The sequence below is a fragment of the Nelusetta ayraudi genome, unplaced genomic scaffold (assembly GCF_046127955.1).
Source record: "Nelusetta ayraudi isolate G7.1 ecotype Tasmania unplaced genomic scaffold, CSIRO-AGI_Nayr_v1 ptg000016l, whole genome shotgun sequence".
Classification (NCBI taxonomy): domain Eukaryota; kingdom Metazoa; phylum Chordata; class Actinopteri; order Tetraodontiformes; family Monacanthidae; genus Nelusetta; species Nelusetta ayraudi.
In genome coordinates, this window is record NW_027466066.1 from 3,182,578 (window position 1) to 3,304,473 (window position 121,896).

General features: G+C 45.1%; 7 protein-coding genes across 17 annotated transcripts; 3 read left to right on the top strand and 4 right to left on the bottom strand.

Annotated features, from left to right (window-relative positions):
- Positions 1 to 13,442: 13,442 nt before the first annotated feature.
- Positions 13,443 to 18,409, bottom strand: atf7ip2 (activating transcription factor 7 interacting protein 2). The gene is made up of 14 exons (XM_076023872.1): positions 18,379 to 18,409; positions 18,107 to 18,141; positions 17,692 to 17,959; positions 17,088 to 17,166; positions 16,874 to 17,005; positions 16,565 to 16,627; positions 16,197 to 16,234; positions 15,815 to 15,834; positions 15,663 to 15,715; positions 15,531 to 15,576; positions 15,196 to 15,275; positions 14,665 to 14,763; positions 14,396 to 14,583; positions 13,443 to 13,971 (listed from the first exon to the last, which is right to left on the bottom strand). Exons 3-14 carry the CDS (start codon positions 17,874 to 17,876, stop codon positions 13,761 to 13,763), a joined length of 1,194 nt encoding a protein of 397 aa, XP_075879987.1. The 5' UTR covers positions 17,877 to 17,959; positions 18,107 to 18,141; positions 18,379 to 18,409; the 3' UTR covers positions 13,443 to 13,760.
- A 660-nt stretch (positions 18,410 to 19,069) lies between these two features.
- Positions 19,070 to 30,099, bottom strand: emp2 (epithelial membrane protein 2). 2 transcript variants are annotated; one of them, XM_076023873.1, is made up of 5 exons: positions 29,863 to 30,099; positions 23,040 to 23,257; positions 22,505 to 22,613; positions 22,243 to 22,383; positions 19,070 to 21,549 (listed from the first exon to the last, which is right to left on the bottom strand). In XM_076023873.1, exons 2-5 carry the CDS (start codon positions 23,115 to 23,117, stop codon positions 21,380 to 21,382), a joined length of 498 nt encoding a protein of 165 aa, XP_075879988.1. In that variant the 5' UTR covers positions 23,118 to 23,257; positions 29,863 to 30,099; the 3' UTR covers positions 19,070 to 21,379. The 2 variants fall into 2 exon arrangements, with proteins under 2 accessions (XP_075879988.1, XP_075879989.1); XM_076023874.1 differs by lacking the exon at positions 29,863 to 30,099 and adding an exon at positions 28,821 to 28,959.
- Positions 30,100 to 40,043: 9,944 nt separating this feature from the next.
- On the top strand, positions 40,044 to 46,861 carry nubp1 (nucleotide binding protein 1 (MinD homolog, E. coli)). Its single transcript, XM_076023875.1, has 10 exons — positions 40,044 to 40,186; positions 41,700 to 41,804; positions 41,971 to 42,104; positions 42,520 to 42,588; positions 43,022 to 43,054; positions 43,156 to 43,246; positions 43,656 to 43,810; positions 45,272 to 45,382; positions 45,856 to 46,042; positions 46,629 to 46,861. Exons 1-10 carry the CDS (start codon positions 40,138 to 40,140, stop codon positions 46,679 to 46,681), a joined length of 987 nt encoding a protein of 328 aa, XP_075879990.1. The 5' UTR covers positions 40,044 to 40,137; the 3' UTR covers positions 46,682 to 46,861.
- A 1,686-nt stretch (positions 46,862 to 48,547) lies between these two features.
- Positions 48,548 to 66,679, top strand: ciita (class II, major histocompatibility complex, transactivator). Of its 3 annotated transcripts, none has more exons than XM_076023887.1 (22): positions 48,548 to 48,661; positions 56,649 to 56,710; positions 57,399 to 57,459; positions 57,786 to 57,839; positions 58,084 to 58,188; positions 58,781 to 58,852; positions 59,233 to 59,280; positions 59,602 to 59,808; positions 59,936 to 59,986; positions 60,078 to 60,191; positions 60,281 to 60,334; positions 60,467 to 60,687; positions 60,799 to 62,138; positions 62,242 to 62,763; positions 64,201 to 64,380; positions 64,478 to 64,549; positions 64,657 to 64,737; positions 64,824 to 64,907; positions 65,566 to 65,649; positions 65,747 to 65,830; positions 65,967 to 66,050; positions 66,177 to 66,679. In XM_076023887.1, exons 1-22 carry the CDS (start codon positions 48,625 to 48,627, stop codon positions 66,262 to 66,264), a joined length of 3,705 nt encoding a protein of 1,234 aa, XP_075880002.1. In that variant the 5' UTR covers positions 48,548 to 48,624; the 3' UTR covers positions 66,265 to 66,679. The 3 variants fall into 3 exon arrangements, with proteins under 3 accessions (XP_075880002.1, XP_075880000.1, XP_075880001.1); XM_076023885.1 differs by lacking the exon at positions 48,548 to 48,661 and adding an exon at positions 51,350 to 52,177; XM_076023886.1 differs by lacking the exon at positions 48,548 to 48,661 and adding an exon at positions 54,004 to 54,156.
- A 495-nt stretch (positions 66,680 to 67,174) lies between these two features.
- Positions 67,175 to 70,230, bottom strand: dexi (Dexi homolog (mouse)). Of its 3 annotated transcripts, XM_076023912.1 has the most exons (4): positions 70,103 to 70,230; positions 69,874 to 69,976; positions 69,235 to 69,756; positions 67,175 to 68,752 (listed from the first exon to the last, which is right to left on the bottom strand). In XM_076023912.1, exon 3 carries the CDS (start codon positions 69,607 to 69,609, stop codon positions 69,340 to 69,342), a length of 270 nt encoding a protein of 89 aa, XP_075880027.1. In that variant the 5' UTR covers positions 69,610 to 69,756; positions 69,874 to 69,976; positions 70,103 to 70,230; the 3' UTR covers positions 67,175 to 68,752; positions 69,235 to 69,339. The 3 variants fall into 3 exon arrangements, with proteins under 3 accessions (XP_075880027.1, XP_075880028.1, XP_075880029.1); XM_076023913.1 differs by having other exon boundaries at positions 69,874 to 70,189; XM_076023914.1 differs by lacking the exon at positions 69,874 to 69,976 and having other exon boundaries at positions 70,103 to 70,180.
- A 116-nt stretch (positions 70,231 to 70,346) lies between these two features.
- Positions 70,347 to 103,684, top strand: clec16a (C-type lectin domain containing 16A). 6 transcript variants are annotated; one of them, XM_076023894.1, is made up of 23 exons: positions 70,347 to 70,666; positions 71,359 to 71,487; positions 72,126 to 72,259; positions 72,535 to 72,683; positions 74,787 to 74,884; positions 78,270 to 78,407; positions 79,177 to 79,351; positions 80,356 to 80,406; positions 80,499 to 80,615; positions 83,543 to 83,879; positions 84,989 to 85,100; positions 85,212 to 85,312; positions 85,933 to 86,052; positions 86,161 to 86,270; positions 88,305 to 88,349; positions 90,659 to 90,709; positions 90,783 to 90,911; positions 91,994 to 92,114; positions 95,478 to 95,629; positions 96,463 to 96,667; positions 97,479 to 97,649; positions 98,848 to 98,943; positions 101,135 to 103,684. In XM_076023894.1, exons 1-23 carry the CDS (start codon positions 70,593 to 70,595, stop codon positions 101,605 to 101,607), a joined length of 3,288 nt encoding a protein of 1,095 aa, XP_075880009.1. In that variant the 5' UTR covers positions 70,347 to 70,592; the 3' UTR covers positions 101,608 to 103,684. The 6 variants fall into 6 exon arrangements, with proteins under 6 accessions (XP_075880009.1, XP_075880011.1, XP_075880010.1 ...); XM_076023896.1 differs by having other exon boundaries at positions 79,177 to 79,336; XM_076023895.1 differs by having other exon boundaries at positions 70,348 to 70,666; positions 74,787 to 74,892; positions 78,284 to 78,407.
- Positions 103,685 to 106,665: 2,981 nt separating this feature from the next.
- socs1a (suppressor of cytokine signaling 1a) lies at positions 106,666 to 109,325 on the bottom strand. The gene is made up of 2 exons (XM_076023906.1): positions 109,107 to 109,325; positions 106,666 to 108,173 (listed from the first exon to the last, which is right to left on the bottom strand). Exon 2 carries the CDS (start codon positions 108,111 to 108,113, stop codon positions 107,472 to 107,474), a length of 642 nt encoding a protein of 213 aa, XP_075880021.1. The 5' UTR covers positions 108,114 to 108,173; positions 109,107 to 109,325; the 3' UTR covers positions 106,666 to 107,471.
- Between the last annotated feature and the right edge of the window lie 12,571 nt (positions 109,326 to 121,896).

Genomic DNA, 121,896 nt, shown 5'->3' on the forward strand with positions numbered 1-121,896 from the left:
GTGTGTGTGTGTGTGTGTGTGTGTTTGTCTGAATGAGTTAGGCTTCTCTCGGCGACACGTCTCAGACCCCACACCAGTTAATTGGAGACGGCTGGTGCGGCGGCGGAGGAGGAGGTTTCAGGAAGCCTCCTGAAGTCGGCGGCGATGCTCAGGACGAAGGCGTAACAGGAAACAGGAAGTGCCCTCGTCGAGGCGTCCAGGAAAATGAATTTGCGTCATTGTGAAAAATCCAAATTCTTTGCTTGCTTGCTTGCTTGCTTGCTTGCACCGGTGTCCACCCTGGCTGTGTCAGCCCCGGCTGAGCTGACCCGCGCCGATGGTTTGTGACACCCACTCGCCCGTCTCGCTGCGGCTGCTCGTGTACTGTACGTGTGTTGGGTTTGTTTTTGTTTTTTGGATTTTTTTTTCTTTTTCTTCCGGTGGTCAGCAGGGAAAACCGCCGGCTTGTTTGCTTTTTGCGGTCGGCCATTGATTAGGACGACGTCGACGCCGCTCTGAATCTTTCAGCGCCGCCGACGTAGATGCGAGTTGACAGCCCCGGTCGCGTTTCCCTGCGCGTGGGCGTGCACGTGGAGAGTTTGCTCCCTTTTTTTTTTTTTCTTTGCAACCTCGAACACTGCGAGGCAAAAAGGAAGATTAAAAAAAAAATTAAGAGGGCACAGCGGGAGCACATTAGCGCCGACAGACACACATATTTATAACCGCACGAAGCTATAATTAGGACAGAGATGGGGTGGAGGGGGGAAAGGGGGCGTGGCTTCTATTCATGTGACCTCGTGTGAAAAGTCTTCCGCCGGGGCTTTGATGCTTTTGAGCCGGTGAAAACAACAATTTTAACATTGAAAAGGCATTTTTTCTTGGTTTTTTTGGTTGTTTTTTTTTACACGCTTGACTGATGACTGATTCCGCAAGACAATTTGGTCCCGTTCAAAACTCAACCGACTCGTGGCTCGTGAATCCTCCTCTCCGTTCGCTCGTTCGCTGGCCTCCGTTCAAAACCCAGGAGCCATTTTACCGACTGGTCACGATTCCTCCTCTCCGTTAACTCGTTTGCTGGCTTGTGCGATGCTGCCGCTAGCTTGCTAGCTACGAAAAGGAGACCAGACAACGTGTCGCTATCGTGCGACCGATATTCTAACTGCGTTTGTCCATCGGTCCAGACTTTCCTCTGCGCCTGCCGCCTCTTCGTCGGCGCCCTGCGGGCGACCGGAGCAGCAGGCATTTTGTGGCTGTCGCATCCGCAAACATGTTTAATTCTTTAAAAATTCGAAAACAAAAATAGAACGTTCCATCTTCATCTGATTTTCGGTTATCTTTCTGCTTGTCTTGTTTAGCAATAGGCTTCTCTTCCTTTTTTTTTGCCTCGGGGGGGGGGGGGGGGGGGGTGGTTTACATCCAGTAGTAGTATCACTGAATGTGTCAGTTTGTTTCCCGCTACCAGTTACACATCTTGTTTCACTTCATTTATTTTGTTTTCCTCAGCCTCAAACTCAGTCTGCCCCCCCCAGCCCCCTGTTTCTGAACACATTCACTGTTGGTTGTGAGAGCGAAACGCTGGGAACTTTTTCCAAAACCAGTCAGAGTGGGAGAAAACAGGTTGGCGTTTTGTTTTTCTTTTCAAGTGAAAATCCAGTCGCTGCAGCAACAGCCACATACAGTGGTAAAATCTTGAACGCCTATTTCACTTCACCTCCGTTTCCTCCACCCTCTCGCCTTCTTTCCTCCCCCCCCCCCCATTACCTTTTCTCATGCCAAACTCGTGGCTCTGCGCTCATTAAATCCTTCCCGATCCTGCTGCCGTAGCTCTGCGTCATTCTCTCCGGTCTTGGGGGGGGGGGGGTCTTTGGGTCTCTGCCTCAAGGACAGTAAACCAATAAATGAAATCGTATGAAGTACAAACACACATACACACACACGCACACGCACTCAGTGAGCCAGGCAATATCACGCAAGTGATCTCGCACCACCGAGCGTGACCAAACCGATTCACGCAGTCTTTGACCCGCGCGCGAAAAATGTCATATGCAAATACCTGCGCACGCCCCCCACCCACCACCACCACCACCACCACCGCCGCCTCTTTACTGGGTCGCTCTGATCACCATCCGGTTTGCACAGCGCTCCTTTAACCTTGCACGGCAGATGAAGCACCTCCGAGATCTCACTCGTCCACCTTGGCGAAAATCCCACCAGAACGCTTTTTTAACGGGTCTTTAGGTTTCAGCCGATCCCGACAATCAGTCAAGTTTCCTTTACGGATGAGGAGGCGAAAGCTACGAGCAGCGGCTGCTAGGGCGACTAGCGGGAGTGGCGCTACTGCGCTAGTTTTATCAGAGCGGAGAAAGCATTTTTTTTTTTTTTACATTTTGAGAACACCGAAGTGCTGCACTTAAGGCTTCTCTCAGTGGACAACATGTTTTGTTGTGACTGACTTTGGCAAAAAAAAAAAAAGAAGAAGAAGAAGAAGAAGCTCCTGCTGAAATACTTTAGCGTAGCCGCTAGCCATGCTGCATGTTCCTCTGCGCTGTTTGCTAGATGGATGTGTGACATAAATCCAAAGTGTGGATGACCCGGCAGGTTATATCACACACTTCACAACTTTTCCTTGTCTCTCTGCTGCCAGATACTGCTGAGGGGAGGGGGGGGGGACTAAACTGTAATAGTTTTCCTATATTGCTTTCCTGCAGAACTTTCTTTCTTTCTTTTTTTTTTCCCCAAATTCACTTTCTTGAAATTTCAGAGCGTGCGGCGCCAAACAAAAGGAATAGCCCCCACGCATCCTCGCACCCATCAGCGCTGTCACGCTGCTGTGGGTGAATGGCTGTGGGCTCTCACAGCTCGGCTGCCGCCGCTCCGGCGGTTTGTTGTTGAAGCTTCTATTTTAGCTTTCATTTGGATGGAGCCTTGTGGGGATGGCGAGCTCAATCAAATATTTATGGCGGCAGGAGAATGGAAACATCAAACTCAACATGCCTCCTCCCGGCACATGCACAAGCACACTCTGCGGTAGGTAAGAGGCGATCACTCGCAGCCGCGTGGAATTTCCTCAACTTATATTGGGCAAAAACGTATTGTAGCTCTCATAGATGTGTTTGCCCAGGTGTACAATCACTGTACAATAAAAGCAGTTTGGGTTTCCCGCTCATGAAACAGCTCTTTTATATCTCCACACAGCAAGGGTCTTAAAGCGGTCGCCATCTTTGTAAGGCAGCCCAGTAGGGACAATCCTGCCTGATTTCGGGTTTAGTGATTCAAATAAACAAAATGCAAACATATTACTGTCACTGAAAAGCAGTGGAATCTTTAGTGCACATCAGGTATAAATACTGTGCTGACTGAGATTATTTAGCTCATGCTTATGGCTCTCTGCCCTCAGTTACTGTTGCTGTGCTTAGTCGGCCGTTTGAGTGACGGAGCAAAGGCTCGTCCACGTTGCTTCTCGTTCTTTATAATGAAAAAGGTGACACAGTAGTGCCGTGGTTAGTGCTGCCACCACACAGCAAGAAGGTCGTGGGTTCGATTCTCAGGCCTTTCTGACTTTCCACACCGCCGGTTGTACTCCAATTCACAAAGAAATCGGACATGAGTGCAAAAAGTGCTGGTGAACGTTCAACTCCGTCCTCTCCTCCAAACAGCCGGGGATTTGCTCCAGCACCCAACACAATCCTGAGTGCAGGGTAAACTGGTGGGTCTTAAACTGATGAAGTTTTGTCATTCACCACTGCCCCCCCCCCCGTTATCTCCTGAGGAACGAATGCATCTTGACTGCTTGCTTTCCAGGCGGATGCTGTTTCGGGTATATGACTTTTATATTCAACACTTAATTGTTGAAGGCTCACTTTCTAAAATATTAACGCGCAGTCGTGTCAAACAAGAATATTGCATTAACATTTGGAAGAGTCGTCTCCGTCGTCTGGTTCCTCTCCTCCTCCTCCCAGGCTTCGCGCTTAGTTTTTTAGGGGAAGCAAAGTTGTCATATTTGAAGCGGACATTTCTGTGCTGCAACCTATGTGGTGGCTTTGAAATACTTTGAAATACAATAGAATGACAATTGCAGTGAAATACATTGAATTATTTTCTTACTTTTTCTTCAATTTCCTGAAATTTCATGCAGCTATATTTGCTTAATTGCTACACTTATATCTGAATTACTTTCAATTACATTGGATTACCTCAATTACTTTGTTTCAACTACTCTGAATTAATTTTAGTTACATTCAGTAATTTCGGTCAAGTATTCTCAGTTACACTCAATTACGCTGAATTACTTTCAATTGCTTAAAACTCATGGACCAGACCTGCCAGTACGTTGTTGGACCGCAAGCGCGACAACAACACGCTAGGTTTATTCCCCTCATGCGTGTCGCATTTACAAGGTAATTTGTATTTCCTAAAAGTTTCAGGGGTGTTTTCTAAGTGGTTTTACACTCTCTCTTTTTTATTTATTTTTTTTTAACGTACAATGTAAGCAGCAGCAACGACGTCCTGCTGAGCGCCGCATAATCACTCTTTTTTAAGTGTGCTACTTTCCCCCCCTCTTCTGCTGGCTCACCGCTGCGCACCAGACAGCTCTGTCCCTCTCTCCCAGTTTCCTACAGGAAATACAAAACACACATCCGCCGTGGGCTCTCGGTGGGAAAAAGAAAAACAAACTATTTCGGGATGGGGGCGAGTCAAAGGCAGTGAATTCAGGGCCGACACTGAACGCCGGGGCTCTCTCTCGGAGATGAGTTTCGCCCTACGTTGCCTTTGCTTTTTCTGCGCGTGTAAATGAGGTCGCGAATGTCACGCGCAAATCCGTGACCGCGGTCGGCTGGGCGGCTGAGGAGACGCGGCCGCTCGTTCCCCTCCCTGCCGCTTCCGCTTCCGCTTCCGCGAAGCGCTTCCGGCGCCGAGGCGCAGGTTTGTCTTAATGTGCTGCGTGAGAGGTGAAACAAAATGAAACGGCTTACTTTGCACAACATAACTGACGCAACAAACAATTCTCTCTCCAACGCCGGCCATGTTTTATGGATGCGCCGGCATGCATAATTGACAAACAATCGCGAAAAAGGACTCGCTCTCTCTCCCCGCTCGCAAAGCGATTTCAGCTGCCCAGGCGCGCACGCCCCCGACGACCAAGCTACTGTAACCAAAGCAAGTCGACGGAATCGACGGCCCTGCTCGCTTATCAACATGCTTTTATGCCCCCCCCCCCCCCCTTCCTCTCATCAACCCCCTCCAAGCTTTGTTTGATATCTGCTGTCTTCTGACGGCTTTTGAAGTCAGATCAGCAGATCAGAGACCATCTCCTGGGCCGTTGTGGATCTCGGCGCGTGTCTGACGCCGCGGAGAAACTTTTGAGCGCCAGCGAGAGCGTCGGGAGAAACTTACGGTTGGGAGCCGCCGCTCCTTTTTTTTTGTTTTTGAAGCTCCTCGCGGCTCCCGCAGACTGCAGGGTCTTTGCCTCGCCTCGCGCAGCCGTTGCGTGCCCCCCCCGCCCCCCCAACGTGCCACACGGCTCCTCGTGAACTCGCTCCAGACATTTTCTTTTTATAGCTGTAAGTAAGCACAGACAAAAAAAAAAAAAGAAGGTGAATTTGGACCCGGTTGGAGCTAAGAGGCAAAAATTAGCATGCTTATTTTTCGCTTCTGCTAGCAGGTCGTATTTACTCTGGCGTTAAACGATAGCTTAACTGTTCAACCAACATTTAGTACATGCATTTAAAAAAAAAAAAAGAAATGTACCTGAGATGACTATTGCAACATCTACCTGGTGCATATCCAGTGTCGCTGTGATCATTGCATCATTTCCTGCTGAAAAATGCTGAAGGTGCAGGTTTTTGGTCCTTCCACGTTGGCCTCCTTCGGAAACCAAAAGCTCCGGCCATCTTTTTACATACTTTTTTATACACAAGTGGTCTATAGCTGCTATCCAACACCTTATCACTTTGATAACCCCCATGCAGCAGTCAAGTGAATACATTTCGACCTCTATACAACAGCACACAGAAACCAAATAAAGCTTTCAGTTCATTTAAAAAAAAAAAAATAAAATAAAAAACGCTCCAATACTGGCTAATCGCATTTCACACCAACCCTCTTTGTGGGATACGTTAACATTTAGCTCACTAAATTATACGACATTTAGGTGTTTCAAATAATGCAGTGCCCCCGTGGCAGAACAGTACAGCAACCATCCAACACAGGCAGATCATCAGCAGTTCAGTGGTTCAGTTCAGTTCGTCTTCCACCCTCGCAAAGCCCCAGCAGAGTTTTAACTGCGGTTTGATTCTGCTGATATGGTGGTTTATTTTTTTTCTGAATGATCTCAACCGTGGCCGCATCTGAAGAAGGTGGGAAGGACGGGTGCAAAATAGACATTTCTCTGCGCCTTGCGCGGTGCGTGCATGACATAGTATCCTCCTCTCCTTCACCTTCTTCCTCTCCTTCTTGCGGACCACCGCCAGCGCCGTGGGAGGCCGTGCAGTCGATAAGGCAAGCGAACCCCCCCCCTCCACCTCCATAACTATAGATTTCCTCGGTGCGTGAGAGGCCGAGAGAGGGTTGCTCGCACTTTTAAGAATTTGCGTCATCTGCAATAAAACAATCGTGCGCGCTGCCTTCTTTACACCCTCCGCGAGATCTGCACATGTAGCAATTACGTGCGTTCGCAGCGTCGACGGGCTCCTCGCTCCTGCCCCTGCAGGAGCGGGATGCGTGCAGCTAAATGCGTCTCGGTGGGAAACTTGCAAGTGCACTTTGTCAAATATGAATGTGCCCACACCTCGGCCTCCGTCTGCACGAGGATGTGCACGCTGGTGGAAGCGAGCCGAGTTTAAAAAAAAAGTTGGGACTCCTCAGACAGGCACAAGAACAAGTCCTCCTGATTTTTTTTTTTTAATAGTGCCCACCTCAAAACACTGTGGATTATGCAAGACACCCACCCACAAGTCACTGCTCTTTCTCATTGGTTAGCAAAATATCTATCTAGCTATGTATCTAGCTAACCATCCATCATTTGCCTTCATTCTCATAGACAGTGGTGGTTAAAAAAGCTACGTGTTTGCCAATACTTGGAGCTAGTTTAATGTCTATTTTGCTGAAAAACTGAAAAAAGCTTCTCTACATAATGATCTGGTGTTTTCAATTTACATTCATTCCCACTGATTTGCAAGACTGCAGTGTTTCCTCGTGCTGTACAAATGAAAGTGTGGCGATGACTCACTGCATTTTTAGAGAAACATGATTTCTTTTTTTTTTTTTTTACATTTTTCTCTCCCTGCTGGCAGTCCCCTCTCGGTACATTAAGAATCGCTTTAAGCCCCATAATTGTCATCTAGGCATGAATTAAATGTTTGTCTATGTCACATAATTGCTAACTTGCCAGTGATTCAAGACAATGAACAGCAGGCCAGGGAACCGTAGTTCAGGAGACAGACCAGATGTTTGACCAGTTATCACCGGGGGGGGTGGGGGGCAATATTTTTCTTCTTGCTTTTTGAAATAAACTACTTTAACGTACTTTGAAATATTATTTCAAACATAAAAATAAAAATCTCCTCATACACCTCAAAATAAAATCTTGCAAAGAGCTGCAGATGTCAGACGCACCTTCATACTTGCGTTTGGTGTTTCATTTGAATTGTCATAAACTTGTTCTCATTTACATATTTATTCATTTTTTTCCCACGTAAAAAAAGCCTCGGTTTTATTCCGTCTCGTAAAACGCTCGCCAAATTGTAACCTGGAGGCAAACATTTACTCTGGCGAGCGCGATATCGATCGCCTCACGTTTTATAATCGCGGGCTTGTCTGACAGAATCAACATCAAGGCAGCTAATAGCAACACCTGCTTGTGTGATCAGTGCTAATGGCTAATTAGCTAACACAGAGCAACTGAAAGGCAACAGGCCGACCTTTGTGAAGACCTGCTCGGAATATTTAAGGGCCGGCGTTCGTTCAAGAAGATCGTTTACATATAAAAAAAAAAAAAAGGCACGCAGGTATTTTGTTGTCGGCGTTAGTGCTGCTGGATTTTCATGCATTTCGAGGCTATAAAATCACTCAGCCATCTTGCAAAGCGCAAATTGAAAGCGTTTTAAGACACCGATTATACCTCCTTTTAGTTGTGGCAAGACGCAGGGAGTGATGCTGCTAGCTGGCCTTAAAACCCAAAGAGATCAGCATGGGTGGGTCTACCAGAGCAGTTAGCAGCAGTTATGCAGTCACAGCAGTCCACTCTGAATTATTTTTTTGCCCTCCTCTCTTCTATCTATTTTAAGCGTGTGGGAAATTCTTTTGACGTGTCGAAGACGTGCTGTGTCACAGTGGCCGAGGCTACTTTTGGGACGTAATGACTTTGGCCGTTGCCAAACTTTTTTCAAAACTTCTGAAACTGTTGATAAGGCCTGACCTTTACGACATATGGGTAAATCGGAGAACATGAATAAATAATATGCATAAATGCATTTCAAACAGAGGGTGACTCATGCATGAAGGATCTGGCTATTTATTTATTTTTTCCTTTTTTTTTTCTACCACCCTGAAGATGCTTCAGCCACATCTTGCGTGCCTGTGCGTGTAATCCCAGCCTGACAACAGCAGGGAATGGGACTAAACCCTATTCCAGATTTGTCACGCTTTCTCTGCTCGGAGCAAGGTGTGGTTTGGCGAGGGGTCAGTTCTTCGTGTTCACACTTATCAGCGAAATCTGGAAGAACCTGTATGAGACAACACTGTTGTTTGGGTGATCAGATCAATATGTACTCAATCATGGGAAATCCAGGGACATAAGCCTCAGTCAGCCTTTACCTTTTTTGATGCTGCAGGATAAAGTCAGTTTATGCAGTGCATGTATTCCAGCTATATACAGCGAGATGGGCTCTTTAATACCTGCAATTAAATGTCCCATGTTACAACCATCTTAGATGCAAATTTTTCATTTTGCACTCCAGTGGAGCAGCTCGGCGTGTTTAATTATCAAAAAAAAAATATATATATATATATATATATATATATATAGATCTCTGGAGAGAGGTGTATTTTGCCCTCTGCTTTTACCCTCCTGTGGGAAAACTGAGTTTAACCTTTCTGTAAGCTTCCTGTTTTGTTTTGTTTTTTTAACTCCCCTAAGCATGTTAGAGGGGACTTTAAAAAAAAAACAACAACAAGGAGGACAGCAAACCTGACTGAGGGTATTCTAATTTTGTTTTGCTAGCCCGGCCCTCTGTGACATCGCGAAGAGAAGTTTCGGAAGCTGTGTCTTCTGGACCACCGATGTCTCGGTTGTGGCGCAGTTTGGAAGCATATGTTATTGCTTATAATGTGCAGTTTGCTGAAAATGCAACCATCAAATCTGGTCTTTTCCTTTCATCAGATGAACCCGTCACATGGAGGTGCAGGAATGCTGCTTTCACACACAACCCCGGCCTCACCTCACATCAGGACAGAAAAGAAGAGGTAGGACATTGGGAGTGACTGTGTGACACTTCATGATCAAGGTGGGGGGGGGGGGGGGGGGAGATGAGGATTTGAGCTTTTCATAGAAACGCATGACGTGGATGAGTTTTCTGCATCGCCGACGGCTTTGCCAGCGTCATTTCCTGTGAGGCAGCCCCCTCTAGTGGCGAGCTTTCACATTGCATTGGTTGTGAAACTAACAAACCCGAAAGGTGCCAGGAGTGTGTGTGAGCCGTTTCCTCTCTGTCACTCCGTGCTGTTACTGGACACTTTATAAGGCACTGGCTCAAATTTAATAACACTTTAAGCGATATCTGACAGTACATATCAGGAAATGCTTCAAGTGATCAACGGGTACAGCTAACTAGTAGAGTTGCTAACAGTCCCCTTAAAATACAGAATTGTCCCGTATTTGACAATGAAATGGTGCGTCCCAGTTTGACTCGATAAGGGACAGGGTTTGTCTCCTATTTCTGAGTTGTCTTGAACGTAAATTTATATTTGATGCAAACTCACCTTCGTATCCATAGAGAAGGGGTCACCAACGTGGTGCCCGCGGGCACCAGTTAGCCCCCAAGGACCTCACGAGTAGCCCGCAGAATTTTATCCAACCTTGCTAAGTCATTTTTGATAATTATTGAGAACTCATGAGCTTGATAAGTGTCTTCACATAGAAGAGTATCATTAATAATAATACATAACTCAGAGAGATTGTTGAGAATCTAGCAAGCTGGTAGCCCTTCATACGGCTCAGGACCCATGAAGTAGCCAAAAAGGTTGGTGACCCCTGCCATTGCGTTCAAAATCGTGATCTGCGTCGCTGCAGGCAATACCATTGCGCAACTCACAACAACTGGCTGCGTAGCTTGCGTAGAGTTAGGATTGCTTGTTCTTTTCAGCTTTATTTATTTCACTCCTTTGTTTGTTGGGTATAAATATGTCCAATTAAAAGATTTCAATACAATTCAAGCATTATTTCTAATGTCTATTCGGAACAAAGCAGTTCAAACTACTACTACATGTACTTTTTGAAACTAGATTTTAAGTTACGATTTACCACTACTGGCGAGCCACTGTTCTGTGACGGTCATGACCCCGGATTACTGCGGGAGGCGTCCTTTATTTTTCTGCTGCAAAGTCTGCATATTGACAATGCATAGAGACGCATAAAGCTAAAGCAAGCTTGGGGACAAATACAAATGCCTTTAAACCTGTCTCCGACTGTCTGACCTCTCACAATAAGAAAAAAAAAGAAAAAGAAAAAACACATCAGGAACTAGTCAGCCAGAACTGAATGGCGAACTGACGAGGAGGCCAGATACTGTTGCACAGCAGAGTGTAGTGGAGCGTCTTTCAGCTCGACTGGGCAGAAAACAAGGTCCATATATCTTTCAGGTGAGCAGTCACCTGGATCAGCATTCCTAAAAGTGCTTCTAATCTCCTCAACAGCGGCGCAGAGCTTCTCCGTCGGCTGAAGCAGGTGCGGGGAGCACGTCCTGGGCTCCGCAGTTTATCAGCTGATTGGAAAAAAGTAAGTCCAGAGACAGCGCGAGGCCCCTTGCAGCAGAGTTTGCTCATTGGAATGCACTTTAATATCTTTGGTCTCGGGTAGTCATTAGTCTTGCAACCACATGAACCAATGATTGCCTGTAGACACAGGGGCAGTTAATACAATTTATTATTGTTATGTTCCAATTAGTGTATCCGGAGCCATTGCAGTGAGCTGTCACAAGGAGGCACAAGGAGCAGCGACCACACTCAAACTGAACGCGACATTTATGAGCATCTGTGGTGACTCAAGTGTTGCCTCCGTCGCTGAACACGTCTTTGCAAACCAGGACCAGCGGGTGACTTAACGACGACTGTCTATCTTTTTATACAAGTCAATGTACCAGTCAATGTACCAGTCGTACATATATATACCTAGCCAGCCAATCACAGGGACATAATTAGATTCCTGTCGGCCCATAGACATGGTCCAGAATTGGGCAGGGTCACAGTGGAGAGTTTCGCTGTGTCAAACACGGCCATGGAGTTTTTCCCAGACTGCTGATCGGCTGGCATTTTCACAGCATCCAAAAATTTTGTTTTTATTGGTAACGGTCTGGGAAAATGGAAAACATGAGTGAGCAGTAGCAGGTCAGAGGAAAAGGGTCAGACTGATTCAATGCGACAGAAAGGCAACAGGATGATGAGGATGATGATGACAATCCATCCTGCCTTGTATCAACAGTTCATGCTGCTGGTAGTTTCATGGTGTGAGGAACATTTTCTCCACACACCCTCTTCCCCTTGGAGCCCCCCCCCCCCTTTTGCGATCATATGCGATAGAGACTCGCTCTTCTAAACTGCAAAAAAAAAACAGATCTGACTGGAAAACTTTGGGTTGAGTGGTTTCCAGATGTTGCGGGAACACTTATGGGTAATACTCGCCATCAGAAGTATTTTTCCCGTAGGAGTGTGAAATTGCCGGCCGTCGTCAGCAGACGGAGCAGAGGCGCACACTCATTTGTTTTCATGAGGATGCGTCACGAAGATTCATGGCTGATATTTCCTAAATTACAAACGGTGCGCGTGGCACCGGCCGGCGGTGAAAAAAAGTTTGCAGTGGAGTTGCGGTGACAAATGGTCCTTACTGGTTGCCGTCACGAATTTATGAAAGGGCTGATATTACACTGTAGGAGGAAGGGAGGGAGGGAGGGAGGGAGGGCGGGGAGATGGGGGAAGCAGGTCGCCGTTCTGCCAACGCTTCACTTTTAAAAACTTGAACGGCAAAGCGTTTGCTCCTTAATCAACCCCACCACCAGAAAAAAAACAAAAAAAATCTCCTCTCGCTCTTTTCATAAGCTCCGGCTCCTCCGCTGTCAGCTCTAATTAGGCCGGTGAGTGCGCACGAACGCATGTCAGTGTGAAAGTGGGCATGCGTGTGTGTGTGTGTGTGTGTGTGTGTGTGTGTGTGTGTGTGTGTGCGTGCGTGTGCGTGTGCGTGTGCGTGCGTGCATGTGTTTTAAGTGGTCTTGGGAGGCCCATCGCTCTGCCACGCTTCTCCACTGGGTCCGGCTGATCGAGAGGGGGAGACACACACACACACACACTCCCACACACACACACACACACACACACACAAACACACACACACACCCACACACACACACACACGCACGCACACACGCACGAATGGACTATTGCTGATGCTGGGAGCAGAGGCTACAGTGTGGGTCTAACGGCTCCCCTTGCAGCTGCGCGCCCACTAGCACACAGCACAAAGTTGCGCCAGACAAAATGATAACTTGGTTTCACAGCCAGTACATGCAATTACAGTGGAGGTGTACGGAGGGCAAAATAACTCGTTTTGTGCACCCTGACAATGGCTGTGCAGGTTGCATGCAACCTGAAAGGTCTCTCCTAATTTTCAGACCTGCTTTTTATCCTTCACCCCAGTGGAGCAGCAGGTGCAGGTGCAGGTGCAGGTGCTGCGCGTTCAGAAATGTTATTCTTCAGAGCTTGGTCGGAACCAGCGGCCACTTGCGCCTTTTCTGTGGTCTCAGCCCGATCTGACCTCTGACCTCTGACATCAAACAAGACTCTTTCCTCCATGCAACTGCCACTGACTCACTGGGCAGTTTCTCTTTTTTGTGGTGGTTCTCTGTAGATCAGCAGCAGGTTGTGAACCACCCGACAACCCGACAAGCGTGTTCACCACGTTCAGTGTCACTCGTGCCTCTTTCTTTCCTGTTCTGATGCTCGCCTACATGTGATTAGTTGCCATTTGTGTGAACAGACAGTTGAAAGTTGTACCTAATCACCTGGCCAGTGATTCAGTGACACGAGTCTGAAAGGCAGTTTTTAATTTCCATTCTATGAATGAACTGATAGCTTGCCTTGAACTTTGCAGTGGTTGACTGCATGTTGATTAGCTTGATATTTGTGTGCAATTTCTGAAGTCATATTTGCGCTCACACTAACCTTTGTTGCTAACATAGCAAAATAACTTCAAACTCTGCATTTAAAAAGTTTAATTGGAGACCTGTGACCATGTTTCAAGTAAAGAGCCGTTTCAAGTTAGTCAGCTGGTGTGGGAGGGTCCTGACTGCAGCTTCTTCATTGGATAATTCTCAATTGTACAACAGAAAGAAAAACGAGACAATTACTAAACTGCTTAAAGCTTTAACATCTTCAACTATACAATTACATGTCACACCCAAATAAATAACAAAAGTACAAAAAGAAGCAGATCCCTAAATGCACATGTTTTTTTTTCTCCATTGTAACAGTGAACATAAATCCAGACTTGTATCAGTTTCTAATACAAGTCTGGACTACTCGATCTTCTCTGCCACGGCAACTTCACTGTAGGGTCCGTAGCGGCCGAACACGTCTTTGCCCACCACGGCAAAGCACAACTTGCGGCCTGGTTTGTACTTGTTGATCATAATGCACATGGGGAGGGGCAAGGCCTTCACCTCCCCGATGACAGTCCAGTCTGAGAAGGCGCTGCTCCCCTTGTCCTTTTCCATGCTAATGTAGATACTGTAACAGGGACAGAAACAGGAGGCCATTTAAAAAAAACTAAAGTAGGCTAAAGTATGCCGCCCTCTAGTGGCTAAAAGCCCGAGTAGGATTTTGTTTTTTATGGGGTTTTTTTTGGTTTTTTTAATGAAACGTTTTGATAGAGCAGAACTGTTAGCAATGAGTCGACACCTATTTTAATAAATTTAATTATGTACCACAACTTTTTCAACTTCAAATACATTTGTGACCAAATATGTTTTGCATATAAGCACTAAAATAATATTTTCTCTTGAGTGAGACTAACGTTATGTTGTACAATGACTTGAATTGAGTTTAAGTACCAAATACTTGGATATATTTTTTGCAACCAAGTCACACACAGACCAGCAAACTTCACCGCTGCTATTTTTAGCAGCAATTCCGCTTTACATGCAACTCTCACCTATAACTGTCCATTGGGGGGGCGGAGGGATCCGCCTCGGCCACCTTCCAGAGTAGGGACAGGCCAGGTGGCTTCCTGATGAAAGCCAGATACACCTGCACCTTCTGAGGGAAGTTGTAGGAGGCTGCCTCCACGGTGAGGGTGGAGGGCACGGCAGTGAGTGGGAGGGGAGGGACCACCGAGTTGTCCTGCAGGGTTGGAAGAGTGGGGAGTTTTTGGTCTGAGCTGCAAGCTGTCATGCCGGGGCGGGTGCGACGGTGTGACTTTACCTGCTGCTGTCCTTTCCTCGCCAGGGCATCTTCACGCTTGGCATTCTCCGAGTCCTTTTGTTCCTTCGGTGAAGGTTTAGGCTGCTGTTTCTGGACGCTCTGAAAGAGGAGTCAGGATAGGAAAGGTCAAAGATTCACGGAAAATGTCATATTTTCTTTTCCTATTTGGTTTTAAAGCTCGATATTACATAAAACTTTACCTACTTTGCTTACTTTCTCACAATCTTCCCCCTCTGACTTGCCCAGAAATGATTAAGTCCATTTTTCTATTTTCTTTTTTACCTTTTTGCTTGCTTTACCTATTCCAGGTTAGCCACAACATGCTGAGCCAGGTTTCACTCTTTGGAATGACTTGTTTTTCAAACACTGTTTCAGACTGTTTTGCAGGGAGGCCAAACATTCTATCAAGTTTTCTTTTGGATGATTAACTTTGAATTTGCTCCACTGGAGTCTGAGATCGAAAATTAACATCTAAAAAATATCACTGCGCTGTGTGTTTCGCGACCGAATGCCATCAAAGCGGCGTCCCACCTCAACCTTAGGACTGCGGCGTGGGGCAAAAAGTGAAGGAGGCGCCTCCTCATCCTGATGTGCAGCGGCAGCCGTCAAGGCTTAGCGTGGATTATGTTTGACGACATGTAACAGAAGAAGGGACAGCGAGGGGGAGGAGATGGGGAGGGAGGCGTCATTTCTTTGTGCACTCGCTGACTCGTGTGATTTAATTTGGGGTCATTAGAGGAGCTCATCTTGTCAGTTTTCGCAAATGCACAGAGAAGTGATGACAGCGACGGCTCCATTAGACCGACGCGCTAATATTTCAACTCTTCCAGCGCACATTTGTTCCTGTGACGGCTGAGCCGTGTTACCTTCTTTGTCGGCGCGCATCGTCCTTAGCGCCACCTGTACGTTTTCCTGCAGGAGCACAAAGAGAATGCATTCGAGCCTTAAAGTCTTAAGTCATTTGTGTAAAATGAGCACACAAAGAATTTCGGATTTACCTCAGCTCGCGAAAGCTCTGAACTGTTGTCCGTGCACAGCGAGTTACTTTCGTCTGTGGAAAAATAACATTTAATAGATTGAGTATTTGAGGCTTAGGGTGAATTGCATTTACCAGTCAGCGGACACAAAGCATGTGACAGGGAATTCTTACCTTCCTCCTCTGAGTCTGTCCTGCAGATATGACAAGCAAACAGTTCATGTTAGAAATGTTAATTGAAAAACTGACTATTTTACGATCCTACTGAAAATGGCTAGAACATATATTTATACTATATATGTATGTATATATATATATATATATATATATACATATATGTATATATATATATATATATATATATATATATATATATATATATATATATATATATATATATACACATATATACATATACATATATATATATATATATATATGTGTATATATATATGTATATATGTATGCCCAAATCTGGATTTTTCACATGGCCACATGTAGTCATTTGGTTATCAGAGCCATCGATCAGAACTCAGCAGATAGATAAACTGCATACCCAAAGATCTCCGACACAGTAGGACATGACACTGTGCTCTGGAAGTCAAACACAGAAAAATATACATTACACTGATGAGCGCATGAACTGAGATCGTATACACACACATAGAAGTAGAAGAACGCTGAAGTTGGAACTGGCAGGCAGGAGGCCTGGAGGAAGAGCAGAGAGGAAATGTGTGGATGGAGTGAAAGAGGACATGAAGTCAGCTGGTGTGAGAGAAGATGAGGCAGAGGAGGGTTAGATGGAGGCAGATGATTGGCTGTAGCCACCCCTCAGGGAACGGGCCAGGAAAAAAAAAAATGAAAGAAGCAGAAATGATGAACGGCGTGTTGCTCATCTGCATTCATGTGTGTCTACATCTTTACCTTCTTCTCAGGCACGCAGGCGAAAGCAGCTTCTGCTCTCTGAGTAATGATGTTGATTCTGGTCTGAAGGAAGGGGGGACATTTTGTAAAAATAAAAAAAAAAATCCTGCCTTTGAAGGTACGTTTTCAAAATTTTTCTCCTTATTTCATACAGTTTTAAAGAATAAAAGGAAGACTTAACAAAAATGGAATCAAGATTAAAACAAAAACAGTAACACAACATTTGTGAGCATGAGGTGAAATAATTAATTTAAAAAAATAATAATTTCCATAAACAGGCAAAACACAAACATCACAATTTCCACTGACCTCTAGATTTTGGAGGCAGCTTTCATAGTCGGCTTCACTGTCCAGCTGTTGAACAGTTTCTATCAGACTTTGCAGCTTGTCTTCATTCTCCTTTAATGCGCTGTTCACTTCCCGCTTGATCATCATCTGCACCTGTGGAAACACCCAAAATATAGATGTAGCCACACAGTGTCGGAAAGAATTTAGTCTTTACTAAAGAGACATTTCTCCCTACATCAGATTTGGAGAATTTCATCCGTTTACTGCTGGATGTGGACGGAGATGGAAGGGAGGAACTTCTGGAAGTCTTCGCTCTTTACAGAAAGGGAACATGTTTTACTTTAGGGTTGCAATGTTGAGTGCAAATACTGCGTGAGATAGGAAGTTCTTTAGCAGTAAAAAAAAATTAAATTACCCTTCATGAGATACCAAGGTACGAGCATTTTAATCTCCATAATTCATTTGTACATTACGTGAGAGAAATATTCACGTTAAAGGTTAAATGTGTAATATTGGGAGATTTTCAGGAAGAAACATTGATATCAGGTGGCTACACTTTAGATTGCAGGGTCTTTCACTGTCTCTCCCCCTCCTGAGCTTGCCCGTGAACTACAGTGGTCTGCTCGCCCTAAAATCGAAACGTGCTGTCAGGCGGACTGGATTGTCCACACCGGTGATCCACAAAACTATGGCAGTGCAAGATGGCGAGTAACTGGGAGCAAGACCTCTACTCTATGTATATTCCTATTTACATGACAACCGTTCTGAAAACCATCTGAAAATCAATTACTTTTATTGTACGTCAAGTCAAAGTGCTGCAAGCATGAAGGTAAACTTACTCCTCCAGAAGGCAGATGGCAACTGCTTCATCACTTTTCAAACCTTTTTTCGATTTCCACTCGTGCCACCTTTCAAATGCCCCTCCGATGGTCACCCGGTTTCGGTGTTTCAATGTTGACATAGTTTTATGCTGCCTGGGTTTCGTGGAGGCCTTTGCCAGTTGTTTGGCTGGATTTTGAGACATATTTCACTAATAGCAGTCAGGACAGAATATGTGACTGTCAGACATTGTGCAGGCGATGTCGTTCATCCATTGATGAGTGAAACCTGGCAAGAAAAAGAGTGTGAAATTTTAGTTTTAAATTTATAGTGTGGTGCTCGGGTGTCTGTGATGCCCATTGAGTCCGAGTGGCGGGAGGCATCCTTGCCCTGCAGTTTCTTCTTATTGCCTATTTTTATTCAGTTTTTCCTCACCTAGTTTGGAGTTGTAAGGGTACAAGCTGCAGCCTCTGTAACAACATCGAAACAAATGTTGTTTAAGTGATTGATATGTTGAGACACAAAAATGTTAAGAGTCGGTAGCAACTGCATTGACGGCAATACGCTATTTGCGTTGCAAGGCGATACTTAGAAAAAAAAAAATCAAATCGACGGAATACGTCTGTTTTGCATTTGTGGCTTAGCTAGCTACATTTTATGCACATCTACTACCGCTGTCATTCAGCTCCAACATTTACGCGACTTACTCAAAACGCGTCAAAGTAATCGCTGTTGATTCTTCACTTCCGAGTCACTTGTCCTTCTTCAGTTAAAAAAAAAAAAAAAACTTCCGCCAGAAATAGATGTTCGTGACCGTCAAAATAAAAGCATGTGTTGCATGTTCCCTTCCCAAAGCGATTTTTATTCTTTGGTCCCAATGTTACTTGTATGGTTCCGGTTTTTTACCGTCGAGCTCACGTCATTCTTCTCAACTTCTTCCACTGAGCCGTTCCATATCACTGCCACTAGAGGGCATGCTATCATCAGCTATTTCCTCTCTTTGCAGTCAGCCTCTCTTCAGTCCGCATCTACTATTTGTTGGCGTTTTGCCCCAGAACAACCAGGCTGCCTTAACCCCCACTCCCCGCTCCCAGTTGTCCTTTATCCCTCTGGTGCAATCCAATCTCATCTAATTTCATATAAATAAATAGCCTACGTACAAAAACAATTTTTGATATATAAATGAATATGAATGCAACAAACCTGATATGGTGTAAATTATCTCAAAGGTTTGCATATAGTAGTATGCTGCATTGTTTTGTTGTTGGATTTTTTTTTTTTTTTTTTTTTAAATGCAAATAGAGAATAAAATAAATGGTAAACTTCAGCGCTGAAAAGTAAATATTATGAAAGAGGTCAGTATGTGTTTAAATTAACTATAAAAACGTGACTCCATGATTTGGCACACAATGAAATTTTATTTAATGTAAAATACATTTATGGAGATCCACATCAGAAGGGGGAGGAAGGGGAGAGCAGAGAGAGCACCTTTCGGTTCTTGCAGGGGAGCCAAGTCAGTTGGATTTTTGCCCAATCGTCATTTAGTCACAGCATTCACCCTGCAGAAACATGTTCATTCCTTTTATGAGTACTCTGAAGAGCTTGAAACGGCCTCCTCTGAAGTTCTAATGCCAACACATAAAAGTTTTATTTTTTTTCAGTTAGTCCACTGGGTTTCAAAGAGCAAATAAATATTAAGAAATACAAAGGAACAGTGTTTCCTGACAGATTAACTGCTACTGATGCTTTGACAAGTTGAATTAAAAAGCATGTTGCCATATAAATACCGAAAAACTCTGGGATCAAAGAGGCCCATAGAAAGTGGAGACACTTCACTCAGACATATCTTGTGTCTACCAGTACAGTGGCTGGCTGTAAAGCAAGGAAAAACAATGACTGTCGAACTCCTAATTTTGAAATGTCCAGATTTCCATGAAAATAATACTCAACAAAACATTTCTAAGCTTTAAATTTTAACAATGTCAGCAACAAAAAGTAATCCACCATAAATACAGTTTGACTTATCAAGTCACCATATGTGTAGATATGCTATACATTGACTTTGATATAAAATAAAACACTGCACAGCTCAGGAAACAAAAAGCACACAATTGCCAAAACACATGAAATGAATAAATCTGATTCTTTGCAAAAAAAAAAAAAAAAAAATTAGAACTGTTGTAGTAGATCTACAAGATTCTAAACAGAGCTTTTCTTCAAAATGTAGCTTTTAAAAAAGAAAAATCACAATTACAACTCCTTAAACATCCAAACCGGACATAAGCATACAGATTTTCAGCCTTTCCCATGAGCATCAATTGAGTTCGATCTCAACAAAATTGTTTGGTCAGAAATTTAGAATGCGAGCAGTGAGCGTAACCACTAAAACACTGACACCATAGCAACAACAGACAGCGCATCTCGGTCGTCAATACGTCGCTTTGATCATTTTCAAGTCGGCCTTATTGCGCTCTTATTGCGATGCTACAGTAGATACGACCCGGCGGCTCTCTATTGGCTGACTCCTTAAACCACTTACACTTGACGCGGTGCTGATAGGGATGAGAACTCAAGCACACAGAAACTAATAGATGGAGCAAATCTGGCCATTGGTGTCCAAAAAGACACAGCAACTATACTGATAGTTTACCGCTGCACAGCCAGAGAAGGAAGAACATCCCCGGCGCTTTGTTTAATCACAATGCTGCACTCACATGATGTATAAAACTACACAGCAGTGTTAAATAAAGTTCACAGCTCAGCCATCTTTTCGATAGAACAAAATCAGAGAAATAGCAAATATGCGCCCTGCTGTCTGTCAAGTTTTGCACGTTCTGACGATTGAAATCCAAGAAAGTCCCAGTGCACCATTGGTTCCTCTTTCACCACTGAATCAATTTCGATTTAAATCTAAGTTTGATTTAAATCTAACAAAGTTCTCAACTACGATTTGGCTTTACCTTCAATTTTGGTACATTACTTTTCAGTCTTAAAAACACAACATTTTAATTTTTTTTTTGGCATTAACTGCACATACAAGACAAACATGTACATAGAAAATCTGCTGACTGTAGCGTTCAAAGAAAAGCTAAGGGCCGTGCTCCTTTAAGACTTCAAAGAATCGTTCCGCGCGTCTTCAATGTTTATCCTTCATAATCAGAGGTTCCTATTAATTTGCAGGAGGCACAGACAACAAAAAAAGAAATGCAGGAGACAGGTCAGTAAGTCATATCCTGTCGGGAAAAGGTGAAAAAAAGGGTACGGAAACTTAAAGGTACAGTATGTTCCCACTTCTTGTAGCAGAAAGTTCTCGGTGGCAACAAGAATCTGACTGCAGGTTTTATACTCGGCTCTAACGATCAGCTTTGTTGTGTTTTCTCACCCTGACTATCTCAACTAAGCACCTTAATGTATAAGAACAGAAACCACGTGTTCTTCAAAAGTTTGATTGCTAGCAGTGTTTTCAGTGCGGGGACCTCCAGAGAGTCTCAGAAACGCATCTTTGCAACATTTAGTAACATTTTTTTTCACTAGTTAGAAGATCAATGGTTCAAATCAATAGTGTTTGGCCGTTTGGTCAATTGTTTCATAAAACTAAGAGTAAAACAGGGGCGTTTTCATGTTGGTTTGAGGGGAAAGTGTGTATGCCATCGGTCCTCCCAGGTGTCATGTAATCAGTTTGCCATTTCCCCATCCAGTCCGTTGCGTTCATTTGCGTTTCCTGAGGATCAGGTACAAGCAGCCGCTGATCAGAGTCATGGGGAAGCTGACCCAGGCCAGGATGTAGGAGGAGCCGTAGGAGCCCTCCTGGAGGCCGGCCGTGTGGAAGCTGTTCTTCTGATCCGTGTAGATGGAGGCTGCGATCATCACGCACAGGCCTGGTGGGAAAGGGTAGGAAGAAGTTTAGACCTGTTTTTGTTTTTGTTTTTTTTAAAGGTCATACTGTACAAGTGTGCCACGAGATGTCAGAGCTCAACAGAAATATGGCGTCAACCAAGATTACTCTTCATGCAAACTGTTGACGAGCAGTCTCACAAAGCCGCATGCGTCAGTCAAGTTCTTGCACGAAAACTATGACACAGTTTGACTCAAGTCATTATTTACTCAAATAAACATGATGATTCAATGTTAACTTATACTGTTAATAAGAAATCAGCCTCCTGCCTGCCACCCAGATGCGATTCAGTGGAGGCACCAAGTTAGATTAAAAAGCAAAGATGAGCCCATGAAGGCTCACAAGTGTGTGAAAGCATTTCTTTAACCTTTAAAAACGTGTTAAAAATACTCAATGAGTAGTCAAAGACATTGTGTGTGCGTGGGTGTTTGTATGTGTGTCTTTCTATTCTCACAGGGACCTTGGCACACTACTCTTATTGTGATGTCATTTTGGCTGAGTCACCCACAATATAACATTAAATGCCAGGGTGACCTGACGTCAGGATGTGGTCACACTCGGGCATTTTGTGGTCACGGTTAAACTGTGCAAAGGAATGTAAAATGAGTGAAAGTCGATGCAACGTCTTCTCGGTGATCATGACAATGCCTGTCTGTCTGTCTGTCTGCGCACTCACAGGCCAGCAGCTGGATGATGGCGGTGAAAACGAATCTTTCCCCCTGCTGGAGCTTGAAGAGCTGAAGGATGAAGACAAAGAAGCTGATGCAGCATAGAATGGTGGCCAGGATCATGGTGGCTTGGACGACCTGCAGGTAGGCTGGAAGAGGGGAAGGAGAAGGAAGGAGAAGGAAGTGTTACGCAACAAGAGGCCTCATTCAGGCCAACGTGATTTCTTAAATAACTCGTCACATAGCGAGCGGTCGGCCGCCGTCTTTTACCTGCGCTGGCGGTGTGGCTGTTCTCCACAGGGTAGCACGTGGAGTTGCACGAGTACCACAGGTCAGAGTAGATGACCTCCTTGCCCGCCGGCGACACGATCCACCATGCCTGCATCCGTGAGAGACATCGCCATTGATTGAAAGCAAAACTTTTCCTACTTTGCTCGTACTTTAGCCGAGCCGCCAAATGAGAGTTTGCTAAATCTGTCAGTCTGATCAGCAGATAGACATCTGACAGAGTCCACAGGAAGTGCAAGACTTGGAAGGGTTGTGAGGTGAAACCCAGCAATTCTGATAAAACTTAAAACGGCTACAAAAGTGAATCAAAGTAAATTAGCATTTTCCAATCATCTAAGTTCTTGACGGCTGGCGAAAGTTGCTTCCTTGTTTTCATCACGGCCAAAGGGAGCTGATTGGTTGTGGAATCCAGCCGGTTGAAAACACTTTTCAGCGGAGGTGGGCTTGATTGACACTGAATCTGAGCGATCCACCTTTGGCCGCTGGTTTCTTTTTTTGGGGGGGGGTTCGTACTCACGTTGTGGATGGTGGCGACAAAGAGCAGGACGGCGGCGGCCACATGGAAGAAGATGATGAGGATGAGGATGATCAGCATGGCGTCTGTCTGCGGACTCCTAACGCGTGAAATGCACTTTTGGCTTTGTGTTTGCCGACGGCCCCCCCGGCTGATGGCGGTGTTTATTCTGGCTGTCGCGCGGGCGGGTCTGCAGGCGGTCAGGAGTCGATCCGCGGAATCTGTTGGAAGCCAAACATTCTGTGTGTAATACTTTGAAGACGTACAACGTAGCGCGGCTACAGTTTTGATAAGTGCCAGCAGGCGTCCACGCCGTGATGTATGAGGAACCTACAATATATAAAAACCCTGCGCATGCTGTATACCCTGTATGGAAGCATACATCATCTCTGGCAAGTGTTAGAACTTGTGTCACGACTTACATATACATGTCAGCATGCCTTGAAGGGTCTCATGCTTTTGGAGTATGTGTGCGTGAACAAACTGTCCTGGGAATTTTTTTTTAGTCATTTCATTATTTTTACTTTCGAAAAAAAAGACCGAGCAGCAGTTTTAGGTGAAAGGTAAAGTTTAGCAAACTAGATTAGATTTTTTTTTTTAAATGAAAGTCTAGGTATAATACCTTTAAAATGATTGTTTGCATTTTTTTTTTTTTTTACATCTTCAAACGAATTTGAAAAATGCAGCACAATACGTCTCCTCTCACATTGCACAAAGGCTGCAGAGATGTGAAAATGAGCTGTTTGCGTGTGCGTAAGCGCACCAAACTGCATGTGTTTTTCTAGGACGTGGCTGCGCAGTGTTAGCTCAGTAGCGATTGAGGGGCCTCAGCCTTGCCGTTGTTCACAGAGGTGAGGCGGAGTCGGCTGGTTGACGTCCCGAAATGAGGTGCGAGGTCTGGACGGAGCTCTCGACCCGGGTTGATAATGTTCCCGCTGCAGCGTTGCCAAGCACCGCCACCCAGTGGCGAAAGCAAAGAAAGCTGGTGGGCATTGGATGCTGATTAGGAACGATGGACAGCCCGGCGTGGGCTTGGAGAAAAGCCAGTTGTTCTGTGCAGCGTGACCTTCATCATCGGGCAAACGGAATGTTTTGATCTGAGTGGCACTGTTGACACTCACAATAGAGGTGTGTGCGCGCACAGTGGTGTTTGTGTGTCAGAAGAGGCAGAAGACAGATCTAGTGACCTTGACTTTCACCTCAATAGTGTGAAAATGAAGCTTTTATTGTTCGTCGTGGTAATGTGTATCGTGTCTGGTTCACCAGAAGAGCTTGGATTAATCACCACTAAAGGACCATTCAGCAAAACAGAGCATATGGAAAGTGTTGAGTCAACAACTTTGTGTAAAACCAATGTATTTCAAATGACGGGGGGGAAAAAAAAAAAAAAAAAAGACACTGACGACCAGAAGGCAGAAAAGGCTCAAAGGCCTTTTTGGTTTTCCAACCTGTTAATGCAGAACTAGATAAAGCCAAACCAACCGGTTTTGAAACATATTTAAAATCAGAAGACTGCAGGCACACACACACACACACACACACACACACACACACACACACACACACACACACACACACACACACACACACACACACACACACACACACACACAGCACCAGGAATTAACTCTGAGCGCCAGCATGGAATCACAATAAAAACAGACTCTGCCGGCCGACAGGAAGCAGGCCACAGTTTTGTTTTGTTTTTTTTGTTTTTTTTTAGTGGGAGCATGTGGCTGTGGGGGCGTGTCAGAGGGCGGCCCCGCCCCTCACTCCATCTGAGCTCGCGGAAGGGGGTAATAAGGGGGCAGTGTGGGAATGTAGATCACCAGTGAGCTACACGCTCTGAACGTGTGCAGCGTCAACGTGACAGTTCATAACGTTTTTTGTATTTGTTTCTCATGCCGTTGGCTCCAGGTCGTAACACTGTGAGAACATCCCGGCCATTTTCACACCACATCGTCTGGTGAACTCAGTATGACCAGGTCTGCAACATTCAGCTTGTTGTAGTCCGCTGTCACGCTGCACTTTGCAAACTGAACGAAACTTTTTTTCTTTTCTTTTTTTTGTGGTGTTTTTGCGTGTTCCCCTCCTTGCCTGTGGTGGCGCTGCGTCCAGAATTACTCAGGGAGAAGACGAGACGAGAACTGTGAACAAGAATTAGCCTCAAACATCATCCAACAGGCTAGGCGCCTCTTTCGGTCCCTTCTCCGCCAATTAAACCTGAAGCGTCAGCAGCTCTACCATACGCTTATTGCAAATGGTGCCGCTGTGACGAGATAAAACTGTAGCTACGCCGCACAGCCCTAACACAGCGCACCATAAACTGCTGCTGCCACTTTTATTGGGACTTTACGTGAATATTTAAGAGCATATGCTGAACTCTGTTTTTCAAAGATCCCAGGAAATATTGTTCCCTGTGTGAAAGGACAGACAGATTTTCAGAGTTTTTCCGTTAATTCTGGTCTGGTACTATGATCGGATCGTTAAAAAAAAGTAGTGAACTGAAAAGTTCTCTAATGCAGACTTTTTAGATTTCAACTACTGTCATCCATGGCAGCATGACAATGCACGGCCCGTCACTTTGGAAAAGAAGAGCGTCTCTTCGTCTTCTTCTTCTTCTTCTCCTTTCTTCTTCTTCTCCCCTTAAAGTTGGAACGGCGGGTCGAGCCAAGAGCGACGCGCCAAAGACAACCACGGTTTTGATCGAGTGCTTTGATTGGACCTGACCGCCTCCACTGACGTATGCAGACGCGCGCGCACACGCGCACCACTGTCAAACAAATACAAATGCTGCCATTCCTCCTCTCCACTCAGCCTTATAATAGGAGGCTGGGGGTCTCACTGCAAGTGTGTGTGTGTCTGTGTGTGTCTGTGTGAGTCTGTGTGTGTGTGCTGACTGATTCCCTTGCCTGGTGGAAAATGCTGACTTTTAATGTCCTTTTTTACTCCTTTCATAAAACACAAAGCCACAGACTTAAATGGGCCGCCGAATCTCACACCCCCGTCTCTCTCACTGCCCCAGTCCCCCTCTCTCTCTCTCTCCCTCCCTCTCTCTCTCTCACTCACTCTCTCTCTTCCTGTCTTTGGCCACGGAAAAAACTCAGTGAGGAAAAAGGAAACACAGGAAGGTTTCCAGCGAAGCCCTCTGGCCTCTTTCTCTAAACATTTCCTCTTCTGCAAGGTCTGTGGAATTCAAAATGAATAGATTCCCATATTATACACTTAATGCGTTTTTTCCCCCCATATCTTCATTTTTTTTTTTTTTTTTTTGTCATGATGAACTCGGCAGCGTTCTACAAAGTTCCACAAAATTCCAAACAGCATATTTAGCCCTCTGTTCACAGCCTCCCATAAAAACACTTCCTGCTGAATCTGACACTTTGCTGTAACTTCCACAAAACAAGGCAGCAACAAGGTGCTGGTCGCTAACCAGGTTGAGGTCTCTTACGGGCCCAAACTTTCCGACTTTTTCCAGAGTCGAGTTCAGGACAGACTTTACATCCGTGAAGTGATTTTTTTTTTTTTTCTTTTTTACGCAATATGGGGCCTGAGTAAAATATTTCTGCGGAAGCTCACTCACTCTGCTCTTCACTGTAAGGGATGAAATATGTCTCAGCAGCTGACTTTTCTATTAAAAAGGACCAGTAGCGTCCAAAATTACAACGGGTCCAATCTGTCTGCCGCAGCGTCTGTTGCCCTTTGATTTTTGGGTGTGTCACGTTTTCAGACCATAAACTAATGTACGGTACGCTAGACGACGACAGTAGCCTTCTTGCCCCATGCACAGCCTACTAAACACACGCCAATTTGGAACAACCTATTGTGTGTGGGCATGTGCGCGCACGTTTGCGAGAAAGAGAAAGGGAGAGTGTACACAACATCAGCAGCCGTGCAAGGGCTTATTTTTAGAGACAACACAAAAGGCTCGACTTCGCCCGTGGCAACAAAAAAAAAAAACGGCGACCAAACAAAGTCGTGTTTACGTAGAGAAAACAAAAAAACCTGTACACACATTCAGGCCCGAGAGCTCCCTCTCTACGTTTTAGGGTTTTTTTCGGGTTGCGTGTGTAGAATTGTGTCAGTCAGGACGCGACACGGTTGGACAGCTAACAGCATGCTAGAAAAACTAGCAACGAGATGACCGGACACCTTTATTGTTAGCCAGTCTCTGCCAACATCATCTGACAGTTTGGCCCGGGGGGTGGGTGGGGCATAATAAGAGCAAAGCCGTGTTAGCGGCTTGGTTTGTAGTATGTCTGGCAAGTAGGAAGGTTAAACACAAATAATACAATTATGTATCACAACAGTTTGTTTCATAATAACTCGTACAAGTTTGTTATGTCTAAGTCGCCCCAAGATTTTTTTTTTTTTTTTTTTGGGACTCGTTTGTTTTGTTTGTGGTTTGCTCCCTCCAGCTAGGTGGCAGTCCCATAAAATGGCCGCAGGTGTTTCACGTCAGCATAACGGCACCTCAGACAGTAAGAAATGACAAACTTGCATCACAAAGTAAACGAGCTGATGAAGAAGTGTCGCCTTCCTTACATATCAGAATAACATCGTGGTAGCTTTGGCTAAAAACACAAATAATCACCAGAACGTTCCCAGCAAACAACCCCAACTGGCCCTTTAGAGATGCATACTTCAATTGAATTATCAGTGTAACCAGATGTGATTGGATATACAGCCATTCTTTGCAGTTGACTGCATGTATGACCGACGGCCGACATGCCTCACAATACGTGCGGATACCCTGATGCTACCAGACACACAAAATAGGCATGATTGCTAAATGGACTGAGTTGCCCAGAAGCCAGCCGATGAGATCCAAATAACTGTAAACGTTCATCAACAAGTACTAAATAAGAGTCGAGCCGGCCGTGCTTTCCAAAAATCGTGGCACGTATCTGAGTGAGAGCTAAGTGTGAGTGACGCACTTGCATAACTCAATTTGTCATGAATTCTTTTTTTTTTTTATGAGTAGCAACACGAGCCTAATACCTTGGCCACTGCTCCGGCCTGAATCGAGACATCCCATGCAATGTCGACTTGAGAAACAACATGACAGCGTCCTGCGCTAAAGTGGGCCACATCTTGTGGCCAGAGATTGAGGGCTGCTGACACAGTAATGACACGCGCTTTATGAGCTGCAGTAAGATATGTGCAGTTCACCATCCGCTCATGCCTTACACCAGCATTTACTTGGAAAACGGGACGGGGCCCTACTGCCCTAGATGGCCGCCCGACCACGGAGATGCTAGTGGTCGCGGTTAGCAAGTAGCGACTTTGACAACAGAAAGGAAGAAGAAAATTAAATGGTTTTAGCTCTCTGCTCAAATAATCAAGAAATCATGTGACCGTGTTGCTATATTAGCTGTGGAGGTGCCACCGTGGAAAGAATGACCCTTTATTTCGTGCATATGCTTTTCTTGTATGTGTCTTCAGTCTGCAGTGTCGGCTCTGCATAAGCCAACGGCAAAAAACAAACAAACTGTAAAGTATGTTTTGTATTTAGTCGTCCCGCAACGGTGAACACACTTTATCACGTAAGGAAGTCGTGCAACACCACGGTGCGCCTCTGTGCACACAAACACACTGCCGCTAACCTGCTGTGTTTTAAAGGCCTCCTCTGCTGCTGGCTTCTTTCATGTCATACACCAGCATGCCTTTTTATGCACGTGTGTGTGTTATTTTTTTACACAACATTCCCAATGTTGACAGCGCTACGACTAACAGAGGGCAGAGGGGATTTGGACAGAGAAATAAAAAGAGACCCATAGTCACCCAGCCACTTTGTCCTCCTCGTCCTTCTTACTACTTTCCAGCCACTTTTCAGTTGATAGTAAAGCAGTTGTGATGTGTTTGTGGAACATAATCTAAAAGCTGTTCCATAGAATCTTCCCTCTGCTTGTCAAATACACGTGACAGCTGAAGAATCCCAGATTCTGGTCTGGGTTTCAAAGCATTAAAAAAAAACTTTAAAGTCCTTTAATGGACAAACATTAGAATGGCTGGGACATGAAGAGATTGTTCACTTCTGGCTTATTTGCTCATCACAGAGCGGTGGTGTTTTCATGCGTTTTAAGCTTCGGGCCATCAGAAGAATGGTGTGACTCCCATCGGCATGTTTCTGTGCTTGACACATGAAGCGCTGAGTCTTCATTCGGAGAAGAAGAAGAAGAAGAAGAAGAAGTCAAACGCTGACAATGTTGTTTGCTTTGCAACCGCAAGGCGGCGCCGTAGCACGAGAAGAAGATGCTGAAGTTGTCAGCCGTCTCTTCTTGATAGAATTAAAAGTGCATTTTTGGTTATTTTCACGCCATGCGAATTAAATTAAGTTTCGCTGTTTGCTTGTTTTTCCCTCCACCACTGGCTGCTGACGAGGGCGGGTAGAAACACCACCGAGTTGTCGTGTTGCCATATGGCGCGTGGATAATGTGGCTGAAAAAGCTCGGGGGCAGGTGGGCACCGTTTCAAGTCTCGAGACGCGCGCGCGCGCGCACACCTATAAAGCGGGAATTTGCCCTTCACGCGCTCGCTTCGACACGTCAAAACCTAAAAGCCTTTAAAAACGGACCCTCTTAAACTAGACAAGCGCTGACAGGCACGTACATCTTTACTAAAAAAAAATAATTGCGTAAGTCGAAAAAAAAGAAAAGAAAATCTGCACACTGGTCCCACATTAGACTGAGAGCCAACAACTGAGAGGTGAGAGAAAAATCAATCTAAAAAGAGGAGAAACTGGGGGGTTGCATCGACAGACAGTCATCATTGAAACTTCCCTGCAGCGTTCAAACAATATGCAAACTTATCTGCGTTTACTCACCGAATTCGGAGTGGAAGGAAAATAAAACTCCGGTCAGCTCTTGCCGTGTGGGGGCGAATAACTTTTAAATTGCTTCTTTTTTTTTTTTTTTGTTTTAATGGAGGATTGCGCAGAAGCAGCATCCGACGTGACGAGGCGGTAGCTGGAGATCTGGCGGCGAGTGTCGGCGGGGGGGGGGGAGCAAAAAAAGTGGAAAAGTTGGAAATGCGCGTTTACCGGCGTCGGGAGCGAGCAATGGGAAGTGGTCGGGAGCTGGGTGTGGTTTGCGTTCACTCCGTGTGTGTGTGTGTGTGGGTGTGGGTGTGTGTGTCACAGCGGGGGAGGACTGATGACAAAAGTAGAGTCACTGTGCAGAGTGAGGAGGTCAATTTGGGAAGTTTGCTCCCCTCGCATGGACGGCGGACGAGGATGTAGGTGATAGGTGGAAGAGGGGGGAAAAAATAACAGGCAAGCAGAGAGGTCAGACGAAGAGGAAGGCAGAAAGGAAATTAAAAGGATAAAGGGATGAAAAGTCACAGGGAGGAGGAGTGCACGAGGAATGAAATGAGCCTGGAGTGGGGTGACACAGAATCTTAAGGATTTGGAAGCCGGTTCCCTACTCCCCCCACTACATAGGGGTAGTCGTGCAATTGTGCCCACAACATGATACAACTGAGAGGTACATTCTTCCTCTACCAAACGCACGCAACATGTACATTGACAATACATATCTTTATTTCCAATTTCAGTTGTTCCATTTATTCAATTTTGGATGTCCAATTACATTATTTTGCAGTGGTGCCTATTGGAGCTCGGAAGAGTTCAGCAAAGTCACATCATGTGACACAGCATCTTCCATTCTGTCGGGCTTGTCAACCGCAGAATAGAATGAAACAATTTGCGTTTTAGGGCGGAGGAGTGAGCAGTGTCTCCTTAAGTGAAACCTGGGCAGGACGAGTGCGCAAGCAATCTGCATTTTCAATTATGTGTGATTTACAAAGCCAGGGAGTGTCAGATGTGTCTGCTCCAGACTGGAGGCGCATTGGCCGGAATCCCAGTTATATCTCATTTATTTTCAGGGCTGATAATGATCTGACAATATCCGACTTTTGGACCTTTTTTATCCTCATGCTCTTGTCGCAGATTTGGTCTGTGATACTTGGGAGGAAATAATCAGTATTGGATAACTTAAACCATGTGGTTCCAGCTTTGTATCACAATCATATTATCTTACATTTTTTTTTATCTTCCCTGTTTATTTGTCCAGCAGAGTTCTCAGCTTTTCACATGGTCAATGGCGGTACTTCTTATTTGATTAAAAAGAAAAAACACACAACCCGTGGCTGAAAAAGTAATTTTCACAGCCCTACGCCTTTTTAAGTGAGCCTCTGTGAAGCCATTAACCGAGCACCTCCTGCTGCAGAATTCCTTTGATGCATCTTTGACCCTTTTCCCCAAAGCAACTTGTATTTTCAATCGTGTATTCCTCTTCTTTTTGCTAAAACGACCGGCTGTTGCCATCCACAGAATGGAATCAGGGCCACTACTGAATTCTCCAATCACAGTAGAATACAACTTAAATAATACATTACGGTCATTTTCATTTCATTTAATTCATCAAGCCATCTGGTGAGAGCTTTTACTAAGCTCTTTCTTTTGAACGACAGAAAAATGCATTCGCTTTCACGAGCAGCGTAAAACTATTTGTACAATGCCACGCCCTTCTTAACATGCACATCAGCTTTGGGGCTGGGTCAACAAACAGCTTTCCCATCCCAAGTCTTTCTGTTTGAAAAAAAGAAAATGCAGACGTGTGAGCCGAACGCTCAGTTGAGGAAGTAAAAAATGTGAGAGACGGTTCGCTCGGTTATCTGTCATATGTTTACGTCCAAAATGTCTGCATTGTTGTGAGCAGTGCGACAGCATGGGATTCTTCTGCGGGGTCATACGCAGACAGTTAGAGCAGCAGCACGAGGCAATGAAGCGGGCATTGTTGTGTGGCACATCACTCCACTGCAGTGTCGCAGGCTGCCACGACACGGGACAGCCGTCAGTGACTGAGCAGAATTGAGGCTGGAGGAAAAGCCGTCATTTAGGGATGTTCTCACCGAGGCGTGTTTATCTCTTTTCGCAAGTGTGGATAAACACACACACTTCCAAAAAAAAAAAAACTTCATGCATAAGAAAGCACAGAGGGCAAGCCTAACGGCAGTATAGGGTATAGAAAATGCAGTGCATACGAGTCGTATAGAAGAGTTTATACACTGTTTTCTATTACCGGACCTGATGTGTGCCGGCAGCAAGACCGCCGCACTCATTGCTGTGAAGCTTCACGCATCGACATCCACACCTCTTGGGTGGATTTAAGAAGCTGGCGCACTAATCTTTGTGATCGTAATAGCAGAAGAACCAAAGAGCCTGAAAACTATTTTTTTTTTTTTTGGCAAGCTGGGCAACGGACCGGATAAGAGGTCGGTTCTCATGAGAGGGTGCTCGGACTCTCTGTCCATTACTAGTCAATGAGAAAAAAATCTTTTCTGTTCTTCAAAATATGTTAGAGTAACTACTGAATGTTGCTCTCGGGCTCACAAAGAGGCGCAACTTCACATTTGCAGTCAGACCGCATCATTACACTCAACGAGCCACATTTATAAACCAAGTTCTCTTCATAATCCCGAAATATTGGCCAGTCGACCTTTTTGCTGGTTGATACGGGAAAATTGAGAGGATTCACACACAAAAAAAAACCCACAGCACAAGTCATCTTAAAAAACAAAACAAAAACAAAGAGAAAGTCCTGAGTGTGCTCGTTGGGGTTTTTCAAAGTGCTAGCTAACATAAACAACTTCCCACTATAGGCCACAAATGACTACGTTGCATTCAACACGTGCGCGGAGCACGGAGCCTACTCACACACATGACACAACAAAAATATTCTGGGAGCATTTTTACAGCGTGCCGTGCAGGCGGTAGAGGAATGGAATGGAATGCCTATGTTTATCTGACGGTGTCACACTGCAACACGTAATGCGATGGGGTGAGCTCTGGTTCATTCGCTGCACTGGATGGTTCCGGCTTCAGGCGCACTCACACACGGACGCATGGTGCACCCCTATCAGAGATTTTAATATAATTTCAACCCATTTTGGGCATCATAGTACATTTTTTTTTTCTTTGGACATCTTTGCTGGATTTGCTGTGTTTCAACCAGCCAATCTTTTCCACCGTTGCACACACACGCACACACACACTCCACACAGACCCGCATTATTGTAACCACGTGGACGACAAGGCTACCCCTTCATCCGCAGCCCCTTTACCCTCTCGACATTACTCCCACCTTCACTGGCCTCACCCAAACGCACGTTAGACTGAAACTCACAACTAAGAGGAGGGAATAGTGAGAGCAGGTTTCACTCCTCTGCCAGGTGTCTGGTGTTCCCCTCACAGGCCACCATTGTTGAACATCTCACAGTTTAAGTCACTGTCAAGTCCTGTCGGCTAGCGCTATTGTCACAGAGCCATAGGAGGGGGAGGGTGGAGACAATGAGGTGTACGCATCTCTGTCTTGAGACTGTGTAACGTAACTCTCATGCTTTTTTCACCCGAGGCGCCACTGAATGCTCTCCTGCATGTCGCTTTGGCCTTTTTTTTTTTGGCCCCTTTTCCTAAAATAGTGCAACACTGCACTTCTTTTGGCAACACGCTTGCGCAGTGGTTAGCGCCGCCGCCGCCTCGCAGCAAGAAGGTTGTGGGTTTGATTCCTTGCCTGGGACCTTTCTGTGTGGAGTTTACATGTTCTCCCCGTGTCTGCGTGGATTCTCTCCGGGTTCTCCATGGCTTCCTCCAAAAACATGCTTGTGAGGTGAATTGCAAACTCTAAATTGTCCGTAGGTGCTGCTAGTGTGAGTGCTCGTGGTTGTTTGTCTCCATGTGGCCCTGCGACTTGTCCGGGGTGTCGCCCTGCCTTTGCCCTATGACAGCTGGGAGAGACTCCAGCAGACCCCCGTGACCCTGAGTTCAGGAATAAGCTGCTATCGAAACTGGATGGATGGACAGCGCGCCATATATATGTACACGTATGATTATATAATATGTAACAAGAATAGTAATATAATGTATGTCATTTTGACATGTAGATTTTTAGCACATTTCTGACGTGCTTCTTCTGTCAAGATTCCATTTCAGTTTTCCGAGAAGAAATAAATGAAACTTTGTGCCAGCGTTGTCTGCTTTTGCTTCAGCTTCTTTCACGTCCTGCGGTGCCTCCTGTGCAGTCATTAAGACTCAAGTCCCCCCTGCCAGCTTCCTCACCGTGTACCACACACACACACACACACACACACACACACACACACACACACACACACACACACACACACACACACACACACAGGTCCACCATTAGCCAGGAAATCACCCCCACCTTCCCTGTTCCTGTTTCTCATAACAAGCATCCAGAGTGTGCCTGCATGTGTGCGGAGGCCTGCTACCATAGGTCTATCTGCAGGAGGTAGATTAAACAGCGGCGGGAATAATAATTGACCAGAAGAGATAGAGCGCGAGAAGCAATATTATCAGAGTGGCGAAAGAGACGGCATAGTCAAACGAGATGTGCCGCCGCTTGAACAATGCTAGCAGCACAACAGCTTTTTTTTCTTTTTTTTTTTTTTTTCCCGACCTCCCGCCCTTCCTCTCTATCCAGTGGTTGTGGCAGGAGCAAGAGGCTCAAGTCGTGAAGAATAATATGAATGTCTGCAGCCCCACCCCACCTCACGTCATAGAGAGAGGAGCAAAACAGTTTGAGCAGAATGTCTCGTCCGCTTTTGTGTGGTTTAGCTAAGTAGCCGCACCGACAACAGCCAGCGGACACATGCAGATAAGAGGCAAACACGCCGGGCAGGATTCAGCGATACGCTTCCAGACACCTTCTTCTTCCTCCTCCTGCTCCTCCCCTTTGTTTCCGCCGCTATCAGCGATCGCGAGCTCGCGTCGGGGGAACCAATTCGCTCTTCGCGTACACAAATGCACGCTGCTTTACATCGGATTTGCGTGTCGGTATTTCCATTCATTTGCTTGTGCGTCTGGTCACATGAGGCGACGTTGGATAATTGGCCAGGGAGCCAGTGGAAGTCACTGGAGCCGGAGCTTGGCAAGGCGAGCGGGTCTTCCCTTGGAAAACGTGTCAAAAAATGTAGTCAGTAAATTAATAATCAATCAGTCAGTCAATCAAACTTTATTTATATTGCGCTATACATACAAGCAGAGTAACACAAAGTGCTTCACACAATGAAAGCAACAGACCCGTATCCCCCCACCAACAAAAATACATATAAACTTACATGAACACACAAACACACATCCGCACAAAAACACCCATACACGCCCACTTACACATACAATAAAAATTGGACTAAATCAAAGCTGGAAATGAATAAATAGTGGAACTATAATAACATCTGAATCATGCAGTAAACTGGTAAAAGGACTAACGTTCAGGTTCTGTTAGTTATAATATAAAATATTTCACCACCACCACCATAACAACCTCTTTATCTCCCACTCACATTGATAACGAGTTACCCCCTTATACGTAAAAGCCACCTTCAAAATCTTATCCCCAATTTTCTTACTTTATAAGATTCAAGACAGGCTTGTTGCATGTTTTATTCATTGTACTGCAGACCACCTCACCCCCTCAACGCTCATAGATTTGAATTCTAGTTGACCTTGAGTGCATTCGCGCAGTGGGAGCGTGTGAGCGTTCCACCGCCGCACACAAATCTAACATGGTGGGTCAAAAATAGGCTCGCGTAGCCCCGCTAATCTTCCTTCCTGTGCATAAACATGGAGACACGTTAGTGCGCTTCATTTCCGCGGAGCGAAGATATTGTCATTGTCATTCCTGCTGGCCCCACAACTGTTGAAGGTGAACGCACAAACAAGCGACGAGCCGCGACGGAGAGATAACGGTGGTTATTTTGGGGGAGTTTTCCCCCGGGGGAGGCTGGGCGGAAAGACGGCCTCGCCCAGCCCCTCTTCAGCAACTGACCTCTGACCTCTTTAGAGTGCGCTCATGCGCGCTTCCTTCCTTACTCCAGCACTGTGAGGGATGGCTGCTTGGCGTTGGTTTAGGTCGGTCAATGATCAGACTAGGCGAGATGCTCATTGGCCACTTTATTTGGGTACATCGTCCTCGTATAGGCTACCTAATAAAGTGCCAGTTGGGTGTGGGTGTTTGGTGTGTTTACAGACACTTTTACTGCAGGACTTTGGTTGTACCAGCGCTAATTTGAGTTCCAGTTGCCTTCCCGTGGTCTGCAACCAATCTGCCCTTTCTGACCTCTGACCCCTGACATAAACCAGGCATTTGCCTCCACACAAGTGCTGCTCACTGTATGGTCTTTTGTTTTCAAAATTCTATGTAAAATTTGGTGGATGTTTCCATTTTCTTCATCATTCTGATCTTTTTGAACGTGGTGGACAAAAGGCGACGTAGGGGAAACAGAAAACCCAGAGCTTGCGATGTTGTGGATGTTCCAGTGAGTTTTAAACATCTGACGCATGCAAGCATTCTGGTTTACTCATGTCAGGGTTGAGAACAGACAAGGATACAAATACAACTATGACACACCTTCATGACCTTTCCACCCGTATTGCGACATTCAAAGTATTTAATAAGGACAAATTGCTCATCAGTCATTTTGTAACGTGAACTTCTGACCCGTTCATTGTCATGCCGCTGGATTTTGAAATCGTTTCATCACCAGCTGGTCGTCGGCGTTCCTGCGACTTTACGTCCCAGCCATGGGTTGGCATTCGGCCCGCTGTGTTGCTCACCGACTAATAGGAGACGATCTCATGGCAGACGCATGGCATTTTTAGCATATCCAGCCGTGCATCCCGTCTTTGTTTTGCATGCATGCAAAGCAATCGACCCGTCTTTATCAAAAATCCTCCATAAAACAGAGCACGGATGAAGCGATGGACTCCTGTCATCCAGGAAGCGCTCGTGTGCAAGCGCATACACACGGAGGCACAAACACGAGTGCATGCACAACGTTTGCTCTCCTTTAAGGACAGGCAAATGCGTTATCCCTGCTCGGATACTTTGCATTTTTCTTAGGCGCGGCCCGTATTCCAGACATTCCTGTTTCAGGATGGGAATTCGTAGATGGGAAGGAAGCTCCCAACGTCCACCTGATGTCATGGGTTTGCACCGTTCAACAGACTTTTTCTTTCTCCGTCTTAGTTTTTAACTCATCATATTCTTATCAGAATCAACTCTGCGTCCCTCCGCCGCGCCTGCAGCGCTTATGCAGTGATCTGACACCCGGGTGTCACACAACAAGGTGCAGTTAAAACGGCTAAAAGAGTCTCCGGGGCCATGGCACCACGTGACTGTGTAACAGCTGAGAATGTCATCACAGAGGGAGGAAAGAGGAGAATGGAAGAAAGCGTGGTGGCAAGGTCCGTACACTGCTACACACACAAACACTCGCACACACACACACACAAATGCGCAAGAATTGTGAATAGTTGCAACAAAGCCAAACTGCACATTCAAGTTTGTTAAAAAAAAAAAAAAAAACTGCACTGTACATATGTGTGTAACACACACACACACACACACACACACACACACACACACACACACACACACACACACACACACACACAGGATCATGCCAATCAAAGAAGCATTGATATCATCGGAACACAGAATCATTCACCCAAATCTCTAAAGATCAAGACTCGTATTTGGAAAACATTTCACCAGGAAAAGTCGTCAAACCTTTTGCTGCTGTCACCATGCGGCGCCCGAGGCTGACCCTTTAACCCGTTCATACACTTGTGTCTGTGTTTAAATAGTTTTATTTGAGACACCTTTTTTCAGGCAAAGACAATCAGTTGGTCCGACGCACCCAACATTGTCATTGCGTTTCTCTTGGAGATTGTCAGCTAGCAAATCCAGATCGCATATTTTCCTAAAATAACTGACTTCCTCTTTCTCCTTTCAGTTATGTCATATCTCTGCAGTGCCGCACACCCTGTGTGAAATTAACCAAGGGGAATGGTTTGGTTTGCCGGCCAAGCGTTTGTTGTCTAGTAGTTGCATGAACGATAATCAGTAATCCGTGCATTTCTTTTGTGTCTTGTGGGCGCTTGGCCGTGCAAACTCACAAAACTGTGGCGTTCAATGACACAAAAAGTCCATCCTTTGTTCCAGTTTTCAGAAAATGTGCTAGAGTTCTTTCTAGGGCTGGAAATCGGAAAGCATTACAGCAACAAAGGTTAAAAATTCAATACTGTTGACACTAAATTAGATTACGTAATAAATGACCATGTGACCAATACACACACAATGTGTCACACAGTTTCCACTCAATGTTTTATGAAGTTGTAGGTTATTGAATTTGGAACCTCAAAATATTCCATCATGGACCAAAAATGCCAAAATATAATTCTCTCCACCTGAACTGTACAGTTTTAAAACCAATAAATGCCGTAAAAAAAAAAAAAAAAAACATTGCTTATACTCCAGCATTCCATACCAAGAGGCCAAACAATATATTTTATCTCCCATGTGCAAGATATTATTCCATCGCTGATGCCTCTGGGCGCATATTTGCGCATGCTGTGCCAACATTCGGGTGTTTAATGCATTCAGAAGATCAAAAGGAGTTTAACTGATCGTTCAAGTCACCTTTTCCCTTGATTTTACCCTGCACACCACAAATCTGTATTATTTAATCAGCCGGTCAGGCTTTTATTATTAATTCACAGGACAGAGTTTTGTCACATTTATCTTCTGGCCATTTAACAGATGGTGGTAAAACGGGAAATGGGCTGTGTTGTTCCACTTAAAGGGCAATCAACTTTTTTATTTGAATGTTTTCAACAAAGGGCGTTGAGAGGCTTGGGAGGAATAAGGAAGGAGGAAGGGGAAGGATATTAAAGCCATTTCACAACCTGCTCTCCCAAACTCAAGTCCCAAGCTCTTGTTTTTCTCTGCTCAGACTCTCTCGTTGCCTCAAGGGAAGAATTACACACCTAATAGCAGCCATGTTTGTTCTCTGCATCTTGTGCTCAACCCTCAGTCTAACTGCTCGCATCTTTGTTTTGGTCCAAGTCGTGTCATGTCCCGTCAGATTTGTATTTATTTATTTATTTTTTAATGAAATGTAACATCATGTACAACCTTTAAAACCTCTTTTCAGGATCCACAGATGCAAAACATAAAGTTGGATTACTAAACCACTTACGTACGAGCAAAAGGTGCATCGTGAATAAAGTCTGCAAATGGTCTCTGAGAATCAGTGTGACACATGATGACAGACTGGTTTACACAAAGAACATATCACATTACACCCTCTCAACAGGGAAGCCAGTTGAAGGAGGGGAAAGCACACATGATCGGGCACAGGATTAAAAACTACTGACAGTCAAAATTAATAACCGTGAGAATGAGCAATGTTGTAAATTTAATTTGTCAACAGTTTCAATTCTACAGCTGATGCGTTTGTATCTATACAAACGCAGCGATGGTGAAGACTATAATTGGCAAAAAAATGATTTCACTCAGGATCAAGAGGTTTTTGACTTCCCTGTATTCCAAACTCCAAATATTCCCTTTGACTCCTGTTTAATATTATTTATATCCAACATACAAATAAAGAAGAAAAGAAGTACTTGACTTATCCAAACCTACCCCTATTCACAACGCCCTTTAGCTGCTTCTCATTGCAGCTAATGTGTGTGTGTGGGGCGGGGGGGGGGGGGGGGGTAATGGCATGAGGCAGCAGTAAAACGCACATTTTTACTCTATGAGAAGTAAGCCTGGTGTGCCACACTGCCTGTAAAGCTAAAAAATTAAGCCAGGGTTACTGAGTCAACAGCGACATCTGGGGGACAACGTTATTTCGAACTGTAGCGATGACTGTGCGACCATGTGCATGCGCTTCGTAGTGTCTTTTTTAGTTTGTAAAAAAAAAAAGAAAGAAAGAAAGAAAAAGAAATCGTACATTTACAGCTACGCACTTCTACATTTACACGGATAAGATATTGAAATAGTAAAATAAATGAGTAAGTAAATAAATTAATAAATAAACGGAATGATATGAATTATCCTCTGTTTATTTAAAATACAAAGAACAATTATGAGTCAAACTCCAATAGTATAACGGGTTTATCGTATTTGGGTTTGTTCCCGCCCCTCTGGAAAAATAAATGGAACTTGTGAATATTGATATGCGCAAGCGGAACCTTCGAACGGGCCGGGGACGTTTTTAATTGATGGACCCAAATTCAAAGATGGCAGACGTACCCGATAACGCACCTGAACGTGAGTGTTTATATTTGTAATTCCTGGCATATTTTTACGCCTCCAAGACCACATCGTGTAAATTCAATACGTGTATTTATCCTCTCTGTAATGAGCTCGCGTGTAACAAGATTTTTTTTTTAAAAAAATAAATAAATACACGTTTTAATTACAAACTCAACTTTGCGTTTGCAGTCGCACCTTGTGTTTGTTTGTTTGTTTGTTTGTTTGTTTTTGTCTTGACTGAAATGTCATTTGTCGGTGTAGCCTGGACTAGACTCGCTGGGACTTCATTGTGGGTTTGTCCAGTCATTACGCAATGTGACGCAGTCATATTTATGTCATCGATCGTTCAGTACTTTTATTCCTTTGGTTTTATTGTTGTTGTGTTGTTGTTTTGTTTTTTGTCTGAATAAATGCATAAATCACTGTATACATATAAACGTTCAACTGTCTACGTAGCCTTACAGTATTGATGGTCCCCCTTGAGGTGCTGAGTCATACTGATAGTTCAGTTTTGGATTGTGGACCTTACGACAGCATCGTTAGAGAAGACCACATTTTCATATAGTTTACACAACACTTTCTTCTACATGTGTAAGAGTGGGAGTGTTTTTCAAATGAAATTATCCATGTATTACGTTTCCCCGTACTTTCCCTGATTTAGCTTCCAGTTAGTCAGTTAGTTAGTCAGTTAGTTGGGCATTCAAATTCCAAGACACTGTTTCCTTAAAACTAATAATTGTTATTATATGAAAGCTTGTTTCCCTTAATTAACCATTATAATTGGGGCAGTAGTTTACATAAACAAATGACAAATTTTATATTCTTTGGGATGTGACAAGTCACCTAAAAGCGCGACTATTTCCCTGTGAAATGTCGAGCTTTGCTCTTGGTGAATTGTTGAGTTTCAGTTCGACGCGCCCAAGCGTGCTTGTGATAAACAAAAATTCTGGAGGATGCGGCGATCCACTGTTCAGATTGTTTATTTGCAATCCAAAAACAAAAAACAAAAACGGTCTTACCGCGACAGCGGACAATGCGGCACAGGTTGCTTGCAAACTCACAGATCGACAAAGTAATCCAACAATCGTCAAAAAATGAGAAATCCAAAAAGTGCTTGAAAAGCGGTCTAAAACTGTTTGGCTGCATTCAACTCAAGAGACCTGCCGGCCCCGTTAACCACCCTAATATAGTTCAGGTGCTGCGGTCACCTGCCTATGGTGATGTGGGGGCGTGGCCCTTAGCGCAACCAATACTAAGAAAATACTAAATAAATAAAACAATTACTTTTGTGTCCATAATTAACACATTAAGCCACAGTGCAAATAAATCAGAAATAAGGAAAGAAAATAAATATTTTGGCTCCAACATCACCTTTAAATACTTTTAAGTAAATAATTGTACATAATTCTATCATTTGAAGTTAGGCAGCACAATATGAATTTAGAAAAGATTGTTCCAGTATAATTACAGAATAGGATATACATTGGATAAATCAAACACTCTGAATCAAGTCTGTTCATTCTTTTAGACTGTCCCGGAACAACAAGTGAGCAAGCTGGAAAGACGTCGACATGTCAGGGCTGTCCAAACCAGAAACTATGTGCCTCAGGTGCCACCAAGGCTCCCGACCCTGGTATGACTACACAACAAAATTATTTAGTATACATAAGATATACTAATGAGCTCATGTACAAACAAAGCCACAAATGTTCGGGGTAATCTTTATTGTGTAGGTTTACGGGTCTGTTTTTCGTCTTATGCTACCGTGTACCTTCCGTTTCCCGCATGTTCTTCCACAGCTATAGCCGAGATCGGGGAGAAGTTGTCAACAGTCAAACACAAGATCCTGGTGTTGTCTGGGAAAGGAGGAGTCGGTAAAAGTACCTTCAGCGCTCACCTGGCTCATGCCCTTGCGAGTGACAGCTCCAAAGAGGTATTTCAAAACAACCCCCATGATGACACATTTGAAAATGTTTTGTTTCTAGTTTTAATTGGCACAACTTCTGCCCTCACCTGTTTTTCAGTAGCTAGCCTTTGAATACCAGAGAGCTTGGGTTTGTCATACGTCATCAACTCGCTCTCAATTGTTTTATGATGACTCCATTCAAAAATGATTTAGTCACAGGTAAGATAAGATAAAGGAAGTGGGGGGGTGGGAAAGGTACACTATTTAGTGTTATTAAATTACATAATGTTATACTATTGTAGAATAGGCTTATCAAGAAAATGCAGAAATGCAATATTGTGTCCGTACTAATTTATGTTGCTTTATTTCCGTTTGAGACAGAAATGCGTGTGCGCACAAACTGGTTTGAAAACAATACAACTTCTTTACATTGTGTTTGTAGGTTGCCTTGTTGGATGTGGACATCTGTGGTCCTTCCCTCCCGAGGATAATGGGCTTGGAGGGCGAACAGGTGAGTTGTGTGTCGCAAAGTAGCTCAAACGTTAACATTTCCTTTGATATCTACAATTCTATCGTTCTGATATAACAGCTCCACTGTCCCATTTTTGGCATACTTAACTTAGATTAACATTTGATGCAACTCAACTGTTAAGGGCACAAGCTTAGGTATGTTCTCTTCATCAGCCTTTAGGATTGTGTATTTGATGGGTTTGGGGAGAGGGAGACTTTCACCATTCACATTCATTTGGTTCGGTGAGCAGCTTGCGTCTGTTCGGCACCACCAGATCTCAAAACCACAGGCAGTGTTAATCAAAATAAACTCTTCTAACTCTTAATACTACAGGAATAATGGCAATATTGAGGAACAACAAGGCAAAAATTTTAAAAATTCAATTCAATTTTTAAAATATCATTTACCTTGAAGCTGTTTTACTTGTGCACAGGTTCACCAGAGCGGCTCCGGCTGGTCTCCTGTGGTGAGTCATTTTTTTTTTTTTACACATTTTGTCAGATGTCACCATGATTTCAAAATGTCTGTGTGAAACAAATTCATGTTGAATGTGCACCTGTGTTCCAGTACGTGGAAGAAAACCTGGCAGTCATGTCCATCGGTTTCCTGCTCAGCAGTCCAGACGATGCCGTCATCTGGAGAGGGCCCAAGAAAAACGGTGCTGACGTTGTTCCTTTGTGAATTTCTTAGTTAGTTTAGTTTAATCTAGTGGGTTTATTTTGGCCGGTTTTCAATATTTTACATGCATTATACATTAAGCGAAACAGTGATTATAATAATAATATACATCGACCGAAAAGGTGTCGGCTGTAGCCTTTGCTTATTTTGCCTGCCCTTCTTACATGAATGAAGTAGGAGAAAGAAAAGCAACAATAGTAGTACTACTAATAATGATAGTACTTATGTTCATGTTTTTGTTTTGTATTTCCTAATATTATTTCTAATTATTGCTTTGAACATATGGTGTTTTACATAGCTTCATTTCTATTTTTTGTGAATTTTCTTCTTCTGGTCGGTCTTCTTGGGTTGCTGCACTGCTTCTGTAATAGTTGTTGCTTGTCCATCAGGGATGATCAAGCAGTTTCTGAGGGACGTGGATTGGGGCGACCTGGATTACCTCATCGTGGACACGCCCCCTGGCACCTCGGACGAACACCTGTCTATAGTCCAGTACCTCAGCTCCACCCACGTGGACGGAGCCGTCATTATCACGACACCACAGGTCACAAGCACACACAAGCACACACAAGCACACACGCCTACATTCAGACTCATAACGCCTTAATGTTTCTCATAAACTGGATAAACAACAACTACGAGGGGGAAATTCCGCCTCGAGCCGCGCTTGACTGCACGAGACGCGTCGCCGTCATTTCCCACAATGACTTTCACCGACTTTGGAGTTGTGTTTTCACCTCAAGGCCATTGTCGTAACATGTTGAGGGGGAAAGTTTTTACTCGTGGCGCTCTTAACGGTTTTCGCTCCCAGCAGAAGTCAGAAATTTTGCATTTTGCAAGAAGCATCAACATCAATTCTGGGAAAAAAAGGGAGAGAGAAAAAAAAAAACACATCACAAGGTTCATTGTTGTCACAGAACGAGCTTGAGGCTGTCCATCCTTCATCATCCCAGATCAACAAAAACTTAATTTCTTCACTTAGTCAATAATTAATAATAATTAAACGAGGTGTTTTACTTAAAACCAAACCAGGACATTTTCTCAAGCCAGTACTAAACGGCAAGTTTATTCTGCCCTCATCACCTACCTTGTGTCAGCAGTGCACTTTTTTATCACTCAGCCCCCCCAACCCTCCCTCCCATGTGAAACCAACAAAGGCTGTCTGCCACTGCTATTTGTAATAATGCAAACTGATTATTGGGGGCAGGAAACAGACAGTTCACCAAACGTCACTCGTTTCTTTCCATGTATTACGTACTATGACTCATTCTGGTTGCGGAATCACAAGCAATAAGTCGGCTGTGGCGCAACAGCATCATTGGATGGGGTCACCTGAAGAAGAAGTCACATTAAAAGTCACATTATTAAAGGTCAGAAGATGTGCACAGTATAATAGAACTTTAAATATGATGAAATGTACACACATGCGGCGCTTGTATAGCCAGATCTGATGATGTAAAGACGACCACAGGCTCATATTATCCCATTGCTCAGTCAAACGTGCTGCAGTTAAAACAGCCCTGGCTGACATTTAAACATCCTGAGTACCAGAATGCATATTTGTCTAATTGCGCATCGGGAGAGAAATCTGCACTTGGAGACGCATGTCACAATTCACTCTGCATGGTGTCATTGGCTTTTGGTTCTTTGTCACTTTGTTGCATGTTTTTATCTGTTTTTAGCCAGAGACCCATCTTGTGTCAACATTTCTAGATACTTGCGTGAAGTCCGGCCTCAGAACTATCACTTCCTCATTGCTTCAGTTGTCACTCTTACTTAACGAGGTGAAGATGAACCGGACACGGAAATTGTGTCAACTTAGAATTGGTGTTGCACACAATTGCCACAAAAACTCTTGATAGCAGCTGGGAGCAAAGGAAAAACAACCCGAGCAGTTCTGCTTTCATTCTTCCTTTATTAGTTTCTCGTATCTTTGCTTCTCCAAACTCATCTGCCTGTAATTTTTTTTGTCCTTTGTTTGCTGTTGTTGTTAAACTTTCTCTAGGAGGTATCGCTGCAGGACGTGCGAAAGGAGATCAGGTTCTGTCAGAAGGTCAAGCTGCCCATCATCGGAGTGGTGGAGAACATGAGCGGCTTTGTTTGTCCGTCATGCAAGGTTACTGCTTGATGTTAACAGACCCTCTGAGAGGGGAACCGCACTGCACATAAACAGATCACTGCACCTTGGCAAGAATCCAACTGTGTGATCAACCTTTATCTTTACAACTTTCTACAGTGCAGATAGATACCGAAGACATCAAATATATTAACAAGAGTATTTAATATGCTTTTCATGAAAGGCATATATTTTGAAGAATTTATGTAAAAAAATGTTATTTTACACTTTTATTGTTTCCAACATAATTCCATGTGCGTAGTTTTGATGCCTTCAGTGAGAAACTGCAATGTCAATTGTCAGGAGAATGAAAGAAAAGAAATTAAGTTCATAGGATGTGTCCAAACTTTTGACTTGTAGTGCCGATATATCGATAATTATGGATAGGTTGGTAGACGGAGCTACATAATTTAGAGTCTGCAGAATGTGTGAAATGATCTAAAACATTATCCTTTTCTTTTCTTCTTTTATAGAACACGTCCCAGATCTTCCCTCCCACCAGCGGGGGCGCTGAGCGAATGTGTGCCGATTTAAATCTGCCACTTTTGGGGAAAGTACCGCTCGACCCCAGGATCGCACGAAGCTGTGACGAGGGCAGGTCCTTCCTGAACGACGTGCCCGACTCTCCTGCCGCGGCAGTCTACCAGACTATCGTGCAGAGTGAGTTCTTCCACGGAAGTGCACATAAGGACCCTGTGGTGGCACACTGCAGCGGCATCGTTTTTGAGGGGTTGTTACATTTCAGAGAAAGGAAGTTGAGCAGCGCAAGACCCAATATATAAAATGCTCCAACTTCCAGCGAAGTCCATCATTGATTTTGATGACTACACGGTTTATCACATGTCCCAATTCCTGATTAAATGTCTTGAAAGAGGAAATGATTACTTTGCAAATAGGAAGCAGTCATCTAAAGGGGAAGAGGTAAATCATCGGAATCAAGCGTGCAGCTTTTTTTTTCTTTTCTTTTTTTTTTTTTTTTTTTAAGAGTGAAGGTCCAGCATTAAAACTCGCATCTTTTTTTTTTTTTTTACATTGGACTCCCGTAAGAGGTTGAACAAACAATGACTTGTGAGAGACTTGAGAGAGGTCTTTTGTGTCCTTGCAAAGAATAACTGAAAAATACATGTCCATTGCTGTTAGAAAAGCAGGTAAAGTGAACATTCCATCCTATTGGACCTTTAAAGTAGATCCGTTTGTGATAGTTTAAAAGTCAAGACCTTCATCTGTCGTCTGTCTCCGCCTCCAGGTATTCAAGACTACTGTTCCAACCGTGTGACAGAAGAGCAGAGCGCCACCTGACCGAAATCAGAAGAAATCATTCCCTGCAGAAGGAGAAGAAAAACAAACGCACAAATATTGTTGGCAACATTCAGCAAAGCCTTACAAGTTTTTCTTATTTTTTTCCAAATGATCTTATTTTCTTGAAAACGCCTCAGCTGATGAGGTCATGCATTTAAATGTTCTGTGTAAAAAAACAAACAAGAAAGAGAATCGATCTTAAGGTGAGATGAAAACAAAGGTAATCTTCGTGAGATGGTTCATATAATACAAAAAGTGGAATTTGGTATATTGGGCAAAAAGATGACGAGGTGTGACTTTGACTTCCCCCTTGTGGCTGGTTGCAGTAAAGCCAGTAATGGACTGCAGGTAAGACATAAGACTAGTATGAATATAATAGACGATGAATACAAGCAACTTTATTGTTACAGCGTTATGGTGATATATGTAGTTATATGTAAGTTTATTGGAATTTAGGAAAAAGAGGAACTAAGTTGAAAAGTGGGGCCGGGGCTCCATCAACTAAACAGTTTGTCTCAATGACCAAACAAACGCAGTCACCTTGCATAGAACATATATGTGTTTTTTTTTTTAGCAAACATAATCCAACCAACTTCATGTTATTAGATGGATTTTTTTTTTGTTTTCGTTCCCTTTTTTTTTTGGTCTACGCTGAAATGCACTCGATTCACCTGATTTATGAAATAAAACTATAGCTGAAAATGATGTCGCACTCACTGCCAATTTTTTCTTTAGGACATTTTCCAATGATTATTCTCCCTCAAGGTTGAGTAATCGCTGTTTATTCAGGTCTGTACTGTGGACTGTTGCCACTATGGTTTTCTGTGTATGTGTGTTTAGTGCTCTTTTGTGCCATACATAGTCGTAGTTCCTCTGGGGTTTGCAGAAAAATACATGTGAAACTGTGACTGCATCCTGCTCACAGACAAAACAACAGCCACAATCAGACAGTATTTCTCTAAGACTGTGTGTTTGTTTAATCAGTTTTTACTTTATTTTAGAAATCCGTTTACAGAGCAAAATAAGCACAAAGCAAATACTGAATGCTTTTCAATCTGATTATTTGTGGACATCTTCACAACTTCATATAAAGCACAAAAGTGTCGGTATCAATCAATTCTCCAGCAATGAGAAATGTATATCCTTTACTTTTGCAGCTAGTTCCAGCTTTGAGAACACATGTTAAAACAGACATCAGCCCGGACTCCCCTGGGTGAGTTATTCTGTCTGTGAAACCACTTCACAGTCACCTTGTTTATGTCCCTTTCCAAATGTTACAGGCCACAAAAACAGCATTAAGTAAGTTGTGTATATTTGTTGAAAAATGAAATACAATATCTGAAAGTGTGTGTGTGTATCACACAGTGTCTGCATGACAAATGTCGTGCCTATGTAAGCAGCAGTAAGGTTTGCTTCATCTATTCTAGACCATTACAATAAGTCAAAATAAAAAAGGAAAGAAGTGAAAAATTTAGAACAAGCTGTCCATTCAATCAACAATCTCCTCATTCTCGGGTTGAGGGTGTTCTTTTGACCTAAAAACAAACAAACAAACAAAAAAATCACTTTCAATGGTACATACTCATAGTTCCTCTGGGGCCATTAAAGATTTAACTTCACTTTCAAAATCTAAAATTCGTCCAATGGTGAAATTGCTCAGATGGACCCCAGTCTTAAAAAAAAAATATATATATATATCCAGAAGAGACTGAAATGTGCTTTGTTTAGTGGCAAATTGTAAGATAGATCTTTTTTATTTTATTTTATATGTACATATATATATATATATATATATATATATATATATATATATATATATATATATTTTTTTTTTATTTTTTTTTTTAATGTTTGGCAGTTTGAGGAAATACATCGTTCCAGTCTGAAATGCCACAACTTCCTTCAAACTGCCAGAAGTCCCCGTTGTAGTCACTTCACTAAAAATGACAACTCCGCAGTCTGCGGCTGCGCCACACCAAGGTACTTTCATAACAGCTCCAGGCAGACTTGTGTGTTGCCTGGACAGGATTTTTGGCTTGGGAGTGCCACATTTTGCCTTACTTTCGGTTTCATTTTGAGTCTGCCTCTGGAAAATTAGGTAGATTTGGTAGCAGGGGGGCAGTTAAGTGTGCAATATCCAGATTCTGGAGAGACACTGGCAAGTTTTGATGTGCACAAAATATGGAGCAACCAAAGGGTTATTGTTTTTTAATGCTCTTATGATAATTATAACAAACTAATTACTCAGATGGACTCTTTATCCATTTGAAATGATCAGATAGAATCACTGACAAGTAACTTGCTGTTCCATGCATGACAGCATCGTTTCAGTTCTGCAATCACAGGAAGTTCAAGTCTAATGTGTTTTTCTTCTTCTTTTTTCTTTCCATTTTTAGCATTGTCTTAACAACTGGCTTAGTACTTAAGCAGGTGACAACTGTAACTGGTTGCCCAGTATAGCCCACAGAGGAAGGTGACGTGCGCAACGCTAACGCTAATGACGCAGGCGATGATGCTTCAGCAGCACTTTTTCCAAAGCTGGGTGGCATTTTGAAAGAAGAACAAAGAACAGCGCTGAATCTATTTAAAATGGGTGAAGATGTATTTCTGTTCAAAGGCTGACAGATTATTAATAAGTGTTTAGTGAAACGCCGTGGCTGAATGCGTCGCTAATGAGTTGAAGTTCTATCAACTTTCAGCTTTCTAAAAAATAAATAAATACTAATCTTTTTTTTTTTTCTTCAACACGGTAGAAAAATGACCTCAAGCTCCAGAATTTTTACCCTTGTTTGATTGTTTGTTTGTTCCGGCAAGTGGACTATAGATACATGTAGATGTAGCACACAGTCTTGAATCAATCGCCAACAAACACATCAGGCTAAACTAATCTAACTTTTAAACTTCCCTTCTTCAGCTAAATTTATTTGACCGTTTTTTGTTTGTTTGTTTGCTTGTTTGAACATGTGCCTTTAGCTGGTTGTTGAACTCATTGAAGATTTAAAATAAAATAAAAAACGTCTCAAAAAAGTTGTTTATCAGAAACTTTGAAAAACACTTGGAAAAGTCAATAGGCAATATTTTGTCCCTCATCTCAAATCCATAGCAACGACCTACAGCTGGGAACTTGAGGCTACTGTGTCATGAGACGAAATAAACAAATAACTTGGATTCAATGGATCGATTGCGAAAACAACTTTCCAAATTTTGCCTCACCTGTGGTCTTGTTGAAACACCCAGTTGTGGAAATTTGCACTTTGTGATCTCACAAAGTGCAAATTGTTATTGTCCAACTAGGCTTTTGGTGTGAGGAGAATGCTCAAAACCCAATGTACAGGTGCTGGTCATATAATTAGAATATCATGAAAAAGTTGATTTATTTCAGTAATTCCATTCAAAAAGTGAAATTTGTATATTACATTCATTCATTACACACAGACTGATATATTTCAAATAAATAAGGAAAATAAAATGTGCATGTCCTTTGGAAATCAAGGTCCCAGAGTCTGGAGGAAGAGAGGAGAGGCACAGAATCCACGTTGTTTGAGGTCGAGTGTAAAGTTTCCACAGCCAGTGATGGTTTGGGGTGCCATGTCATCTGCTGGTGTTGGTCCCCTGTGTTTTCTTAGGTTTTTGGTTTTAGAGCACTTTGTGCTTCCTGCTGCTGACCAACTTTATGGATTTCATTTTCCGGCAGGACTTGGCACCTGCACACAGTGCCAAAGCTTCCAGTACCTGGTTTGAGGACCATGGTATCCCTGTTCTTAACTGGCCAGCAAACTCGCCTGACCTTAACCCCATAGAAAATCTATTGGATATTGTGAAGCGGAAAATGCAACAGGCCAAACCCAACAATCCAGAAGAGCTGAAGGCCACTGCCAGAGCAACCTGGGCTCACATGACACCTGAGCAGTTTTGGAGATACTGAATTTTTTGTTTTTCATTAGTTGTCAATTATAATCATCACAATTAAAAGAAATAAACACTTGAAATATATCAGTCTGTGTGTAATGAATGAATATAATATACACGTTTCACCTTTTGAATGGAATTACTGAAATAAATCAACTTTTTCATGATATTCTAATTATATGACCAGCGTCTGTATTTTGTGACAAACAAAGGGCTAAAAAATATTTTTTAAAGATGTATTATATTGCACGACTGGCTCGTGGGGCTGGTGTGCTGTATATCAGCGCTCGTTACCGTGAGCCTGTTTGCAATTGTAAACTATTAGACGTGTGAAAACTAGACTCTATCTATTGTGCGAGGACCTTTGTCTGGGGAACTGAATAAAAACATTTCCTCTTGAGTATTGGTCTGAAACAGGAATAGACAGGACCAACAGGATACACGGTGCACATTAGATTTGGAGGTCAAGTGACACTTTATTGAAAATAAAAAAAGATCACCCTGAAATTACCAGGAACGATTGTGTGAGGGCAAACATCTATGTCAGCAGTATTCAAACTGACTGCAAACATCAAACTTTTTAAATGTAGATCACATGTTTCCACTGGTTATTAAAAACACACACACACACACACACACACACACACACACACACACACACACACACACACACACACACACATCTCTCCTCCCTCTTGTCCCGAGAACGCCTCTGCACCAAAAAAATTGACCACTCCTCCAGGCTCTCGCCTTGCATGTTGGACGGCTCTCCCAGGTTGCAGGAGACGTCGCTTGGAATGGCCCACTTCACCGACGCTCAGTGCGGTGCGGGTCAAGCTCTGTCGTGGGCCTCTTTGCCTGAGCTCGGGGTCTTGCCGGACGCCGTGGTCCGGGGGCAGATGTTCTCCGAGGCCTACGCCGAGAGCCTCCATCTGCCCCAGGTGGAGACGTTCGGCAGCGATGAACCGCCAACCTTTCACCAGGCGGATCATCCTGGATCCTGTGCCGCCAAATGTTGGGGCCAGCGCGGTGAGCCTCCACGGCAGGGGGCTGAGCACAATCCCACCAGCGCCATTTTATCCACGCCGACGCCTGATTGGTGGTGCGGCCTCGGATCAGGTGGTGGCATAACAGAGGCGCAGAGGCGCTGGGACATGTCGCAGATTGAGGCTGGCGATAGTGAAAGTACCAGAGAGGGGAATTCAAGGGAGAAGGAGTGGTTAGAGCTGGCAGGCGGGAGGATCGCGGTTCCCCTGCAGCAGAGCTGGGACAGAAGGCAAACAATGTTGCTGCCTGAGGCTGAGGCGCGTTGCTCTCTCTCGGCCATGGAAGAAGCAGCGGGGCCGCTGGCACCCGCTCCACCAGCCGCGGGTCAGTCGGGGGGCGAAGACTTCCGAGTGTACGACGGCATAGAGACCATAGCGTGGGACGCGGACTGCTTCAGCGACTTCGCGGGGGCGAGGGGCGCTCGAGCAGGAGGCGCGCAGGCGCTCGCCGACAGGTCGAAGGTCACGGCGGACGACCTGCTTTGCATGTCGCGCTGTCTCCCAGATGCAGCAGGCGAGGAGAAACTGGAGATGCACTCGGGTGAGAGCACACTCTCTCTCTCTCTCTTTTTTTTTTAAAGAATTCTGTCATCTCTTATCACGTTTTTCTACGCAAACAAGCAGTCACGATATTGAGGATGGAACTCACTTCTCTGTGTGCAACTTTCTCTCCTTTCCGCTTTTTCTTTCTTTGTCTCTTAACTGACAGTTACATGGTCTGTGTGAAGCTCGCACGCCGGCGCAGACTCACTTTTGGTTTCAGTCCCTCCTGCAAAGACTGGAACACAAACAAAGGGATTTTAAGAGCAGCTTTAGTTTGGAGAAAGTATTCTTAAACAAAACAAAAAATAATATTAATAATAATAAATGCAGAGATTGTGCAGTGGGCTTTGTAAAATTGCAGTTATGTAAATGTTTCAGTACATATTGAGAGGAACGTTCTAAAACAATGTTGAAAGCAGGATCAAGTGGTCTGACTTCTGTCTGATAAAATTCTAAATACATGTGAATGAATCACTTATGAAACCTTATCATAAAATTAAATGTAATTTAAAAACAAAACAAAACAAATCTCTGAATGGCCACATGCATAGAGGTCAAATCATGATGTGAAGCTGTTTGTTACATAACTAATGACTAACCCATAATTATGACAAAGATTGTTTTGCTGGTCTTTGCCTTTCAAACCTTTTTAGTTTGGTATTTTCATGTATATATTTGATTTTAATTCACTTTGTATTTTCGCCTTGTATTGTCTTATATTTCCGTCTTTATATGTATTTGCTCAACTGTTTCTGCCACTCCCTGCTCTACAAGTGTTATCCTTTTAATGCCTCTAAAAGTCTCTGGCATGCATTTGGCTTTTACGACCTCGCTTCCCATTTTAAAGGCCAAATGAGAGGGATTTAGTGGCATCTAATGGTTGCAAACAGTGTGAATGTCGATTCCTGTTTTCTTGCGTCCCGTGACGTCACATCGCTCTGATGTCAGTGGTGATGCAAAGGTGAAAATGCAAACCTCTAAACCGCTTTTTCTGTGCCGACGAAAATACGAATGCGGATTATTTTCAGTGACTGTCAACAAGACTTCCTCATGAGTCACACGCTGTCAAACAAGAATTCCTGCCTTTGCCGAGAATAGGCTGATTCTACAAACAATAAGAGTTTGCATTAAATGTTTGCCATAATTGGACTTTATAATGAGGGCACGGCCAGATTTCGTGGCACACCCTGATAGACTTTGAGACTTCTGTCTACCCAATCAAAGTTTAAAAGAGTTTCGGTTAAAGATCTACCTGTGCTTAGCCATAACCGGCAACCGTAACCTGACCTCAGAATAGTTTCGGTCCCTCCTTTTTTGACAATCAGCCCAGCGGGGAACAACGCGCAGACTCCCAGGAGATAACATGTGCAGCGCTGGTCAATTAGCGCGTCAACGAACGGGTATGACTGTTACGAGGGCAGTTGCGGGAAGTTGTGAACAGGTAGAACAAGCGTACCATTATACAAATATATCCTTTTGATTCCCAGTTCATGCCCTCTGGTGTTTTGTGCACCATGGTGAATCAAATGTGTTGCATTGTTTGAAACAGTGAGTGTCGTTTAGTTTACTTTTAAGAGACAAAAACTTTCTTTTCTTTTTAATTTTAATTTTTTTTTTTTTTAGAAAACTGCACAAAGGATGTAAGTGCTCAAATAATAAATGTTGTACAAATCAATGAGCGATTTAAAAACTAAATCTCAAAAAGTATGATCGCTAGATAGATAGATGTGTTTATTACTATCAGTAGCCCCCTAGAGAATTACAAGGTCGGATGTAACCGCCCACATCTGGAGCATGCGGAACGGTTTGGCATGTCTCGGTGCGCAGTTGTAAACCAAAGCACGAAACAGTTTGACTTCGTTGGGTCATGGTGGAGGAGGTCGTCTGAGGTAAATGCGTCACCGATGGAGGTCATCGCGCGGAGACGAGGGCGGCGTGCGGCGGTCAGCAGAACGGACAAACTTCCACATCGCCCTGGTAACGTGGGGACAGTTGTTGTTAGTGTTTGTTAGTTTAGTTCCCCCATCCCGGAAATTTCAAAGAAGAACGAACCAGGGGCGCTCGGTCGCCAACGACCACTTGCCGTTTCTCCTGCTACGCACGCACCCACCTATTTTGTTCCGCTTTGTGTAACAATTGGCGCTTGTTTGACTTCATTTGCTCAACTGCACTTGTGTCTTTTATCTATTACTTTTTGTTTTTACTTTCACTGAACTGTATATTGAGATTCCGTGATTTTTTATTTATTTTTTATTTTTTATTTATTTTTTATTTTATTTTATTTTTTTAAAGCTCGGTCCAGTCTGTCCCCCCCCCCCCCCCCCCCCCCCCCACACACACACACACACACACAATTTTAATTAAGTGCGGGAAAGCTCCTTTATGCGCACCGTGCACGCCCTCCGATTCTCCTGATGAGTCAGATGAATGCACAGATGCTTCGAACGAGATGAGCGATAGTAAGAATAATAGTAGAAAAAGCCTTCTGGTGTTTACGGGGGTTACCGTCTTCATCTTTAGAAAAAAAAAAAAAAAAAAATCCCCATTGCGCCGCCCGCAGGGGGTACACTTTGAGGTGTGAATAACGATTTCACAACTTTATCACGTTATATTGCAGACTGAGGCTGCTGCTGCAGCAGCTGCATTAAGCTTTGATTTACGCTGAGGTTAACAGCAAAACACAACTAAATAGACCTCTCACATACGCTGGCAGTTTAGAGAGAACTAGAAGCACAACTCTAAAAAGAAAGATAGAAAGAAATGAAAGATGTCTGAAAATGGTTTCCTTAGTCAAAGGACTCACTATATTACAATTAACCAGCCTCTCAATATGAATGCATTCAAAAATATGTGGGCAGGCAGCATCACATATCTAAGTTTCATCATTACACGTTCAGCTTTTTATTTTAATTTTATTTATTTATTTATTTGTTTTTCTTTTCTTTTCTTTTTTTACACATTGCAATGCAATGATTTCTATTGCTTGTTTTTTTGTGCATGCGCAATGGAGCCAGTGCTGTGAGAGGAAACAGGATGTAGTGGCATCAGAGACCGATAATTTGGCAGCACCTTCTGTCACCAAAGGCACCACTGTGGGTAACCCATGCAAGTTGTGTTTATGGTCTGCGTGGTGCCTCACTGTCAGCTGATGCTGCGCCATTTGAGCCCACTGACTCCGAGGAAAGAGTAAAACAAGCGCAGAGAGCATTGTACTGAAGTTGCATTACCACACTGAGTACCTGTTGCCTCAGAGATTAAAACTGGATTTCTTGCAGATTTCCTTCCTAACTTACTGAGTCAGCCTCTCATACGGTGAGACGGACGGGGCTGAAGGTCGCAACCGGCACCGTACCGTTCGAGTCTGGCAGGCTGTTTATTGAGGGTCATTTGGTTTATTATAATGTAGCATTGTCTCGTAACTTTTTTTTTGGCCTGCTCTGATAAGTCAAGTCAAGTCAAGTCAATTTATTTGTCAATTTCAGCTGTATGTACAAGACATACAGATTAATTGAAAAGGCGTTTCTCTCGTGCCCACAGTGCAGAAATATAACCATACGTTAAAAAGTTAAAAAGAGAGAGAAACATAATAAAAACATACTAAAAACCTACATAAAATGTAGGAGGAGGTATTTTTAAAACAGCAGCAGATGTTTTAAGTGCAATGATGATAAAGTGCAATGATAGAGCAGCATTGTTGGTATTAGGACTGTTAATTCCTGTTTAGGAATTTTCCAGTTATGTATTTAGGAGTCAACCAGTGCTCTCCATCCAGTCTTTCCACATAGCTTTGCGAATCATGCATGGATGAATTGATGCCAGTATATGGAAGGTGTCTTGGTTTTACTTCAAGTTGAACCAAATGAAATGTGAATTGCTGTTGGTTTGTGTCATTCTTTCTCTCTTTGTTGCAACACACTTTTAGGGTATGATCATTTTAACCCTGATTAGATTGTGCAACAGCAGGACGATGGTTACAGATTAAATTTTCAACCCTCCGTGTCACGTAGCAAGCCATTGTCTGATGGTAGGGCACAGCTAATCGTTGATAGCTGTCTGCCTTGAGAACTTGAGACTGCCTTATGAATTTGGATCGCCGTTACTTTGATCAAAATTGAATTTGTAAAATGCAATATATTTCTTATGGATGCACTGACTATGGTCACATCAGCCTTATTTGTTGATCATCTGCAAATATTTCTAATGAGATGATATCGTGATCATTTGCAAATATCATCAATTGAGTTTTTATTCATAAAATTTTACTTTATTCTTTGTTTTATTCTATCCCTGTTTTGATTTCATTGTAGCTGAACCCACCTTCCCATAAAATACATAATTTTACATCATTGTAACCCCCCAGTAAGCCACTCAGGCAGCCTTCCGAGTTTAAACATCGATTTTGTAATATTGATTATTTATTTATTTATTTATTCATTTATTTATGGACATGTGTCTGTTTGTGTTTGTAGGTCCCAAGATGCAGAGACCGGACCACGGTCCAATCATTTTACCTGATGACGGAGTTCTGCAAGGTTAGTGTTCGGTAATGTCCAGTCAGTGCTTCTATATTATCTCTTGGCATGACACTAATTGAACAAAGTGAACATAGACATACATGACATAGAAGAACATCAAAGAAGAAATTCAAGGCCGAAATTGGAAGATATTAATAATAAATAGCTTAAGATAAAGGAGATATTTACTAAATCAAGCACAAAAACGACAAGATATTCTTACAAAGTAGGTGCTGCAGGGAAATACTGTAAAGAACCATTGGTCGTTTGCGTATCTTATAGAGAGGAGCCAGTGTCTCGAAGCACAGTAAGATACATAATTTGCGTTCCACCACATCAACACATTATACATTGACCACAGTGGCTTTTTTGCAGGGATTAAGGAGACTTACTAAATACAAGATATAATCTTACAGCCTCTTACATAACTGGAATTATCTGCCTTCCAGTCTAGACAGTTTGTTTTTATTATTACTGTGTGTACGTAGCTAGATGTCAAGACGCACGCAGTGTCAGCGTCCATAAAACTGTAAAAACGCACTGAACTCACTTCAGATGCTCAGTTCCTGCTGCTGTTGTCCATTTCCCAAACACAGAAGCCAGCTGCTTGAGGAGAAATTGAAAATGCAGGTGTTGCGTGTTTGTTGTACCGCCATGTGCTGTATTTCTCTAAATAAAATCTGATTTGCCCCATCTTTTCTCTTCGTGTTTTCAGACGACCTATCTGAATTCCTCTTCAGCGACAATTATCTGCACGGGATAGTTGGTAAGCTGCAAACAGACCCCTGGCTACTCGACTCAGTGCTGGTAAACTTACCCCAAAAGATCCCGGCTGTCTTCTGCACAATGTGTTTTTGGACACTTAGGCCGCAGAAGCTCCTATTATTCATTAAAAAAAAAATGTTGCATCAAAAAACATTGAGACTTCCTGAGCATTGTTACATTGGCGACTGGCGCAATCAGTGCTTTTTTAAGAGACCAAACCGAAAGATAATCACTTGTTTTATTTTCCTTTTAAATTTTTTTTTTATCACGATAATAATGGTGGTCGATTTAAATCTTTCTCATCAAAAACATCTTCCTGATTTCCAGACTCGGGTGAGCTGTTTGATGGGCTGATTTATGAGGAGGAACTCAACAGCTGCGGTAAGAATCTTGTCGAATGAATTCTAAAACTCACTATGAAAACTTAAACAGGCTGTTACGTTGGCAGTTATCGCAGCGTGGAACAGAATTAAGAGGAACTAAAGCTAAAGTCAACTTTATTTTTTTCTCAAAGCACAGGAGGTAGAAGTCATTGGTGCTTCCTGTTTCCCGATGTTGATGGTGTTTCTTCAGTACTATTACATTGGATTTAGGGCTGAAACCTTCAAATCTTTGTCTGGTTCAGGTTTGATCCCCTTGCCTGAAAAGCTGCCCATGACAGACGTCCTCCTGCAGGCACACGAGGTGAAACTTGCAGTCCAAACAAATAAGAGGAGGATACGACAAAAAGGTGAACATTCAACCCTTGGAACCTCAACGGAAAACAATCACACCTTCCCAGTATTGCCGTTGAGATTTGAAGTCCGATATCGCATACATCCATCTTGCTGAGCTCCTGTCAGAAGCATTTAGCAAAAAAACACAAAACAAAACAAAACAGGTCTTTTAGTCTTCCTTAAATCTAAGACTAAGAAGTTTGTTGTGGGGAACAACCTGTCAATGCCTCACTCCCACCTGCCTTTGGAAAGAGTTCAGGTAAATGATGTGGTTGCGATTCATTAATTGCTATTCGCTGGAGGGCCATTGATTTAAATCCATGAAATGCGTTGGTATGCCGGGCAAACATGCGCAGTGCTTGGTTGCGATCTTCAGAAGAAGGCTGACAAGCAGGCAGACGCTAAAAAACACCCATGACATTGTGATGGTTTTGTATGTAGGCAGAGCAACTACAATTTGGTCTAAAGAAAAAAGACTTTTACACCAAACAATGTAGTCTCTGTCATTGCTGTCCAGGTGAACACTGTAGAACGTGCTTCGCCCAAACTGTTAACTTACCTCTGAATGAGAATACGATTCCATTGTTCCATTGTTTTTCTTGCTAGCTCCGCTGTTGCAGCCATCCTGTCTTGAGAGTACTCCATCCAGGCCAAAAAGGCAACGAGTAGCAGTAGCAGGTAACGTTTTTTCCTCTATTTTTGGTGTAAAAACCAACGTGTGAGAGTGGTTGCACAGAAAAATGTTCAGCTTTTCCATCCAGCGAGCTGAGGCTATTTCGATTTTTGTCATATCTTATTTTCGTGGTTTGCAGTTTCATGTCAGATCATTGTGACTGTAGCACTTAACCAAGTAGCTTTCACGTCACGTTGTAGTCACGTTGCCATGACTCGTCTTATACAGTTTAAATATATCCAATAAAACTTATATCTTAGACAAACCAATGACCAAATGAGGGGTCATAACTGTCTTTTCTGTCTTTCACAAGGCTCTCAAGATTTGTCCGGTGTACAATTATTCCGCTACAATTTTGACCCCATGACTTGTACATTTCCTGCAGGTCATTCAAGAAGAAAGGAGTCACGGGCTGAGCCGGCTGTCGCACAAGGTAATTATATAATTTCCCTGCTGTGATATGTATTCGCCAGAGAAGCTACATTTAAATTGCTAGGCTGACGTGTTGAAGGATTGTAGGTCACTTGATTTCATGTCGCATGCAGCTCACAAAACAGGAAGATCACTTTTTTTTTTCTGCATGTGTATTTAAACTCAACAACTTTCAATTCATTGCTGAGCTTCCTTCTTCCAACTACGCTCTTCACTTCACTGGTGCAAAAGTGAAAGTCTTGTTTGCTGTGTTTCCATGTCAAACAACCTGTTTTGATTTTTCATCCTTCATGGTGTTTTTCTCTCAATTCTTGCTTCCCAGGCTCTGACGCACACTCAGAGCCCAGTCCAGCCGATATTACAGAGCTCTCTGCGACTCCTCCGCGAATTCTTCAATTTCACCATCCAATTCAGTTCATCGCTATCCCAGACACTCCAGGTTATCCCATTGTTCAAACACTGAGCATCTCACCTTCAGTCATTGGACTTCCCATTCCCAATGCAGCTGCTCCCCCCACTTTTATAATAGGTGGGTAAAGCATTGTTGCTGTTTTCTTAAGTACATGCTCACTTCTTTCAATTGTCATTTCTGTTGATTGTGGCAACGTCTTAAAAATTGCTCTTCACGTGCGCTGATGCCTTGTTTTGTGGTACAGTTCCTGCTACGTCGCCTCCCTCCCGACAATACGTGCCACCTCTTTCCCCAGGTTAGTACACAACACTTGGGTGTTTGTTGCGTATGGTCATGTGCAATTTCCTACCGGAGGCCATGAAACTGACCTCCTCTTGGTTCTGTAGCGGATGGTGCTGTGGCGCCGCTCCGAATGAGCTCATCCCCGCCTGGATCTCTGTCAGACACGGCGAGCAAAGCCATGTCTCCCTCTTTTGCCTCCCCAGTCTCCCCCAGCACTGGTAATCATAAAGTTGATGACTTACTTTCCTTTATACTCCTTTTGATTTTATTACACTGTCGTGCTAACTCATCACAAACGTCCTTTCAGAGATGTCTCCAGTGAAAGAGTCACCTCTTCCTCGACCAGTTGCCGACATCCCACGTGAGTTGCCGCGCTCTTTTGCTCCTTCCTTCTTTACTTGCTGATACCCTCCCTGTTCACCAGTTTTCTCAGATTAGGCAAATGCACCCTGTGGACCAGCGGGGAATTTAATTGTCCAAATTTGCTTTTCAGAGGTTGTCATGGATTACATCAAGCAAGCCAAGGCACATATGAGTCAAACCGGCCAGAACGGGGAGTCGGACCTGACCTTAACGTCTCATCATGTCGACGTGCAAGTGTGCCAAAGACATGTTGCCAACAGATGCACCAAGAGCACTCCTAAAACCCTGGACAAGGAGCTTATCGTCATTGGAGACACTGATCGAAAACAGAGCCTGGTGGAGCGCACGCAGGTAGCACCTCCTCATCTGTTGCACTGCCTACTCAGCAGCCTTTGATTGTATGATTTGTGACATCACTTGCTTCTAGCCATTCATTAATACCTACATTTTCGTCTTTCTCAGATCTTCGAATGTTCCAGCGGGGTCAAGACCAAACGCTGCATATTGCTGCTTGGCGATGCAGGAATGGGAAAAACCACTTTGATGAGGAGGCTGTGTCTTGACTGGTCCACCGACTGTATCCCTCAGTTTGACTTTGTCTTCCTGTTAGACGGCAAAGCTCTCACTTTAAAGCAGCCGACTTTCAGCCTCCAGACCCTCTTGTTGAACCTCTCCACCTTCGCTTCTCCGTGCTCGGATCTGGACGCCGTTTACGCTCAGATGGCGGCGGCCCCGAGGCGCGTCCTCGTCCTTTTTGATGGTTTTAATGAGTTACGGGACTACGAGACCCTCCTTCAGCCTCAGGAAAAAGACTTGGTGACGTCGCTGCAGAGAGACGGCAAAGCGCAGACGTTCACTGTCAAACAGTTGTACTCTGCGATCCTTCAGAGGGTCCTTCTTCCTGGCTGCACTCTACTGCTCTCAGCCCGGGCGAGGGGCACCGCCACCCAGCTACTCCGGCGGACAGACAGGTTCTTTGAGGTCTGCGGCTTCTCCCCCATAAACATAGAGACGTATGTGACCCAATATTTTGCTGATCCTTCCCTCAGATCGTCTGCCTTAGATTGCCTAAAAAATTGCGAGTACCTTCGTCTTCTTTGCTGGAACCCCGGTCTGTGTCGCCTTGTCTGCCTACTTTTGGAGCTGTCCAAAAATATTGAGGTCCTTCCGAAGACTTTAACTGAACTCTGCAACCAAGTGCTTCATTTGAAAATGAAAAAGGACACAGACTGCACCCAGCACACTAAGGCCGAGCTTCACACTGAAGCAACACCCCAATCCGGGGAATCCCACCCAGAAATCCCAGGCAATTCTCAGGGAAAGAGAAGTGGCCGGAATGCTGAGACCACGTGGGTCAACACCCAGCGGGCAAGAAGGGAACGGAAACAACAAAGGAATGGAGGTGATGTCATAGAAAGAAGGCGCAGGAGTGTTGTTGACGAAGTGGAGCGATTAGAGGAAAGAGTGCTACTGTCGCAGCTGAGTCACTTGGCCTGGGACAGCGTCAAAGTAAACTCCTCCGTCCTGAACACAGAACGGAGCTTTTCATCCAAACTCAAGACATTTGCCCTCAGGCTCGGACTTATCGTCTCCCACAACCTGAGAACACGACATGCTCTTTCAAGTGGGGCGTGCAAATCAGAAAGAGAGGAAATTGATGTAAATGGTGAAGAGTTGGAAGGAGGAAGTGAGAGTGAAAGTGCGTCAACCAGGGGATCTGAGTTTCCATGTGACCACGTCTTGTTGTGGTCCAGCCCTGTCCTTCAGAGTTACCTGGCAGCCGTTCACCTGACTCTGTCAAGGTATGTCTCTTTTCTCAAGTAAGAGATAATATATTGTTTGCCCATCCACCTCATTAATTTTATGGGAAGTCTTTAATAACATAATTACTTTTTTTTCCTCCAGGACTGTATCAGACCGTGCCTTTCTTCAGAACCTACCTTTCCTATCAGGCTCAAAGGGTCGTCGACGCCCTCAGTGGGAGACCCTCGAGCTCACCCAGCGTTTCGCCTTCGGATTTCTCTTCTACAGCAAGACGGAGCTTCAGTTGTTCCACTCGTACACCAACGCCACTTTTGCGGACATGTTACTGAGCAAGCGAGCCCTGGTAACCAAATACTTTAGGGACCTTTCCTGTGCTGATTTGATGCCCGCCCAGGTCCTGGAGGCTTGTCATTATATATATGAGGCGACTCTGAAGCAAAGCGGGGAGAGGGGCTGCACTGAGTTAATTGCTCAACTGGCAGCAAAGCTTCCAGAAGCGCTGACATTTCGCGACGTACCGCTGAACCCGTCGGCTGTGTTTGCCATGCAGGATGTCCTTGAAAGATCAGATGATCATAAGTTTTGTTTGGACCTGGAGGATTCTGGGATACAGATCCCTGGACTCAGGACTCTGGTGGAGCACAGCAACATCCAGTCGTACAGGTAAGATGCCACGTGTGCGAGTCAATGAAACCTTTTCCCTATTGTGCTTGGACTCTCTCACCGGACATCATATTACGTACTGCATGTGCATGGATGTCACTTGTTTTCTTTTTTCACAAATCAAACTGACAACCCTCAACACTGCAATCTAATCCTCGTGCATGGCCATATTCCTCGCCCTCAGCTGAACCATGTGTTGAGACGGTTAACTATTGACACAAAGGAATGGGTTTATTGTTGTTTTAATTGTTGTATCACTGAAAGTCACATACATCAAACATCCCTGGGAAATTTAATTTTAACTTTAAAAGAATTAGCTGGACATCACTGACTGCTAACAGACCGAGCCGTAGTCTGCGTGCTCCTGCTTTTGGATCATAGATTGCGCTGTTAGTTTGCATGTTGTGTGTGATCTACTTAGACTTCCTGCGCCACATGTGGTGGAGACTGCCTCATCTAAATGATGGTTGTGCGCCTGCTGCTGCTTTCCGGAAAAGACAGCAGAGTGACTGCATGAATGATTGCAGCCACACAATTGTAACCAGGACTTTACTTTATCGAAAGACGTGAGAACTGTTGCTTTTGATGAACACGTTCTGTCAGAACACTTGGGCCGTCAAACCTGGGTTGGCAGTTGACAACAGACATTAATGGCATGAGGGATTAAAACCCTTATTTAATTGGAAAACAAAAAAGCATTGATTGTTCCATATGAGGCAAATATTTTGCAAGCATTTAATACCTGTTTTTCAAATGTGCTATAAATAATGCAAAAATAGCGGGTTAAGTCAGTTTCTGATTCGATACGAACACCTGTGGAAACAAATGACTGAAATCAGCTTGGTTTGCAGATGTGCTGGCAGAAGCCAAACAAGGAGGACGAAAAGTTTGTTTCTGCAGAAATATCAGTGGGGGATAGGGTCTTATCATTGGGAGTGAGAATGCAGCATTCGCAAAAGAATGTGAGGGACATGTTGTGTGAGGCAGTTGAAGTTAATCAGTGTTTTTTCAATGAGGAAAAAAAAGGTTGTGACCAAACATAACAAACCATGGTGATTAAGAAATTGTGTAGTTGGGTGTTATTGTTGTTGTGGTGGGAAGTTGGTTTGGTTGGTTGCATTCTATTGCAAGTTTTTCCAGCCTTTACATTTAATTTTACTTTAAAGGTGAGGATGAAAGTTGAAAGTGGAGAGAGTTGGGTTCATTGAAGTCATGACCTAGAGCTTTTCGTTGCAGTTTGGCCCTTTTCAGCTTGGCAATAGGCAACAAAGTGAAAGGGTATTGGTATTGTCACTGCTTGGAACTTTATTTTATTTCATCCTATCATCGGGGCACAAATACCTCGTGATTCTGCAAAAGAAGTTTCTCCATCACGATCTACCTGATACCAGGCAAACATTTTTCTGATGGCCATGTGCAAATTTAAATGTCCTGTAGGGCGTGCATTGCCGACGCCATCACGTTGTGGGAGCAGCTTGAGCAATGTGGTGACGACGTACTCCGGGAAAAAGCAGTATCCAAATTCAAGGTCAACCCCCTGAAGGCCACCCAGGTGTGCCACATACATCACTTGGCAATGCTGGTAGATGTGCACGTGAACAAGAGGCTTCCAAACAGGTAGCACAACGCACACATTCACACGATGGAAAGTTGGACAATTGATGATGGTGGTTTGCAACATACGGTTTCAAATGTGTTTTCTTGTAACGTTTAGCTCCAGGGACGATGATTTCATCCTCGCTGACGGTGTTCCAGCAATCACAGAACTGCACAAGCTGGAATTTGAGTGAGTAACATTTGAACTGGTGATTAGAATGACAACGCTGCTGCTGCTGCTGCTGCTGCTGCTGCTGCTGCTGCTGCTGCTAATGATGATAATGATTTGTCCTACAGGCTCGGTCCAGAGAAAGGTCCAAAGGCTCTTTCTCGGCTGTGGGAGCTCCTGCCAGGCCTACAGAACTTACAGCACCTAGAGTAAATAGACGCAGACGTCTAACATTCAGCAAACCAAAGTTTCTGTGTTCATTGCATCAGACAGTGACTGTTTGTCCTCCTTTTAGCCTGGAGAACAGCAAGATTGGGGACAATGGAGCAGAGAAACTAGCTCGCGCTTTGGTTTCGCTCTGTTTCCTAGAGGTGCTGAAGTGAGTGAACCGTGTTTCTTCCTCATTCCGTAGCCAATGTTTTAAAACAGCAATGCCAAATAGATGACAACACCCAGTTTGTCACAAGGTGCGATTCTTATGGGCACTATGTGTGCTATGTTGAAGCTCAATGCCATTTCCTCCTTTCCCTCTTTTTTTTTTTTGGGTCATTCTAGGTATGCATTGTCCTGATTGTTTAGGTCAGGGGTTGGCAACCTTGGGCTTTAGCGTTTAGCGTTGGAAAAGAAAAAACACCCAAATTAACATAATAACATGGAAATACAAGGAGAGGACATTTTTATTGTTATTATTTTTTATTTTTTTTAAATCGAGCTTGTTAAGAAAAGAGAAGAGATTACACAAAGCCATCTCCAAGAATATCCGCATGTACACAGAAACGCTGTGGGGGGAAGAAGAAGAAGACCTAGAGTCCGGTGTATTTACAGAAGTAACAGCTCGCTAACATTGCACTGTGAATACGGCAAAAAACGCACGTGAAAAGACGGTGTGGATAGACGACAAAGTTGAACTTCTGCTTCGAGTTACTTACTTACTATCTCCGCCATCTTTGCATCAGTTTTAAGAAGCAGAAATGGAGAGGTGTGTTCGGGAGAGGGAACTGGAAATATCTCCCTGACGATTTCCCTTTGGCTTTTAGTGTGTCCCAGAACTGCATTGGAGACTGCGGAGTGGAGACACTGGCAACGTCGTTGAAGGACCTGCCCAAGCTGCACTGCCTGAGGTACATGTTGCGGTCTGAAAGGAAAGGACAACCGACGCTTGTAGCAGTGCCGTGGGGGCGAATTTTCACTTCCCTTTCCCTCTGTTGCTTTTTCCAGCCTCTACAGTAATGTGATTTCTGATGAGGGGGCGAAGAGTTTAGCAGCCGTCCTGCCACACATGACCTCCCTAACTGACCTCGAGTAAGTGTCAAATTTTTTTGGGAAAGATGATTGATGAACGTCTGTGTTGTAGCTTCATTTGTTACTGTCACTTCGCATAGCAGTGCCCTTTTTTCATTACATGCAAAGTTTGACCTATTGTGTTTCGGTTTGACAGTGTAAGATACAACAAGCTAACAGACGTTGGAGCGCAGACCCTCGGAGTCAGTCTGAGAAACTGTAAGACGATGAAAACATTGAGGTAAGAGAACCGTTTTGTGTGTCACTTCCTTCTTCTTTCTTTTTTTTTTAGCCAGAAAAACAAAAACTAAAGTTTCGGTTTTTGATTTTCTCTCCTCATCATGTCGGGTTCTTGACGTCACCAAAGGATGTGGAACCAGTGCATTCCATATGGAGTGTTTGAGAGACTTCAGCATCAAGACAGCAGGATACTTTTGTACGACTGCAATGTATAAAAAAAAAAAAAAAGACCTCAAAGTGAGCCTTTTGTTGTCCATCCACTGAACAGAAGTGAACACTACATAGTATGTCGAGTTACGCATTGATGGGAACCATTGATGAGAGAAAGGTTATGAAGAGCGGAAGAGAGTACTAATGAGAGGAAGGTGGGCAGGAAAGACAATAGACGCAAACACATCACACCTGCTGCTTTGTATAAATCAAAACAAAACACCTGCTGCTTTGTATAAATCAAAACAAAACACCTGCTGCTTTGCAGAAATAAGCTTCCGGATTAAACATACTGCTGGGGTTCTTAATGTGACGGTGTGTGGCCGACGTGAATGTAGAATTTTTATCTGCACCTGTAAGCTATAGCTTGCTGTAATATAACTTGGCACTTTATTGTAAATAGATGTTTTATTTTCCATACTATCTTTGTCATAATTTCACTGAGATATTCACACGAAAGATTTCAGTTCTCTAGTTTAATGCAGAATGACCATTAACGTATCAGGGCCTTGTAACTCTGTATAAATTACACTTTTTTTTTTTTATTCCACAGAGTGTTTGATTGTTTTGTAAGATGACCAAAGTACGTCATGTCAAGACGCTTCAGGTTTTCCTTAAGATGTGTTTTCTTTTATTCTATGTATTAGAATTATTTTAATTTGAAATGATTGAAAATTCCAAAACTACATTAAACTGGTGGAACGTGTTATTAGGCTAAACAAAGATGGTGGCAACCAAAGAAAAATGGCGGAGCGCCAGCGTTGTAAGCCTTCTGCTGTGGCGCCCCCTGCTGGACAAAAATGGCTTGCGCACATTGTTCGTAAATTGGGACGTCAACGCCCCCTGCTCTTTTGATCTTCACAAGTCATTTTTACAACCATCTAAAATACAGATTGCCATTGGAAACACGCGAGCTGCCATTCACTCAAACTTTATTGCGTACATGTTGAAAAATAAAACTTTATTCATCCATGGCTTGTTACAGCATTCGCTTCCCTGCAAGAGTGGACATGAAGGGATGACGCCAAATGTGTGGTGAAGGCTGCAGCTGCTGATGGATCTCCATGTTCTGCACTGCCACCTCCACACACATTCACTTTTCATTGACTTCAAATCCACAATAGACAAACTCTTAAAAAAAAAAAAAAAAAAAAAACGTCTTTGACACAGTGATTTATTTCATCTCTGTTCTCGAGTTGCAGGATGGCTTTTCCTTCAGTGTACATTGTGAATGTATATTTCCTGTCGCATTGGATCTGAGCAGGCACGTCTCTTCTTGCTCTAATGCTTCAGTCTGAGACGATGACGCGGCTTAAAAGCTTCAGCAGACGATGAAAATGCGCACGATTGCGGTTATGCCATCCGGTGGATGACAACCACACTGGGATGTGTAATCCAATAATTCACACTGAAATGAAATCATGAGAACATGGCCATGAAGATATCACTCAGCAATCACCCTCTTTTTTTGCCCCACTGACGGATAACAGACTTCCTCCATTTATCCACAACTTTAGCTCGCTATTCCTGCCTCGAAAGAAAGAACATCTGAAGATTCGTGAACGGGAAAAATTGACATGTTCTCCCTACAACACACAGCTGGTGCTGTACAATCAAAAATGTCCTCACCGTGTGTACTTAATGCTAATTGCAAAAGTAAACCTCACTGAAATAACAAAAAGGGACTGAAAGTCAATCCTTTCCTTTTTTTTTTTCTTTCTTTTTTTTTTAAGGTTGATTCAGCCTTTGACAGAACTGAGTGATATGTTTGACCCGTCCAGCTGTCAAATGCTTTACTGCTAACATGAAATAGCAACGGCTATTGTGAGGTAACTGCATGTGATCCAGGATCGTAATTCATAAATTATCAGCTTGATCCTCGCCAACACTGTGACAAGCGCTGCAAATGTGTGGAAGGTGTTTCTCATAATATTGACAACATCGGTCCGAGGACTTGCTGCTATTACTGCATGTTCACAGGCTGCGGCCAGCATTGGCTTCACGTTGAAAGTCCTGCGCCCCTGAGTGCGTGTACATGTGTGTGTGTGTGCGCGCGCTCGCGCGCACGTGTCCCTGAAGCGGATGTGCGTGAGTGGGTGATCTCAGAAGTCACTGGGCACACCGGGTGCAGGATGGCCGGACCGCCAAATGCACTCGTCCCATTTGCCCTGCGCGCCGAGTTGTTTTCGTCTGCCGCTTGCTCTGAGTCAGCGGGACGCAGCGCCAGGGCCGTCGATCAGTTCGCCTCCGGAGGGTCGGCAGCGCACGTCCTGCAGCAGGTGCAACGGCTGCGTCCCTGCCCGCCGGAGCCGGATGAACGCAGGCAACCTGAATCATATTCCACCTGTTTTTTTTTCCCACCCCCCTGATGACTGACAGCCGATCCAGTGCGGCTCGCTCTTTGGACTGGAACAGCAGGAGGTCGTGAGGCTGGTGGAGTTCGTCTCCCTCCTCGGGCTATGGTCTCTCAGGTCTACAGCCTAGTGAGGGGACCTGCAAGTGTTAAGAGATGGTCAGCAAAAGTTCTGGAAAGTACTTACGCCAGGTATTAGCACTTAGCTCTTTATTGAAATGACTCTTAAAACACTGGAGAAAAAAAAATGGCTGAAACCCAGCTATTTTGTGACTTACTTACTATTAATATAATTTCTTACGAGTTTGACGGGCCAGATTAAAAAGCGTAACGGGCCGCATGTGGCCCCCGGGCCATAGTTTGCCCATGCCTGGGCTATTTAGTCATTTAGTCATAATGAAACCATCCAGGTCATTTGAATGTAAAAAGGATTACGTTAGGGCAACTGGGCTTGTGCTTGTGAGGACTTTAAGGCCAGAACAAGTCCAAGACTTCTGCTTTGCTCTGAAAGTCCACATTCCAATAATTGTCTGCCCTTTAATGTGACGTTGTCATAACGCACTCCATAAAAAGGAAAACGGACAAATGAACCAGATGGACGGGCCAAGAATGTTTTCCTTACTTTTTCCCTGTGAAATCGCATCTGACCAAATCGACTTCAACACGTCCCGACCTCCACCGGGCCTCTTCATCCCAAACCATTGCGAGTTCCCGTCTCGAGCACCCGTCACTCGAGGTAGCCCTCGAACACATCCAGCTCCGTGTCCGCGTCGTAGGGGCCAGAGGCGGGATCGGACAGCACCCCGAGGTCCACCAGCGCCTGGTCCATGTCCTCGGGCAGGAACACTATCCCCACATTCAAGACGATGTACTCCATCAGAAATGCATAGTAGAGGATGAGGACGTTGACAAAGAAGAGGCCCAGATAAAACATAAATGGGAGTTTGTCTAGCAGCGATTCGACAGAATCTAGCTGAGCAAAAACTGGGTCTGTCATAGAAAGGAGGCAAAGTTTTGTGGTGCCAGGATTTTTTTGCCCCCCTCTTTCTTTTCTTCTCTCTCTCTCTCCTTGGTGCTCGTGTCACTGCGAGAAACCTCTCAGGATCGATGCGACCCGGGCGTCCATGTTTCGGCTCGTCCCGACCTGTAAACACGAATTGAGACACACGCAAGTTGGATCTCCACCACTTCTCTGAATCACTCGCGCGTGAAGAGGACCCGGCCGGCAAATATTTACCGGACCGAGACGTAATGTTCGTACCTAATAATAACCGCAGGGCGGGATGAAAATATCACGTTAGCGAGCTTGACGCATTCTTTACTTTGGTTCTGTGGCTTTGCGGAATTCACGCCATGCGAGCTTGCTGAGAGAGGGGAAAAAAAGGTTAGAAACAGTAACAAGCAGCGCTCTTGGGCACAAACAAAGACGTTTCTACAAGCAAATGTGATTTCCTAAGCACATCTCGACGTTTAATAAACGATACACTTACGAATACACGTTTTTGGTGCTGTTTCTCAAGGTGTATGCCCCTTTTCTATTTTTGCCAACTGCATCAAAACAGTCCTCGCCACAAAATGACATCTGAAGCCTCGGCTGTTGATTGGCTGGCTGCATACCAGGCTCTGCTGTGATTGGTCTAGATGTTGGCAGTCGTTCTAACCTGGCTCTAACGGTTCCTGTCATCCGGACGCGTCGCGTGCTTTAGGCGTCATCAAAAATACGGAAGTAAATGTCGTAGTTTTTCCTCGACTGGCCGTTGAATTTCGCACATTTGCCCAGCGTAAGGAAAAAACAGCAACTCCCAGTGAACCCTTCCGTTAACCCTTTACCCAGGATCACCACTATCGCCGCACATCGCCTCCTGTTTGCTAGGTGGCTATTTAATGTAGCTAAAGGAGGAGGAATGGGTAGGTACGGACGCTAACCCGAGCGGAAATATTAGACCTGGAGACAAGCCGTCTCCCTTGGAAGCCGCAGCAATGTTCGGACGGTCACGGAGCTGGGTCGGAGGCCAGGGCAAAACGAAAAACATCCACTCTCTGGACCATTTAAAGTAAGTAGCCAGCGTGAGCTATGCTAACATTAGCTGACGGGATAACCGGGGGTGACAGCAATTGACAGCTCGGCCAAACACAAAACACCACTTATTACGGGGAAAGCAATAATGTTTGGCACATGTAGATTATTTCTAACTAGGGTCCAGTTAGCGAATAAAGCAGAGTTTCTGTCCACACGAGCATTCGTCAGAGGGTGGGATGCTAGCTTGTTACCGTTCGCTGTACAGTGTCCCTTAATCCAAATCGCAACAACCTGTATTTCCGCGGCTATAAAGTCGAAGATATATAATAAATTACCTTGCGTCAATGGTAGTGTGCATGAGATATAGTAAAAATAAACAAACAAACAAATAATCCGCTTAAAGAGGCGCTGAGCATTTACCTCAGAGTGTTAGCATACATACTCACGCCTCCTAGGAAAAACTTTCTGGTTTGGTGTTTTAGTTTATTTGTTGGTAATTTGTATAGTTGTTGTTTGACTTATTCTAAAAGTTACAGATGACCTCATGACTTTGATTGCCTCGGTTGACACGAGGTTATATTACATCAGTTCACTATAAGTCAATGTGTAACATCCAACTCAGCGAGTTACTGGCCACCTTTTCAGCTTTCACACATTTTACCAGTTAGCTTTGTGAACATCCTTTGACTAAAAATGTGTCCCCATATTTTGTGCTCTTGCCTGCAGGTATATGCACCATGTCCTCACCAAAAACACCACAGTTACAGACCACAACAGAAATCTTCTTGTGGAGACCATCCGCTCCATCACAGAGATTCTCATCTGGGGAGACCAGAATGACAGCTCTGTGTTTGAGTAAGTGTGACTCACACGCACTGTTCGTGCTAAAAAAAAACCAAAAAAACACCTGTTGTTCGTCATGTGCAGAAGCGACTCCTGCATGGAATTCCAAGCGACATATTTGTATTTTCATTACTTTTCGAAAAGGCCAGTTTTGTTGAGTATGTTGGGTTTTTTTTGTGTTACATGATACTCATGCTGCATTATTGTCGTTGGGGAGCAGCAGAAGCTCCAAGCTCAAGATCAATGCATAAATATCAAGTTACAGAGGGGGGAAAAAAGATAAATGACAGCTAGATGTTTTATACCAGCAGTGAAGGATTCGCCAAATCTAAAACATATATGATTGTATCATTTATGCAAGTTCTTGCGCAAATCGTCAACAACAACAGGTCCTTTGCACGGATTGTACGTGACCTCTTTTGATTGAGTCCAGATTTGTAGAACTTCTCTTCAATTTGGTCTATAAAAATGGTACACCAGACAAAATGTTTTACATACTGAAACATTTTTGCATATTTGTGCATGTCATATCTTCAGTATGACAAAAATGTTTTTGTTTTTTTGTTGATTCATTCATTTAGTCAATAAATTAAAATTAAACAACAACAACAAAACAGTCAAATTAATTTGCTGTGTGATTTTGCTTTCAGCTTCTTCCTGGAGAAGAACATGTTTGCCTTCTTCCTGAACATTCTGCGGCAGAAGTCAGGGCGTTATGTTTGTGTCCAGCTCCTCCAGACGCTCAACATTCTGTTTGAAAACATCAGCCACGAGACCTCCTTGTGTAAGTATTTCTCCATCCACACATGCATGCATACATACACGCAGTTAATATGTTGGATGTTATGTTGCAGTCAATTAGCCCTTTAGCTAATAAATAGACATCCTCCGCCTCTTTTAATGAATTAGGTGTGTATGTACAATGTTTCTCAAACCTAACATTGAGACTGAACAAACAAAGACTGTTTATTATTTACTGTCCTTTAATTAACAATGTAAAATATATGTCTAAAAGTGGGTATAATTAGTCATATATCAATGTTTTTCTTTTCTCCGCAGATTATCTCTTGTCCAACAACCACGTGAACTCCATCATTGTCCACAAGTTTGACTTTTCAGACGAGGAGATCATGGCATACTACATCTCTTTCCTGAAGACCCTGTCGCTGAAGCTTAACAACCACACTGTGCACTTCTTCTACAACGAGGTGAGGCGAAGGTCGTTTTGAATAGCAGTCAGTAGCAGCCGCCTCTGTATCTATCTACCATCTCATCCTGCTATCTCTGCTGTACTGTTTAAGAACGAATAGATCAAGTGCACTAGATGCACGTCCATCGCTCTTTAGCTCATGATTCCGGCTTATTTAATGCATGTGGTTAAAAACCTAGTGAGCCCTCTGTTTTTCCCCTCTTCTTGCTCTGTCAACGACTTCAACCGAGCAAACAAGTTTATATAACTGTCAGGCCAAGAGGGGAGCGCCGCTTGATGCTCAGATTGGAACATTACCACTCCGATGAATTGCAAAGGGAATGAGGTTTTTGAAGTCGAATGAATGATTCATCACCTTGCCTGCAGTCTTCCCACATTGGCAGGAGAAACAATACTTGCACACTTTTAAAGCCATAATTTAAACCTTGTGTTGTGCTAACAACACTAGCCAGTATCTAAATGCAGCTAACATGTACTGTGTTTTTTCTGCACGATTGAAAAAAAAAAAAAAAAAAACAGCACTCTCTTTACTTCTACAGTAGCTGCATATCTCGCTCTCCCAGCATTATCTTTTCACTGCTTTTTGTGTGTGCAGCGTGCCAGAAAATTCTCTGTGTGCGTGTGTGTGTGTGTGTTTGTCTGAATAATCTCTGTCGCTCTAACCGTTCATTTACGCAGAATCTGTCGTCTCTCCGTTGGCCTGCGTGTGCTGGGGAAAGTTCTTGGTGTACTGTTTATGGCAGCTTTAACCCTGAAGCCCAAACCAGAGCAGATCGGCCCAGTGTAGATCTGAGGTGTTGCAATAAAACATGTGGTTACATGAGATTTAGCTTTCATCCAGCCGTTCAAATAAAATATATATTTAAGATATATGCAAAGTCGTGAGTACTTGTAAGTTTTGTACTTCAGAAACTTTTTTTTTCTTTATTGGTATATAAAGAAAAAATATCTATATGTATAATTCCTTTATCGCTTTATAATATCAATAATGGAGAAAAAATATATACACTTTTTCTTTATTTTTTTCTCCTTTATATAATATTTTTTTTTGCAAGGCAAGTTCACCCATTATTTTCCGCCAGAGGGCGCCATTGAACAGCTGATAACGTTCCAGCGCTTTCTTTATTTTTTTCCCCCTTTCTATCATATTTCTTTGCAAGGCAAGTTCACCCATTATTTTCCGCCAGAGGGCGCCATTGAACAGCTGATAACGTTCCAGCGCTTTCTTTATCCCCCCCCCCCCCCCCCCCCCCCTTCTATCATATTTCTTTGCAAGGCAAGTTCACCCATTATTTTCCGCCAGAGGGCGCCATTGAACAGCTGATGACGGTCCAGCGCTTCTCCGTCCAGACAGACAGGTCTACACAGGCTGCATTTGGAGTGCAGGGGAGACACTCTTGGTTTGGGTTGGGCCTCAGGGTTGGGTTCGGGTTCCTTCATTGACTGAGACCTCCGGGTCAGGGTGTGTTTACTCTCTGACCCTTAACCTTGACTCGCCGGAGGTCACATTGAATGGGGAACGTTTGAAGTGGTGGATTTGGTCCTGAGAGAGAGAGAGAGAGAGAGAGAGAGAGAGAGAGAGAGAGAGAGAGAGAGAGAGAGAGAGAGAGAGAGAGAGAGAGAGAGAGAGAGAGAGAGAGAGAGAGACATATCTCACCTATTGAGCGTACCCAAATTTATTTTAGCGATACTGCTGGGTTGTTGACACATGCTAATTGACCTAGCATAACATAACAACTAACATGAGCTCAGTTGGAGTCGTAGCTGCTGTATGTTTAATGACTTAACTGTCAACTTGGGTTTTTCAGCCCGTTTATAAATATAATAAGTAAATAATAAAGATGCACACTTGTGCATGAGCTTTTTTTTAATGTATTTTCAGTATATACCATTATAGAAAAATCTATTTTATGTGAGATCTCCTCACAGTGACAGCAGTTTGATCCATTCTTGAGGTCCTACTCAGTCTCAGGTTTTTTCTTTCGCTGTCTCTCTCCGGGCACCCGTGGCCCCGAGCGAGAGCAGCGCGGGTGCAATGCTGTGCCTCTGCTCATTGGCGCCCCCCCCCCCCCCCCCCCCCTCTCTTGTCTTCCACACACAGCACACTAATGACTTTGCCCTGTACACCGAGGCCATTAAGTTTTTCAACCACCCCGAAAGCATGGTCCGCATCGCAGTCCGCACCATCACGCTCAATGTCTACAAAGGTGAGTGGCGGAGACGCACGTGCACCAGCGCGGAGCTGCACACGGGCGTCAACATGCGCACACACACACACACACACACACACTGACGGGGCGGTGGGGCATCACCTTTGTGGTTTTGTTTTTTTTTTAATTAAAACTGCCTTCCTTTCTTTTGTTGCGTGGGCAACAGGTACAACAGTGAGAAACACCCACCTCAATTAAGTCAGCACAACTTTTTGTTCTTTTGCTCCACCTTCCTGTTTAACGCCTGCTGTAAGGTTTACTGAGGAGTGTCCCATCCCATCCACGACACATAAGTAGTACCAATTCATATTGAAAAAAACCAAGTCTTTACTTGATATTTTATTGCTTTTTTTTTTTTTTTTTTTTTTTCTTACGTTTAATTTAAAAAATATCTGCTGTGCAGAAATAATCCATTGTTTTAAATGCTTTACGAAGGTTAGCAAACTCATTAACAGTGCATTTGGACTAAAAGGGCTGTTATATGTGGTCCAAAGCCAGGTCAACAGCAGATTTAAAAGCTATACACACAATATTTGTACTGCATATACTTATATACTATAGGCGTATATACTCTTAGCCCTCATAAACGGAACTTTCAGAAGAACAGGAATTCAACCCTTAAAGGCAGTCTGCAGTCAAGCTGATAGAAAGCCGGTGCTTCTTCGTCACTTCACAAGGTGGTTATTTGCCGATAAATCACTCACTTCAGCCTCGCTTGGTATGCGCTGCGGCCTGCAAGGTTGTTTTGAGCCAATAACTGGAGCGTAGTTGGAAAAAAAGTTTACATTATGTGCAAAGTGACATTAAATCATGTTTTCTTTTTTTCTCGGTCAACACATATATTGCATCTGCAACGACTCCACTGCGGTAATAACTATTCATTACTATGATGAAGCCATGCTCTGAACAGTAACATATTATCATGAACTATAGTGTCAGAAATTGAGAATGTAAACGTAGCTATGTAACAATATAGCATATAGCTACAGCCTACTTATTCAAGCATAGCAGGTTTTTCTCCATAAGTCCTGGGCTCAAAGGAGGCTTTCTTTCTCATGCACACCGTCTCTCTGGGTGGGGCCCTCGTCGCCCGGAGGTCTGGGAAGGCGGGCGCTGCATTTTTGTGGTTGAGATCCTCACATACGATGACGCGGCATTAGGCGTGCAGTCACTGCAACACATCGACCGTTGGGGCCCCGTCAGCCACCACGTCCGTCCACGCCCTGCATGCCCACCGTCAGGTTTATTATGTACGGCATCGCTCTGCCTCCCTTGTGTAACCCCAACGGAGACGCCGGGCCAGAAATGCCAAATCATAAACCGAGCACAACAATGTGGGCGGGGGACTCTTTCGCTGACGGGCCGGCTGTGTGTTTCGCCGAAGTGAGGAAGCATCAACGCGACGCTGCCGACATTTTTCACCGCCGTAGTGAAGTGAAAAACCTGCTGGACGGTAACTTCAATGACGGCTCATCAACCAGCAGGCACTATAATGGGGACAATCATGGGGCTTGTGCACCTGTGAGAACGTGTCTGGTGTGCAAGCAGGCACACGGGGGCACACGCTAGCGTGGGGGCGTGGCACATGCGCACATGCATTGTCCATGACGTAGAAATCCGATTTCCAATCGCATTATCTGGGCGTCCCGATGGCATTTCTCCGATTCCAGTCGGAGTTCCCAAACTCCCATTTTAGTCGGACTAAGGCAATGATTCGGTTTTTATCGAGTGTCATGTAAACGTAGTGAGAGTTACCTGAGTAGCTGTGTGTTACAATCACAAAAATCCACTGCTGAAGCCCTTAAAAAAAAAAAAACACTATGCAGGTGAAAATGTCATAGGTTGATGCTTCCCACACGCATACACTGCAACAAAGACAACCTGGGAAAGAGTTGCAGCAGTCAAGACCGAAACAACGACTTCTATTTTCCCCTTTAGAAGGAAGTCGGCTGTTTGTGCTTTGCGCTGTGAGGTTGAACTCCCCTCCAAACTCCCCGCACACCAAATGATAAATGTCAAGTTTCTCCGATTGACCAAATTGAGCTTTTTGCCAGATGTGCCGTTGTTTGCAGTTGTGACTTTGCGGAGGCCTCTGCGGAGTCCCTCCCGACATCCACCGCTCCACGGCCGCTCCCTTTACTCGCATTAACCCTGTGTTTGTTTCCCCCCCCCCTCCCTCTTCTTCAACAACCACATCTTCTCCTCTTCCTCTTCCTCTTCCTCTTCCTCCTCCTCCTCCTCTCCCTCTCCTTGTCCCCTCCCCCTACCACCTCTCTCTGCGCGCCCCATCTGCCTAACTCCAGTTTCATGTAAGTTGGTTCCATTCATTCAGTCTTTATCGTAGGGCTGGGTACCCAAAAGAACTGCGAGGATGCGTTCTAGCGCCATCCTCCAGTGCAGCCGCCGTGGCCGTTATTCCCGACAAAAGCCTTTGCTGAATTTGCACTCAACCCAGTCTTTGTTCGTTGGCACCCAGCCCTATTTGCTCGTAATGATATTTGTAATAAATGTACCAGAATGAAGTATCCTGCTGTTCCTGTTTTTGTGGCTCCCTTTTGTACCAGTGAAACATCCCAAGCGGATAAAACTGCATGTCAATGATCTTCTTGTTTCACTGCTCCTGCAAACTTGAATGTAATCACACCTGCACTTTGTTGTCGGGGTTTTTTTTTTTTTTTTTTTTTTCCCTCCTTCGGGTGGACGGCGATAATTCCGCTTCTCAGCTTCTCCACCGTCGCTGGCATGACGCTGTGACTCAGCCTCTAGTCTGTTTACCTCCTGCTTTGACGCAATCTCACTCGATCGATCACCTTGGATCCGGCCTGACGTCGACTCGTGACGACTGGCGCTGTCATTTTTTTTTCTTTTTCTTATCAACTCTTATCCGAGCCTGACCGACGCCACGAGAAAGGGGAAGGCGCAAATTTTTGAGTTTTCAAGGCCCTTGTTATTTGTCATACGCCACCACTTCAGGTTGATATTTCCAGGAAGTGTGAACCCACTTTTCCTTCCTTCTCACCATTTGAAGGATGTTGAGTTTAAAGAGACAGGAAATGGTTTGAGAATATAATTACAATCTAAATTCCCCTACTGCACGCTTTCTTCTCAACCTACCCACCTGCCCTTCCTTCCACCATGACTCACCATTGATAAGAAAAGGATTTGTTACACGTATTAATTTGCTTACTTTTACTCAATGTGGCTGGTCTGTCCTCTTAATTTGCCTCCTAATTTATTCAGTTTGTCTCATTTTTAACCCCCCGAACCATTCTAATAAATCCTCTGGGCGCCCAAGGCATATGTGTGTGTGAGTGTGTGTTCCCACTTATCGGGTGGCCTTGGTGCGAACGCCAACCCAGAACCTGACGCTGAACCCTTGTCTCCGCAGTGGACAACCAGCACATGCTGCACTATATCCGAGACAAGACGGCCGTCCCGTATTTCAGCAACCTGGTCTGGTTTATCGGCAGCCACGTCATCGAACTGGACAAGTGTGTGCAGACGGACGAAGAGTGAGTCCTCCAGTGAGCCTGTGGTGGCCTCCGAGTGGCCCCGTTATCACGAAGCCGGTTATAGAACACAGCTGCGTTTCCATGACCCCTAGAAAAACATAAATATCACAACAAAAAAGTGGTAATAAGAAACGGCTACATTTCGAAAAACCTCTCAAATCTCGCTTAAAGGCATTTGACACTCTCATGAGGTGTTTTTTTTTTTTCTCCGTGCGTTTCGATTTAGAGGTATATCGCAAAAGTGTCATGAAAACACTTTTTCGCATTAACGTGTCACCGGACGTGACATGCGGGTCACGTGACCAGTTCCCGTCAAGTAAAAATGGAGGAGGAGACGGAATATTTTTTACGAGTCATCCGAGAGAAAAATGTAACTGCCACTGTTGACGAAAAATAAACGCAAACGTAATTCTCATAAATCTCGCAGGACGAGATTTTACGAGAATTGCGGTGTATGCGCTTGATACAATTCAACGGGAAAACCTGCAAATCATAATTGTACTTTGTCGAAATTTTAGGAATATCCCTTTTTACTTCATGGAAAACTGTCAAGGAAACGCAGCAGTGTTTCCGTTTACCTTTCATCAGCCGTTTGTAAGCTGACCACTTGTGTGTCTCATGAGCCTGAATGTTCATGCTACACTCTTACTTTAAAAATAATTGTAATTTATAATAATTGCTAAATAATAATAATTGCTTTCCTGAAATCTCATCCAAAAGCCAAACGGCAGACGGTGTTGACGCCCTTCGTATGTCTTTTGCACTTCAGACATAAAAACAGGGGGAAGCTGAGTGACCTGGTTGCAGAGCACCTGGACCACCTGCACTACCTGAACGACATCCTCATCATAAACTGTGAATTCCTGAACGACGTTCTGACGGACCACCTCCTCAATCGCCTCTTCCTGCCCCTCTACGTCTACTCCCTGGTCAGCCCCGAGACGGTAGCCGACCTCGTTCACTTTATGGCATCAGACCCGATGTGGAATAGGTTTATAGCTCAAGACTTATTCTGCATGAAGGTGGCTAATATCAAATTATATTTAGATATGCAGAGTGTCCCAAAAAAAGAAATTGGCATTATTTCAAAAGCAATTATCTTGAAAACTACTAAGTCTAGCTCAATGAAATTGAACAGTTAAGGTGTTGAACATTATCGAGTTTATTATGGGACCAATTTCATAAATGTTCAATATGTGCACCGCCTGCCAGAGCACACCCATGCCACAACTGGGTGACTGTGTGCGAGAGAAATAAAATATTATTGATCTGTTTCTGTTAGGGCCGTCTGTGTTAGCGCATTAATTGCGATTAATTACATACGCAATCCATGACGCGTCAATCGCATTTCAAATGAGGCAAAAAATATCGCAATTGACAAATGCGATCATTTGTGTACATTATATTTATCAGTATCTAAACTCTCAGTTGGAGAGAGATGAAAACAAACACACAAACGCACATGAAAGTGAGCAACAGAGTGGGCTGGCTACGGCTCTTCCACGTCTGGTGTGAACCCAGCGTTAGCCTTTTTGTCCCTTTTACTAACCCGTAGTTGGCCCCTCTGGCCTCATTTCTGGTAAGAAATACTTTACTTTATAGGGTTAAAACTGCCTTGAAATGCAAAATAACAGAATTTTTACACATGCAATTCAAAAGGCGATTCATCGGAGTTAACGCTGACGATTCTGCGATTAATCGCGTTTAAAAAATGTATTGTTTGACAGCCCTAGTTTCTATACATTGTGTGAAAATGGAAAAGCATTCCAATGAAACTGTATTTTTTTTTTTTTTTTTTTTTGCCATAGCTATTTTTCCATGTTTTTATAATTTGAGGAAATATCCCTAATGAACCAACTGTTTGGAACACCCGTTTGTTTTCAACTCCTAACTTCTGGATTTTCAAGCGCTTGGAAAGTGCTGACGTCTCCCTTGTGTGTTCCTCCAGTCCGACGAGCGAAGGATCAACCCTCAGGTGTCCCTTTACCTGCTGTCTCAAGTAAGCTAACGCGCTGGCGTCCTCGCACGGGTCCCGAAGCCATCAAATTCTGCACTGTTTGGCACGATGCCAACCATCCCTCCGCCTTCCAGGTGTTCCTGATCATCCACTACCAGCCGCTGGTCCACTCGTTGGCCGACGTCATCCTCAACGGGGACCTGTCCGTCTTCATGCCGCAGACGGACGCGCACAGCACGCACAAGAACACGGTAACCTGTGATTACATAATGCGGTTTTCTGCGGCGGAACACTCTGTCGGAAGAAGCGGCCGTAGCACGTGTAGGTGTCGGGGGGGAGGGGAGGGGGCGTCAGGGGAAAGTTTTGCGCTCCTTTCCGTCTTTCGCCCGCAACAAGGCCGCACCATCGCCAGCCCTCGGTTAGATTCCACCTTCGCATCGGCCATTCTCTCTCTCTCTCTCTCTCTCTCTCTCTCTCTCTTTCCCTCTGTCTCTCTCTTTCCCTCTCTCTCTGTCTCTCTCTCTCTCTCTTTCCCTCTCTCTCTGTCTCTCTCTCTCTTTCCCTCCCTCTCTCTCTCTCTCTTTCTCTGTCTCTCTCTTTCCCTCTCTCTCTGTCTCTCTCTCTCTTTCCCTCCCTCTCTCTCTCTCTCTTTCTCTGTCTCTCTCTTTCCCTCTCTCTCTGTCTCTCTCTCTCTCTTTCCCTCTCTCTCTGTCTCTCTCTCTCTTTCCCTCCCTCTCTCTCTCTCTCTTTCTCTGTCTCTCTCTTTCCCTCTCTCTCTGTCTCTCTCTCTCTCTTTCCCTCTCTCTCTCTCACACACACCTCTCTTTTGCGCGTCCTTTTGCCAATTTTTCACGCCGTCTTTTCTGCTTCTCGCCTCCGCCCGCTTGCTTTTTCTCTCCGCGCTCCCAACAGACTCTGCGCGCGCGAGCGTGCACACGCACAGACGTACACACAGACAAGACCAAGGCCTTTGACCGCGTGTTTGCGGAACGCGGTGTGTGCCGAAGTAGTGAGCGTTTCTCAGAACCCCTGTGGTGTGTGTGTGTGTGTGTGTGTGTGTGTGTGTGTGTGTGTGTGTGTGTGTGTGTGTGTGTGTGTGTGTGTGTGTGTGTGTGTGTGTGTGTGTGTGTGTGTGTGTGTGTGTCAGACCTGTGGCTGTTGTAAGAAGCAGCCCACCTTTTCAGTGAATGTGAGTTGAGGCGTGAGGTCTTAACCATGCGGATCGGAGCTGGAGGCGGCCACGCTTCTTTAAAGCCCCCCCCCCACTGCCCACCGCCTCCAGCTACTTACTCTAAATCTAAGTCGTACAAGACCACTTGTTTCCGGCAAGCACGCAGCACATTTATAGATGAAGTGTCTCTTTTTTTTCTTTTTAAAGAACAAAGTCACAAGACCTCCCGTAACTCATCCAAATCGATCTTTCCTGATCACAGTTTCCCTGCAGCCTTGCGCTGCGGTCTGCCGCCGGGGGGTGGGGGGTCAAGGAGAGGCCGGAGTGGCACGGCGCAACGCTTTTTCGCACCGCCGCTGAACTGCCGCCGCTCGTCACTGCGGCGCCACATCATACAGAACCGCCGCAGTGTTGTCGTTTTGATTCCCTGGCACATGAAACCCAGACAGATGAGGCACAAGCCTCTGTTGTGTTGCTCAGGTGGTCAGGTAGCACTTCCTGTGTCGGCGTGTGATGTGGCAGGAAATGAGGTCACAAGACGGAGCGCTTGCAGAGCGAGATCACCTGACCCAAATCTCTTTCCTGGAAGAGGTGTGCGTGCGCGTGCGCGAGCCCGCGTGTGTGCGTGCATGCGTGTTTTTCTTCCTCTCACCCCGTTTTTTTTTTTTTTTGGTTCAAACACTTTTTTTTGCAAGTGCACTAGTTAGCAACTCCCCGATGGCTCACATTTGCATATCCGTACAGCTTTTATCTGAATCTGTGCAGCCCCCCCCCCCGCTGACGCTAAGCGCATGCAGGTGTTTGTGTGTGCGTGCGCGCGTATGAGTGAGAGAATGTGTTTGTGTGTGTGTGCACCCCCCCCCCCCTCCTACACCCCCTTCTCGCGCATACCTCGTAACCTCTATTAATTTCTCAGCATAGGCTCTGCACAAGAGCGGTTTACCAGAACATTGTTGACTGGCAGGTGCGACACACACACACACACACACACACACACATATACACTCACATATACAGTCACTCACACATAGATACTCGTCTGTGGTTGACCTGGAATTATTTAGGCTTTATTCGCAGTTCTTCCCACTGATCCAGATACACATTACATCAATTTGGAGCTGGGGGGGGGGGCCTGCAATGATGTGAATGATCTAAAAATACACGGTGTGGTTATTCTGCAGTAGAGGTGGACGGTTTTAGTGTGATTGCATTAGTAGGAATCTAAAAAATGAAAAAAAGCAAGTTGGCTAAATGGTAAATGCGTCCAATGCAACAAAAAATAAGTGTTTTTTTATGCTGGCTAGCTTTTGGTAATGATGTAATGATAGATAGATGGACAGATGTTCCCCAATGGGGAAATTACACTGCTGCAGCACTAAAAAAAAAAAAACAGGACAAAAACTGATCTATACAGTAGCCTCAAAAACACTCAAGTCAATGTATTTACCACAAACAACCAAAGCAGATGTGCAAAAGACAGTCAGATTGTGCAGATGCAGGGACAAGCAAGGTTTGACTTGTTTTCAGGTGTGCTAGTTCACAGTTGGGGTTTTTTTTTTGTGCGCACATTAAGTCTGCACGGTTGCAGTTTTGGGATTCTGCACAATGTGCTTGTTTCTTTTTCTTTTTTTTTCTCCCGTTTCCGATGCGATTGTTTCACAGAAGACGACCTCCGAGCTTGTGCGTGCGTGTGCACTTGTCATGGAGTGGTCATCTCTCCCTCCTTCCTCTAAAAGAGGGAGGAAGTGGCTCATGTTTGGAAAAACACACAACACAACAGCAGTGCACTGAGGGTTTACTGTAAGGCTCAGTGGGCGTTGCCATGCTTTTCTGCACTTGAACTGAATCAGGGCAAATAAACAACAGAGTCACCAAACCATCGGATAATCAAAATATCTGCCTTGTTTGGATTGTGCGACGTTTCCATCTGTGCGATGCAATCAGGGTTTTTTTGCCACCCTCACTCCTTTAACGTCCCCCCCACCCTCTCCCTCTATACAACCGCAGGGCAGCGTGGGAGGCGTGCGCCGCTTCGCCAAGCCCCCCGAGTCCCTGGAACGCTCCCTGGAGCTGTCGCGCCACCGCGGCGGCCGGAAGCGAACCCAGAAGAGGCCGAACTACAAGAACCTGGGCGAGGAGGAGGACGACGAGCGGGCCGGCGGAGGTGGAGGAGGAGGAGGAGGAGGAGGAGGAGGTGTGGGAGGAGGTGGAGGAGGAGAGGACGGCTGGGACGACGGCAGCAGAGGAGGAGGAGGAGGAGGAGAGAGGGAGAAGGGAAAAGGTACAGAGGGAGGCGGAGGTGGGAGCTCTAAGGGCGGCAGAGCGAGTGGGGAGACGGCGGAAGGTGAGTGTGTGTGTGTCAGTGCAGGGCTGTGTTTCCTGTGTTCCTTTGGTTCTTTTTTTTTTTTTTTTTTTTTTTTTGTCCATACAATCCCATCAATCAGACACAGTCCACAGTCTCATGATGCACCCTGGTCACCTCAGCAGAAAACCCTCGTCTCCAAACAGAAAGAGAGACACTCGTGTTGAAGTCACATTCCTCTGAAATTGGGCAATTGGACGTTTTTACACCAAAGCAAAAAAAAAGAAAAAGTAAAGTTCGCGCAAGACGGGGAAATAATGCAGAAGTAGAAAGCGAACGCGCGCAGGCACAAAGCACATTTCGGTAAAAAAGAAACGACGGATTCCTCTTTGGCTGGTTTTGAGATGAGGCCGCCGCCGCTCTGCTCCCCCCCACCCCCCCACCCCTCGGCACTCTCTCCTCCGGTTTTACCGGTTCGGACGGCAGCCAGTCATCCATCCCCGCGTTGACACACCATCCATCCATCCCCCGTGCTCCTCACTTCTCCGCCTGCCACGCCCGCCCTCCGACCCGTCTGTTTGTGTACAACTGCGACCATTTCCCATCATATGAAAGGATTCCTTCTCCGTTTCCAGTTTTGTTTTGGTTCCTTTTGTCCTAAATACCTCTTGCTGCAACACGCGAGCGTCAGACGCAACCAATTAGCCCTTGGCTGCGTGTTTTCCGCGCTGATGCCATGGCAGACCGGAGAGGAACAGATGGTTTCAGAATGACTTTGTCGGCCTTTCGCTGTAAAAGATCAACGCCTCTCCCCGGCTGCCAAAACGTGAGAATGACGGCATTAATTGATGGTTGCCGTGGCGTCGGTTGTTAGACAAAAGACCAAACAACCAGTTTGGCGAGGAATAAACCGAGAAGGAACCGCTTCAGACCGTGTGTGTGTGTGTGTGTGCGATCACTCTTAATTTGTTTAATTTGAAAAACACATTTTCAAAAAGTAGCTTTTTTTCCCTCCGGTCGGTAAGAATCGTGTGTGTGTGTGTGTGTGTGTGTGTGTGTGTGTGTGTGTGTGTGTGTGTGTGTGTGTGTGTGTGTGTGTGTGTGTGTGTGTGTGTGTGTGTGTGTGTGTGTGTGTGTGTGTGTGTGTGCAGAGATCGAGATGGTGGTTATGGAGAAGTGCAAGGTGTCGGAGCTGACGGAACAAAACATCACCGACGAGGAGAAGACAGCTGCAGCCACCCGCACAAACGCGCAGCGGAGCAGGTGCGCGGGGCCGTTTGGCGGGTTTCAGTCTCAAACTCTGAGTCGGCGCGCTGATCGCCCTCTCTCTCTCTCTCTCTCCCCCTCTCTCTCTCCCCGTCTTCCCCTGCGCAGGCCGTTCCTCGACATGGTTTACAGTGCGCTCGACTGCTCAGCTGATGACTACCACGCTCTGTTCGTCCTCTGCCTGCTCTACGCCGTCTCACACAGCAAAGGTCGGCCGCCGGCGCCGCTCTGCGTCCGTTGATTCTCAGTCGAGATGTTTTCATGTTGAGGAGTTGATTCACCAAATGACATTATTTACACTCACAAAAAAACAACTATGTAACTGCAACTCTGTACAAAAAAGGAGTAGGCTGAAGCCAAAGCTTATGCTTGCTTATCCTATGCAGTCCATAAGATTAGCTGGAATATTAGTTATACAAGATCAAAAGGGAAAGAAAAAAAAAATCAACAAAGTATGCTTTACGTTATTCACAATTGAATAATTTATTCTCATGATCATGAAGTATTTTGCCCTTCAGTATTTTTTTAAAACTCAACAAAGATCCCTTCAGCGCACATGTCCAACTCTTCATTGGCTCTGCACTTTGTGTGCATACTGTACTCCGACAAGGTGGCGAAGAGCAAAAATCACAGATGCAAGTTTCCAGTCCGTGAATCAGTCACGATAAGTTTTGCTTTTTATCGACAAAATTGATCTTAAGTTATGCACTAAAAACATCAGGACGCAAACATAGACGACACAAACACTTCGGCTGAGCAAAATGGCAGAAAGATGCCAAAAAATTAAAGAGGCGGTACCAATGCAGCAACATGCTCCTCCTGTGTGAAGGTATAAACCGGGATCTCCTGGAGCGGCTGCAGCTGCCGGTGCCTGATCAGGAGAGGAGCTCCTACAGCCTGGTGCTGGTGGAGAGGCTGATCAGAGTGATGAGCCAGGCGGCACAGCCAGGTGATGAGCTCGCACTGTAGTTCCATCTCACGTTGGCCAAACCATTACAACACAAGCTGGTGTTGCTAATTTATAAAAAAAATATTGTGTGTGTGTATGTGTGTTTAGAAAGCAAAGTGCGACTGGCGACGCTGGAGCTGAGCTGCCTTTTGCTGAAGCAGTCGGTGCTGTCCGGAAGCCACTGCATCATCAAGGACGTTCATCTGGCCTGTCTGGAGGTTTGTCTGTCTTGTCACGCTCTGCAACACACGCATTCAGAGACATAACAAACCAGAGTTTAATGGGACAAAGGGTCAGACCGGTGCAGTTAAACGGTCCCGTTATTAATTGTATTACCTAGCTTGGGCGAGCGCCTGCAGCCTTTCAAGATAAGTCACACATTACCTCCGGAAGTTGCAACAGCCTTCCTTCAATGTGTCGCCTATTGGAGCTATTTATCATTTTTGTTCTATTTAATTATTTACTTTTGTTTGGCTTAATATACCTTTAGTTTGATCGTAATATTAAGCGTTATTAGAGTTGATGTGAATGCTGATTAAATCTTATATTTTGGAGGAATTTTACAGCCCTGGACCAATAGGTGATCTATATATACCGGTCTGCTAAGCATCGGGGGCAGCACTGGGAAGGTGGACTCAGTCGTATCCCTGCGTGAATTCACTCCCTCGGTGCCTTAGAGGCCGTTTGATTTGATTTTGATTCATTTGATTTTGTTTGGATATTAAGGACAAAGGCAAAGAAAAGGACAAATGGCCACACCCTTTCCTATCCACCACTTTTTGTCCTGATTCACCGTGACTGGGCTTCCTCCGAACTGCTGCCCCTTCTTGGAAGTTTCTCATTCATTTTCTCCCGTCGTCTGAGTCGTCCTCTTCTCCACATTGTCCACTGAAAGGAGTTACAGAAAGTTATTGCGCCGCTATTGTTGGGCCGATGATGCCACGAACGAGCTTACGCGTTATCAACGTTTGACTCATTTGAGTCTCTGAGCCAATCGGCCGCAGTGCATGGAAATCCGAGGGCTCGTCCCGTTCCGTTGAAACCGAGCGATTTGCTCATTTTGTGAGCAGCTGAGTTGAGTCGTCGGTTCTCCTGAATTGAATGGAGAAGGAACCGGATCTGTTGTTTGTCTTTCTTCCGTGGAGAACGCTGCCGTCAGCGTGATGTATTTGCACATATGCGGTCAGAACAGCTGCTGCACTGTAGCAACATGTTGTGGCGCATTTTGCTCGCGAGCCAAGTCAGCGCCCTGAGTTAACAGAGACAAAAAGTCAGTCAAAGTATTTTTTGTTCGGCTCGATGGGTTTTTCCTTGCAGTATCCGGGAGTTTGAGTTGGACGCACGTCATCTTTGGGCTGCCCGCCGACTCCTGCGGCGACCCTGACTCGGCTCTTTCCAACCAGCAGCCTCGAAAACTGCCGCAGGACCGCGAATCTGTCACAGGAAGAGGACGACGCAAGCAAATGCGAACACAAGTTCAGTCGGCTCGCTCGCAACGGTTTATTTCCCCAGGTTTATCTTGGCACGAGTCAATCTGTTTAATCTAAAGCCTTTTGCGGAAGTTCCATCGGAGCGTGCGTTCCCTGCGGCCTTCCAGAGAAACAGTTTTCGCTATGGTCCCTCGCGTTTGACGGGACAGTTGTGACATGTTCCCCGTTAATTAGTGTCTTATCTCAACAAGGGTTGAGTTCACGAGTAGCCGGGGAGGGAAATGCCTTTTGGAAACAGCCGGTGTTTCTCAGAAACGGGCGGCGACAAGTTCAGATTACAGTTAATTGGATGTGAAGCGACCCTTTTATTTCCTTCTTTTTTTTTCTTTTTTTTTTCACATGAACGTCCGTCACTTCTGTTTGTTGGGAGTCTTTCTGATGTTCTTCCTTTCTGAGCAAAATAAATATTCCCGTTCAAACAAGCCCCGGCCTTTCACTTTCATTTTGAAGAGAGACGAGAGACGCAGTTCAAGATAAGAGGCCATGCATGCGAGTTATGGGAAAGGCGGCTTCAGTTTGCATAGGGAAGGACAGCAAACACTATATACACCCTATAGGTGCTGTCACATCCTGTTGGTGTCACACATGGTACTGTGTTGCTGACGCTTGTGGCAATAAACACTGCTTTACACAATAGTCAATGGTTGGCATATAATCTGAAAATGACAATTTTAAAATCTCAATTTCACTGTGATGTCAAATATTTCCAATGGAAGGTTGTTGTTTTTTTATTGTATGTTTGTTGCTTTGTTTTTTCTGCAGGGTGCTCGAGAGGAAGGTTTGCACTTGCTGAGGCGGTTCTACAAAGTGAGTTTACTCATTAACGCCACTATCGAGTGCACCCGCTGGGACAAACACAACTATTTTTTTTTTTCCTCTTGCACACACACTCCGCAAGCCTACTTGTTACTCGTACCATGCCCACGTGCGTTTTCAACCGACACGCGAGCAAAGTGTTACACCGGCTCCTCGAATCAGGAAGTGGCTCCGAGACGGCCGCTGCGCAAGCTGCTCGTTGGAAGGAAGTTAGGAAGAAGGGTTTCCTTTTAATCTTTGTTGATCTTTGCTGAATTACAAAAAAGTCGTTTCTTGAGAACTTCACTTTAGCCAACGGTCGAAAGACCAGCTCCACTGCCGGTGTTCCTCTATCCCCTGCTGATTTTACACTTCTTCACCGTCGTCATGTTGATGATAAACACCAGCATTTCCCTGAAGGAGAAGCGAAACTGCAAGCAAGTTTGGTTTTTTTTGTTTGTTTCTTTTCTCGGACTGTTTTCTCGGCTTATCCAAACAGGCCGCCTGACCGGCGTGGTCGAGTTGATGCTTTCTGTTTCTGTCTGAGTGCCTCCAGATGTCGTTCGTCAGGCTGTCGTGCAATATGTAAAGTTTGAAAGTTTTCGAGGTTCCCTGTTGAGATTTTTTGGAGCAGGAGGTGCGCTTCAGCTTGAAGCGATTTGACTTGCAGGAAAGCGTCACTGTACCGAACTTTCTGACTCAAGTCATTAAGTGTCATGAAGGCGGGCATTGGGGGGGGGCGCTCCTTATTGAAATGAAAGAGTTCATAGCCAAAACTTAGGGTCTTTTTTGATAGGGCCGCCCCCCAATCAGTGGCAGGAATGTACTTTTGTATTGGCAAAATACCAAAATGGTCCGCTGACATTCATTCCGATCCGCTCTGACTCATTACACAGAAATGCTGCGGAAGTGGAAACAGTCTATTTTCGGTGTTGGATCTGTCTGACGTGGAACTTTACCTTTTTTTTTTTTTTCAGGGTGATTTATTCTTGTACCTTAAACCAAACTGACGCTGTATTTCGAGCCACAAAGTTGTGAGCAGTTGTGAGCGGCGTCGTTCGAAACCGCTTCCCGTGCGCTGACACGGATCACGCTCATGTCCAAACAGCTCAGCCCGAGGTTTCCTCCCGTTTGCGATGCGTTGTTGACGGACATCACAATAATTTTCACTCCCACTCCAGTTGTCGAGCTCTTCAAAGTAAATCCCTTCCAGCTCTGGCTCTGGTTTAGTCTAATTTTAATTGGTTGGTTTTGTCTCAGAGTTCGCCGTGTCAGAAGTCACCATGCGGCGCCGAGAGTTGAAAAATGAGTGTCGAGGGTGGATGTTTTGTTTTTGGATTGGGACAGAAACTGACTAAGCAGGTTCAGCAGCAGCAGCAGCTTCATCTCTCAGATAAAAGAACTGTCCTCCCGGGTCAAAAATGTTGCCAGTGAAGACTTAGAACTGTATTCAGTGATACTTATAACTGATGAAGCTCGATGCAGAAAATGCTTTAACAAAACGATCTGACCGCTCGTCCGTGCCACTTCCGCTCGACCTTCTGAGTTCATGTATTTCATTCTGTGAAATAAATAGAACATTCTTTCATATGAAGACAAACTTCTCGCAGCTCTGAGTGAGAGGGGCAGAGACGGACAGAAACACACAGCATTAAACCACAGCACGAGTGACCAGTTTAAGAGTGACGGGCTTTGATCGTTTGGAACATCTCTCGTCTCCTGCCCCTCGCCGAGGCGGCTGCGTCGTGTAGCCCGATGGCACCGAGGGACAAAAGACTTTCTCAGCCTCTCAGTGGTGCATCTCAGAGTGAGAGAGGAGTCTGGAGCTCCCTGAGCTCCTCTGGTGGGAGAAGACTGAGTTCAGGCATCTGGAGGGTGTCCTCTGCGCCACCATCTTCTCCACAGACCTTCCTTATGTTCCTTCTGAGCCGGTCCAACCTCAGAATGTCCCTTTTCCTGACGCTGCCCCCCCCCCCAGCAAACAATTGCATTAAAATGAACACTAGGTAGACACAATGGACTGGTGGAACATGTACAATAACTTAGGGCAGATCCTAAGAGCCCCTTTTTGCACACCGCCTTCACCTCAGCTTGTTAGAGTAATAATATATGTGTATATATCGGGTCATTTGTTCAGTTGCCTTGGGCCTTTTACTGTAACTTTCAAGTCAAATAAGATATATGAAGTAAAGTTATGTGTTAAAATATGATCTCATTGACATCCATGATGGGAGATGGGCGACATTAAAACCCTGCCAACTGATCAAATCAGCTTCCATCTTTCCGAGTGCTCACTCTGACCTCCTGCCATGTGACCGCAGGGAGAAGAAATCTTCCTGGACATGTTTGAAGACGAGTACAGGAGCATGACGGTCAGTGTGTCTTCAGCTGCTGTTGTTGTTGCTGTTGTTGTTGTGCTCATGTGTGCGTGTGTCCGTTTTGCAGAGCAAGCCGCTGAACGTGGAGTATCTGATGATGGATGCGTCGGTGCTGCTGCCCCCCACCGGGACCCCACTGACCGGGATCGACTTCGTCAAGAGGCTGCCGTGCGGCGACGTGGAGAAGACGCGCAGGGTACGTGCACGCACGCACGCACACGTGCACAGGACACTTGAGACACTCATTTACGGCTCTCGAGATTTCGGGGAATTCATCTCGAGCTAAAGTTGTCATCCTTGAAAGTCCCCGCTTCAGTAATTTGGCTTTTTCTCCCCCCAGACAAGATTTTAGAGAGGTCTTTTTTGGGATAACCACGCCCCCAAACTCAGCAACATGTTTTCTTCTTCTGCGTAGTCTTGCTGATTTTCCCGTCGAGCGTGCTACATGCGCCACCATCAGATAGTAGTCGTTTGTAGTACATCATTCAGGCTGATGATTAACACCTGCCACCTTGCCAACTTTCTAACTTTTCATCACGCCAAGTTGTCAACACTGCAAGCAGACAGGAAGCAGAGGCTTTGAAAGTCCACTTTTGGAGGCTTGGATTGCACATATAAAAGACTGCATATGTAGCCTATTTGTACGACACCTTTCATGACATGAAATGCCACTGAAAGTGCTTTACAGAGTGTCACAGGAAAAAGCACAAATGATTACCAAAGCAGAAATGAAAAGTAAAAAAAAATAAAACGGTAAAAACTTGTAAAACGTCACGATAAGAACATATATAGCGCTTTACAGACGGTGCGGACATGAATGACGGCACTGGAAATTAAAAACAAGAGTGAAGAAATTGGCTCTTGAGCTGTGCTTTATGTTATCCACAGACGCTACATATTGCTTCAAGTGAACTGTTGCCTATAGCGCGGGTAGCTCGGATAATTCCCCTCCTCCGTCCCCCCGTCAATGAAACTTTGCCAGCACATTAGCATAGCACGATAGCAATAGCGCGCTTTCCCCCCTCCCTCCGCCCCCCAGTCAACGAAAGTATGCCGGGACGTTAGCGCGATTTCCAAGCAGCACGCACCCCCGCCCCACCCCACCCCCTCTATAAAATAAAAACATTATTTTTATTTTATAAAACACTTGTTTGGGCTGTTCAAACAGCGTCAACTTATTTATTGCACAAGAACGATTCTGAAGTTCGTTTTTTTTGTGAATGAAATATGACATTAATTTTTTTTCTCAAAAATTGTCTCTCCTTCCTCCATCTGCAGGCGATTCGCGTCTTCTTCATGCTGCGATCCCTATCGCTCCAGCTGCAGGGAGAACCGGAGACTCAGCTTCCTCTCACCAGGCCCGAGGATCTTATCAAGACTGACGACGTCTTAGATCTCAGTAAGATATACATTGCTTACGTATATCCACTAACACACACCTTGTCCCTTAAGGGCAACAACAGGTTTCCAGCCAATCATCACATGCAAAACAACCTATGAACCAAGCCACCATTTTGCAGGTGCAGATTTCTTTTATTGCGTTTGCAGCTTAACCGCCTTCTGCATGCAACGCACAGTCAAAAGGTCTAAATTTAACGCAGCGGTCTGCCCAAAATGATCACCCTGTCAGGGTGAAAAACTCAACCAATGGTGACCTGCCTGCCAAGGCACTTTGGGTTTTTTTGCCTCTGTGGAGAGAAAAAAAATGGAATCCAGTTTAGATGAAGTGAGTGCAGGAGAAGAGTACGATCATTTCTTGTCGGGATGAAAGGCACCAGGAGACACAAGATATTGGCGAATTGTTCTGAGAAAAGAGAATCGGGAGCAGACGAGGATGTAATTCGGAAGAAACCCCGCCTGGACTGTAAAAGCGGAATATCCCAGAAAAGCTTACGACACCATGTGTGTGTGTGTTGTAATGCAGCATCTTTTAAGTCTATCTTATGACTAAATAAAGTAAAGAAGAAAAAAAAAACTTTCCTCTTTATGTTTTGCCCTTATTTGTAAAATCAGTGAAGTCATTCACTCTAAACAGAAGCTGAAGTTCTGTCCTGGAATTGCGCTCGCCGAGTTCACATTTCTGAGTAATCACGTCATCAACTTTGTCATCCTTCGTTGTATTTTATCTTTATCTTCGCTGCATCACGGCCGTGGATGAGCCGTTTAAAAAAAAAAAACAAAAAAAAAAAAACAAGAAGCCCCAGTTTTGACTCTCCCAGGACTTTTGGTTTGAGGAGGTCTGCGGCGCTACTTTCATTTTTCCCCGTGACCTGAAGTCTACAGGTGACAGGAAACGCTCATCGAAACCCGGCGGCTTCTTGAAACTGGAGTTTCGAATCGAAACCGGGTGGTTTTAAACTCTGCGCGGAAGAGCCTGTCGGGGGTTGGGGTGGGGTGGGGCGGGGGGAGGGGCGAGCGGTAAAAACCGAGTTCCTCCCGACTTCTTGTAACTTGGCGTCACCACCACCAGACGGACATCGCCGTCGTTGCCTGGCGTTGGTTTTCGCATCCTTTGGCAGATTTTTTTTTTTCTTCTTCTTCTTCTTCTTCTCCTCCTTCTTCTTCCTCTACGTCGAGGTTACTTTATTGGCGCTTTCACTTTGGCGAGCTGAGTAAGAACGCGGCGTGCCAGAGCGAGGTGGGGGAGCGGCAGGGTTTTCCCACACGACTTTGGGGGATTTAAATGTGTGACTTCTTCTCTATCACGGTGCCACCCCCCCCCCCCCCCCATTCTGCCGCAGCGATCTGGCAACCGAGCGTTCGCCGTCAACCTATCTGCTGTAACTCATGAGCAGCTCATAGTGACTTATCTATATCACCTTAGCCCCCCTCCCCCCCAAAAAAACAGTCATTGCACTTGTACCTCTCAACAAAGGTTTGAAGCACCACTCAACACCGATGTTTTTTTGTTTTTTTTTACTTTAAATCTCTGAATATGAAACGTTCGAGCTCGGCCTGCCTGGATCCCTGCAGGATTCCAGGAACCTACCTGGCACGGATGACTCGCAAGCTGCGTTTCCATTGCAATTTTTGGCAAAAATAAAAGCGATGTTTCGAAAATTTCGACAAAGTACAGTTGCGATTTGCAGGTGTTTCCGGTGAACGGTGCGAAGCGCATAAGCCGCAGTTCTCGCGAAGTCTCGTCCGGTGAGATTTTTTTATGAGAATTACGTTAGCTTTTGTTTGTTTACGTTTGTTTGCTGTCAAGAATGGTTGTTATATTGTTCTCTTTGATTATTTGTAGAAAAATATTCCGTCGTAACATAACACGCCATTTTCACTGGAAGTGAACTGGTCATGTGACCCCTCGCGTCCCCTGACGTGTAAATGCGGAAAGAGTGTTTCCATGACACTTTTGCGATATACCTCTATATCAATACTTCTGATATAGAGGTATATCTATAGCCATATTTGAGAGTTTTTTTCAAAGTTTAGGCGTTTCCATGACCAGTTTTTTATTGCGGTATTTAGGTTTTGTGCAATTCTAGGGGTACTGGTAGCGCAGCTAGCGTTTGTCTTGATTTAGCGATTTTGGTATTGATTGCTTTTTTCTTTTCTTTTTTTTTTTTAAAGAAAGTTGACTGGCAACCTTTCTGTAAAAAAGTGGTGGGAGGGTTTTGTTTTTTTTCACCCCCCAGCTGTTCGTTGGAATCAATTACGAGACTTCCCCTAGTTTTCTTTGGCCGCCCGCGTAGATGTTTCCACGCCTCAGTCAGTCAGTCAGTCAGGGGTCGGACAACCTCTCCAGCTGCAGGTACTTCACCATTGACTGTTTTTTTTTTTTCGGGCGGGCTGGGTGAAGTTCCTGGCAATCCCCTCGAAGGTGTCAACCTAAAGTCCGGTCGGGGGGCCTCGTGGAGTCCATCCAACGATCAGTTGTCCGTCCGGGACACTCGAATGAGCAAGAAGCAAAAAAAACCAAAAAAAAAAACCAAGGTCATTGTGTCACTCGGTTGAAAGAGTAATCGGCAAGTGTGGCCGTGGGAGGGAGAGAGAGAGAGTGGAGTTTGCTTTGAAGGCCAAGTGATATTCAATTCAAAAAGCAGTGGGCGGCGGAGTCAAATTAGATCCCCATTAGTGCCGTTTTTACTCAGCTGACGCGCTTCTCGCTAAAAACCTCCTCAGTTGTGGTTCTTCCAGACGTGTGGGAGGAGAGAAGAGCAGAGCGTCTCCTCCAGATGATGTGGAGATCTCTCTCTCTCTGTCTCTCTCTCTCACTCTGTCCGATGACTGTGTGCTTTTCCCCCCCCCCCCCCCCCCCCCCCCTGCCAAGTTTAGACACACCTATGCCAATTCTTTGAAGCGGCTTCTGCTTTTGGCCAGCTGCCAGTTAAATCTTCACACTGCTCTTCTTCTTCTTCTTTCCAAATGGGCGGGGGATCAAATTAACCCAACACAGGCCCAACAGCGGCACTGCGGGACGGTTCCGAGTCCTACAGAACTTTCAGTACAGTCTCCAAGGCGAATGATGAACGCCAGCGGACAAAATCTTGTGCTTTCCCTGGATGTGCGGCAAGGGGGTCATCACCTCTCTGAAGCAACATCCTGTCCCGACCAGGACGGAACCGTGCGCACATGCAGAAAATAACATGTGGGTCCAGCAGCTGGAGACTGAAGTGATTCGTCACGCATTGTGTCACCAACGCACGAGGCCGCCCGCTTTATCTGTAGCATCTCATCGTCTTTGTTTCACCCGTGGCGAACTGCGTCCCGATCTCGAAATACGAAGCCGAGCGCTCATTGTTTTTGGTTCCTCCATCAGATAACAGCGACCTCATAGCCTGCATGGTGGTCAGCAAGGACGGCTGCCAGGCCCAGAGGTTCCTCGCCGTGGACGTGTACCAGATGAGCCTGGTGGAACCGGAGAGCAAGCGCCTGGGATGGGGCGTGGTGAAGTTCGCCGGCCTGCTGCAGGTGAGGGGGGGGGGGCAGGGCTGAGAAGTTTCCGGCGAGGCCCTTCCTTCGCCCGACCGCCTGCTTCCTTCTTCCGCTTTCGCTCGTTGGTTTTCAGTAAGCCAGCTAGCTGGGAGTGACTTCTGCTCTCCCGCCAGCCACGTGGTCTTGTTGTTTCTTCTAAATGCGGCGCAAAAGTAAAGGGATCATTCCGCTTCTGTTTGAAAGCTCAGTATCAGAGAATTACATTGGAATTTTTTTTTCACTTCCAACACCCTGATCTTTACTTGTCACTTTCTTCGTCTTTTTTTTTTTTAAATCTTTTTTTTTAAGCTTTTCTTTAACTTGCCACTTTTAAAAAAAAAAAAAAAATCCCATGCTTTCTACCTCATATTTGTAACATGTAACAGAATCTTTGAAACCTGAATCGTACAGTGACCCGTTAGATTGTTTTAATATTTTCTGTCCGTGCGTACTTTAGCGGTTTATAATTTCACTTATCCAAAGTAAATTCTAGAGATTTTGTTTGATTTATTCACCACTGTTTTTATCCGGGGTGCCAGTCAGGTTGTGCCTGAAAAATATTGGTTTTCTCTTAGTTCTGTTGTCTCATTTGTTACTAGACTTAATGTATAATTGACAAACCCCACAAAGGACGATGAGTGTAAAACTTAACCCAAGAGCAGTCTTTCAAAAAAAACATAATGATTGACAATAAGGCGGGACGAGGTTCATTCAACGCAACTTCACAGGTTGACCTTTAGCACCACTCCTGCTATTACCGGTACTTCAGTCTCGTTGTTCCACTCTCACCCGCCAAAGACCTGACCGCCGCTCCCCTCCTCCCCCTCCAGGACATGCAGGTGTCGGGCGTGGAGGACGACAGCAGGGCGCTCAACATCGTCATCCACAAGCCCAGCTCCAACCCGCACGCCAAGCCGCTGCCCATCCTGCAGGCCAACTTCATCTTCGCCGACCACATCCGCTGCATCATCGCCAAGCAGAGGCTCGCCAAGGGTCGCATCCAGGCCCGCCGCATGAAGATGCAGAGGATCGCAGGTGTGTGTGTTGTCTGTGTGTCTGTGTGTGTGTGACGCACTGCTGAGAGCATTTCAGAGAATTCATAGCGAAAGAGGAACGTTTTTTTTATTTCCCAAAAATTCACCAGAACTTATTACGTAGGCAGCGGTCATGTGGTCATTTTTGTTTGTTTGTTTGTTTATGGTTTTTGAGGATTTTTTTTTACACTGCGAATAATATTCCTCTTGGGATTTCTGACTGCAAATAACATTTTCAGAGAGGTCTCTTCTCTGTGGCACCGCCGAACCAACACCCCGCCCCCCCCTTGCAGTTTCGTGCTCCCTGTACAGCAGAAAAGGGAATTACGGTAGCTTTACAGGGCAGGGCATGAAGGAAATGAGATGCGAAACTGGCAACTTGAAATGGATAGAGGAAGTAATTAAGCCAATGATTAGAAGTCGGCGACAGGTCTGGTTTAGAGAAACGCAACCGGTGACGCGGCCGAGAGCTGCTCGGGACGTTCAGACTGCGTCACCTGACAGCGGTCTGATGGGCCGCTGCCTCCAGATACAAGAGGTTTGTTTCGTCATTGCGAGCGATGCAGGGAAGTGAAATCTTTTAATTTGTACTACGCTCTACACACCGTGGAGGTAAAAAAGGAGAAGTTTTACGATAAAGCAGATGGAAAACCATCCAGTTGGGACAGCACGCGTGTTCCAAAGTTGCTTCTTTTACCCGGTCAAGATGTTCGATGCCCGACCGGTGACAAAACGTCCTACCCTCTCGTGTCTCTGTGTCAACTACACACGGTCGTCACTGGTAACCGTTCTGTGCTTTTGTCTCACGCCAGCCCTGCTGGACCTGCCCGTGCAGGCGAGCGCCACCGAGGTGTTGGGTTTCGGACAGACGGCGAACGCGCCGCCGAGTGGCCTCCCCTTCCGCTTCTACGAGCAGTCGAGGCGAGCGCCAAACGACCCCACGGCAAATCGGTCCGTCTTCGCATCGGTGGATAAAGTTCCAGGTGAGGAAAGAAAAAAGAAAAGTTTTTTTTTATTGACACTAGAGGGGAAATTTGGGTTTGCAGCACACATTGGACGGTCGAGTCGCTGACATCAGTGATCGCGACCACAACACAGCCATGAGCAGAATGAGTAAATCAAACTCAAAATAGGAAAACCATTGCATGCGCTCGCTGGCCACTTCATTAGGTAAAATATTGAAACACTTCATCAGCTCATCAGCCAGTCGCAAGGCAGCAACTTGGTGCTGCCTTGGTGCATCTAGGCCTTGAGCAGGTGGTGAAATGGACTGATGTGACTTTGAACGTGTCACACATGGTTGTTGGTGCCACACTGGTCTTGAGTTTTTCACAAGCTGCCGCTGATCTGCTTTGGATTCCCACACTGGCGAATCCATTTCTAAAAACAAAGTTGTGTGGAGGAAGGTGGCTTGTTGGAGTCAGGGGTCAGAGGTCAGAATGGGCAGTGGGACTGGCTGGTGACCGTGGACGTTCACAGGACAGTTCATTCGGTGCCTGGTGTGCCTAATAAAGTGGCCAGTGGGCGTATATATGCTTGATTTAGCTCAGAAAACCAGACTTGAGGAGCCTCACTTTGAACATCTGCCGCTGCTTTGTCACAGTAGCTGCGTTTCCATGACGCCTTGATTTGCGCAAAACCTAAATATCGCGATAAGAAACTGGTAATGGAAACAGCCAAACCTCCAAAAACCTCTCAGATAGGGCGAAAAGGTTTTTATGCTCACATGGGTGGTTTTTCACGTATCGATACAGAGGTATATCGCAAAAGTGTCATGGAAACACGTTTTTCGCATTTACATGTCAGCGGACGTGTTGTACGGGGTCACGTGACCAGTTCACTTCAAGTGAAAACGGCGCGATACGATTGGACGGTGTAGGAGACGGAATATAACGTAATTCTCGTAAAATTTCGCAACGTCCAACGGAGCGAATCGTGACTGTACCGTGTTGAAATTTTCTAAATAACGCTTTTATTTTGGAAAAAAAAACTGTCATGGAAACGCAGCTACTGTGCAGTTGTCACCTTGACATATGCTGCCAGCCAAAGTTAACGCGTGCAATGTGTGTGTGTGTGTGTGTGTGTGTGTGTGTGTGTGTGTGTGTGTGTGTGTGTTGTGTGTGTGTGTGTGTGTGTGTGTCCGTGCGCCTGCCTGCCTGTGTCACACGGCGCCGTCTTCAGGGTTCGCGGTGGCTCGCTGCGTCTCCCAGCACGGCCCCTCCCCCTCGCCTCCCTCCGGTGGAAGCGGCAGCGCGGGACGTTGCGACTCCGCATCAGGTCAGACCTGCGCATGGCGCGCGCGCACACCGAATCACACAAGCGAACTGATAACCGTTACCTCGAATCCCCCGGGTTTCTGGGAATGGGATTCTAAAGTGCAAGTGAAAGTGGAAAAGCACCGGCCGGGTTTATGGCTTGAGTGGCACTGGATATAGTGTCAGCGCTCGTAAATGAAGAACCTGACAACGTTTATGTGGCCTGTATAATCTTAACTGTGATTCCCCAAACATCGGCTCTCTTCCCGGAGTCAAGTTCATCCCGGGCCGCTTCAAAACCGACAGTCATGGTCCGAGGTCAAAGCGCTTCCGGCCGTTCTGACGCAACGCGGTTTGGAAATCGCAGGGCGACGCCCACTGCAGATTGTCAAAGGTCCCAGTGAGACCGCGGCAAAACAAAACAGGACGTGACATGCAGTCGTTTTTCCCGTTCAACTCCCAAAAAAAAAACAAACCCCATCTCGGTTGAGAAGAAGAAAAGAATACGTCCGAAAAGTCGTGATTTGCTGTTTTCCAAACAACAGAAAAAGTCTGCAGCGCTAATTTTGACTTCTTTTTTTTTTTTTTTTTAAAGACGCCTGATTAGAGTTATTCACTTGCATGGCGTTTCTGGCTTTTCCGACAAGGCCGATGAGTGGAATTCAGGTTTTTCGAGCTGAAGTCAAAGGGACCGTTGAGTCATTTGACTTCACTATTTGCCGCACAAATAACGGGAAGATGTTTTTAAGCATTTGTCTTTCTGTTGGTTTTCGCAATTTTCTCACGACGTTTCCGTGTGCGCTTTGCTGCCTGCGCAGCTCTCCACACGCCGCGGCTCGTCCTAAATTTTTCGAATCATGAAAATGTCACCGTCAACTCGTGTTTCTGTCTTTCCCGCCGCACCGTTGCACGCTGTCAATGTAAGTATGGCGACACTGTAGTTGAGAGAGTAGTGCCGTTGTGCAAAAGTCTTTCTGGCATAGCTGTGTCCTGCTGTAGAGCTTCCCGCTGATACCTCCGTCTGATTGGCTGCGGTTGCCGTCTCTTCGGCCACACCTCCTTTTTCAAATACGTACTAAATTTTCAACACGGCTTGTTTTTTTTTCCGAAGTCACACCTTTGAAAATGAGAATTTATGAGAAATAAAGAGCTCGCTTCGCAGCGTGAAAACATTTGCATGAACGACGCACGCCCGCTGCACGCGCGCCCTCGTCTGCATTCGCCGTGCTCCAATTCCGACGCGGTGCGAACTTCCGTCTTCGCCTTCGCGCTCTCGGCGCCGTCGGCTTTGTTTGATTCTCTCCGTTTCCTTTTCACGGAAAGATGCGAGTGCTCCGGGTCACTCACCTTCCAAACCAGCGGACGACGATCGGAAGAGACGATCTCTAGTCTAGTGTGTGTGTGTGTGTGTGTGTGTGTGTGTGTGTGTGTGTGTGTGTGTGTGTGTGTGTGTGTGTGTGTGTGTGTGTGTGTGTGTGTGTGTTAGAGGAGAGTGGAGCCACTTTGGTGATTCCTTTCATGAAGTTGGATGACATAATTTGCACACCTTTCTTGTATTGGTCAGACGGTTGTGAGCGCACGGCTCACTGCAGTGCGACTCTCCCGGTGCAAAGACGAATAAAGAGACACTGCAAAATGAATCCATCACTCGAAAAGTTCTGGATGTTTGGGACCTGGGAGGAAATTTCTCTCTTTCGCTCAAACGCCACATTGAATTTGACCTCGTCTGAACCTTTGAATGCATGGAGTGTGAATCTTTATTGATCCACCCACAGGGGGACAATCGATGCTAATTGGATGCCATTTTTTTTTTGTAAAAATGTCCGTTAACGTACGTTGTCCCTCTTTATCAAATAAAATAACGTAAATGAATGAACGAATAAATGCACGCATCCAACTGATTGGTGTTTCAGCACTCTGGCACCTCCTGCTCGGACAATAGATGACAAAAGCTTGTATTCAAACTAAACTAACGAGCAAAGGGCCGCTGCGCGTTCCTCCTCCGACGTCCGCTTTTCACGATCTGTCGCTGCGACTCGGGGACTTTCCCACATTTTTTCCACCCGCTAGCCGAGCGTTCCGAGCTTTCTCGCGAGTCGTCCCCCCCCCCACTCCCCCCACCTTCACACTGCTGGGTGTCACTCCTCACTGATTCTGGGCTCGCCCGCCTCACTCACCCTTTCCACCCCCTTCCCTTTTCCTTCTCCCTCCAGATGACGGCACGAGTCTGGAGCGCACCCCGCCCTCTTCCTCCGGAGGGGACGGAGGCGGCGGCCCGCTGACCCCCCTCCCCTCTCACCCCTCAGCCGCCTCGGCCGCCGCCGCCGCCCTGGCGCCCAGCCTCACCCCGGCCTCCCAGCCCACCATCTCCCTCCTGACCGACGGCGGCGCCGACGCCCTCAGCGTGGACTCCCTGACGCTGCTGCCCCCCGCCGACCCGCCGCGCCTGCACCCCTGCGCCGGCCACCTCGTCCTCCCCCGCGTCTCCATCCCGGAGGAGGAAGAGGAGGAGAAGGAGGAGGGAGAGGAAGAGGAGGAGTCGCCGGCGGACGAGACGGTAAAAGAGGAGGAGGAGGCGGCGGCGGCGGCGGCTGAGGTGGACACGCCCACCGCCGAGGAGCCAGACGGGGAGGGCGGAGGGGCGGAGACATGCGACGACCTGCCGGACTCACCGGAGCTGGATTGATTGATGCAAAGAGAGACGGAACTCCCACACAACTCAACCACCCAGCTCGACTGCAGGATCGGCTTCGTGTCGCGGCCTGCAGACTGCGTGTGTGTGTGCGTGAAAGAGAGTGTGTTTGTGTGCATGTGTGTGTGTGTGTGTGAAAGACAAAGTATGCGCGTGTGTGTTTATAGTCGAGGCGGCTTTTGGAGACATCTCAGCGTTCGTTTTTTGCACATGAAGAAGAAGAAGCTCTTTTTTCCCTCCCGCCGAGGGAGCAGAGCCGCACTGGTGGACCTGGAGGGAGCAGAGCCGCACTGGTGGACCTGGAGGGAGCAGAACAAGCACACTGGCTTCTCCTGCACTCCGTTTTTAGCAGAGGCGCGTGCCAGGGCCACGACGCAACCAGCAACTCATTATTCCTTTTTTTTTGTTTGTTTTTTTTAAACTACCAGGTCTATTGGATCGTTCCCTTCGTTCTCCTTCCAGCCCCCCTTCATGATGTACTGACTGCCTGCTGTGTGTTTTTAATAGTTTACCATTAAAGTTTGGTGTTGGTGGTAACGCACATCCTTTTCTATCACTTGCATGCCAGCCACTTGGGAGCCGCGGCCGCGGCCTCGCAGCGCAGGGGTTTTAATTCGCTCATTTACTTTTTAAATGTATTTTATGGACCGAGCGACGGCCTGGACGACTGAGAGCCTCTCACGCTTCCACCTGATTGGTTATCCAGCCCCTTCGCGGCCGCCGATCCATCGCCAAGCGCTCGCCGACGCTCCTATGCAACCGTTTTCAGGCGCGCACGAGCGTCTGTCGCCGTGAGCCCTGCCATTAATTTGCTGGTTAAAAATTAAAAAAAAAAAAATACTCACTTGATGTGTTTTTGATGATATAGGTTTTTAAGAGTAGTGAGGAAACACACCGGCCGTCGCGATGGCGTCCACGAGTAAAAATCAACTTCGGCCGTGAGAACCGGTGGATTGAATGTAACAGCCGACCCGAACTACTTCAATGTCCTTTAATCAACTACTGAGGTGAATGTTTGGAGCTTTCATCGCATTGCATTTGTGCAGTGGCACATCCCAAATCGGGAAACCGCGCAGCGTCTTTTCCTGCAACCCCTCACAACATTTATTTGAAGCTTTTTCGACCTTGAAAGGAGGAAAAAAAATCAAAGTATTCTAGGATAGGTGACCGATAATTAAGAGCTTGCATTGCCTTTTTGTTTCTCATTTGGAGGCCCTCCTCCTTCGGTCACAGCACTGCTGCAATAAGAGCTAACCAGTCCGGCGGAGAGAGGTGAATGTAATGAGCAGTTTATCTCTCCGAACAGCAGCGTTACCTTTTGATTTGAACTGGATCGGTTGTGCTTTGTTTTTGTTTTGTTTTTTAGGCTGTGGCTTTGTTTAGAAAAATAATAATAATAAGCACAGACATTGAAAAAGAGTTTTCCTCTTTGTTTCTTCTTCTCTTCTTCTCTTGTACAGTTGCAGTTTGCCCTCGTTCTGATTTTTGGCTTTTGTTTTCCGTGCCGTGATCACACAGATGAAAGTCTTAAGCCTGCGCAGCCGTTCTTATTTCGTAACTCTGTACAGCCGTCGCATTTGTAAAGGAGAAATTTCGAGCAATAGTCCCTTTTTTTTTGCTTTTTTTTTGCTTTTCTTTTTTTAATTTGGTCGTCGTCTTTTAGTTTTTCCGTCTCGTGACTGTAAATGGCAGGAGGACGGTGGTTTAACATGCCGATCGCTGACGTGCAGGACAGGAGGAGGCCGGGGGCCACGTACGTTTGCAGGTCGCAAGCCGGTGTTCTGTTTGGTTTTTTTTTGGTTTGTTTGTTTTCAACACGCTGCCTAGCGCTCAGCGTTACCATTAACTCAATTGGGAACTGCTGTCCAAACTATGTGCCACCTCCCATTATTTAGTCTCTGATTGTAGGGCGTTTGTGTGTGTGCGTGTGTATGCCAAAAAAAAAAATTCAGAGAAAAAATATGTTTGTACGCTCTGTAAATGCTTCTCGCTTTTCAACCTGTAATTATTGTAATGAATTGAGACAGAGGACTAAATAATGAAGTGCAATAAATTATTCTACTTAACAAGAGTGAGGCGGCGGCCTGATGTTTTGTCGATGATGTGGTTCGTTCGTAATTGTGCTTGCTGAGATTGATCTGTTCTCACACACGCTCACCCACTTACACTCCAGGTTTCTCAAGGGAGGCCCCGAGTTAAAGTCAAGAGAGCGTTTGAGCAAGAAACCCACAGGAAATATTAGAAATGAACCACCCAAAGACACACGGGCCATCACGTGACCCACCACCCTGCCTCGACTTGCAGAGCACAAGGGCCTGATAATTATGCCAATAGGATTTTCCAGGTATGCAAGTCTGGAAATGCCAATTAAGATATGCAGAGTATTTATAAAAAAAAAAAAAACGGCAGGTGATTTATAAGAAGTCACCTTGAAATTGACTTTTGTTCCCTTCAAAAATAGATACGCTATGCTGATGACGTTGTAGCTTTCATTATCAAAACCAATACATAGAAATCTAATGTTGCACAATCACTTACAGAACTTTTTTAGTTATTTATTTATTTATTTTTTAAGTAAATTTTCATGGGAGGGAAAAAAAAAGTTGCTTGATTATGTAAGCTTAGAGAGCGGTGTTGTCACTCCACCATGACATTGAGTTTCTGTGGTTGCAGCAGGAGCCCTCAAACACCTTGCTGTGTGTGCGTGCGTGCGCGAGCGTGTGTGTGTCGCTTTTATCTTGGTTCCTCTCTTCAGGGAAGTCTGGTTGAGTGTGCGTAAACGTGTGAGTGGGTTCCTGGTACTGCAACCATACCGGTGTGCGTGTGCGTGCGTGTGCGAGTGTGTGTTCTCTGTTTGCAAGTCAAGTTTTGACTGTAGAGATTTTGAGTGATAATTCGCCTGTGTGGCTGCGGCGGCAGAAGAGGCTCTGAACAACAACAAAAAAGGCAGAGTTTGAAAATGATTCCGACAAAGGTTCTGAATAAAGGCCGGATGAATGAATACTAGAAGTTGGAACTATTTTCAAAGGGAAACGCGTTTCCCAAAAGTCATCGGTCCACAACTGCATGACAAGCTTGAAGAAACAAAGGAAGCTGACGAATATTTTACCTTGTTCCTTTTTCATTTTTTTTTTTTTTTTGGGGGGGGGGGGGGTCATTGCTTTAGTTAGAATTCAGATTAAAAAAAAACAATATTCCAGATAAAGCTGACGAGTGGCTCTGTGCGTAATGTTCAGCACACCTGTTTTTGCCCGGATGCCGCCCCGCTCAGAGGGACCCTTTGAGGGCGAGGGGAAGGAGGAAGGAGTCTCGTTAAATCCATGTTTACAAGAATAACACTCATTTGCAATCAGTAGTGAACCTGAGTGACTCACACTCCTGGCTGATGTGTGGAACCGCTTCTCTCCGCGTCCTTCACTCATGTCCTCAAACCACTAAGGTTTTGTTTTTTGTGTTGTTTTTTTTTACTTTGTTAATTGCTTTGTGACTGAGAGGCGGTGTCACTCTTTGTGTGTAACTGTGTGGTGCTGGTGGTGGTGGTGGTGGTGGTGGTGGTGGTGGTGGTGGTGTGTGCGAACACGACTTGTTCTTGGCCCCACGCAAAAAGAATTTATAAAAAGACCAAGAGAGAAAAAAAAAAAAAAAAATCCCCCGAACGCGCTCAGGTTTGATTTTAGTGTTGCTCTTCTGGTTGCAAGGAACAGGTTGGTGACATCTGGTAATCACCCCGAGGTGACTAACGCTCCCATGGATGTTGTGACACTGCATAATTATCACGTCGAGTGAGTCCTCGCGCCAGGTGGAGCATTCTAGACATCCATAGTGTGTATTTCGCAGACCAAAGAATGTGGCCGCCGCAGTGCTATAAACAGGATTGTTCGGTCAAAAAAAAAGCAGTTTGAGCTGTACAGGCCTGACAAAACTCAGCCTATAGAGGCTCTTTGGCAAACAGCCTCCTCTCTCGTGGTTGGTTGTAAACTGTTGGTCAAATTTGCTTATCGTTGCACATCGACAGAGTAGAGCGTTAATTAGTGTTTAGAGCCTGCTTAGCAGGAGTGCGGGATCCGATCCCATGGGAAAGATAATCCGCCCGTCTGTTTGCACAATAGTGTCGTGTCTCCTGGATTTCACTTTCATCTCACACTGGGCCAAGGGACGGTCCTCGGCAACGGGATTTACTGTAATGTGTGTTTGGCTTACACACTGACGCTATCACCATTGAGTTATTGAGTGTTGCCTTGTACTTTTTACAGCCCGGCCATGCAGTCGCGACTTGGAGGTTCTCAGTGAGGATCAAACATGATTTTATCAGTCGTCATGCACATACATGCAAGATATGTGATTGTTTGAGAGCGTTCTAAAAGTCCTAGAAGATACCAAATCCCCTTGGGTTTGTGCCAACTTCCCCTGTTAGCTGTTTATGCCTGTCTGGAGTCCATGAGGGAGAGAGAAGAGAAGAAAAGGACTCAAATGTCTGGAACCGCGAGGTGTGCGCTTGTTTCACGTCCCTTTCCGCTAATTGATGAGAGTGCATGGCACAAAGGGTAGATCCCGGCTTTGCGTTGAAAGGTGAGGTGTTACTCAGCCTCTGACCTTGATCTAACACAGCTTTGTCAAACCGCTAACCCCCAAAATTTCCCACTTCCTCTTGGGGACATTTTGACCTCGAGGCTAGCTTGCTACGGCCCAAGGTTTTACTGAGAAACACGCTCACAATCACACCCTTGTTATGTGTCAACTCTGCCCGCGTTTCTGGTAAGTCTCTTTTAGTGAGTATGTGTGGAAGCGCAATACAAGCAAAGTAAGCCCCACCCACCTTTGACTTTACCCTACTCAGATGAATCACTGTGGTGACGATACTGTACTCTACCCCCGTCACGGTTCCTGTTTGCTGGTGTGTCCTGTTGTCTGTCCCGGCGTGCACGTGTGTGAGCGTGCACATTCCCCTCCCTCTCCACGCCCACTAATTCCTTCCACTGATATACATAGCATGGTTTTGGGTAAGAGAAAACCCCCACAATGATGGAGAAACTCGATGTGAGAAGCAAGGTAAATTTAAATAGGTTTTTATTTAAAATACAATAGCAAGAGAATTCAAATATAAAAAATATTATTATCCGTTTCATTCGAAATACATTATTTCTTAAGAACACAAAAAAAACACACAGTGTGTTTGGAGACACCGTGGTGTGTACAGTACAATATAACATTGGACTTCACAATGCCGACGCCTTGACGTGCCTGCTGCCCTTCAAAAACAGACGTCAGGCTTTTTAATCACTGACGATTTCTTCAGCGGTGGCAAACCTTCAAGTGTGATGTGTACATTCAACATTAGAGTATTTCAGTCTGCTACGAAACCAATTCCACAGTTGTCAACAACCCGCAACCGCCAGTCCGTTCCCCTCTAGTCCTTCTGCAGCCAAACTCCAAACTTCTGCGAGCTTCCGTCGGCCAGTCGTTGGGGCCGACGGACCCCACAGTCTCGGGCCGAACTCTGCCAGTCCACGGCACCTTTGCCAACCCGTTGCCGTCATTTGTGTAGTTTTCTCTTAATGCAGCCTTTTCCAACTTTCCGTGCCCCCTCGGCGCTAAAGGGCACTCTGTTTGTGCTTGAGCTGGAGTGCAATCTCTCGAGGTAATGTACGATGATGAAACGCTGAGATTAAAATCTTTGCCTTGAAAATAATGGCGACCGACCGTCTTGAAGCTTCCCGATTTCGTGCAGGGAGACGCTTTTGTTTGTGTCCTGGAGGGCCACCCATCCAAGCTGAGCTCCTCCTTATGGCTTCGTAGCCGAGCGCGCCCCCTTGAAATCACAAGTAAAACCACCAAAATTCTGTAAGGCCAGTCCAAAGTCAAAGCTTGTATGGGAATTCCAGCAGGAACTCCCGAGCAATGTGGGTGACCGGCAGCTCCTGGATGTTGCTGGCCCCACCGCACAGCTCCATGACACGCTTGCGGCACAGCTCCTGCAGGGTTGGCTTCCATTTCCTGCACGGGACCTTCAGGCTTTTCTTGGGCGGGCTGGAGTAATGCTCCAGGAGGTCGAAGAGCGTCAGGAAGGTGTTCTGGTTGCACGCCAGCGAGAACCTTCGGCCACTGTATAACACGCGAACGCTCACGGGACCGCTCTTGGCGTGGTAGGACAACGTGAAGAAGACGCCCTTCTGCCGGCTGTCGCGGATGAGGAAGCTGCCCAGCGGCGCCTCCCGCAGCATGCGGTGGGCGTCCTCCACCCCCAGCGGGCCCCAGTAGAAGCCGCTGCGTTCGAGCTTGGCTGCCGTGGCCGCGATGATGTCGCAGTCCTCCTGGCAGGCGAAGGTGGGGAAGTGGGTCAACTGTGGGGCTGGCCTGTGCTCGAGGGCGGGGAGGGACCGTCGCTGGAGTCGGCTCTCAAAGTTAGTGGGGCGGGGGTCGAGGGGGAGGTCGTTGTCGGGCGAGGGCGGGCTCTGCGGCTGGATCTCGTCGTGGCCTTCCACCGCGCTGTCGGCTACCATCCTACAGGGGAGAGCGGCCTCAGACCCTCTCCCATCTCTAACCGCCACCACAATGACATCCTGCAGCGAGACATGGTTGACGTTATCAACTTGAGAGACACAATAACTTCCGCTCCGCCGTCAGTCGGCGATACACTCTGAGCTCAACCCATCGAATGCCCGCCGGAGACTATTTGAGACAAAGGGAATCTGTGGTTTTGGCATGGGATCGGTACAGGCCGCTGCGAGGGAGATTACTGACGCCGTCTGTGCACGCTCACACACGCACACAAACACAAAGGGGCATCATTAAAAGTAACAATGGCTTCGCGCTATCATGCAGTGGAGGGAAATCTGCATTCCGTTATTGAGAAATGGGTGAGACAAAATATGAATAGAAGTCAAAATAAAAGACGTGAAGACCCAACATTAGCGACGACACTTGGATCATCACATTATCTCCTGAGACAAACATGGGCTGCAACATGCAGCAACATGCAGCCTGGGTTGACCCTGACATCTGTAACTGCTCAGCGGCGAGTAGCCAAAACCAGCAGATTCTTTGGCATGGTGTGTTGGTTCCCCCCCCCCCCCCCCCACGTGATTCAGTTACTTATTTACTGTCAAAAATTGGGGGGTGCTGTGCCTTTAAATGCTGCCTTTACAAATCCCAAAATGAAAGCGCTATATATTTTTTTTCTTTGAACGCTTAATATAAAGTTTCTGATTTTGTCCGGTCCAGATCGTCATAAAATACGCGACAACTAATCCGTTTAAATATGACAATGCATTTTTTTTTTTTTTTTTTTTTTTTTTTTTTTTAAATATCTATTTCCCAATCGTATCGTCACGATCTGGTTTTTCTTTTTTTCTTTTTTTGCGCTGGTTATACGGGGAGGCGGGGGACATGGATTTGGTACCGGTTGAAACGCAAGTTTTTTTGATAAACCCAGCAGCTGTTTCCCACCTCTAGAACGACTACATGCAGAATGCATAAATAAATACAATGCTTACCAAATTGTCCTGACGGCCGCGGCGGATTGAAGAATTGTGCGCCTAAATCCCAATTGACGGACCCGGTAGATATTCCCGTAGGTAATCCAGATGCCGGTGCAGGACTGACGGATCGAAGGTTGACACTTTGTAAGGAAGAAGAAGGAGAAGAAGAAAGGAAAGAAAAAAAAAAACCCGGCTCCGTGATGTTAGGAACTCGTCGTGCTGTCTGTCCGCCCGCTCGCTGCGACAGTGTGCGAGCTGCGGCGCAACCCTGAGATATACTCGCGCGCAAAGCGAAAGTGAAACTTGTCTCCTTTAAAGGGGGACATTTATTAGAACCTCCGTCGCTCGCTCGCTCTCAGAAAGACACTTGACATTAGAGGAACTACTGAACTGCTGCGTTTTATTTCTTTTTTTTGGCCGTGTAGGATTGAGGGGCGGTGCTCTGTGACTCTCCTTAAAGCTATTTAAGGAGCTATTGCTTTAAGGAGAGTCACAGAGCACACACAAACACACACAAACAAACAAACAAACACGCCACAAGCGTTGTTTTTTTTTCTCTCTTTTTTTCTTTCTTTCTTTCTTTTTTTTTTTTAAATCGAATGCGACGATTGTCGATATTCGCCAAAATTCTTACCGGGCGTCCTTCAAAGCACCAGTTCGGATCAGCTGCGCTATGCCACGTTCCACGTGGGAAAAGACAGACACAAACACATACACATACACATACACACACACACGCACACACGCACACAAGTGTCACACAACTTTCTAACGGCTCGAAGACGAGAGGCGGCAGTGCGTTTTCAGCCGGTGTCGTCCACAGCTGGAGCCCCACTTTGCACACGGCCCTTTCAGTGGTCGGAGGCTCAAATTGCTTCTCCAACAGAGAAACTGATGGCGGAAAAAGAAAGTTAAGGAAAGCGTTGAACAGCTGATCCCGTTTAAAGGGCAGGAGACAGTGAGAGACAGCCTCTCTTTTGTCTTTTGTATCAGCTGATTTCATTTTGCCACGAGGAGCTGCTGCAACTTTGTTCGTGTTAATGGTTTATTAAAAAAAAACAAAAAACTGATTGTTTGTTTTAGATGGACAATGCATCAGTCTATTAGCACGTCTATTAGACGTGCGCGTGTGTGGCATTTGTGGACAAATGCACCAATATAAAATGGGATGCGGCAGGATGTTTAGGTGCTTGTAGGCAGTGCAGGTGGCAGAGGGAGCCTCCTGCAAACTCCTGCAAGCCTGGAAACACTTGCAAAACTCTCAATGCAAAGGCCTTGAAAAAAAAAGAAAAAAGAAAGCATTGCATGTGTTTGCGTTGTCCTTTGCGTGCAGATCTTTGCCCTCACTCCATGAGTTTCATTTCTGCGAAACAGGGAGGGAGGGAGAGAGTGCAACCTTTGGTAGCAGGATATAGTGTGTCTTGGTCCTGCCAGTTGGAGCACTGGCATCATGCTAGCCTTGCCCGCTGCACCTATCAAGCCTGGTGTTCATGTGAGTTTCATTTCAGCGGAAAAAAAGACAGAAAGCCGGGGCAACAACATTGCTAACTGATCACATGTTGTTGTTGTTGACAATGAGTTTGCAGTTCACTTGCATGCACCAGGTAATATCAAATGTATCATCTGTTGTTGCAGTGCAAATGCAAATTATATTTTGTATATAATTTCTCTCTCCGTGTGATCCTACAGGGATCATGCAGAGCACGAAACAGTGACATTTTAGCAGCATGCTGCCTTTGCAGAGGATTTTGAAGTTTGACGCGATCGCTCCCGACTTGGACTTGTACGCTTTCTGTTTTTGTGCACAGGCGCACACAGGGTCAAGTTAAGATATCCTTTTGTTCCATTATTCACACCCAGGCATAAGATCTCCTCACACGGGTAGCAAATGATACAGATGACCTGTCTGAGTGGGGCGTGGCTTCCACACCCGACGGGTTTGTCTGGTAAAAGGAAACCTTTTGACTAGTCAAGGGCATTAGAATGTTTTCGCCGTATTTAGTTTTCATTTTAATTCACAAGTTTTTTTTTTCTGTGTCGTGGTGCGTTTGTGTTCTCCTACTCGTTTTCCCCCTTGTTTTCTTTTATTTGTTTCCCCCTGTGCAATATGGAAGGGACAAAAAGCAGTGAAATTGTGCGTCATGCACAATCTTGTAATTGTGCTCGACAGCCTGTGACAGAAAGGAATACTGCACTGTGAGCTTATTCATGCTGTTTATGTTCACTTATACCATGTATTTGTTTGTTGTTGTTTTTTTTTAAATGCCATCTGCCAAATATTGCTATCAAGGTGAGCTTCAGTTCAAGTTGATGTGAGGGAAAATAACAGTGAAAAGAGAAAAACAGCGATCCTACCAGCTGTAGGTGACAAATAGGTGACAATAAAAAAAAAACTTTATTGAAAAGGCAACAAAACTATTTCATTAGAAGCAAGTGCAAACAATGTCAAATGGATGAAAAAGAGAGAGAGAGAGGACTGCACACATTTAGTCTGCCAACTAACTTTCCTCAAAGTGTTTTTTTTTTTTGTTTTGTTTTAAATGTGGATAAAACAGCTGGAGGTCAACACAGCCACCACAATCCAACATGTGAAACAATTCAATTATCGCAATCCAGTGTAGAATGTAATTTCCGTCACTCCTTGGTTTTCAAACAACTGGACCAAATCTTTTACAAATTAATCACTTGTCACCACTTGACAACAAAAATACTTTATCATCAAACTTGGTCTTGGCACTTTGTTTTATCCTCTCGTGTAAGGAAATGTTGCTCCATTGGAGGGCTGATGCAACTGCCATCCAATTCCTGTAAGCCAACCATTTTCCTTGCTTTTCTAAGTCAGATCGCAACTCTGAGTCCAAGTGGCGCGTGGACTTGCGTCTCCACAAGTCTGATGGAGGAAGTGCCGAAAAGGAAGTTTATATACATCAGCAAAATCATAACATAACTCTTGGGCTACTCTGGGGTTGATTGGTGTTCCTTGCAGCGAGGCCAGTTCTTCTGAAGTGAAAGTACACGTTCTTCACTGCAAACTGCTATAAGGAACTATAAGGAAAACGAGCACTAAAACCTACATAAAGCCATATACTGTGGACGCTACTACCAATGTATGAGAGTGCACTTGAACCGTGACGGCAAAGTTATCCAGGACCATTTTTTATTTAAGTCATTCTGAAAGTGAAACCGCACGTCCCCTCACCTGTGAGCAATAGAGATAGAATTGTGCCCATTTCTAGAAATCTCCTTGTCTTCACCGTGTTGACCCTCCTGTCCTAGGATTCTGAACCGTGGGGGAGGGGGAGGAGGAGGGACTTTGAGCATGACATCTCAGTTTCTGAGAGGGCTGTTCCATGTAAATGCTCCCCGAGCGCTCTCAACTTCCCCGAACAACCTCTTGCCAAGAGAAAAGGGGAACCAGTGTTTCAAAAGGTTCCTGAGAGCCAGGACTTAACGAAACGTGACTCAGGCCGGTTGAATCAGAGTCTGTTATTCTTGCTTATTTCTTGAGCTTCCAGCATCTCTGCGGGAATGTTTGATTTTCCCCCCGCCACACTTATTTTTTTCCTCTTTGATTCTAATCGCTGATGAATAAAACTTCTGCTCCAGTGTTTTCATTTCTGAGAATGGATCACTTTTCCCTTTTTTTGGGCTGCGCCAAATTCCCTTTGTAATCAGTGACTGTAATGTATTGAGCAGGTCTGGTTTGTCCTGAATTTCGGAAGACTTCCTCAACTTGCCCAACGGTGCATTGCTAATTGTGTGTTTGGCTTTCTCGCTCTAATGAAGTGGCATCATGTGCATGACGTTCCCATAAAATCCCAGCTGGACAGCTTCCCAGTTGTGGTCTGCGCCAAACTGTCTGACCCCGTGATCCCGACTGGGCTCAAAGTTTATCCTGGCTTCGTTGTTCTCGAACAGCGGCGCAGCAGCGAATCCTGCAGTGCTGCCAGCTTTCAGCGGATGGTGTCAGCAGTCTGTTTGCGCTTCGTGGGCTGTGTTTTTTCCTTTTTTATTGTTGTTGTTTTGCATGAGGATGTCAGAACGAAAATTAAATCACATGGATTTCTGAAGTGTCATCATCCTCAGAGTCATTGTTGTTGGACTTTGCAGTTGGTTCTCGAGCGAAGCCAACGCTTTTCGCGTGAGAACACGACCGGACGGACAGACGCCAGATTGCTTGTGCTATCCTGCAATTGGACCTCTTATCAGTTTATACATGCTGTTAACAGGCGCCAAATAAAGTGTAGTTGCTGAGAAGCCCAACCCTATTCCTCAGAAACGTCTGTAGCGCTTTAAACAAACTTTATGTGTGTACATATAAATATATATATATATATATATATATATATATATATATATATATATATATATATATATATATATATATATATATATATATATATATGTATATATATATATACAGTTAGATAAAGGACTTTATCTAACTGTACAGAGAGATGTGTGTAGTTTGTGTTTCATGCAATGCAAATAGATCCCTTTGGAAGCGACACGCTTGCCCTTTAATTCATAATGTACGAGTGATTTCTAACCCACTGCGCAAAACAAACAAACAAACAAACCCACTCACTAGCACTAGCAACTAGCATTTATGTGTAGCTGCGTGCACAATAAATCGGCAAACCTTCACCTAAACGGTCCCTCAACGGTCGCGGATCAACAGCTGGTAATATTTAAATTGACGGCGAGCCTCCGGCGAGCTCTCAAATAAATGATGTCTGCTTGACATCTGCTTGACATCACGGCTGCGCTCCACTCCGCTCCGCTGCGGTCGTGCGCAGCACTGCAGAGAAACACGCCGTTTCTGAGAACTCGAAAGTGAAACTAGTCATGCGCGGTTTAAATTTTCTTTTTTTTTTTTTTTTTTTTTTTTTTACACGATCCCTAGTTCTTCGAACCTGTTAAAACAAAGCAAAAACACACACACACACACACACACACACACACACACACACACACACACACACACACACACACACACATTTTGATACTCTGCTTCATATTAGACTATATTTTGAACATCTTGCAGGAATGTGTCTCAAACTACCCTAATGCCTTTATGCATAACAGTCTTTGATTAACTATTACAATTAAAATGCAAGTTACATTGTGTTTCTGTATGCATTGTAGTACTTGCTGACACCCTGAAATGTCACCAAATATCGCCCGAGACTGTACATTTAAATGTCAATTTAAAGGCTAGCAAATTTTCATGATGCATTTTTTTTCTTCCTCTCCTCATCCAAGTTACCAGTCAGCTTCCCCACTGCTGTATTATCTCCAACTGCAGGCATTTGTATCTGGTTGTCACGAGCCCCTTCTCACTCTTTCCACATACTGTACATCTCAAGCAACATGCGTGCAACGATATGCATCTGGAGACACACGGAGGGGACAGAAGCGGATTGTGCTCGGGGGCGTGTGTTGGCTTTTGAGTTAGCGCCCTGTCAGTCTCACTGTCAACATTGCGTTCTTCCTCGGAAAGCGATGCCGCGCAATCCGCTCTGAAGAAGGGAACAAACAGGATCTCCCTCTTGCAAACGCACTTATTCACTGACACTCTGTTGGTTTCGAAAGGCCTCAGTTGGGCCGAATGGAGTTTGCCATAACAATGAAGGTCCAGGGTTTTGTAAAGAGTCCCATAGCTACGGTACATGACAGACAAGTCAATATAGCACAAAAGTCTCGGCACATATTAGAATCATGCCTGCCTCTTCTGTCTTAATTTCATTTTGCTTTTATTCTGCATGTGAAACATGACTGATACAAACTCAGACTACTCCTGCACTATTTTTTTTTCTTCTTCTATAGTTAAAATGGCTCACTGGATGCACATACCATGTGCGCAGGCACTTGAAGATGTTATGAGGATTTCTAAACATTCTAGGAACGCATGGGACTGACAATCCAGGTGCAACTGTGCGCCATGTGTGTAGTGCAATGTAATTACGCCTAAGGTGGAAATCGTTTTGTCAAGCAGACTGGGAAATTGCAGCGTACACGATTACCCATTTTCTAGATGATTCCCCCTGAACTCTACAGGATTACGTATCCAAAACAGACCTCAGAAAAAGCACAACTGACCCGGCATTCAGCAGAAAATAATGTTTTTTTTCGACCGGAACGCATGCTTTCGTTTCGCCTCCCCAAACTGTTGTGGCTGACTGGAGGAGGCATCTGTGTTTTGTTTTTTTTATCAGATCGTGACAATAGGCCGATTCCCAGAAGTCTGTGTTTTTGCTGGCACTTTCTGAAAAGTGGACGGACTTTTCTAATTTCTTACGAAAACCACTGATAAGGTGAATGTTACATAAAAAGGCAACTGGAGTGGATTTTGTCTCAAAGCAACGGACAGCATCCCTCATCTAGTTTTTCTTTTGAACGTGTCACTGGAGTGGCTTTTTTCAACCTGTCAAGTGTCACTTGACTCATGACTGCTGGCTGATCTATTTTTGAGAGCCACAGACTAGTTTGGTTTTTAGCCAGCGTGACATCATGTTCTAGAAACTGGCAGTGCTGAAAAAAAGTTCTGACACTTTTTGAACCTTTCACTTCTAGAGAAATTGAATGATGAAATGAAAGTGACGTTGCGCATAAATGTCATTAAATTTTTTAAAAAAGGGAATAGAGAGACTTGCTGTTGAGACAATGTGGCGGTGACATTTTTCGTTGCCCTTTGTGTCTAAACAAGGTACTGTGTGTGTGTGTGTGTTTGTTTGTTTGGGTGCTTGAAACCATAGAAAAGGGAAATAAGACTTCTCTGTAACAGTCCCCCCCCCACGTCTGCTGGATTTACAGTAAATACTGTAAGGGGCGCCAGATCTGAAGCACTACTTTCACAATCAAGTGAAAATACTAACCTTTGGTTGCAAACTGGTGTTAGCTAACACTGGTTACAATACCTTTTCATTCAGGTAAGAATGAAGCAAGTGAAAAGTTTAAAATCAACTTTAAAATGAATTGATTTGGCCTTTTGATTTGGCTCCTGTACCTGGATCACAGCGCCCCCAGCTGACCAGGCGAGTATGAGCTTCTTTAACTGGACACACAAGGTGAGGGAAAAGAACAGCAAAGTGTTGTTTTGGGTTGTAGAAGATGTAAGGTAAACCTCCCTAAAGTGTATGTATATATATATATATATATATATATATATATTTATTGATAATATGTGTGATATGTGTGTGTGTGTGTCAGTGAGGTCAGTGATTGATATCTGTGTAGCGTCAGTCCCCTCAGCTGAGAGAAACCACAAGCCACTAAATATGTCATTCGTAGGAAGTGCGTCGGATTAACCTGAACTTTATAATACTTGCCATTAGGAAATCCCATCACAGTCTGCAATGTCTTTCTTCTCTCTCTAAAGAGGAAGTGTAAGACTGAATGCACTTTTATTTCACAACGGAATAGAAAAATTCAAACCAAAAGATTGGAAACAACCCGCCAAGGCAATAGAAAACTTGCCCTTTCGAAGGTCGGAAATCTCGTGGGGGGAATCTTTGTCCTCCGATGCGCATTAACATGTCTGCATTGGCGTGTGTTGAGCTGGCTAGCAAAACTCAGAGATGCCTTGTGTAAAAATGAAGCCTGCAGAAAACGATGTTCAAAGTGTCACATTGTGTTATTGAATATGCGGGGAAATTAGATTTAGACAGATTTGATCAGTTTGGGAGATAATTGACTTTTCTTGGGCTGTTTGTCACAAGGTCATATCAAACCCATTTCCTGTCTTTTATTGCTCATCACAGGGCTCTGTTTGATCAGCCTTGGATTAATAATTTCCTGAGAAAACTCCACCAAGGCTCGCAAATCAGTAAATTTTCTGTCTTCGTATTTCGCTGTGTTTGCGGGAAAACACTGGGATTTAGTTTCCTGCTAGAACTGTCCTTTTTTTTTTAGGGACCTCCCACAAGTTTGAAAGGGACCGAAAAGCAGGTGATCCCCAAAGTGTTTTTAACACACAATTTCCAAGCAGCGTGTGGCGGTGAGCAACAGAAGCGAATGGCTGACTCCTCTCATTCTTGGTGAATTTGCTGTTGAAAACGGCGGTAAAGTCACCGCGTGACATGAAAGGACTCGCTGACAGTTTGAGCCTCTGGCTGGGCCCCTTCTGTTCATTACCATCAGTCTCTCTCGTTCCTGGAAGTCAGGCGAGGTGTATTTGTTTGCCATCAGGTTATTTTACGAACAGCGCTTTCCAGTTAAACGATGGCCGTAAAACTTCCTCGTTCAGACAAAGAAGGAAACGTCTTTTTGTGAATAAGAGTCGAGACCTTATTAGTCACCGAAACAGGTGAGACTTGAAAGTTCATTGTCAAAGTCAGCCCGCCCTCCCACCCATCACGGCTGAAGTGGCGCCGTTTTGTCCCCGCTCTCCCTAAGCTGTAAAGAGCCCCACAGTTTGCATTGTTATTATTAGTCCATTACTTTTAGCATAAAAAATAATTTTAAAAAAAGCCGCTGGTATGTAATTACCACATGAATTTAATCAAAAAATAAATACGAATTGTATGTCGGAAATCTTAAAAAACACACTAATTTTTAGGGTGTCACGTGGGCTGTCAGTATTCTCGAAACATACTAAAGCAACTTACAACTTCATGAACTCAGATATTTGCCTCCCTCTGGTGGTTGGGAGAGGTATTTTGAGGCTCCCAACCATGTCCAACAAAGGTGGCGGGGGAAACAGCGCCCTCGTGGCGTCAACCAAGTAACTTCTTCCGAAGTTTATAACCAGCAGAATCGTAGTGGGCGGAGTTCAAAAGGACAGACGGCGCAGCTCGTTACCCAGCCTGGTGTTCATCGTCTCAGGGCTGCAGCGCGAGGCCACTAGAGTGCAGCGTTTTGTCATTTTTGATCACGGTGAGCCACAGACAGACGAAGCAGAGAGAAGCTGCGAGCTGCGGCGTGGGTGTGCTTTTGCTCATGATGAGTGATAAGGGGTCAGCAGAGGTCTCTCACTATTCTCTCTCCACTTTAATCCAAGATGCACATCCAAAACTGCAACAACTGCGCTCTGCCAGGTGACTATTTAGGTCTTGTTTTGTGGTGAAGTGAGTATTGACTTTTTCCAACTATGCAACTTAAACATCCACGGATATAGTGAGTATTAGAACGCTTTTAGATGGACAACAAATAGAAGGGGGGGGGCAGTGAAATCCAAAAAGTCTTCTAATTTGGGGGCCGTTTGTTCACACCTGGCAAAAAAAAGCTCAAAGTATTTGCCAGGCGAACACAGATATTAAAAAGAAACAACTTGGACTATGATTTCTCAGCGCAAATGATACTTTTTCCTGGCAGATTGGGGATATAGAGGGCAGCTGATGTGTTCAGAACCCTTGCGGAAACTGGTCCGAAATATGTTTATAGCTTCCAAAATTACTTTTTCTTTTTCCTTGTGTTTTATCAGCTGATGTTACCGCTGATGTCTCATGAACAAAGAATCCAAGACACATCATAAGAAAGCATGCATTGTAAGTGAAGTAAATGCAACAGTACGACCTTTTTCCTGGCTTTCGTCGCAACTCAAAGGGAACTGGTTGATGACGGAGACCAACCCATAAACGCTTTGCATTTGGAGCTTTGTAAGATGGATGCGCCAGAGTCGAAGATTTGGAAGTTGAAGCGATCCGCCTGCAGAACACTATCAAACATCGTCAAGCGCATCTCTTCTCATTCCACACAGTGGAGTGACTCACACACACGGGTTGGGATGCTTCCGCTGGGGGGGGCGGCCGACGTGGAAGGGGAAGGTCGAGAACCTGCGTGCATGCTGCTGCCTCCACTCCAGTGGAAGCGTATCTCCGGTTGGCTGCAACAGGTTCAGGTGCCTGATATGAAGACTGGTGTTTACACTCTCCCCGGGCCAACAGTGGGAGCTGGCAGCAACAACAGCTGCTAACCCTAACCCTAACTCCTATTGTTGAAAACACACACAAGCAAACTTGTGATGGCCTTCAGCGATGCTCTGTACTTCCTGCACACACTGTTTTTTTTTGTTTTTTTTTTCAAAGGGAACGGCTCTTCCTTTTCGTTCATATTTTCCCTTTAATTTGCACACAAATGCAATGGATTTCCCTTTTTCAAAAAGTCAAAAAAGAAGTTTGCAAAACGCTGTGCAGGTGTGTGCAGTTCTCAGGTTTCTGCGCAGTCTCCGACCGAGCCGGCTTAAAATAACGGCGTCCCCGGCAGTTTGCTCAGGGAGCAGTATTCAATTTTCCGTGATTAGTGAGTCGACAGGCGAACACAGATGGATTCTAACCTCATTAAGATCATGTTACGTAAGCAAAAGTCTCGCAATGAGCCGTGACTCACGCAACCCGCCGAATGCACTCAGTTTTGCTAATTGGCCACGCCGGACGTGACGCCTTGCTTTTCCTCAAAAGCTTTGTTTGCGCTCTTATCGGGTATTAGGGATCTGAGATTTCTCTGCAACTTCCGTCTAAAATACGGTGTTGAATGACACCACGCAGAAGTGGTTAATCCCTGTGACACAGCCTGTCACCTGCAGAGCATTTCTCTCCTGGGTGTGGTGCAGATCCGCGTATGTGTGTGTGTGTGTGTGTGTGTGTGTGTGTGTGTGTATGTGTCAAGTGTCTTGCTTGAAAAGGCGACTGGGAAAACGACGGCGAGATCTCATTTTTTTTTTCTCTCTGATTTTCTTCCCCAACCTCTTGCGTGGCAAAGCAACTCCTATTGTTTTCGTCATCGTTATTTTTTTCTTAAAGGTTGGACTGTTACCAGCTGTTAATTAGAATACATGTTTATGAGCCAAGGCTGCCTGAGCTGCTGCTGGAAGTGCTGAACGTCCAAACAACTTCAAACGTGCCCACCGATGTGGATTGTGCAAACACACACACACACACACACACACACACACACACACACACACACACACACTTACTTCCACAGCAACAGAGGAAGAGATAATGCAAATGCAGCATGAAAGCAGAAGAATAAGCTCGTGTGGTTGCAGGTGAAGTGATATTTGAGCAGATAGATTGTTGCTGGATGGATACTAATGTTGGATGTGCACAGACTGACACTAAAGCTTCGATTCTTGTGATGTCCGACGTGTCCACTATCGGATGGAAGTGTCAGTACTTTAGCAGTTAAGAATTCAAGGGAGGACGGATTACATTTTACGTAGAATGTTTCCTGTTGTTAAAGTGCGGGACTCTGCACTTCTCTCTTTTGATAGTTGGGTTGTACTTTTTGTGTGTGGTGTCAGTGGTCGGGACCGAGAATTAAAGAGATTAGCAGAGATAACCTGTGATTTATTGCCATTGTGTAGCAAAAGAAATTAAGCACCATTTTTTAAATTCCCATTTGTTGACATTTTGTTGCAAACATAACACAAAAAGGGAGGAAACTTGTGTTTGGTAGATTATGTCTTTGTTGTGGCAATGCTTCTTGGAAATAAATGTTACATCGTTGGAAAGCCTGTTTATTCCCCTTTGAAATGGTGCCACGCTTGGAAGGAACATGAATTTGTGGGGTGAGCAGCAGAGCTACGTATCTGGGTTGCGCCCCTGAAAACTGTGACAAATCTTCGGGAACTGGACGTGCTGGCTTAAGCAGGGGGACCTTTCAAGCACCGCAGGAGTTTACTCCGCGACGACGCAGTGTTTTACTAATAGTAACCTTTGTTGCTGTGGTCCCAGCTCTCCGAACCGGTCATTGACCGGTTCCCCCGTGTAGTTCTGGGCTGTTTCCTCACTGTTCTCAACATCATTTGTACCCCATGAGGTGAGATCTCGCATGGAGACCCCCGGTCGATGGGAGAACGTTTGTGCAATCTTGTCCCTGGTGTCCATAGACTGCCCTTCGGTCCTGGCAATGGCCAAGAGGCTGCAGTCTGACTGTTTAAGGGTGTGGACAGGTGTCTTTTGTACATATAACAATTTCAAACAGGTGCCACTAATACAGTTAACGAGTGGAGGATAGAAGAGCTTCTTCATGAAGAAGTAACAGGTCTGTAAGGCTCCAGAACTCTTGCTTGTGTGGAGGTGCGAAACACTTATTTTCCGCACCATTATACAAATAAATTCTTTGAAAATCTATCTATCTATCTATCTATCTATCTATCTATCTATCTATGGTTTTAATTGGAATAGGAATCTGAGGTATGGCTCATCACATCAGTGGAGACGTGTGAAGTCAGCTTAGCTTAGATAAAAATGACTCAACTGAGGCATTTGTGCTTGTAAAAGAGAGTTGTTCCCATAATGTACATGCTTACCATTCCGTCTGTGTGTTTGGTGGGTCTTTCTACCTGTGTTGCTTAACCACCTGCAGGGGACGGGGTGGGGGGTGGGATGGGGGGGGGGTCAACCAGGAGCCACACGTTAGTGGAGTGGAGAAATACTGTATGTCTTGATGTGTTTCATAACCAAAAGAAAAAAGGAATGCGCCGTGTTCGTGCTGCAGATACAGTGTTGAAAACAAAAGGCAAGCGATTTGAAAGTCAGCAGCTCAAACGGTGCGCCTGAAGCAGCTCGAGTGTGCCGGCTGCGATTGTGCGTCAGAGCGCGTCCGTCCTGCGCGGCAGTCGGAGGATGACAAGGGAACCAACAGGTTTATGTAACGGCTCCCTTCTGCCGTGGAGGGAACGGATGAAAGAGAGCGGAGCAGGGGACTGGAGAGGGAAGACGCTCGGAGGACGGCCAGGGAGATGGAGATACGGAGACAAAACGGGGATGGAGAGATGATGGGAGGGGACAAAAAAAAAAAAAAGATAGGGATGAAACAATGTTGCGCTGGTGAAAGCTTTCTGCCACACCAGCTGGAA

What these genes read in the sequence shown, in the direction of transcription:
- atf7ip2 (XM_076023872.1), bottom strand. Translation starts at nt 17,876, where the DNA reads ATGTCTCAAAATCCAGCCAAACAACTGGCAAAGGCCTCCACGAAACCC. An exon ending in GCCATCTGCCTTCTGGAGGA is followed by an intron (nt 17,167 to 17,691) that starts GTAAGTTTACCT and finishes CTTTCTGTAAAG; the next exon opens with AGCGAAGACTTCCAGAAGTT. An exon ending in ACTGTGTCGGAGATCTTTGG is followed by an intron (nt 15,835 to 16,196) that starts GTATGCAGTTTA and finishes TCATATCTGCAG; the next exon opens with GACAGACTCAGAGGAGGAAG.
- emp2 (XM_076023873.1), bottom strand. Translation starts at nt 23,117, where the DNA reads ATGCTGATCATCCTCATCCTCATCATCTTCTTCCATGTGGCCGCCGCC. An exon ending in TTGTCGCCACCATCCACAAC is followed by an intron (nt 22,614 to 23,039) that starts GTGAGTACGAAC and finishes TCACGGATGCAG; the next exon opens with GCATGGTGGATCGTGTCGCC. An exon ending in CATCATCCAGCTGCTGGCCT is followed by an intron (nt 21,550 to 22,242) that starts GTGAGTGCGCAG and finishes CTTTCCCACCAG; the next exon opens with GCCTGTGCGTGATGATCGCA.
- nubp1 (XM_076023875.1), top strand. Translation starts at nt 40,138, where the DNA reads ATGGACCCAAATTCAAAGATGGCAGACGTACCCGATAACGCACCTGAA. An exon ending in CACCAAGGCTCCCGACCCTG is followed by an intron (nt 41,805 to 41,970) that starts GTATGACTACAC and finishes GTTCTTCCACAG; the next exon opens with CTATAGCCGAGATCGGGGAG. An exon ending in CGAGTGACAGCTCCAAAGAG is followed by an intron (nt 42,105 to 42,519) that starts GTATTTCAAAAC and finishes TTGTGTTTGTAG; the next exon opens with GTTGCCTTGTTGGATGTGGA.
- ciita (XM_076023885.1), top strand. Translation starts at nt 51,388, where the DNA reads ATGGCCCACTTCACCGACGCTCAGTGCGGTGCGGGTCAAGCTCTGTCG. An exon ending in GCAACGAGTAGCAGTAGCAG is followed by an intron (nt 58,853 to 59,232) that starts GTAACGTTTTTT and finishes CATTTCCTGCAG; the next exon opens with GTCATTCAAGAAGAAAGGAG. An exon ending in TCCCCCCACTTTTATAATAG is followed by an intron (nt 59,809 to 59,935) that starts GTGGGTAAAGCA and finishes TTTGTGGTACAG; the next exon opens with TTCCTGCTACGTCGCCTCCC.
- dexi (XM_076023912.1), bottom strand. Translation starts at nt 69,609, where the DNA reads ATGACAGACCCAGTTTTTGCTCAGCTAGATTCTGTCGAATCGCTGCTA.
- clec16a (XM_076023894.1), top strand. Translation starts at nt 70,593, where the DNA reads ATGTTCGGACGGTCACGGAGCTGGGTCGGAGGCCAGGGCAAAACGAAA. An exon ending in ACAGCACGCACAAGAACACG is followed by an intron (nt 80,616 to 83,542) that starts GTAACCTGTGAT and finishes ATACAACCGCAG; the next exon opens with GGCAGCGTGGGAGGCGTGCG. An exon ending in ACGTGGAGAAGACGCGCAGG is followed by an intron (nt 90,912 to 91,993) that starts GTACGTGCACGC and finishes CTCCATCTGCAG; the next exon opens with GCGATTCGCGTCTTCTTCAT.
- socs1a (XM_076023906.1), bottom strand. Translation starts at nt 108,113, where the DNA reads ATGGTAGCCGACAGCGCGGTGGAAGGCCACGACGAGATCCAGCCGCAG.